At 49.9% G+C, this 136,409-nt stretch overlaps 39 protein-coding genes across 39 annotated transcripts; 20 read left to right on the top strand and 19 right to left on the bottom strand.

Moving 5' to 3' along the window:
- Nucleotides 1-8,176: 8,176 nt before the first annotated feature.
- ABOM_009534 (putative C6 finger domain protein) lies at nt 8,177-9,409 on the top strand (the record flags this gene model as incomplete). The annotated part of the gene is made up of 3 exons (XM_022536662.1): nt 8,177-8,303; nt 8,380-8,703; nt 8,754-9,409. 3 exons carry the CDS (start codon nt 8,177-8,179, stop codon nt 9,407-9,409), a joined length of 1,107 nt encoding a protein of 368 aa, XP_022385693.1.
- An 8,518-nt stretch (nt 9,410-17,927) lies between these two features.
- ABOM_009533 (nitrogen regulatory protein areA) lies at nt 17,928-20,597 on the top strand (the record flags this gene model as incomplete). Its single annotated transcript, XM_022536661.1, has 4 exons — nt 17,928-18,352; nt 18,418-19,322; nt 19,412-19,868; nt 19,937-20,597. The coding sequence occupies 4 exons, from the start codon at nt 17,928-17,930 to the stop codon at nt 20,595-20,597; spliced, it is 2,448 nt and encodes an 815-aa protein (XP_022385697.1).
- Nucleotides 20,598-23,363: 2,766 nt separating this feature from the next.
- ABOM_009532 (IPI1/TEX10 family protein) lies at nt 23,364-24,513 on the top strand (the record flags this gene model as incomplete). Its single annotated transcript, XM_022536660.1, has 3 exons — nt 23,364-23,411; nt 23,462-23,534; nt 23,594-24,513. The coding sequence occupies 3 exons, from the start codon at nt 23,364-23,366 to the stop codon at nt 24,511-24,513; spliced, it is 1,041 nt and encodes a 346-aa protein (XP_022385696.1).
- Nucleotides 24,514-24,857: 344 nt separating this feature from the next.
- ABOM_009531 (nucleobase cation symporter-1 family protein) lies at nt 24,858-26,618 on the bottom strand (the record flags this gene model as incomplete). The annotated part of the gene is made up of 3 exons (XM_022536659.1): nt 24,858-25,679; nt 25,789-26,423; nt 26,486-26,618. The coding sequence occupies 3 exons, from the start codon at nt 26,616-26,618 to the stop codon at nt 24,858-24,860; spliced, it is 1,590 nt and encodes a 529-aa protein (XP_022385695.1).
- A 3,887-nt stretch (nt 26,619-30,505) lies between these two features.
- On the bottom strand, nt 30,506-34,935 carry ABOM_009530 (uncharacterized protein; the record flags this gene model as incomplete). The annotated part of the gene is made up of 2 exons (XM_022536658.1): nt 30,506-30,777; nt 33,240-34,935. 2 exons carry the CDS (start codon nt 34,933-34,935, stop codon nt 30,506-30,508), a joined length of 1,968 nt encoding a protein of 655 aa, XP_022385694.1.
- Nucleotides 34,936-36,725: 1,790 nt separating this feature from the next.
- Nucleotides 36,726-38,503, top strand: ABOM_009529 (xenobiotic compound monooxygenase, DszA family; the record flags this gene model as incomplete). Its single annotated transcript, XM_022536657.1, has 4 exons — nt 36,726-36,842; nt 36,923-37,111; nt 37,213-37,460; nt 37,579-38,503. 4 exons carry the CDS (start codon nt 36,726-36,728, stop codon nt 38,501-38,503), a joined length of 1,479 nt encoding a protein of 492 aa, XP_022385710.1.
- Nucleotides 38,504-39,156: 653 nt separating this feature from the next.
- On the top strand, nt 39,157-46,198 carry ABOM_009528 (putative C2H2 finger domain protein; the record flags this gene model as incomplete). Its single annotated transcript, XM_022536656.1, has 4 exons — nt 39,157-39,186; nt 39,242-39,323; nt 44,719-46,019; nt 46,085-46,198. 4 exons carry the CDS (start codon nt 39,157-39,159, stop codon nt 46,196-46,198), a joined length of 1,527 nt encoding a protein of 508 aa, XP_022385711.1.
- Nucleotides 46,199-46,893: 695 nt separating this feature from the next.
- Nucleotides 46,894-48,717, bottom strand: ABOM_009527 (flavin-binding monooxygenase-like protein; the record flags this gene model as incomplete). Its single annotated transcript, XM_022536655.1, has 4 exons — nt 46,894-47,115; nt 47,190-47,768; nt 47,813-48,624; nt 48,684-48,717. 4 exons carry the CDS (start codon nt 48,715-48,717, stop codon nt 46,894-46,896), a joined length of 1,647 nt encoding a protein of 548 aa, XP_022385712.1.
- Nucleotides 48,718-50,077: 1,360 nt separating this feature from the next.
- ABOM_009526 (uncharacterized protein) lies at nt 50,078-51,544 on the top strand (the record flags this gene model as incomplete). The annotated part of the gene is made up of 5 exons (XM_022536654.1): nt 50,078-50,221; nt 50,285-50,511; nt 50,624-50,858; nt 50,933-51,046; nt 51,128-51,544. 5 exons carry the CDS (start codon nt 50,078-50,080, stop codon nt 51,542-51,544), a joined length of 1,137 nt encoding a protein of 378 aa, XP_022385713.1.
- Nucleotides 51,545-51,967: 423 nt separating this feature from the next.
- Nucleotides 51,968-54,007, bottom strand: ABOM_009525 (putative MFS lactose permease; the record flags this gene model as incomplete). The annotated part of the gene is made up of 6 exons (XM_022536653.1): nt 51,968-52,234; nt 52,380-52,807; nt 52,893-53,115; nt 53,189-53,551; nt 53,607-53,819; nt 53,870-54,007. 6 exons carry the CDS (start codon nt 54,005-54,007, stop codon nt 51,968-51,970), a joined length of 1,632 nt encoding a protein of 543 aa, XP_022385714.1.
- Nucleotides 54,008-58,846: 4,839 nt separating this feature from the next.
- ABOM_009524 (uncharacterized protein) lies at nt 58,847-59,428 on the bottom strand (the record flags this gene model as incomplete). The annotated part of the gene is made up of 1 exon (XM_022536652.1): nt 58,847-59,428. One exon carries the CDS (start codon nt 59,426-59,428, stop codon nt 58,847-58,849), a length of 582 nt encoding a protein of 193 aa, XP_022385715.1.
- Nucleotides 59,429-63,946: 4,518 nt separating this feature from the next.
- On the top strand, nt 63,947-65,972 carry ABOM_009523 (fungal specific transcription factor domain-containing protein; the record flags this gene model as incomplete). The annotated part of the gene is made up of 5 exons (XM_022536651.1): nt 63,947-64,495; nt 64,566-64,723; nt 64,773-64,943; nt 64,993-65,334; nt 65,402-65,972. 5 exons carry the CDS (start codon nt 63,947-63,949, stop codon nt 65,970-65,972), a joined length of 1,791 nt encoding a protein of 596 aa, XP_022385716.1.
- Nucleotides 65,973-66,524: 552 nt separating this feature from the next.
- On the top strand, nt 66,525-67,879 carry ABOM_009522 (uncharacterized protein; the record flags this gene model as incomplete). Its single annotated transcript, XM_022536650.1, has 2 exons — nt 66,525-66,783; nt 66,876-67,879. The coding sequence occupies 2 exons, from the start codon at nt 66,525-66,527 to the stop codon at nt 67,877-67,879; spliced, it is 1,263 nt and encodes a 420-aa protein (XP_022385717.1).
- Nucleotides 67,880-68,006: 127 nt separating this feature from the next.
- ABOM_009521 (putative MFS transporter) lies at nt 68,007-69,759 on the bottom strand (the record flags this gene model as incomplete). Its single annotated transcript, XM_022536649.1, has 5 exons — nt 68,007-68,634; nt 68,685-69,099; nt 69,170-69,455; nt 69,509-69,534; nt 69,585-69,759. 5 exons carry the CDS (start codon nt 69,757-69,759, stop codon nt 68,007-68,009), a joined length of 1,530 nt encoding a protein of 509 aa, XP_022385718.1.
- Nucleotides 69,760-70,566: 807 nt separating this feature from the next.
- Nucleotides 70,567-71,884, top strand: ABOM_009520 (FAD-dependent oxidoreductase; the record flags this gene model as incomplete). Its single annotated transcript, XM_022536648.1, has 2 exons — nt 70,567-70,584; nt 70,631-71,884. The coding sequence occupies 2 exons, from the start codon at nt 70,567-70,569 to the stop codon at nt 71,882-71,884; spliced, it is 1,272 nt and encodes a 423-aa protein (XP_022385719.1).
- A 426-nt stretch (nt 71,885-72,310) lies between these two features.
- ABOM_009519 (uncharacterized protein) lies at nt 72,311-72,809 on the bottom strand (the record flags this gene model as incomplete). The annotated part of the gene is made up of 2 exons (XM_022536647.1): nt 72,311-72,458; nt 72,526-72,809. The coding sequence occupies 2 exons, from the start codon at nt 72,807-72,809 to the stop codon at nt 72,311-72,313; spliced, it is 432 nt and encodes a 143-aa protein (XP_022385707.1).
- Nucleotides 72,810-74,311: 1,502 nt separating this feature from the next.
- Nucleotides 74,312-76,364, bottom strand: ABOM_009518 (fungal specific transcription factor domain-containing protein; the record flags this gene model as incomplete). Its single annotated transcript, XM_022536646.1, has 4 exons — nt 74,312-75,440; nt 75,487-76,127; nt 76,186-76,288; nt 76,342-76,364. 4 exons carry the CDS (start codon nt 76,362-76,364, stop codon nt 74,312-74,314), a joined length of 1,896 nt encoding a protein of 631 aa, XP_022385706.1.
- A 913-nt stretch (nt 76,365-77,277) lies between these two features.
- Nucleotides 77,278-79,753, top strand: ABOM_009517 (uncharacterized protein; the record flags this gene model as incomplete). Its single annotated transcript, XM_022536645.1, has 6 exons — nt 77,278-77,430; nt 77,500-77,875; nt 77,940-78,337; nt 78,393-78,602; nt 78,678-78,835; nt 78,898-79,753. The coding sequence occupies 6 exons, from the start codon at nt 77,278-77,280 to the stop codon at nt 79,751-79,753; spliced, it is 2,151 nt and encodes a 716-aa protein (XP_022385699.1).
- A 522-nt stretch (nt 79,754-80,275) lies between these two features.
- On the top strand, nt 80,276-83,156 carry ABOM_009516 (uncharacterized protein; the record flags this gene model as incomplete). Its single annotated transcript, XM_022536644.1, has 3 exons — nt 80,276-81,226; nt 81,280-81,967; nt 82,831-83,156. The coding sequence occupies 3 exons, from the start codon at nt 80,276-80,278 to the stop codon at nt 83,154-83,156; spliced, it is 1,965 nt and encodes a 654-aa protein (XP_022385698.1).
- A 311-nt stretch (nt 83,157-83,467) lies between these two features.
- ABOM_009515 (uncharacterized protein) lies at nt 83,468-84,783 on the bottom strand (the record flags this gene model as incomplete). The annotated part of the gene is made up of 2 exons (XM_022536643.1): nt 83,468-84,342; nt 84,396-84,783. The coding sequence occupies 2 exons, from the start codon at nt 84,781-84,783 to the stop codon at nt 83,468-83,470; spliced, it is 1,263 nt and encodes a 420-aa protein (XP_022385701.1).
- Nucleotides 84,784-86,149: 1,366 nt separating this feature from the next.
- ABOM_009514 (uncharacterized protein) lies at nt 86,150-87,927 on the bottom strand (the record flags this gene model as incomplete). The annotated part of the gene is made up of 2 exons (XM_022536642.1): nt 86,150-86,524; nt 86,587-87,927. 2 exons carry the CDS (start codon nt 87,925-87,927, stop codon nt 86,150-86,152), a joined length of 1,716 nt encoding a protein of 571 aa, XP_022385700.1.
- Nucleotides 87,928-91,672: 3,745 nt separating this feature from the next.
- ABOM_009513 (uncharacterized protein) lies at nt 91,673-93,493 on the bottom strand (the record flags this gene model as incomplete). Its single annotated transcript, XM_022536641.1, has 1 exon — nt 91,673-93,493. The coding sequence occupies one exon, from the start codon at nt 93,491-93,493 to the stop codon at nt 91,673-91,675; it is 1,821 nt and encodes a 606-aa protein (XP_022385703.1).
- A 1,104-nt stretch (nt 93,494-94,597) lies between these two features.
- Nucleotides 94,598-96,009, top strand: ABOM_009512 (uncharacterized protein; the record flags this gene model as incomplete). The annotated part of the gene is made up of 4 exons (XM_022536640.1): nt 94,598-94,977; nt 95,030-95,405; nt 95,480-95,836; nt 95,890-96,009. The coding sequence occupies 4 exons, from the start codon at nt 94,598-94,600 to the stop codon at nt 96,007-96,009; spliced, it is 1,233 nt and encodes a 410-aa protein (XP_022385702.1).
- A 138-nt stretch (nt 96,010-96,147) lies between these two features.
- ABOM_009511 (regulator of G-protein signaling domain-containing protein) lies at nt 96,148-96,864 on the bottom strand (the record flags this gene model as incomplete). Its single annotated transcript, XM_022536639.1, has 1 exon — nt 96,148-96,864. One exon carries the CDS (start codon nt 96,862-96,864, stop codon nt 96,148-96,150), a length of 717 nt encoding a protein of 238 aa, XP_022385705.1.
- Nucleotides 96,865-100,775: 3,911 nt separating this feature from the next.
- On the bottom strand, nt 100,776-102,717 carry ABOM_009510 (Zn(II)2Cys6 transcription factor domain-containing protein; the record flags this gene model as incomplete). Its single annotated transcript, XM_022536638.1, has 4 exons — nt 100,776-101,431; nt 101,481-101,761; nt 101,811-102,494; nt 102,545-102,717. 4 exons carry the CDS (start codon nt 102,715-102,717, stop codon nt 100,776-100,778), a joined length of 1,794 nt encoding a protein of 597 aa, XP_022385704.1.
- A 239-nt stretch (nt 102,718-102,956) lies between these two features.
- Nucleotides 102,957-103,813, top strand: ABOM_009509 (SDR family oxidoreductase; the record flags this gene model as incomplete). Its single annotated transcript, XM_022536637.1, has 2 exons — nt 102,957-103,566; nt 103,620-103,813. 2 exons carry the CDS (start codon nt 102,957-102,959, stop codon nt 103,811-103,813), a joined length of 804 nt encoding a protein of 267 aa, XP_022385728.1.
- Nucleotides 103,814-105,136: 1,323 nt separating this feature from the next.
- On the bottom strand, nt 105,137-106,444 carry ABOM_009508 (Gfo/Idh/MocA family oxidoreductase; the record flags this gene model as incomplete). Its single annotated transcript, XM_022536636.1, has 1 exon — nt 105,137-106,444. The coding sequence occupies one exon, from the start codon at nt 106,442-106,444 to the stop codon at nt 105,137-105,139; it is 1,308 nt and encodes a 435-aa protein (XP_022385729.1).
- Nucleotides 106,445-106,835: 391 nt separating this feature from the next.
- ABOM_009507 (putative MFS transporter) lies at nt 106,836-108,870 on the top strand (the record flags this gene model as incomplete). The annotated part of the gene is made up of 8 exons (XM_022536635.1): nt 106,836-107,328; nt 107,396-107,493; nt 107,553-107,615; nt 107,670-107,908; nt 107,980-108,241; nt 108,308-108,427; nt 108,487-108,587; nt 108,642-108,870. 8 exons carry the CDS (start codon nt 106,836-106,838, stop codon nt 108,868-108,870), a joined length of 1,605 nt encoding a protein of 534 aa, XP_022385726.1.
- Nucleotides 108,871-109,323: 453 nt separating this feature from the next.
- On the bottom strand, nt 109,324-109,824 carry ABOM_009506 (cupin domain-containing protein; the record flags this gene model as incomplete). Its single annotated transcript, XM_022536634.1, has 1 exon — nt 109,324-109,824. One exon carries the CDS (start codon nt 109,822-109,824, stop codon nt 109,324-109,326), a length of 501 nt encoding a protein of 166 aa, XP_022385727.1.
- A 417-nt stretch (nt 109,825-110,241) lies between these two features.
- ABOM_009505 (aldo/keto reductase family protein) lies at nt 110,242-111,123 on the top strand (the record flags this gene model as incomplete). The annotated part of the gene is made up of 1 exon (XM_022536633.1): nt 110,242-111,123. One exon carries the CDS (start codon nt 110,242-110,244, stop codon nt 111,121-111,123), a length of 882 nt encoding a protein of 293 aa, XP_022385724.1.
- Nucleotides 111,124-112,124: 1,001 nt separating this feature from the next.
- ABOM_009504 (uncharacterized protein) lies at nt 112,125-114,025 on the top strand (the record flags this gene model as incomplete). The annotated part of the gene is made up of 2 exons (XM_022536632.1): nt 112,125-112,526; nt 112,577-114,025. 2 exons carry the CDS (start codon nt 112,125-112,127, stop codon nt 114,023-114,025), a joined length of 1,851 nt encoding a protein of 616 aa, XP_022385725.1.
- Nucleotides 114,026-115,727: 1,702 nt separating this feature from the next.
- Nucleotides 115,728-117,620, top strand: ABOM_009503 (carboxylesterase; the record flags this gene model as incomplete). The annotated part of the gene is made up of 5 exons (XM_022536631.1): nt 115,728-116,063; nt 116,125-116,157; nt 116,217-116,439; nt 116,502-116,560; nt 116,649-117,620. 5 exons carry the CDS (start codon nt 115,728-115,730, stop codon nt 117,618-117,620), a joined length of 1,623 nt encoding a protein of 540 aa, XP_022385722.1.
- A 1,687-nt stretch (nt 117,621-119,307) lies between these two features.
- Nucleotides 119,308-120,928, top strand: ABOM_009502 (uncharacterized protein; the record flags this gene model as incomplete). Its single annotated transcript, XM_022536630.1, has 10 exons — nt 119,308-119,334; nt 119,437-119,602; nt 119,673-119,725; nt 119,784-119,843; nt 119,903-120,059; nt 120,116-120,166; nt 120,239-120,262; nt 120,323-120,430; nt 120,514-120,672; nt 120,741-120,928. 10 exons carry the CDS (start codon nt 119,308-119,310, stop codon nt 120,926-120,928), a joined length of 993 nt encoding a protein of 330 aa, XP_022385723.1.
- A 1,249-nt stretch (nt 120,929-122,177) lies between these two features.
- ABOM_009501 (putative flavin containing polyamine oxidase) lies at nt 122,178-124,125 on the bottom strand (the record flags this gene model as incomplete). The annotated part of the gene is made up of 5 exons (XM_022536629.1): nt 122,178-123,178; nt 123,239-123,491; nt 123,547-123,837; nt 123,914-123,944; nt 123,998-124,125. The coding sequence occupies 5 exons, from the start codon at nt 124,123-124,125 to the stop codon at nt 122,178-122,180; spliced, it is 1,704 nt and encodes a 567-aa protein (XP_022385720.1).
- A 664-nt stretch (nt 124,126-124,789) lies between these two features.
- ABOM_009500 (amino acid permease) lies at nt 124,790-127,301 on the top strand (the record flags this gene model as incomplete). The annotated part of the gene is made up of 19 exons (XM_022536628.1): nt 124,790-124,884; nt 124,940-124,973; nt 125,021-125,090; nt 125,141-125,213; nt 125,310-125,338; nt 125,438-125,502; nt 125,552-125,623; nt 125,670-125,784; nt 125,829-125,907; nt 125,952-125,986; nt 126,034-126,062; nt 126,113-126,145; nt 126,195-126,219; nt 126,276-126,477; nt 126,533-126,610; nt 126,665-126,793; nt 126,848-126,995; nt 127,055-127,133; nt 127,195-127,301. The coding sequence occupies 19 exons, from the start codon at nt 124,790-124,792 to the stop codon at nt 127,299-127,301; spliced, it is 1,497 nt and encodes a 498-aa protein (XP_022385721.1).
- Nucleotides 127,302-127,807: 506 nt separating this feature from the next.
- Nucleotides 127,808-128,238, bottom strand: ABOM_009499 (uncharacterized protein; the record flags this gene model as incomplete). The annotated part of the gene is made up of 3 exons (XM_022536627.1): nt 127,808-127,965; nt 128,039-128,070; nt 128,147-128,238. 3 exons carry the CDS (start codon nt 128,236-128,238, stop codon nt 127,808-127,810), a joined length of 282 nt encoding a protein of 93 aa, XP_022385730.1.
- Nucleotides 128,239-130,096: 1,858 nt separating this feature from the next.
- On the bottom strand, nt 130,097-132,181 carry ABOM_009498 (HET domain-containing protein; the record flags this gene model as incomplete). Its single annotated transcript, XM_022536626.1, has 2 exons — nt 130,097-131,545; nt 131,597-132,181. 2 exons carry the CDS (start codon nt 132,179-132,181, stop codon nt 130,097-130,099), a joined length of 2,034 nt encoding a protein of 677 aa, XP_022385731.1.
- A 428-nt stretch (nt 132,182-132,609) lies between these two features.
- Nucleotides 132,610-133,419, bottom strand: ABOM_009497 (uncharacterized protein; the record flags this gene model as incomplete). Its single annotated transcript, XM_022536625.1, has 4 exons — nt 132,610-132,652; nt 132,705-132,761; nt 132,817-132,943; nt 133,008-133,419. The coding sequence occupies 4 exons, from the start codon at nt 133,417-133,419 to the stop codon at nt 132,610-132,612; spliced, it is 639 nt and encodes a 212-aa protein (XP_022385708.1).
- A 2,433-nt stretch (nt 133,420-135,852) lies between these two features.
- On the top strand, nt 135,853-136,398 carry ABOM_009496 (choline transport protein; the record flags this gene model as incomplete). Its single annotated transcript, XM_022536624.1, has 1 exon — nt 135,853-136,398. A coding segment is annotated over one exon (546 nt), but the record flags the coding sequence as incomplete, so codon positions are not given.
- Between the last annotated feature and the right edge of the window lie 11 nt (nt 136,399-136,409).

Here is a 136,409-nt window from a genome sequence, read left to right as displayed (position 1 = left end):
TTTATTTTTTTTTCATCCCTACCAAGGATTGATCTGGTATCAAGTCTACCGTGAAACATGCTTTACCAAGGAACCTCCAAAGAATGAGGAGAATGTAAAACAGTTCAAAATAAGGAATATAGAAGAGCCCGGAGCCAAATTATCAAAGTCAGCAGATCACTTATTATCCATGCGATCCAACAAGCCAAAGTAATACGGAGTGAACGTCCAGCTAAGCTATACCTGTTTCTATGTATGCACTATACTATACTACCCATGACACCCATACCCCAACCGCATATCAACCCAATATACTATACTATGTAAAGTAGATACATACTACGAGAGCCCTCAAACATCAACCCAAGAAAGAAAGAAAACCCCCAAACCCGTGAATCCACTCATCCAGACCTACATACAAACCAAACCTAAAAAAACCCTCAAAAAAACCAAAAAGAAGAATCTCGGCTATTAAAAAAGCCCTCAAGACCCGAAACTAACCCCAACACAGCACCCAACGCCCAAGACGTCCTAGCCTAAGTCTCTTTCCCCCCCCCCTTAGTGCAAGTTTCGAATCCTTCGTCGTTTCACCATAGCCGGGCACTTGCCTCGATCTGGGTATGCTCTGCGTTTTTCTCAATGAAAATGCACTGGGGAGGAGGGACTGACTATACTAGTACTACGTAGTAGTACTCCATATCGAAGCTAGATGTTGGTGCCAGGTGGGGGTGGGGGTTGGTTTATGTGTATTTGTAGTATTTGTAGTATTTGTAGTATTTGTAGTATTTGTATTTTGGGTTTGGGCTTGGGTTTAGGTTTGGTGAAGGTGCCTTACGTGGCTTTTGCTTTTGGGTCTAGTTAACTCTACTCTCGTACTTGGTTTGTGGAGAGAGGTTAGCCTGTTGGGGTAATTGGTGGTGGTTGGTGTTTGTTTCTTGGGTTGTTTTGCTGGTGGGGGATGATTAAGGTGTGGGCTAGTTTGGGATCGCTTTTGGTTAGACTTATTTTGGTGGTTGGGTTTGGGTTTAGTGTGTTGGTAGTAGATGTGTCGCTGTGTTTGTTGGAGTAGTAAGGGGTAGAGGTGTGTTTGGATGGTTGATTGCCGTGGTTTTTGTTGTTGGTTCTGGGTTCCTGGGGGGGAGGGGGGTGTATCCAGCGGATGGAGGTTTTGTGTTTTCTCCGCTGTTGAGAGAGTTCGGTGGTGACTGATAACGGTTGCATGTATATGTATATGTAATTTGTAGATGGCGTTCTTGATATGTCGCGTAAGGAGTGAGGTGGTGGTGGTGGTTTGTCTGGTTGAGGTATAGTCTATCTGGAGCTGTCAGTTGCGGCATATGAATGGTCTGGTGTGGTGCTTGTGATTGTAGGGTTGACTTCTGGGTTGGTATACGCCGTCAGTTGTAGCTCTGGTCATATACTGCTGCGCAGATATTGTAAGTTCCACGGTGTGTTGACACAAACAGAGTCGTTGTCTGGGATAACAAATGAATCCAGCGCTTGGACTGGTACTTGCAGTTGCTCAAGGCTCTGGTAGCCATGACCTGGTTGACGCCGTTATACATCTACCTTGATAGGAGACGACTCCGTGTTCAGGGCGGGACCGAGAGAATATAAACATTTCCAACTGTGCTGTTCTCTTCTTGGGCCAGTCCTAGATGAATTGTTAACTGTGTCCACCTTCGACAAGGCTAGGGCATAAGTATAACCCGCTTACCTCCATTTGTTCGTTGCCGATGGCAGCCGTCTAGTACCAGATATCTTGCGTCCAGGAAAGTCTTACAGAACAAGTGGATACTCGAATGGAGGTGCCTAATCAGGCAGACAGATTCGGCAGTCCCACAACACGCACGAACAAGAACAAACAAAATTTGTAAGAAATGGAGTTCATCCAAGTGTCTGGTTAGGTTCTGATCCCGGGTGTCGTTGTTCTTTTGTGGGTTGGGGATATTGTGTTTTTCTATATCCAAATTGTACATGGTATGCACACGTCTTGGACGATGTTCTCCAGATAGTACTCGTTTGGATCATCGAAGGCTCTTTGAATGGAGTCAGATAGGCCTTCTCATTGTCCTTCTAAATTCTCATCAGCATAGTCTTCGTCCAAGCACCGCAACCAGACCGTCGACCGATAAGGCTGCCAGGCGCGCTCAACTAGTAAGCTAGCAACGCCTTAGTCGTGCAGCAGCCGGTCCGTGACCGAAATAGATCAAGGACTCGCCGCTCTAATAAAATGAGCAGTATTAACCTCACCGACCCGGCAATCCTCCAAGGAATATACCCGATAGCTACCGCGACGGGGACCTTCGCTCATGGACCAGCTGGAAACGGCCCCTCCGAGTGGAGACCTCACCGAAGCTCTAAATCTGAACAATATGCGATGAAATTAAGCTGGCACTAGAGTCGAGCCGCTCGATTGACACAGGGTGCAGGACATCAGTCCCTGAGGCGGGTAGTGCCGCTCGCTGCGTGCCTGTTCCGGCATAGTGATTATGGACCATTATGGGGCGTGGTGTTGGTGGTGGTGGTGCTGGATGTCTAGATCGCTGACCAGAGACACCACCAACAATGCGGGTCATACATCCGCAGGCTAGTGGCATTGAGAGTAGGTACGTAGGGTACGTAGGTCCTTGGTTGATAAGGGGAGAAGGGGGGAGGGTTACGGAAGAGGATCACGTTTGGCTGTGCTGAAGATTGATAATTAGTTGGCCAATCAGATTGCACAGTTACTGGAATAGCAGCTTGAAGACGCAGGTAAATCCATTGGTTACGCAGGTGAAATTAAGACAGACATGAAGGATGCGCTGCGCCAAGCTCCCCCCGGGGCCAAATTACTCTGAGTACACCTCAGCGGCGCGAACGCTGCTTTACCCTGAACGGCAGAACGTCCGTTTCGCGCTGGATTTGGTCCGGGTATCGTCCCTAATGGGAAACGCAATGCATGCGTGGAAACTACTCCTAAAACCACCGATGGTGACCAAGGAACGGTGGTTCGTAGGACGAGACGATCCATTGCCGATCGACATTCCATGACAAGCCTGTGCAAGCGTCCAGAAGGACCCTAGAAGCCTCAGGGGAAATACCCAACCATGGAAATTGCGCTGCTGGCATCACACTATGACAAGGCTCTAGTCTGGATCGGTGGTTAGGTCCGGACACGAGGAGGTGGGATTTTCTTGTTGGCGGGTTTGGCCTTTTTTGCTCTAGTGATCGTGGATTAAGTTACAGTTGGATCCGTGGCACTAAGAAGTACCGTACTTATTAAACTACATAGGACGGTGGCAAGTAAGCCATCGTGGTTGGTGTAGGTCTCAACGGAGAACTCCGTATATTAGTTCGAACTTAGGGTTCGTGGAGTTGGATCGGACTGACAAATCGGGCTGTCCTGGAGGTCACCAATCATTGGCGGATGGGAAGATTTATCCTCGGAGAATTTCTGGAGGTTTAGTTGGTAGATGAGAATGGGTTTGACCGTGTAGTTAGTAGTAGTCCCTGCAGCTAGAAAGTGGAGGGAGTCTTTACCGAGGGTTGAAACGGAGGGTACCCATGTGTCAGGAAAGTAGGGGTTCTATCTATAGTAATCCATCTCCATACTTTAAATTACTTCTTGCATGGCCAAGTCGATATCCGGAACCCTACCAGATACATACATACATACATACATACATTGCTTTGGGCAGAGGCTGCACTTTAGCCCAGAGTCATATCCAATGAAACAAACAAGCTCATCGATATATTAACCCCCGTTTGTTTCATCTTGGAGTGGGCGTTAGCAGATGGAGCAGCGATAGATTAATGATAGATTAATTTTCGGCGATCTCGTCAACGTCGCTTACGTATATCGCCCGATCCCACTGCACAGACGGACCAAACGAGGAATTTTCACGCTGGGTTATAGCAGTTCCTGCTATCAATACTGTCTGGATCAGCCACAATTTCAGGAGTGTTTTTTTGTGTTCGATTTGATTCGGCATTTCTTTCTTTTTTTAGTATAGTTTTATTTTATTTTTTCTTCTCACATCGTTTCCCAACTGGTCCTTCCCTCCGTAATACGAGGCGATACAGAGAAATGAAGCAACCACAAACAATCACGTAGAAAAAGAAACGCAAGGGGGAGGACCAATTCTATTCGATTGACACTCGGAGATGATACTCCGTCGGTATAAAGCCTCCTTTAGCCTCTGGATAGGTAAAATTGACCAAGACCAGACACAACTCGGATGGCATCATCTTCATCATCGACCAACGTCATCTCTCATTTATCGTGATCTCAAGCGGTGCCTTTCCCAATCTGGAGAACGCTAAAGGTACGACCTTACTAAGTATAGACGCTAAACCAACTCCATGCCCGACGTCTCCTCACATGGGCTCGGGTTTCGCTTGCAGGAAATGAAAATGAAAAAAAAAAAAAAAAAAAAAAAAGAATAGGCCAGTTTCATCGGTAGACTGCCGAATCCGTTAAGTGGTCGGGCATTGGATGGGGACTAAATTAGACCCGAGTCTAATCTCTGGTTCGCCCTCACTTACTTACGTAGCAGGGCGGATGCCCGCGGACACTCTCCGTGGACCCTGAGATTAAGCAATGCTTGAGCTTCGCCCATCGGTTGCTTGAACAGCAGCTCCTGTTTCTGTTCTCCATATCTATGGGGGGAGGGGAGGGACCCGGAGGTGTGCGACATTGAGGGTTCTTGGCCGGTCGTAACACGCGATCGCGGATCAGGAAAGAATGATGAGAATACTGGATGATAATCACGCATACTTGCGTACGTCTTGTCAGAGATTGACTTCCATGACGAAGGCAATGGGTACGGTGGCATTGATAATGTAACGGTGATGGAGAGACCGATATCTTCGTTGGATATACCTACTCGAAAGAGGGGACTAGAGTTGCATTGTTACTCTTCTTAATATCGGTGGCGGCTTAAGTCTGTGCTGAGACGGTGCGCTGTGTGTCATGATATTGGTTATCAATCAATTGGTCTGGTCAGCCATAGGGCAACGGCTGATGGACTGGACCGTGAGGCTTTGTATATTTGCTATGATTATATCCTACTGTGCCCATCATGGTGGTTCAACGGTATACCACACAGTAGCTTGTCTCTTAACAGTGGTGTTAACAGGTTTTTGAATTGATTTCTTTCCGATTTTGCTTTTCTTTGTACAAGTCCCTTACAGAAGAGTGTGTACTCAGCCAAGAATCGCCAGACGCCCTAAGATGCAGATATGATCCTTAATTAAACCTTGACCGGCCCACCCCTTTCTGACAGATCTGTACTCCAGAGAAAGAAAAAGTTGGCAGACAAAGTATGCACGACGATCGATATCGCCTGCAGCAGAGGGGGTGATATTTCCGACCAATGCAATAGAACAGCATTGCTTGTTTTGCAGTGTAGCCCAGAAGTTAATATATTTGTTTGTAGCAACCTCAAACCACCGGAGTAGAATGACAAGAGTTTAAAATAATCCAAGCAGAAAAATCAATCGAAGAAAAAATCCCACCAGATAAAGGTGAAACGCTCATCCTCATTAATACATCGTGGTGGAATCCCCATCCATCGACTGGGATGACGATGAAATTAGTCCCTGCCCCATACCGTGGAGCTGTTTGAGCGGCCCTGATTGGCGAACCAGAGAAAAACGATGACGACTCCAGGGCTTCTCGAAGCTCAGCAAAGTTTCGAGGGTCCGTTTCGACTTTCCGCTAAGCTCCTTTGGGCCGTCTGAACACGCAGCCAAACTTCTCACCACCCAAAGGGGAAGCTCTTCTACGCCTAGGTACCGCCTCATTGGCTTCATCCACAGCCAGCCCCATGAACCCTTCACCAATCACGACCGGTAAGGCTCTGGCCAAACGAGGGAGTTAAATTTAATGTCTCCGAGTCAGGCTCCAATTGACCCCCCCCCTTCAAGATTCCCCCATGATTGACAGGTCGTAGACTTTTTCAGGTATCTAAAATTTTACCGATGGAGTTTTATTTTTTTTTATTTTTATTTTTTATTTTTTATTTACTCTTTCAACCTTTCTTTTGCCCCTTAACCAACCCACTGGGAGGAAAGAGGGGAGAGTGATGGGGGAGGGGGGAAACATGCCTGGCGAAGACTCGAAGGAAAAAGAAACCCCCACATCCACATCCCCCACTAATCCTGTTACAGAGGTCTGTCACAAGCCTCTGGGACCATGGTTGCGTTGAATTGGGATGAACCACCATCTGGAGTGGCTGGAGAAGGTCAGGGGAGGGAGAGGGGGGGGGGATATCCGATGGCCTGATGGAATATTAAACGGGTTTTATATCTCTCTCGGAGAGCGACGTATTGGGGAACAGTAGAAATGGGGAGATTGCAGGAAATCATATAATAGTATAGAGTATTAGGGTACAGCCTCAGACAACCGAGCTCTCGAAGAGGAATTTGGCAACCCTTTCATCCCAGTCTGAAAGAGAGAAAGGAAAGGGAGTCCTTGGGTCCAATGTATCAACAGGGCCAATGGCGTCCCACAGCCACATTCCAATCATTGTTCCTGACAAGACCTCCAACCCATGTCACCGGGAGTGGGTTGATTAGTATCTATCTGGGGAAAGGGTGTTCAATATAGATTAGAATATGTGATAATAATAGGAATCACATTCATCATCATCATCCTTGTACCTACATTAGACTGCTTAGGTTGATTGCAAGTTTTGTGAAATAAAAAAAAGAAAAGAAAAGGAAAAACTAGAGAGATTGAGGTGTTTCATCTGCAGTTTAGGGCATAGTGCTATTCTTTTAGGCTGTTTTATTATTCAGGGTCTGATTCTGGAAGGTCTCCATCCAGTATGTAATTCACTGGGGGAGGGATTCATCATCCTCAATTCACTTGCCCATCTATAATTATCTCTAGTATATTCACTGTCCAGATTATGTTCATGATTCCTTTCCTGTTTGGTTCGTCTCTGTTATCCACTCTGGAAATTTTTCTCTTTTTTCTTTTTTTCCCTCTTGATTTTTTTTTTGTTTTGGTTTTCCCTCTGTTATTTAATATTTTTTTTTTGAACTTTTTTATTTTATTTTATTTTACCTTTCGAGTCTCTTTGATTTTCCTCCATGAATTATTATTCTCCTTTAGTAGCTTCGAATTTCCTGTCCCCCTTTCTTTCTAAGCCCCCCTCTCTCGCTATTCTTTGAGGAAAATAAGATGACCTAAATTCCAAAAAAATTCTAACCAGCCAAATAAAATACTAATCCTAATCATAAAATTAATCTCCATAATTAAAAGGGAAGAAAAAGAAGTAAAAGTCCCGAGATCCTCGATCCCGAAGTGTAAGTAGGCAATTCATTGATTATTACGCACCGGGCCTCTCCATTTCTTTCAGGTTTACTTCCTTTCTTTCTTTCATTGGTATCGCTCTCCATTTGGCTCCAGTTTTCTTCTTCTTAATTATTCTCACGCCCAAGGTTTCATTGCGACGAGGTACCTTACTTTCTTTCCTCCCTTTTCCAACCTTCAACGTGTTCTGGAAAGAGGTGTCTCCTGTCCCTGGATTACCATTAGTTCTCACCTGATCTGGATTTTATATTTCTTCTATTATTTTCCTCTTGATTATTTTTCGATTTTTATTTTTATTTTTCTCCTATTAATATTGTCTTTTATAATACCTCCTTCAGACCCGTGGGCGGAGACGGTCCTTGTCCCCGTGGGCCAATTTACCCTCAACCAACCCTGCGACATACTAAACAACTATTCCCTCTTGCTTGACGACGGCCACGACGACGACGAAACAATTAAAAATAATACTTACACCCCTAGTGCGGTTCCTCCCGACCACGAGCTAATCGTGTGAAACCAACGCTGGATTGCCCATCCTTCATTCTGTGGATTGTTGTTGGTTAGCATCGCCTGCGCGCAGCAGATTGACTGTGGAGTAACATTGCGAAACGGCGAAATCGGTCTACGTACGACAACCTCACCAGCCAAAGCAACACACTTCACCGATCGCCCCCAGATTCCCGCGCGTGGTGTGTCCCTTTCTGTCTGGATCTTCAGTCCCTGCGCTCTGCATGGGTGGACTTTCGTTCTCCAGTCACTACTAGTAGTCTTCGCGCACCTTGGGGATCGAGTACATCTCACCCATTCGACTCTTCTTTTTTTTTTTTATAACCTCGTGCGATTCATGCGCCCTCCCTTTCGGGGCTCTAACTCTCTGTCTCGCTCCTTGGAGCTATGCCTGCGGTTGTCGGAACTACTATGACTTCGACACCTACTTCGCAAACCGCGATCATGGAATCCTCAACAGCCGCAGATAAGAAGCGCAATAAGCTGGGGTATCATCGCACGTCTGTCGCATGTGGTCAGTTTACCTTTTTTTTCCCCCTGAGTTGCATCGCTACCTCCTCAAGAGACTTTGGTTGCTTATCATCCCACAGTGCATTGTCGGCGACGAAAGATACGATGTCTGGTGGCGGCGGACGACGCTCAGGGTCGATGTGAGAATTGTATTCGACTGAAAAAGGAGTGTCAGTTCTTCCCAGTGGATCAGCAACCACCAATCGAGAAGAAAGCTCGCCCAGGTTCGAACACCGCGTCGACCGATCCATCAACCGCCTCGTCCTCCCCGCCGGCAGTGAGCGGGGGAGAACAAACAGAGGCCTTTTTTCCATACCAGCCCATACCGTTGAGTTCCGCCCCAGATGTCGCGGCGTTCAACGCCGGAGCGTTCGCTGGAAATTCCATGACACCGTTTACGCCAGGTGGGTGGTGATCTTTCCCTTGGGAGGGTAAGGTTCGTTAACAAAGTTAGATCGCAATGTAGGGGGTCCTGAGTTTGCAACAGCACCGCCCCTCGATCCCTCGGTACCGTGGGACGAATTCACGACGATCTCAGCGGACGGTCAAATATTAGCAAATATGTCGGCAGGGAAACCACAGATGGTGAACATGCCTTCCAATGTATGGAGTCCGGGACCGAACCCCATGGCCACCATGCCACTCGCACATGGGCTTCCGACACCGACAGTCCCATCACAACCGCAGACGCTCAGTCCCGCGCCGACGTATGCGATACAACCGGATGGATCAGTATGGCAAGTGCCCCCAACACGACCTATGGCCTACCCCCCACCAGACATGGCTGCGGCGCCATACCCCAACCCCGGCCAATTCCAGCAACCTCCCCCAGATATGAACTCCGATATGGCCAGCCCAGTGCAGCCTTTCCCGGGAAACCACGTGAATCCGCAGAGCCCTACCCCGACGGACCTTCAGGGGACGCCGGTTGCCGTAACGTATGCCGCTGCCCCCGCAGCAATGGGATATTCCGCCTGGCAAGACGTGAATAATATGTCGCCCATGAACGTCGTTCAGTATCAGATGTATGCCGGGGACGCTGCACAACAAGCGTCATTTGGCAGTCCACCCCCGATGGGTCATCCGGGCCAACGACAGTCTCCCCGGTGATGAATCGGCACGTCGGCATTGATTTGAGCAAGAAAAAGAAGCTTCCGTTACATAATACCCAGTGCGATCTTTTTTTGCATTTATTCTTCTTCTACCCTCCACCTTTCCATCGTGGGCATTTCCTTTACAGCTATTCATTAGCGGGCGCAAAGGACTTTGGGCGGCATTTTCCATCTTTCGTTTCTTCCGTGAGACCCTTTTTCTACACTTGTATTGAAGTGACAATTGCACAAGGGAACAGTTAGATCTCTGATGTCATTGGCTTCATTCTATCACTTCGGCCTTTTTCGTCGCTTTTGTTTTTGTTTCATCATTGGATATCCATGTCTGGTTTTACGAGCTATGTTGTTAGAGCACCAGCGGGACAGGTGTCATTGATAGTAGGTCTAATGGCGAGGGTAGACGTTTTGGCCGACTGGCCCGTGGGCACAGCGATCTAGGTTCACCATGCGTTCACCCACAATATGATCGACTTAGTTGCCAAACATTGGCCACCCAGCAACGATTCACTCGTTTCCATGCCATCACACCTGAACGCTGAATGATCACCTTTTCCTCATTCCCGGTTGATGGAGAACGGCTGGTGGACGTGAAGGGTTGCTATGGTTTTACGTCTCTTGCTTAAGCCTTTTCCTTTTTGCATTTTTTTTATTACCCCCTTTATGGACTGATTCGACATGTTCCTGTTGACGTTGATATTCTTTTCCTTTCCCACCTATCATTATCTATCATCTCTTCTGCCACATAGATTTTCTACTTTTCTTTTCTTCTTCAACGAAACATAGACTTCTCCTGTATGGACGGATGTATCACAGATAGACTTGGATTGATAGTACGATAATGAAGATGGCATCTATAGACCTGACGTTCATCTTTGGTCGAGTATGCAACGCCTCCGTGTAGTCCTGATTGACGCCGGACATGGATCTAAGCATGTTAAGGAAACCATAGCACTCGTGGGCACCCGCCACGATATACCAAACCCTGTCCTCATTCCATAACAACACAGAGAACCATGATCGTAATGCTACTCAACGCCATATAACTCTCTAAGATACAGTCAGACTAGGTTACCGTATTCAGGGACCACCATTTATCCTAACCTCGTCCCTATCATTACTTACCTGGCCATCCTAGTTCTAGTACAACCATTATTCCAGCCTTTTGGCCTATTCGGATCCCGCATATTTTCCAACAAAAATACCAGAGTCCCTTCGTGGGTTACCCAAGTTAAGAAAATACGTGTATCGCTGAACAACTAATAGAAGCTGAGGGGGGTCGTGTGAGCTTGGAGGGAATGGTATTCATCTCTTATTGAGGGTCAATTCAACTATTTCAACACCAGCCTTTCCGAGGCTATCTGTCAGAAACCATGCTTAGAGTACGGATATTCTACTGGGTAAAAGGACTACTGTGATTGTGTTCAGCTGGAGCCGATAAACCCTAGTGTCGTATGTATATAGTGCACCCCTAACATCATCTATCGTACATGCTGGCGGTAATATCTGGGAGGAGAATGCAACACGTAAAGTGCTGTCGGTGAATGATTAGGTAGACGGTTGATAAGGTGTATGTGTCTGTGCGTATCTCTAGCAGGGGTAATCAGTATAATTCCTCCAGTGTATCGTGGCAGTTGTTCATATTGACAATGTTTCGGTGTAGAATGTTTGGGCTGGTGATTGGTAGAAGTCAAGTCAGAGTAGATACGTCGTTCTTAGAGGAGCTGATAAGGGGTATTGCGTCACTTGGATTAAGTGTACGTGCTTCAGCTTTATGGCTGATATGCATATCAGGGGTGAGAAGATGTTGTCCAGAGCCAGGATGATGTCAAGTTATATTTCTCAAAGCAATTGACTCATGCTATGCCGGCTGAGGATTATTGTGCAGCTCATTTTACTAAGTCTGCCAATGATGATTGCCTGCTGCTTATCATAATGCAGACGTATGTGATAGGGGGGAGTATGACTTGTCTCCGCGGGAGTGATGCCAACTGACTGGCAGCAGATAAGCCGTCGAGACGCATTGACGCTCTGAAGAGGTTCAATGGGCGGTACTCTGCATCGATGATGGATGGCCTTGAGAGGGGATCATAGACCCTATCAGCTCGACAAGCTTTAAGACGATAAAGGGAAGGAACCTATCCGGGGTTGTTTGCGGAGAGTTATGGAGACCTGGAGACAAATAGCCTCACCTTGTTTGTTATCGTAGTTATCGTAGTTTACGTAGGATGCGGCCAGGGGGGAGAGATAACGGTTGAGGATCCAAACATTCCTTTTCATTTGATTTGGCTTGCAGGAATGTCAGGGCTGATCCTCTGAATGTAACCATTCTTATCTCCAACGCCTGCAGGTGGTTATCACGGTTCATGCGTGAAGGCCGACGGTCGGCTTTGTTCTGTTTGTCCCCAAGCATTCGTACAAAAGTCTGCTCCCGTCCCCATTGGACTGACGTTGTCGCCATTCTCTAGCACGTCTTTTCACCGTCCCTTTGGGTGATGGTACAGTGGCCGGGCCACAAAGACCATATATAACTCTGAGGGATGTCCACAGGGTTACATTTCTCATTCCCTTCCTGATGCATTGAGTGATTAAAGTCGACTGGCGAGATGCGCGAAATAAGTATGGTATCTCCACGTCCTCGTCGCCAAAAAGCTATACTCCTTTCGGCCCAATGCTATACCATCCACCACTGGAAGGAAAAGGCAACCACGTTGAACAGATATGGATGGATGAATAGCTGCCTGAATAAAATGCATTCCCACCCCCCTCTTTTTGTATCTAACTTCGCTCGGTGGGTTGATCCTTTCTAACCCGCATTGACTCCCATCTCGTCGGCCGCTACTCGACACAGCCCTCGCTACGCGTGCTCCTACTGCATTCCTGCATGGAGTTATTGCCACTCTAGTCAACCACCACTGCAGGGGGGTTTTTCGTCGCCTTTGCTATTTCCGGAGTATCCGCCGGACCCGCGAGAAAAAAAGGTGGGAAGACTTGTATCTGCTTCTCGCTTCGCAGATAATGAAAGGGAATGATCGATTATAGATAGGGTGATTACTATCGCTATTTATTATCATTGTCGGGGGGGGGGGGGATGGTAATATGGATGATAACGACAATCGCTATCACCTCGATGACCATTGGCGCCGCCATAATTGAATGCCTCGGACGGCGCATCCCCACATCGCCAAACCCTCTCAGGCTGGGGTTGAACGCTATCTCCAGATGGGGCGATGCTGGTATGGACAATAGTGCTTGACTGCGCCATCGATGTCAGTCTCCCGGCATTCGTTGTGACGCACTCCAACAGATTTGCCGACGTTCTGACCCGGGTTGGGGTACGTCACACCTCTTGTCTCTGTTCATTGTTCCTGCCCTTTGTTGTCATGGTCGGGGGCAATCCCTTATGATCTTCGTCTACCGCGTCATCCAGAGGTTGGTCTATCTCGCTAACCCTTGCGATAATGGCCCTGTGATTGGTGGATGGTGGATGACCTCCGTGATTATTACAAGTATGTCACTGCCATGAGGCCAAACTGTTTGCCATTGCGATCCTGACTGGAGGATGCAGGTTGGCGACGGTACTATACTTACCGCGATGGGTTAGCTCAGGCACGCGACACGCCTCAGTTGATTTCTACTGGATTGCCCCAAGAATCCCCGTCGGGAGACTTGACAATGCATCCGGACCAAAAAGGGACCAACCCTAAGGTCTCGTGTTGCGTGGCGTGGCGTGGTGTCGTCCTCCATTCTCATCCTACACGCTGACAGTGTTTCTACACACAGAGAGAGAAAAAGGGATTCTTAGGATTTAGGCCCGTTGAGTGGGTTGATCTTGAACGGCAGCGGCTGTCTTTTAGTGGCTCATCTGCACGCCACTTGCCCACTTCGTCGCATTTTCTTTTGATCTTGGCCTGCAGCCGGCCTCTCATATGTGAACTTTATCCCGTTAGATTGTTGGAGTTCTGTTGCTTTTGCCACGCCCCCGGGACAAGGCTGACGTCGTTTTCATTCTGAATAGGTTTCTTTATTGTTGGGCAATCTCGACCCTCACGCGATCGACTTGAGGCAAAAAAAAAATGAAATAAACTAAAAATTGAAAAAAGAATAAAAATTAACCCCCCAAAACCCAAGTCAAATAAAGGAAGCGGAAACCAAAAGGGGAAACCAGAGGTTAATTATCCGAACCTGAGTTATTGATGCTTTGCGGTATCGCCGAGGAAGAGCCGACATGCATCGCTGCAGTCGAATACGATTCTAACTCACCTCGGCCCCGATCGACAGATACCCATTGGCTGCGATGACCAAGTCAAATTACACGCTTATCAGCTTATCGCCGTTATCTCTCCAGGTCATCGTGGTTGCTATGTGGGCAATGGAATTAATATGATTATCAACCACTAGCGCGGTGGACCTCGCGGTTGTTCATCCCGTGGGGCCGAAAGACAACGAAAAGCAAACTGGAAGGAAACAAGGAAGACACACCAGGGAGGTGCGAACTGACAGCTGGTTCGAAAAGCTGTCGCTACCCCGCTATTCAGTACCCATTTGCCGTTCACGAAGCATGCACCATGCCTGGTCATCCCGCGCCTGTCTCATTTGCTTAACGGCCGTGATTGTTTTGGTTTTCTCAGACAGCCTTTGATTCTCTTGGCATGCTCGCCTCGACTCTGCCGTCTGGATGCCAGGATGTACCGGGGAGTGGGTGAAGCTCGATTTGCTCGTGCGCATATCTTGCTCTCTACGGAGTACGCTGAGTCTACACGACACCCACCCGGGGGTGTTGTACGAGAGGTATGGTGGTGGTGCTGACCTTCGCTGCGATCGGGTCAACCCGACATCTCAGGACAAGTTGATGGAGCAACTACTGCATGCATTGCAGCTTGATACCAACCGTGAAGACTTGTCTGGCTGAAATTAATCCCGACTAAAGTACATCTATCCGGACTGGGCATCCAGACACAAGACAGAAGCGACGATCGATCGTTGCTCCCTCGAACAAGATGACCAAAACCCCGCCGAGAGTGGATCCGGATTCATTTGAATCGTGGGTGCCCCTTGCTTGTTTCTTCGTCTAGTAGACATCATAGGACAGAGGAGGCTGTAAAACCGCGTAGACTGTCTAGCATGAGTGAGAGAGAAAAGAGGCTATTGGCACCGGGCCTGTACTTCCCTAGCGTCAGGTCGGTTACAGACGTGAAACGGGGTGACCATACTTTCCGTACCGCAGGCGGGAACCGGATGGATACGCACATCGGGTAAGATAGGAATGGAAACTCGCCGGTGAGACGAGGCATCCTACACAAAATTCAATTGATACAGCTTCATTGGTTTCCCAATCCGTCGTTGGGCCCCAGTGGCATTAACGATAATTTCGGCAATGTCATTGTATAGACTCCGATCGTTTCGTGGGGAGCTTGGAAAAAAAGTTTACATTCTACTCCGGAGTATACATCTAGTACCATTTCCCATGGAAACCCACCAATGAGCGGATGTGGTTTGTTTTGGCAAGGCACAAAAGTACCCCTTCAAAGGCCCTGATAATGATATACATGGAAAACGAGGACGACTAAGGATAAACTCTAAATCTGCCATGTGCAGGTGGGCTCCAGTCTTGTAATCATCCCAAGGAAGGGCCGAACGAAGGAGAGAGGTTCCTGTCTTCGGAGCTCGTCCGGACCAGACGGGTTGCCCGAGTGCTGGCTTCTGATTGAGTCCGCCCCGCCGGTAGCGCATGGGCCTTTGTCCTGGAGGGTATCAATTCTTCTCTGGTAGGCCGATGCCCGATGGCATCTAGCCGGTCTGTCATTTCTTCTCTCTGCTGATTGCCCCGGTCGAGACTGGAGTGGATATGACGAAGGAATCCGATGAGCGGAGAGGCCATTCAATCCCCCGGAAGCGTACCTTGGCCCTAGGAAGGAAGAGAGGGAGGGAGCGAGAAAAGGTAAGTATATCCCCTGTATGCATAATACGGGCTGTTATACGTTTCGACCGTGGACATGGACCATGAGCCCAAGGTCGGCCCGATGGTCTGTGTAATTGCATGCATGCAAGGCGCATTGTCCACGCTTTTCAAGAGCCCGCCCCCGATATTTGTTCCATCCCTCGTTGAGATCGTTCCTCTTCTCTGGTCGACTTGATTACTTTTGTCTCGGTCAGAAGCCGAAAGCTTCATCCTCGCATTTATCGGCCGGGTTAGTCAGATATTATTCATGGAGAAATTTCGTTGGTTACCATTGTCCGCCCCTGAACAAAGGATTCAAGAGTCCTTTCGGAATGGTCCCTCGGCTTCAGCCCTTGACTCACTGATGGTGGTCTGGGACTCTGGGTACGACGTTCGGGATGTGGACTACCAACTACCAACCAGAGAGGGATGAGGGTACGGTTCTCAGTTCATTCTTGTGAATCTTTGAAACAGGCCATCCGGAGCCATCATTGGCGGAGTTTACTCCCACATATGGCCGAACGGGTCCTGAAGTGGAATCCTTGATTTTGGATCTAAACTCATGAAGGAAAAGTACTACTAATACGTACCTGTGCCTCCTGTTAGTGCTAGTTCGTCTGTTGCATTTTAACCGTCGGTTAGGCAGAATGGATCCGGCCAGGTTTTTTTTTAAAATAACTACGGAGTATGGCTATGCTTTAGATTTCCCGACGTAGTGGTTGGGATGTTTCTTATGCTAGGTACATCGGGCTTAAAGCCGAATTTTGTGTATAATTCCAAACAATATAGGTCAGGATCGTGGTCCACCCTCCGCCAGGGATCAGGGTGTGGTTACATGCGAAGGATTCGCATTATTCTCATGATTATGTCAAGCCTTGTCTCTCTGGTGAAGGGCAGAGAATCCTGACGGGATTTATTTTATTTTAGCGCGCTGCAGCTTCGAGAACATCCCCGACAACGTTAAAACCACGAGCTAAAATGGGTCGCCACCGGAAGCGCTCGAGTCGAGAGGTCGGTCGGTACGGTATTGGTAATACCTGTGTTCGAGGTGGTGTCGTCTCCCCGTTGGTTTCAGTCCAGGAACTTAATTCCAGCGGGGGCCCAATATAATTTTTAATGATTCATGATACATCCATTCATCCATACCGATCCTGCCAGAGTTCGGTCGGCGTTGGTCACATAGGTTCCTCTGGGGGAGGCATGGGAGAATCAAGACAATTAGTCGGGAAGAGAAGAATGGAAAGCTCTTTCGGAAGGGGAGGATCATTCGAGGAGAGTTGAAATTAATTAATGCGAGGCTGCAGTATCCCTGCACGGATTTTCTCTTCTTATGGCGGGAACCAGAAAAAGTGACGCCGTGATTTTCTGGAAAAGGCAAGGATGTTTAGTTTCCCAGGATTATTACTGGTTCCGTATGTGTATGGGATGTATGGATATCATTCCGTATGGATACGCCCGTTTCCTCCGCCATCATCCACCACTCTCTCTCTCTCTTTCTTCCTTTCCACTCTCTGGACTTTCTCTTTTTCTCCCCTCCCCCCCCCGGTCTCCCACTTTGCTCGCTCTCTCCCAGTATCATTCTTATATTATCGGTTGGACCGTCCCATCAGTATCTTCCCCGTGAATCACTTTTGTTTTTTTTCTTGTATTTTACTTTCCTATCTGGGATTGCTCCTCAATCAGCTCTACTTCATTCGGCCATGTGCGTTTAGAGGGTCTAGCCCCTCTCTCTTTGCACTGACACTCTTACCTTAGACTGTCAGCCATACCATAGAAGCATCCCGGTATTAACCCAAACGAAAAAAAGAAAAGAAAGAAAAAGAATTTATTCTACCTTCGATCTGGACAAATAACAACCAGGGAAAAAAAAAAGCACAAGCGAAAGAGGGGCACCAAGAGGAGATTGAACGATTAAAACTGGGTCTGGGTTGATTCATGACATACATTCGTCGTCTTGAATTCCAATAGGTACGGACTGCTGCATTCCACTCGAGACTTTTTAGCTGCGTGTCCGTCTCCAATGGCTCTTCCTTTCCTTCCCTTTCCCTTTTCCTTTTGGGATAGATTGATTCTTTACCTAGTACCGTTTCCTTTTCTATATTGCAGTGGTGGTGGACCCATCCACTATTATTATTATTGGAATTTGATTTGGATTTGCTTGCTGTGACGGATCTCAGACCAAGTGCCTAAACTATAACTGACTTGGACCCCCTTCAGATCCTAGCTTCCCGATTCTTTTCCACCCAAATAACTGCTGCATCATCCTTCTTCCTGCACGCAGTGTTCGTTTAGGGCGGGTAGACTGGAATTTCTTCCTTGCGCCACGGACCAATCGCCCTCGACACTCTCATTCCTGCGTTGAGCTCCTTTTTTTTTTGGTCCCTCGACTCTCATTGCTTGTCTGGCTGATTTCTTGGACCTCTTCAATCGTCCTTATCTCTCTTCTCCCCATCCGGCTTGTGATTCCTATCTTTCCTTGTTTTTTTCCCCCCCCTCCTTTTTCTTGTTTGATCTCCCCCTCCTCCGTCTTATCGCCTACTATCGTGATCCCCGCCCTTCCCAATAAAGAGTAGGGCGTATGAACATGTCCGGGTTGACCCTCGGGCGAGGCCCTGGGGGCATGCGACCGACTCAAACCGCAACCTTTACCACCCACCACTCGTCCACCGATGCTGACCGCTCCTCCAACAACCTCCCCCCTACCTCCTCGCAGTTGTCCGATGACTTTTCTTTCGGCTCCCCTCTGAGCCCCGCCGACTCGCAGGCCCATGACGGCCTACTTCAGGACTCGCTCTTCCCCGAATGGGGGTCCGGTGCGCCTCGACCTGGCATCGACAGTCCAGATGAGATGCAGAGACAAGATCCGTTAGCGACTCAAATATGGAAGCTCTATTCTAGGACCAAGGCCCAGTTGCCCAACCAGGAGCGCATGGAAAACCTCACCTGGCGGATGATGGCGATGAGTTTGAAACGCAAGGAGCGCGAACGTGCTCAACAGTCCATGTAGGTTCTCCCTCTGCAGAGTAACGGGATGGCCCCGCTCATTTATTAACCTTGTGTCTGTGAAGGTTTCCTGTGAGACCTGGTAGCGCAGGCCCCAGTGGGATCGCGCAACTGCGCATTTCCGACCCGCCCGTTGCCACTGGTAACCCTCATTCGGCCGATTTGACCGCCGACCCGATGAACCTCGACGATTTTATCGTGCCCTTCGAATCTCCTTCGGACCACCCTTCACCCATTGCCATCAAAAACACCGACCCCACGGCGTCCGCGGCCATTCCCATCAAGTCCCGGAAAGACCAGCTGAGAGATTCGACCCCGGTGCCGGCCTCCTTCCACCACCCGGCCCAAGATCAGCGGAAGAACAGTGAATTCGGCTACGTCCCCCGTCGCGTGCGCAAGACGAGCATCGACGAGCGTCAGTTTTTCTCGCTGCAGGTGCCGACCCGGAAGCGACCGGCCGAATCCTCGCCGCAGGTGCCGCCCGTTTCCAACTCCATGTTGGCCCACGATCCGGAGCTCGCCACCGGCGTGCCCGATTATGCGTTGGACACTCCGTCCTCGGCCTTTGGCTTTCACCAGGGCAACCACCATCAGATGAATCACCACAACCACACCTCCCCAGGGGCGCCGTTTGGCTTGGATACGTTCGGCCTGGGAGACGATCCGATCTTGCCCTCTGCGGGCCCCTACCAGTCGCAATTCACCTTCTCCCCTAGCGAGTCTCCGATGGCCTCCGGCCATCCGTTCGCGAACCTCTATTCGCATACCCCAGTGGCTTCATCCCTTAACTCCACGGATTTCTTCTCCCCACCACCATCGGGCTACCAGTCTACGGCGTCCACCCCGCAGCCGCCTACGATGGGGACCATTCCGTGTACTTCGATATGCCGTCCGGCGACGCACGCACCCAACGCCGCATTCCAAACTATGTTTCGCATCGGTCCAACCTGTCCGCTTCGCTGCAGCCTCGGTATATGTTCAACCAGAACAACCATGAGCAGTCCAGTTCGTCCACCGTGCATTCGCCGAGCTACCCCATTCCCCAACCGCAACATGTAGATCCCACCCAGGTGTTGAACGCCACCAATTACTCCGCCGGCAATTCCCATGGCGGCCCCATGTTCACCTTTGGAGCCGATTCGGATAATGAGGATGACGATGGCCATCAGCTGTCAGAGCGGGCGGGTCTGGCGATGCCCACAGAGTTCGGGGACGAGAATGATGGATTCTCGCCGGGCATGCAGTGGAATGAGCAGTTCCCGGGCTCTTTCCACTCGCTGCCGGGCTTTGGCCCCCAACATCGCAAGCATGTTACCATCGGGTCGACGGACATGATGGACACCCCGGAGGAGTGGAATCATGGCAGCAGTTTGGGTCGGACACATGGGTCGGTGGCTTCGGTCAGTGAGGTGCGCAACCGAGAGCAGGACCCTCGTCGGCAGAAGATTGCCCGCACCACGTCCACCCCCAACACGGCCCAGCTGCTGCGCCAAAGCATGAACTCTAATAACAATACGTCTCATACTTCTCCCAATACTCCGCCGAGTCCGGGCTGAGCAGCGCCGTTCCATCTCGCCCGGCCAGTCCCGGGGGCAGCAAGAACGGTGATCCGGGTAGCAATGGACCAACGACCTGCACGAACTGTTTCACCCAAACAACTCCGCTGTGGCGTCGGAATCCGGAGGGCCAGCCACTCTGCAATGCCTGCGGTTTGTTTTTGAAACTGCACGGTGTCGTGCGTCCGCTGTCCCTGAAAACCGACGTCATCAAGAAGCGTAACCGCAGCAGCGCCAACAGCTTAGTGGTCGGGACATCCCGTACGTCGAAGAAGACGGCCCGCAAAAACTCGGTGCAGCAGGCATCCGTCACGACTCCGACGTCGAGCCGCGCTCAGAACGGGACTTCCTCCGAATCTCCACCCGCCGGCTTTGGTGCTGCCGCGGGACGGTCGAATGGGGTGGTACCCATTGCCGCCGCTCCTCCGAAGGCAGCGCCCTCCGCAGCAGCGTCCCCTGGCACGGGCCAGACTCGCAACCCGGTCCCGGCTGCCCCGAAACGTCAACGACGGCTGGAAAAAGCCTCGGAGATGGAAATGGACGAGGCGAGCAAGTCCGCGGGCAGCCGATCCAAGGTGGTACCTCTGGCGCCCGCCATGCCACCGGCGGCAGCCAATCCGGCCAACCATAGCATTGCCGGAGGCCAGGGAGCTAGCCAGGAATGGGAGTGGTTGACCATGAGTCTGTAACGGCAGCGTTCACTTCTCTACTTCTCTACACTCGTTTCTTAATATCCTTTTTGACCCCTCCCCTTTATTTTTCCCACCGTTGATGCTACGCCATGACCGATAGACATGATGAATACTGCAACCAATGGAATCTCGCTAGACGAGAGGTGTTAGATGACGTGGCCCGCGATGCACTTAATGAGATACGACGAGGTGCAATCCGACGGTTACGCTAGTTTAATGGTAACATGACGAGGGATATTCGTTCTGTTATTTCGGGGTTTGATCTGTTCCAGTCTGCGATCTAACAGCGACCGAATCCTTTGCTGTGACGATACACAGCTTGTCTTGTGGTTCTGTTGTGCCTTTCTGTTTGTTTGGCTGATTTGATTTATGCTTGATACAATCGCGTCTGTCCGGACCCCGGCCTTTGTTTTCGTTTCAGTTCTGATTCTTCAGTGGTACTGTTTTCCTGTTGTTTTTTGATCTTATTCGAGGCTTGGGGGCCGGGCAGAAGTGCGCATCTCTGCTTTGTGTTTTCTGTCACCGTTCATAGACGCTGTATGTATATGGTACAGCTTGATTCTACTTGTTTGATTGAGTCTTTGTATCCATTGTAAGGGTAGCCAACTGTCGAACATGCATAAGCTTTTTACTATATTTTTGTTCGGGTAATCCGCCACTAGTAGATGTATATTATGTTACCCACTGGGAATAAGTCATAGTTCCCCAGTCTCCATATATAGAGACGCTAGCTTGTAGCCCTCAATAAAGAATAATAAGGATATACTAGCCTCGTAAATTGACGTCATAAAAATATAAGCTTAAATAGTGATGTTCCACAACAAACCCCACCCGAAACAGCCGAGTAGGGGATAGAACAATAGCACCAAAAAAAAAAAAATAAAAAAAAAAAAAAAAAAAAACAACAACAAAAAATAATGATAAGAATAGTGGACGCAATATTTCAACCACTAACGATAACCAGAACCCACTACTACAATAAACTAAGATACAGCAGTACTCAAACAGATCCCACTCGCATATATAGTAGTAGTAGTGTATATTTAAGGTAGGGGCTAGTGTGGGCATACATACTACTATGCATGCAGTCATCGCATCCATGTCAGCTCTTTATACAAGTAGCACCTGTACCACTCCTACATATTCTTGACCGGATAGTAATTATAAAGGTGCTAATCCTGACGTTTTGTCACTCTATCGACACTAGCCTAGCACTGTGTACCAGTAGTAGATATACCACACTCTTACCTCCTTTAGAAATGATTTAGTGAACCAGTTATCTGGTTTGCATCTGCACCCTACTGAAGTGGAGTGGTGCCTACACCACTTCCTCATTTCCCCGCACGGATAGATACTCCTAGCTAGTGTCAATGATGCTCATCCGGTTTCGCTTATCTGGCTTATCCCAGTGGAGTGCGGAGTGGAAGTCTGTCACTTCCTTAGATTGACTTATAGTGACGCAGATTAGGGGTGTCGGACCCCCCCGTTACCTGTTTTCACTAAAATGTCGGTCACAGGTGACATGGTCGAACCTTTCTCTATTACCTTTTCCATCTGTGGAAGGGGTGCAAAGTTATATATGAGGTGGAATAGGGGTACCGGGTTGCTACGATCGTGGAGTGGTGGTACTTTGCATGTCAGAAGGTACCCAACATTTGCTATGCAAGACCTTTGTGGAATAAAGGAGTAGATGTACAAGTATCTGGTCTGTGTATAAGGGGCAACAAATTTTATGAATACGGCTACGATAATATAGCGGAAGGTAGATAATGGTAGTCGCTAAACAGAGTGTGAACTATATTAGAGGAACCTGTTAACGAAATCTGTTAAAGGAAAAGGGGTTAAATAGTGTTTGACTACAGGGAAGCCTTGCTCTAAGCCAAATGTGATCTATAATGGGTGGTGAAACGTATGGTGGGCACGAGAGACTGAGTAAAGATGAGGTTGGATCCCTCATCGGCTGCGAGGAGTCATATTGTTCTATCATAACTTCATAAAGGGTAATCTACAAAGTGACGCTCAAGCAGGCTCTTCAGATCAATGAGACAGTTTGAGAGCAGGGCTACCGGAAAGTGCTCTAATCAGCCATCTGGGGATCAAGAAACCATATAGTTCATAGTTCTGTTTCTGCGGAAGCGCTCTAGCATTTGTTGGCAGGCCGTAGCCCTGTCTTGGTTTGGTCCGAAGTTGGACCTACAGCTGAGGGAAGTTTTGCTCTAAGTATACTCATTCTTGGTATTCATGGTTGCTGTGGAAGGTAGTCTCGGACTGAGTTTGTTGATACAGTTACATGTTTGAGCCATATTGCTGTACCATGTCCGTGATTTATGGAAGGACTTTGAAGCGAAGCAGTGCTTGACGTACTCTATAGTATTAGTACATATCAATAGTATAAGCCCGCTCTTTCTCCCCACGAAATCACAGGTTGTACTATACCTCTTCCCTTATATCGTCAAGCCTCATACTCATCCAATAAATTATATTAGAGGCCACTCCGATACCCAGCTTAGGGCTATTGTATGCCAAATCGGGTAAATTAATACCTGAGGCATAAACATGACAAAGCGATCACAATCACGTGGTGATATCGAAAATAATTTGAAGATAGCAAATATCTCAGCTTCAATTATTTCCTCGCTCAATTGACTCTATATCCAAGACAGCTGGTCCTCTACTGTACATTGCTATACTGCAAACATACCTATATACGCATAAGTATAATTACCTGGATTAGCGACTGCACCTGCAACAGCAACCTCCACCATGGGATCCAGCGCGAAGAAAAAGAAGGAAAAGCAGAAGGACTTTACGGTAAGCCATTCTGTTGACAAAATAAACAGACATAAGCTCACAGAACACAGAAAGCCAAGCTAAAAGTCGGCAAAGCCAAAGGCAAGCCTGAGAATTTCACCGATACCAGTTTCAAATCGAAAGGTTCGCCTTATCTCCACCACAGCGCAGAGAGAAAAGAATCATCCAACTAACCAACCCAGGAATCGTGCTAAACCAACAATCCCTCACCTTAAGCGCCCCGACCTCGAACACTCAATTCACACATCACGTCTCCCTCCTCAGCTCCAAATCCGACTCCCAACGCCGCGACTCCCTCGCCCACCTAACAACCTCCATCAGCTCGCGACCCGTCAACTCTCCCCTCCTGCAACCAGTCAGCGTCATCCTCCCCACCCTCCTCCCCCTTATCCTCGACGCAAACACGGGCGTGCGCACCCAACTGCTCAAACTCTTCCGCGCGCTCCCGCAATCAGACATCCGAGACCACGTCCCCCAACTCCTCCCCTACATCCGCGCCGGCATGACCCACCTCGCGGCCGACGTCCGCGTCTCCTCCGTGGAAGTCCTCTCCTGGCTCGTCGAAATAGCAGGCACAGAAGTCGTCTCCAGCGCCGGCGGCTGGATCAAAACGCTCAATTGCTTCCTCTCCGTCCTGGGCTGGCACACGGAGGAATCGGCCAAGTGGTCCGCGAACCGAGCCTCGTTCGGAAAAGCAGGCACCAAGGGCCAGCCAATGATGAAGGTGCTCACTGTACTGGCCGAGTTCTTGTATGCGGGGATTGGCGCGCCCGCCAACGAAGCACAGGATGTGGATATGCTAGGTGCTGGGGGTGCGGCCGGGTGGGAGTTCCCCCTCTGTCAGACGGCTGTGCACATGGTTCCTGATACGGCGGCGCCGTATGCTTATTTGAATTTGTTCGGGCAGCCAAGGGACGAGGAGGGCGAGATGTACGAGACGTGGGAGGACCGGTATCGGGTGTTTTCGAACCGGTTTTTGCCGGCCATTCAGCGGGGATTGGATAACGCCAGGCAAGAAGGGGGTGAGATGGGGAGGGCCAGTTCTGGGGCGAGCAAGGTATTGAAGGAGGCTATTGCTTATGGGACGGGAATCGCGGTGTGATTGAGGTCTGGTAGGATTGGTTTTATCTGCGGTATTCACGATTCTGTGACGACGGTCATCTGAACAGCCTGTGCTGTGCCATTTATTATTCCGAACAGGCCATCCCGGCAACTTGTGGTTGCTGTTCCGCCGTCAATGCGCGAGATCAGGTCTCCAAGTCCACACAGCCTGCGCCTGGGCAGATAGCAGCGATATCACTCACACAGGGACACGATATAGATTCCTCCCACTACGGCACCTCATGAGGAGCATGTATTCATTTCATTTGGAGCCCAAGACAGAGCGAGCAGCATGTGTACAAATAATGAATATACCCCATGAATAGAATATAAAAAAGAAAGGAACTAAGACTCGACCTTCTTCATCACGCCCTCTTGATCATCCGTACTCCCCTCCCCGTCCCTAGCATCGTAAACCTCCTCCGGCATAACCGCGACCTCCACCAAGGACTCCTTCGCCGGAAACACCACCGACACCAGCACATACACAAGACTAGTGGCGACAAACCCCAACAGCCACCCAAACTGATACGGATGCACGCCGACCCCAACATCAATACTACTATTAACCGAATTAATCAACCCCGGCAGATTCGGCACCACACCGACCACAAACGCCAGGACAGCCCTCCAATTAACCCCCCAGCCCCCATACGCATACGTCCCATTCTCGCGCTGATACAACGCCAACGTATCATACTTCCGCTGCTTCAGCACCCAGAAATCAAACAACATGATCCCAGCAATCGGGCCCAAGAAGATCGCATACGCCGACATGAAGTTCAGGAAGTTGCCCGCGGAGACGAGGATCTTCCACGGCACCAGACACCACGACACCAGCCCGCAGATGATCTGGCCGCGCCGCAGATTCACGAACCCCGGCGCCAGCGCCGTCAGGTCGTTTGCCGCCGATATCGAGTTCGCCGAGATGTTGACCCCCAGCGCCGCCAGCGCGAAGCTGAAGGCCCCGAAGAACCGGCATGCGCGGCTCGTCCACTTGCTGATTAGCTCGATCGGGTCCCAGGGGATGGCGCCGCCGTATCGCGCTTGGCCTGCGCTCGAGGCAGCGATCCCGATGAAGGAGAGGAAGGTGAAGATCACGGGTAGCATGGGGATGTACAGGAGTTGCCATTTTGCGCTGACGCGCGAGTAGCGCGAGAAGTCGGACTAGTGATTATCTGGGTCAGTTTTGTACTGTGTGGGTGGGGGGAGGTGTGATAGTGGAACAGGGAAGGGATGGATTGATTGATTGATTGATTGATGTGTGGGTACCTACCTGGTTGACGCTGAGCGTGGCATAGTTGCCCAGTACGGAGGTCATGTTGGCGAGAAAGAGCCAGCTGTATTTCGACCCGGACACGGTCGCTTTCTGATGGAGTAGTCCGCCGCCACTCTCGGCGACAAACGCCCAGATGAAGATGGCGATCCAGGCAATCGGCACCAGCACGGATTTGACCATGAACAGCCAGCGGAGTTTATTGGGATGGATGCACAGGAACGGGAACTGCACGAGCCAGAAGATGAGGTACGACACCATGCCGTTCGTAGTGATGCCCTCGCTCTCGGGGATACCGTTCTCGAGCGTGAGGAAGCTGGGCCAGATGGCGCCGATCATGGCGCGCACCGCATTTGCGCCGTTGACGTTCTGGATCGCAAACCAGAACAGCGCCAGGATGACTCGCGACACGATCGCGATGTACGAGCCCCAGAAGCCCCAGCTGGCGCGGGCGATGACCGGGAATGGAATGTGGTAGATGGCGCCCACGGCGCCATTTCCGGCGATGACGAAGGAGATGATCAGGAAGGAGATGGCGACGATGATGAGCGAGTCCCGCCAGCCCAGGCCCACGGCTATCATGCTGCTGGCGAATTGCCAGGTGGCGGCGTTGAAGGCGTCTGAGATCCAATATGCTGGGGGAATGTTAGTGCTGCTGCCGGGGGGGGGGGGGTTTGGAAGGGTTTCTGAGACATACAGATGAAGCTCACAGGTCCCCATTGGCGGAGATGGCGGGGGACAGGGTCCAGGTCTAGGTTGGTCCACCGCGCATTTCCCTCTGCGAAGGCTGATCGGGACTGTTGGACGCGGAGATGAGGTCGGAGCTTCATTGCCGGCGAGAAATGTCTGTCGATACGTAGAGGGGTGTATAGTAAAGGGAATCGTAGTGGAATTCCACACCAAGCCTGACGATCAGCAATGAAAGATGTGCGATGCAAGGGGGCGGGGTCGATTAGGGCTCGATGCAACCCCAACTGGAAGCAGGAAAGAAATGCCAATAGTCCTCTGGATATGGGTCTAGATGTATGCAGGGGGCGTCAACTATCCCCCGGAGACTCAGAAAGGGCCACATGCGCTTGGAATAAATGACAGGAAGGAATTCGGTGGGCGTTCGTATGGATGTAATATGGAATGTGCCCCGATAAGGAAATGAGGAGGTCATCGTGAGCTGATAAGTCTGCAGCATCATCCCGGCTCCCTTCGTGCCCGTCATTGGCCGCTATGGCCACGAGCCAAAAGTCTGATAAGCATCTGTTGATAACCCTAATTCTGCGTGATTGACTCGTAGACTTCTTGATAGCGAGAGGATACTATTTTCTTGGCATGGTCGCTAGCCCTGACAGTCTATTCATCCGGAAATGGCTCAATTCCCGGCATATCAAAACTGTATCTGGAATAGATCGGCTGATCTCAGCATGTCTCCCAGTGAAGGTCTGTTCTCATGACATCGAGCTTCACTTCCTTTTGAAGAGCAGTTCCGGGGAGTGAAAGAAGACAGTAGTCAGTTGATGAATCTGTCACTGAATCTCTGGTGAATACCGCCTGCTAGAAGGGTATATCAACATATAAACAGTCAATCTACCCGCAACTGTTCGGCTTCTCTTCCACACTCGAACTACCAAAGGCATGGTTCAAGACTACTTGGTTGCTGTGCTTACTTTCACAGGATAGGTCTAGGTGGTGGAAGTCGCAATATAATTCTAAGACTTTCCTTTGACCTGCGGTTTCAATTACTGCTTTTGATCAAGACTTTGTCCCTGATATCTAAACACACTTCTTTAGGCAGCACGCTACATCCAACGGAAGCTAAGAACATTCAAGGATGCTGCCTTTCGAAAACAACAGTCCAGAACCCATATAAGGAACAATGGAGGATTGCGGTGGCATCTGGCCGCAACCCTTTAATTCATCTCCATCTGATGAGCAAGAGGATACAGACGTGATATAGACACATATACCAGCCGATCCGTCCACGGCACAGAGGCAGAACCAACCAGGCCACAGACATGACATCATTGCCTCCTCGAAGCCTCTACAGAAGAAACCCGTAAGACCAGGGGCAAACAATCGAAGCGGCTTCAGGATTTTGCATCAGAACCGAAAAGAGCCGTGGATGCTGTGACCCCGAATACTTGAGCATATTCGCGATGTTTCTATACTTTCAGGCCGTTAGGGCAGTGAGCCTATACTGTAGTCCATGAACTTAGGAGATACTAACTGAGTCCTAAAGTCAACTGCTTACCAGGTCTCCTGGAGGGGGATCTAGGGAGGTGTACACTGGCCTTGTTTCTGCCCTCCTAGTCGATTGGAGTCTGCTGAACTGCAAACTGACGATCCGTCTCAAATGTCTAACGCCAAATCACCCAGTATAAATACTCAGCTTCTAACGCGATCACTAGTCCCAGATAAAAGCCATTTCTTCTAGCTTTTATATCTCCTTTGCTTTTTTCCAAAACAGATTCTCCTATTACAATGTCGTCCCACTGGCAAGAGTATCCATAACCATTATCTCGACTACCCAGCATCCCGCAATGATCTCCACCATCTTGACATTGTCGAAGAGGGGGCAATGGAGTCCCCCCTGCTAAATCTGTGCTGATGGCTAGCTAGTCAATATGTGAAATATCTTTGTTGCTCTAGTGCAGCGAGGGCCCGCTATCTTGGGTCCACTGGACAGGTTCGCAACCCTTCTCTGGCCGAGAGTTGCGGTTAATCCGCGAGCCGGTTATTAGGTCTGTCCGCTGGGGCACAGCCACCTCTCAGTGAGGAGTGTTCTGCATGCCGCGACCAGAGCGCGTCTCTGCCGTTCGTCGGATGCATTCTGGTAGATAGGGCCAGAAGTGCAATTGGAAATGAGGTGCATTAGCCGTATCACCTAGCTTCTCTTCAACGAACAACCTATCTTTGCATCTTGGAAGCAATCATTACACGAACCCTGCGTCCTTTCAACGAGCAAGCCATGAGACAACTGAGCGATTCCAACAAGCTTATCAAAGAAACGAGAGCGGTATTCCCATCAAGGGCCCTTTTTTGCAGATCCGGCCCGAAGAATAATGGCTCTGTCCACTGAGTACAGGCGAGAGCGACTATGTCTCTTCGCATGCGGCGGTGGAAGCAATGGCCGATGACGCCTGGTTGCGCCAAGATATCTGACTCCGTGGCTGCAATGAGTAGCTATGGAAGATTCCTGACGAGGATGTCGAATACAACAGCAACAACAGCTCTTTTTTCTTGTTTCTGTTTCTGTTTGTTTGTGCAGTTCGATCTGCCTTCCAAAAGGCTTCCTGGGGTTCCCCTTAATGGCACCGAGCGCAGTACAAGTCGAGCTCTTACGCCTTCCTAAAGGACCATTATCATGATACTCCTTGAAGGGCGCCTGCTACTAGAGAGAAGATACTTGTTATTCCGAGCCATACCCTAATACATCGAAAGGGACTTATGTAGACTGGGTATGTCAGCTACTCACCCGTGTAAGTCAGGGCAATCAATACAAGCAACAAGAATGGTATATTCTACGGAGAAAATTGGCACGATGGATGGGTGGCATTAACTCAAAGCGTCAGGTTGATCAGACACCACTGGTCTATGCTATCGCGAGATTACCCCTGGTCATTGTCTTTCCGTCTTGACATCACAGCTAAGAAGGCTGACGTTGGGCCTGTTGGAGCGCAGTGCCAAGATGAATTCTACAGGGTGCTTAATATGGCTGCAGGGGCGGGGCTCCCAATTTACTCAGAGTGGTATAGAACGAAGCAAGGCGGGTTGGATTTCTGGATACCTGGGAATATGTGGGCCATCGAACTCCGTGACTATGATCAGATGGAGGAGCATATCTCGAGGTTCCAAAATGAAGAAAAGAAAAGCACTATTACTCGAGGACTAAGGCTGGATACATTCCCTCCAGCCGTTCACCGAGATCAAAATAATAAATCTCATCTCTATTAAAAAGGACCCAGATATACTTGCTATAAAGAGTTATGCAGGTATCCGATCCCGAAGAAGATCACATACACGGTTTCACCTGTTATGGAACAAAGTACTGCACCAGAATCTTTGTGATGGTAACGGGGCAGTAACGAGTACTGGGGATCCTTCTACACCCTCCAAACACATCCATCGGGCAAGATTAGAGCTCGGCGAGGATATTATGATCCTGCCGAAGTGGCTCTCCTACTGGACGATGAACTGGTTTGTTGGCTTGTCGGGTGCATTGGTGATAACCAGGAGTCTCGACTTCATCTGCAAGACCATGACCACTGTTACGGAGTGCATGGCATGATCCAACAACTACAGAATATAATTCAACCCCGCTAACCATAGGAAGGAGAGGAACAGCTACCCTTAGCTGTAATACAAGAGACTGCTGCTGCGCCAACCCTGTGGCATTCAAGACGTCTGCATACATGTGCAGATTGTCACCTGGATGGAAACTCGAATGCCCTAAGCTGGATGGACACGTCGTCGGTCAAAGTGAATTGCTGCGGACCGCATGGAGGGGAAGAAAATTGATCAACTCCAATCCAATGTCGTTCCGGAACAGGGGGTTATGAAAAGCTTGTATTGGAGGACATTTCCAACTATGGTATAAGGCACCTACTCTGGGGCTTAGGCGATACAAGGCATTTTACCTAAAGACCAACATTACCTACGAGTTGCCATTCGCGGGCCCTAGAACCTACTGAATAGCGCACTGAATAGTCTAAGCTCACCGTGTGCCTTACATATGGCAAACGAACCGTACAGGCGCCGGTGGGCGCTTCCGGAAGAGTCCACCAGGAGTAGGATGTGGTACCTCCGGGGTAACCACGGCATCGCGCCGAAGGGCTGCGACAGAAGCCTTCATCTCCTGCATAGCAGTTGTCTGAGTCTGCATCATCTCACGAAGAGAGCAAATGCTTGTGTGCAGATCCTGCATCACAGCTGAGGTGGTAGCAAACTCGTCCTCAAGGAAGGAATCAAGGGTAGCGAAGCGATCTTGGATAGCAGAGGCTAAATCGGCGAGTTGGGTTCGGACTCAACCGAGGGCCCCAGCCTGCTGGGCACTGCGGATCCAGAGCATCGACGTCGAATGAAAGATGAATAGGGGTAGTGAATCCTATAAGCTATTACGATTACCCTGCTAGACCGTCATATTATCCTCTAAACATAAAAAATATATAGATATAGAAAAGGTAATAAAAAATATGATTAGTAAAGGAATGAATATAATCAATCTTATAATTCAATACTGTAAAGTGAAAGACCAGAACTTGACGTATTATTAACTTACTAAAATATATCATATTGTCACGGTCTCGCAGTATAACTATCTATATAAGGTGCGATCGTTCCAAGCAGCTCAGACCCTAAGGACTCGTATCCATCTTGTCCAGGTTTCTCGTCTCCCTTGCGGAGCACCATTGCATCCTACGGTGTTCAGCAGTGGGTAGCCTCTTTCAGGGGCTACTATTCTTTCACCAGCGACCAATTGGCAGGACTACGTCTATATTTGCTGGTCAAGTCTATCTCTTTTCAAAATCTACCACTCGCCAACCAAGGGGTGCTCAGCTTTACTTGTTGGACAAAGTATACCAACTATTGAGACGATATTGTCCAGTTTGCAAAACGTACCCCGGACATACAAGCAGGCACCGTCTGCAACATACCAACCTATATTCACAGCTGCGAGTACATATACCCTACAATCCATGACTTCATTACCCTCATAACGGGCCATTAGTACTGAAATAGTAATAGCCAGCAGGCCCATCCGGCCAGGTCATATATCTGGGCTACAGACACCAAACCCGAAGACCCACCAACTTCCCAGCAAAGAACTGCTCATGGTGCAGTCTAACATAGTGCGTGTTGCGAGCCCATTTTCGAACACGATTTCCCTCCCGGAACAGATACAATGAGGGAGATTCATGAAGGTCTCAATGCAGAGGAAAGATTTGAAATGGAAATTGCTTGGATATAATTCCGGGGCTTACTACTTGACTAACCATCAAACAGTCTTCAAACACAGGAGTTGCCCTCGTGATAGAATCCTTCGGTCAAGTACTGAGACTAAGAGGGAATCGACATATAACTTATATCCGTCTCAACAATCATGGGTACATAAATATAACTACCACTGAGACAATCTACAAGGTACAGCAGGTCAAGGACCCGACGGTTAAAGATGAATGCCCCAGACTCCAGAGATATGGCAAATGAGAATCGGTAGGAAATGAAAAATACCACAGGACGTACAATTGGCGCATCGAGTGCGCTAGCCACAGGGATGCCTCCGGGTTAATTATATTCGCGGAGTTCATTACCTGGTATAAGATCTGTTTACCAAGAGCAAGACATCGGTATATAGAGTCTATATTACGTTTTGTTTTATATTGAAGGAGGCTAATAGTCTCTCCTATTATACAGATATCCCAGGACAGGGTGATACACATCCAGGACTTTAAGTGAACTTTTGAAGATTCACTTATTAACCCGCCCCCTGCGTAACATGATCCTAACCTTGAATGGAGCCTATATCTCAGGGACAGCAATCTTCTGATACCACCGTCCTTTGGCATGTTCTGAGCAGGGTTGTTTATCAATAGCTTATGTCCGGCCGTCATACAAGGATAAGGAACGCGTACTGGGAATGCTACTTGTGCCTGTTTAGGAGAATATTCGCCCGGGTAATGAGGTCTTTGCGAGAGATAGATCTACTGGCTTCCATCCGCGGACGAAAGTGACGAATGTATTATAATTACTGGCAAGAAACAAGACAATAGTAGAAGAGGGAAATCTCGGGAAAGGGTTGCATTGGTTGTTTCTTGATATGAATCGTCATCGAGTTATGGGAAATAGAGGATAAAACCATTTGTTTAGCAAGTTGATTTCGAACTATCTAGGATTCTTGTAGTCTGGAGACATAGTTGACCAGTGAAGCCTCTCATCCAGGCTTTAGGTGTCTAAGCTTCAAAGTTGGACCATTCGCCTGGTCTTCTGGCCGAGTGACAATGCCACCAAATCTAGAATAGAGAAGCAGGTATGTCACACTCCTGTATGGTCCATGGATAATCACTATACCCAAAACCAAATCATGATATATATAAAAGTTCAGCCCATCAAAACATCAGTTTCAAGAGGAAAACTGCGCCAATCATCCCACCAAGCGTTTTCCGATTCCATCCCCACCACCTTCGGCCAAACACTCCTGAAAACCGCCTTCCAGGGTTCCAGAAAACTTGGCCCAAACAGAGTCTTCCTATAAGGACACGAAGCCACTTGGGTAGCCATCACTTCATGCCGACGATCATCGCGTGAATTCCGCTCGACTAGCCACGCGCAAGGAAATATATGGACCAACTGGCTGAACAGGGTCTGTGTTTCAAAAGCACTACATTGCAGTCGAATGATCATCCTTTCAAGAAGTGGTGAGCCTACGGCCTTATTCCCGGCTATAGTTTCGAAGATCGAACATGCGAGACTCGAGTCTATGGCGCAGTTTCTGAATAGTCGTTGGACGTGGCCGTTGCGGCTTCGGTAACAGCCCCCTAGGTCCTTGATGGAGATTTCATTGCCGAACTCGTCGAATGATGGCTCGCTAGGTGGCTTGGTGTTTCTATTGGGGAGTGGATTGCGATCGCGACGGAATTCTTGTTCGGGGTCTGTTACCATGTTATCTTGGCTTGTACCGAGGGATGCATCGGATATGTCTAGGTGTAAGTGCAGGTATTTGAGATGTGGTAGGGTTCCTATGGCCTTGTAAAGGGCAACTTCGGTCGCGTCTCCCTGGGAGCGCGGGATCATGAGATCCAGGCTTTCCAGGAGTGGACAATGTTCTCCGAGTTGGAGGATGTCGCGTTCAGTTAAGCATTGCCAGGCCTGGGGACCTGCGAGGTCCAGCCTGCGCAAGCAACAGCCATGGTGATGACCTAGCGGGTCCACAGAAACCTGTGAGTGCCACCCTTCAAAGTATAGCTCCTTCAGTGGCGGGAGGCTCTTGATAAAATGGGTTGCAGCCTCGTAGAACTCGGTGGTAGGAGTGTCCTCCTCGAGAAAAGCATGGGCCTTGACTTGTAAATAGAGGACTTTTAGCTTCGGAAACTGGAGCTGCTGAGACCAAACCATTAATGCCTTCGGCTCGGCCAGGGAGCAGAGCTCAAGGGTTTCTAGCTCGGAGAATCTGGTGTGCCTGCCCCATTCAAGGAGTGTCCTAGCTGTCAAAGGGACCTGGTCAATTATTCTCAGGAGTTTCAACGATGCAGGAGACAGGGAGGTACCGTCCTCGTCCGTCTTGGGCTTTCGCAAAGGACTAGTTATAGGGGCAGATGTGAAGGTCTTCCGCGCTTCGCGACGGGTGACTTGTACTTCCTTCAAATTCGGGGCCGACTTGACCAGACGCTGGATAGTCTTCATTCGGTAGCAGGGGCTGTTGTCATAGCCACACACCCCGTTTTCATTGTACTGCAGCATGATACTATGCAAGGCCGGCGAGAATACCAACCTGTGCTCTTGGGAGTCTTCCATGAGTGCATCCACACCGGGTAAGGAGAATGTCTGGAGATGTAGCCGCGATCGGGGCGCGCAGTCATGCAAGGCATCAAGAAGACAGGCAGGGAACTGGCCGCCGCACCTGAAGAACAAGTCTGTCAGCGCAGGCAGATTTCTAATCAACTCTGCCACGGGCCTCCATGCATGATTCCGTCTGTCGCTTAGCCTAGCGTCTGCATCGCGGGTGTTTGGGCACCATGGTGTCTCCTGCAAGCCTGCAGCACACGCAGGTTCGTAGGGCTCATCCAGATCCGTGCGCCTCAGGTCAGTAAGCTTCGGCGGACACCAGTCAACACGCACCTTACAAGAGACATCCGCCTCGCACGTGGAAAGGCTTTCTTCAATGATAAGCCGACGGACACAGTGGAAGCTCCTTGTCTTGTCAAGCCCGTTCACGATCTCCTCGGTCGATTTCGTCAGCGCATAATGCCTGCATACCTTGATTGCTATATCGCGGTAGATTATAGACCTGGCTGCTATGCTAGCGTGATTGTAGAATAACCTGCTCACTAGTTTAAGATCATGGAGACTCGTGGGTCCGTCACTGACTAGAAGTGTAAATATAAGTCTGATAAGCTCGGATGGCAAGCGCCGGAAGGGTGGAAGGCCCTCCAGATTCATTGTGGTGGTTTTGTGAAAGAACTTTGTGTGACAGTTCGAGTCCAGACTCTGTATATAACTAGGACAGCTTTGTCAAATCCTCTTCGGAAGGGGGGAAAGGTCCTGATCGAGACGCATATCTCCGGTCCGGTGAGAGTAGAAAGGGTTCTTCAAACGGGTTTGGCTACACTCGATGGATCTTGCTGTCCAGTTGGGATCGAAGGTAACGGCGATGTGGGCTTCCTTATGTAGGAGTGTTTCCGACAGACATAGTCGGACCGTATGGATATCCAGTGTGACCTTGAATGGCATTGTTTTCGCGCGTTTATTGACCCATTGTTAGACAGACAATTCTTGGTACATACCAACCTATCCAGCAGGGATCTCCCATCGATGTGATATTCATCTTATATTACGACGGCCGCACTGGTCAGGATGGGTCTTGACAGTGTTGCCCTGCTAACGACTACCCATGTCATATCGCATGTACTAAAGATAAGTTTGCACGGGAATCAGCACTGGGCCGTCTTTCACGGAGATCCATCCGAAGACGACCGAAGAATGAATTATCTAAACAATAAGCAGACAAAGAGTTACATACATGGAACAAAGAACGCCAGCCACTTTGAACCTACATAACAAATCACATCAGGCCGCGAAATCAATAGGCGCCTAAGAATCTCCAATATTATGTGCTCTGGTCATAGACACCTTCTCGAACAGCAGCGTAAACACATCAAATGGGTATCTCCAATGGCTGAAGAGCCTGAACCGCGTCGTCTGCATGAATTGACGGCTATTCCCTCAAATCTGGGAAGTTCTGTACATACTCTTCCATTGTTTTGCAAGCGATCTACTTAGTCCTGATTCCATTTACGCATATATATATACAATCACTCACCCTTCACCCGTTCTCGCGATGAATCTTGCCACGCTTGAGAGAACATAACAATGTCTCGTCTCCGAGACATGGTGAACAAAGATGAGATCTCGCTTCCAATGCTGGCTCGTATTCTTTCCGCAAGCCAAGTAGGAGATGTGTCATGCCTTGGTGGCCGTTCAGAAGGCTGAAGCTGTTGGGGAGATTGTAGTTGAGCCGTGGGCCCTGCTTCGGAGTAAATATATCAAGTCCTATTTTATAAACTATGTAAATGGAGGTGTTTTCAATTTTAGTAGCATGCTGCATTATGATAATACTTAAAATATTATCTGGTGGTAAGATTAATTCTACAAATATAATGCAGCCCGCTGCGTCGCGGGACTTATATATAACCCCACACCCTTAAGATCGATATCAGACCAGCAAGAAGACAGCAGCATTCTATGCACACAAGAAAAAGCCCAATCCAATCCGAAACACAATTCAATCTCCAAACACCACGCTATCAAACCCAATTCTTATCACGCAATCGGCCTTACAATGATGAAACCCTAGCTAACACTATCTCTCCGCACCGCTCCCCAACGAACATACTAATCCATCCCACCCTCGAGACCAACCACCATCTTAAGAAACAACCCATAGATAAAAAGAATATAGAATATAGAATATCACGCATCAAGCGGACCCAATGACGAATCTTGCCCCTGCATAATACGACAATTCTACCGACAGCATCGGCTACTTATCTACCGGTTACGCGATGATACTTGCTGATGGCGAGATTGCGGGGTCGACGGTCATCAATTCATATTGTGAGTGTTCATGCAGGTATATAGATGGGTAGAGGTACCTGGAGAGACAATATATATATATCCAAGCTTAAACAAAGCAATCCCAACCTACATATCGAAAGATAAGACAGCGCACAATGGGCGACATCAGCGCCCAGTCAGACCATGCCAATGGCACAACCCCCAAGAAACACATCCTGTTGAATGCGTTCGACATGTCCACTGTCGGACATTTATCTCCTGGACAATGGAAGGTATTGATCCTGCGTTTCTTGCTCTATTCTGAACCCACCCCACATCCAAGATGGACATGAAACGATGCTAAAGAACCAAGAACCCCGCCGACAAATCCGCTACAAAACGCTCCCTCACGTACTGGATCGAGCTGGCCAAGTTACTCGAGCGCGGCGGCATCAACGCCCTCTTCCTCGCGGATACCTACGGCGGATACGATACCTACGAGGGCAGCTTGGACGAGTGTATTCGGCGCGCGGCGCAGTGGCCCGTTACGGATCCTACGATTGTATGTTTGTTCCCCCCCCCCCCTGTTCTGGGTATAGACCTACCGGTGTTGGTGTGGGAGTTTTGGTGGGAAGACTCGTGCTGACGGGTGCCATGCGGCAGCCCATTTCGGCCATGGCGGCGGTGACGAAGAACCTCGCGTTCGGGATCACGGCGTCGACGTCGTTCGAGCCGCCTTTCTTGCTCGCGAAGCGGTTCTCGACACTGGATCATCTGACCAATGGGCGCATTGGCTGGAATATCGTCACGTCGTGGAAGAAGGCAGCGTTTAAGGCCATCGGATTGGATACGCCGATCGAGCATGATGAGCGGTATCGACAGGCGGATGAGTATCTGAGAGTTGTTTATAAGTAGGTTCTCTCTCTGTTTTCTGTTTCATCTGCGTGGGTTGAAATGGGAAGGGAAAAAGGAGAAGAAGAAGAAGAAGAAGAAGAAAAAAAAAAGACCGAAAGAATGCTAAGAAGATAGACTCTGGGAAGGGTCCTGGGCATCCGATGCGCTCTCCCCGGACCCCGAAACCGATACCTACGTGGACCCGGCCAAGGTGCGCCAGATCAACCACAAGGGCAAGTATTTCGCCCTGAACACGCGTCACATTGTCGATCCGTCGCCGCAGCGCACGCCGTTCCTGTTCCAGGCGGGCACGTCGGCAGCGGGGTCTGCATTCGCGGCGACGCATGCCGAGGCGATCTTCGTGTCGAGTCATTCGCCAGCCGTGCTGCGGCCGAAGATCGATCACATTCGGAAACTGGCGGCGGAGCAAGGGCGGGATCCGCGGTCGATTAAGTTCTTCGCAACGTTCACGCCGATCATCGGGCGCACGGATGACGAGGCGCAGGCCAAGTATGAGGAGCTGAAGAAGTATGCGTCGGTGGTCGGCGGGCTGGTGCTGTTTAGCGGGTGGACGGGCATCGATATCTCGCGGATTCCGCTGGATCAGGATATCACGGCGGCGGATTCGTTGGAGGCGCACAAGGTGACGAGCATGTTAGATGCGTTCACCACGACCAGTGAGGATGTCCCCCAGTGGACGCCGCGCGTGGTGGCTCAGAAGGCGGCGATTGGGGGCTTGGGACCGGTGGGCATTGGGAGCCCGCAGCGGGTGGCGGACGAGATGGAGCGGTGGATTCGGGAGGCCGATCTGGACGGGTTCAATCTGGGATATGTGACCACGCCGGGCACCTTTGAAGAGGTGGTGGACTTGTTGATCCCAGAGCTGCGGCGGCGGGGATTGTATCCTGCCGCGGGGGCGGAGGCGGACGGGCTGACGGCGCGGGAGAAGGTGTACGGCCAAGGCCAGCGCGAGTTGCGCGCGGATCATCCAGGGAGTCAGTACAAGTACGAGGTGTATCAAGAAGACGACGCAGCTGTTGCTGAAAGGGAAGGGTCATGATGCGCAGATAGAGCGATAGAGTTGCAGTCCGGACGCCTTGTCTTTCCGAAAGCTTACCATTTCGTGAGTTAGTGAGCTAGTACTAGTAGTTCGTTCGTTCGTTACTTACTTCCTTCCTTCCTGTTTGTTGTGGCCCGATTAAGCCTGACAGCCACAACGCCTTCTCCGTCACCACTGCCGAGGGCCATCCCTAACCCTAATTGTCAGCCATGGCACAATCTAGATGACCGTCTGTCGGGGCGTTCAAATCCCGTCTGCGTCTCTCCACGGACATTTGATACACCTTCTCAATCGAGACTACGACTCTCCCCAAACCAGGAAACAAGATGAATCGGTGACCTGACAAGATACCAGCCGTAGCCCCTAGTCTAGACCGGTCGCTGCAGGACACCACCTCTGTCTCGTGACCCCTTTCTCCCCTCTCCAGAGAAACCTCCGGCTTTTCAACCCTGGGTTCGGGGGAGACCAGACGAAAGAGGCCCCATCGCATGGCTATCATGTGACAGCCCCAGATTATTCTCTGGCCACAAGGGACTCCACACACACGCAACATACATCTCCTTTGCCGCGATCTAGAACCGGAGAAAGTTAACCTCAAATCCAATTCACCGCCGTGTCCTCCCCCCCCCAATCATCCCTTGTTCCGGTCAAACATGCCTCTCGTCCGCGCTAGGACGAAGAAGGTACGGACCTTTGGGGGGGAACACAACCGAGTCGCACAGGCACTAACATCCTTAGTCGCTCCTCCTACCCGATCTTCGCATCCTGTGGTATTATGCACGGTCGTCTGGGTGGCTTGACCTTAACTTCGTTTTAGTTCGTTCGTGAGGGTCCCAAAGTGACAGGCGTCGTGCAGGGGACCAGGGGGGACAGCAAAACGAAAGAACAAATCGGCTTTCAACCAGGGGTGATAAAGGTGTCAACAGTTGAATGAGGTAGGATCCTCGAGATGCATCCTACTCGACTAGGACGATTTGGGATCGATGGACGAATCCATTGCAGGAGGAGGGGAAATACTACCGTTGATTCATCAGGACGAGGGACGTCCGTATAGTCAGAAGGCACGCAAACAACGCACCATTTCACTTTGGACTGGTCGAATTAATTTCCTGGACGAGGGGAGGGGGGGGGGGGAGGTCGAGGTTCATTCCCCATCCTGTGCCCCCGTACTTTGTGTGTGTCTTATCAGGAGTATTATTATGATTAATATTTTCTTTACATTTATTCTCTCATCGAAACAAAAAAAATACGCTTTTGCGTGCTGAGAGAGAGAGGGGGGAAGGATGTAAACTCTATACGCCCGTACAACCAAAGTTTGAGATGCATTGGCATGTTCGGACGCAAGGCGGTTTCGGATGGGCCGAGTTGTATACTCTCTCTCGCCTTTCCAGTCATAGATTGGGTAGGAATCCCTACCCAAGCATCGATCCATCTGGTCGGCAATGGTCCAGCCACGGCCGTGGTGGAGGCCTGCAGCTGCATGCATATATCGAGGAGGATGTCGTCCATGAGGGACTGTCCGGTTGCTCGTCGAGCTGCCACGGAGAACTGGACCGTGCAGATGGAGCAAACAACAACAACAAGAACAACAAAGACACGACGAACGATGTCGACTCCGTCAATGGCTCTTTCACGGTCTTATTCTCGAGAACGGGGCAGGTCCCGCCCGAGCACACTCACAGACATCCACACCTAAACAACTGACATGCATGGTCTTTGTTGCGGGCACGCGGGTAAGCTGACTATAGTTCTTACGAAAGGCTGTCCATCACCGACCGAGGTTATCCCTGAATGAGAGAAAGACAAACCGAATCTAAAGAGGAAAAAGGAAAAAGAAAAAGAAAAAGAAAAAGAAAAGAAAAATTCCGGTTGCATCTGGTGCAGCTGTCACCGTGGCCGCCACTCAGATCTCTCACCCGGTGAAGTCAAACCCCCGCGCTGCTTGCTGGGCACCGACAGACCGGATGAGGAGGTTGTTCAACCGTTACTAACTTGCGATTTCGCCTAACGATTCCTTAGTCCCCAGTCTGTTTCCGTCTTGGGTGACTGGGACCGTCATTGGCGGATGACATCTGATAGAATGGGTGGTTCCGACCAATCTGACTGAGTCCATCCATGGGGGAACGGCGCGGTGAATGGCGGGGACCAATAAGAGCACCCCACGGGATTTAAATCAACTCATTCTTTATGTTTGTGATTTGCTTTGATTCGATTTTGGTGGTGGTATTTTTTGATTGACTCATTTCCGCTGTAATAATGATCACCATCTTTCCGTCTCCTGTTTGAAAAAAAGAAAATACCCCGTCATCGAGGGAAGTATAGAGGGTCTCAAGTCAGACTATTCCCACGGAGATCCAAAAGAAGCTAGCAACATAAGAAATAAAATAAAAAAAATCCCCCCAGAAAAGGAAAGGAAAAGCTTGCGGGTGGGTGTGCGTGTGTGTGTCAAAGAAACGACCAAGTAAAACGACCGCGAGAGAATACTAGTATCTGGGCTGACCGAGATCCCAATGCACAGCAGGCCCGACTAGGAAAAGCCAAGTGGAGTCCGGCTAGACGACATTCGGATTAGCGGAACCTCCAGTCGATGGATCGGCCAACCACGCCGCCGCGCGACATCAGCCGAACTGCCAGCCTGACAAGAAGAGCCAGACCCAGACTCGACTGGCGCAAGGATCTGATGGGATGGAGCTAATTTAGCGTGTCTTTTGCTTCCCATGGTTTGCTCGTTCTTTCTTGATTTGAGAGTGATTTGGGTGATTTGGTTGATTTGGTTGATTTGATTTATTTTGACAGAGTGTTCGGGTGGTGCCGCTTCGACAGAGTCACGACTTCTTCTCGCTTCTCGTCGACCGCCCCCCCGGATGATTGGACCATCGGACCCGAACCAGAGACCGGGGACCTGGAGGCAATTGCTTGGACTTCGTATTCTGCAGGAGGCACGGGAACAGTTTTAGTTTATTTATGCTCTGGAAGAAAGTTGGAAGGATCATTAATCACGAGAATGAAGATACGGCGCGATGGGTTGCTCGGTAATCTGGCCAATCCGTGGTCGGGGGAGGAGGACGTCGCGTGGATAGCTTACTGCCGACTTCCTCCTACCGAAGGAGTGCCTCTCTCATGCTACCAGTGAGTTCGTTCGTCCTCTGGAGGATGGACTTCAGGAGGAACCCTAGGAATGAAGCACAGGCGAACTCGCAGCATTTCGTTTGCCTTAAGACGAGGAATGGTTCTGGGATGGATCGGGGAAAGGTCCGTGCGGAAGGCAAATAGCCTAGAGCAGTCGATAATACGAGAGAGAACTGGTTCATTGTCCCCTCCGGACTGCTGAAGCTGTTCTCCGATCTGGGTGAGACGGATGTCTCTCGACTGACAATTATCATCGATCATGCAGGGTGTAAACAATGCCTCCGTGAATCTTCTCACTCGTCGCAGTGCAGCATCAACGAACGGAGGGGGACTCCAGGAACACTGATTATGTGCATACAGACATACATCTTGTGTGAGGGTCCGTGTGTATCGTCCGTTCGAGTACTAATTATATTTCCTAGCTTAGGTACTACTGACTAGTAGTCACGAAGATGATAGCTCCAGCTGGTCAGCTTTCTCTCTCCCTCCATTCCCCATTTGCCATGCATTCCGGGACGCAAGGAGGGCCACCAAGCAGGAAAAGAAATCATACCAACATTAATAAGAGAAAGAAAAAAAAAGGGTATAGAGATAAAATTAAATTGAATAAAATCAAAAGACCTCCCTAGGACTAGACCGAATCGAAAAGATAGCTCAGCTCCATCACCAGAATAAACAAGGAAGTAAATAGATAAATAAATCACTGAAAAAAAAAGAGAAAATCAAAGAAGAAAAAACAGAGTCGCTTATGTGACCCCTTTTCTGGCTTATCGGTCTAGGATTCTTTCTTTCTTCTCGATCGGATCCATACCGAGGTCCACTTGTATCTTTATTCTTTTTGCTTTTTCCGGCTGTTGTTTGGCTTCCATCGACGTATTATGTAATGCGAATATGAATGTCCTTTGGCTTTCTTTTTCTTCTCGCTGATACTTCGGCGTACTCTCAGATGTCGATCGAACACGGATCCCTCCCAAGTCGCAGCATCGATCGTCCACCACAGTAGCTAAGCTTATTCGACGTGCTCCACCAAACAGGGAAACATTCATTCAGGAGACGGCTGAGTTTCAGCGGACTTTTGATGGGCAGTACTCCACCGGCCTGTTCCTGTTGATACTATTAGTAGATAGATGTAGCATTGATCATCCAACGAGCACAAAGAATCTCCGCATAAAGGAGAGTCTGATAGTCATAAGTTGAGCACGATGACTGTTGTTGAGGTCACCCAATGCGACGTCTTCCCAATGCGGTAAGAGCCATACATCGCTAACTTATTAATCTAATCTAATGATGATGGGAGAGAGATTGAAAGCAACGACCACCAACCGGCAGCGGAGACGGTCACGAGCTTTTCATATGAACATGATTCATAATCGTCTCATCTTACTAGAACTTTTTTTTTTTTTTTTTTGGTTCTGAGGAGAAGGGAAAGGATACTTCCGTCGTGGTAGCCTCAGGGTACAGGGACGAAGTACCGTACCTTAACACCGACCTTTTTTTAGGTTGCTTTCGACCGTGGGTACAAACCGAAAGGTGGATGTGGACTCTTTTGGAGCCCTGTCAACCACGTTGTCGGTGTTGATCAGTTGTTAATTACCGTCTGCTGGGGGTGCTATAATTATAAAGCGTCCTCGTCCGAGTATTACATACGTTACTAGTAGTTATTTATGATCCAGTGATAGATTAAATTACCCAGGAATTCCCGTTGGTTCTGGGGAATTATTCTTTTTCCTTCTCAGGACACCTTCTCTTCCTTTTCTCTCTCTCTCTCTCTCTATCTCTCTCTCTCTCTCTCTTCTCTCTGTGTCTCCTCGCTCTGTCTCGTCCCCTCTTCCTCCATACACACTCCCCATTCCTTTTCCTCGATTTCCCGGGCCATACCGAGTTAGTCAAAACTAAGCAAGGTCCGAGAGGGAAAGAAAAAGAAAAGAGAAAAGAGGAAATTCTTGGGAATCTGGTTGGTCGACCAAATCTGATCCGGGTCGAACTAAACCAGAAACTGCGTTAGTCTCCGGTGTTGATTCACTTTTCTCATTCGAAAAAGAAAAAAAAAAAAAAAGAAAAGAAAAAGACAAGAATAAGAAAAGCAAAAAAGGGAAAGAAAAAAAGAAAAGAAAAGAAAAAAAAAGTCTTTTGGAATTTTCCAGGTTTTTGGAACAGTCAGGTAATATTTGACCTTCTTATTGTTTCGCTAGTGATTAATCTTTTTATTTTTCGGTTTTTTCCTTTTCCTTTTCCTTTTTTTTTCTGGTCAATTCTTTTTCGATTTTAATTTTAATTTTCAAACCCGACGAGCACTGTTCCTTTCGCCGTCCCCGCGCTGGCCAGACCGGGCGCTGGACTGGTCTGGATACGTCCCCATTCTTGCTGGGGTTTGGTTCTCGCTTTTTTTGGGTTGGTGGTCCTGTCCTTCACCTTAATCATTGATACGCCGGTTCGGACTATACAAGAACCAAATCCTAATGTGAGAAAAATAAAATAATAATAATAACAGTCATATTCCCACCACCGCGGCCCTTTTCTTTCATTCCACTTCTCCTTCACTACACCTTTTCATCCGTTTCTTCCTCCATCCCCAATTTCTCACGCAACCACGCGCGACCACGCTGCCAGTCGAGCCTCATTCAACTAATCCGTCGATCGCTCCCTTAAAACTTGTCCCGTCTCCGCACACAGACTCTCGATCGGTGCCATCCCGCTCCATTCGATCTATAGCATTCCACCCGTCACCCATTCATCGGTGTGATCGTTTGATCGTTGTATCGATTCCACAACGGGCCATGCGGCTGTCCTGACTTCGCCCCGAGTGCTGCTGACGCTTTTGTTTTTTTTTCTTCCCCTCGTGGATTCTGCGTTATCGGTGATTGCCGACTTATCATCCACCGCCAGGATATGCCTCCCGTGTAAAGAATTGGGTTGGAACAAACCTCGCGCACCACACGCCATTCCATTCCAGTCGATTTGAGCCCGCGACAACGAGAATCGAATCCGTTAGAGTCCGTCACACCCTCCGAATCGCATCTCTCTTCTCCGTTCGTGATCCGTGTCGATCGCTGAACCGCGATCATCGCCCCTCCTGGATCCTCCAGACGTCTCTGGGGGCCTGTCTGGCAATCGATACTGGGCAATCGGAGGCGATACGGGATATTCCGCCGGCACGCTGACCTCGACCTTGGCCCATCCGCCGCCCGTGGAGACGGCCGATCTGTATCACCCGCTCGGGTTCTCGCGCGACACCACCGCCAACCTGGCTGCCCTAGCGGTTCCGCCACCGGGCATGGGGACAGCGCTGGATGCGTTGACTGCCTCTCAGCCGTTGAATTCCCGTCGACCGGCGGCGCCGTCCCTCCCCAGCTTTGAGCTGCCGCCCCCGAACTTTCATCTCGGCGTGAAGTATCACCCCCAGCCGGCGCATCCACAGCCCGCGAACAATCACAGTGTCAATAGCCTTCTGACGCCGCCCGCCTCGACGCAGTCTGGTGAGACACCGGTACCGACCACCACCGCCGTGACAACCGCCGCGGTCTCTGCATCCCCCGATCCGTCCTATGCGCCCGCCTACTGGCCGGGCCAGAGTTCGTACACCGCTGCGTCCGCTGCGCCCCGTCAGTCCTGGAGCGCGGCCGTGAATCCGTACCCGCCGCGCGACACCTTCTCCCCCTCCGTGAACCATCTCCATCGAAATTCGGTGACCTCACCACCCGGGACCGAGGCCATCCCCAGCCAGCCGTACGACATGAACCACCACCTCCCTCCCTTTCAGCAACCACTCGCATCGAGTATGCCGGGCCCGAACGCGCAGCACCATGCCCTGACGCATGCGATGCTCACGGGGCACAATGCGATCCCCAATCCGCCGCCGGCCCCGCCGCCGCTCCCCTCGAACGACCCGTACATGACGAAATCCTCGTCCGCTCCCGCCTACACCGGAATCCAACAGATGTCCAATCCCGCGGGGGCCTATGCCCCCTACGGCCAGACCAGCCTAGCGATTCATCCCCCCGGACGGGTGGCGTCCAACCCGCCGCCACATCATCTCAACTACCAGCGACAGCCGTGGCCCTCATATTCGTTACCCGCGATGAACGGACCCGTGATGACGAACGTGCACAATCCGAACGGACAGATGTCACTCGTCGGTAATCTGCAACCGGGCCTGCTGGGGTACAACAGCGGCCAATTGGCCATGCAACAGATGTACGGCGGGCATCCATCGCACGCGGGCCACGCCTCCGGTCCGACGAACGATCGACCGTTCAAGTGCGACCAGTGTCCGCAGAGTTTCAACCGGAACCACGACCTGAAGCGACATAAACGGATCCATCTGTCCGTGAAGCCGTTCCCCTGCCATCATTGCGATAAAAGCTTCTCTCGCAAGGATGCCTTGAAGGTAAGATCCGTGGAAAGCCAATGTGGGTTTTTTTTTTGAGTCAAAACAAAGACTAACTGAAGCAGCGACATATTCTCGTCAAGGGATGCGGCAAGGACGTGTCCGACACGACCCCGAAACAGGAGAGTGAATCGGTGAAACAGGAGGACAAAGACCTGGACCATGGCTTGTCGGTTTAGGCTGTCTCTGTTCTTGTTTCCCCCCTTGATCTCGACCGACCCCCATAAACTCCCCCACCCGAATCGACATACCTCTCTCGACCTCACCTCTCGACTTTATTGTTCTAATTCTCTTGTGTACGCTCCGTGATGCTTGTATTTGGCCTGTATGTACTTGGCGAGCGGTTCGGTTGGGACGATTGATTGCTTATTTATTTTTTTTCTTTCTTGATATCTTGTGAATGGTTTGGCATCAGCGAGGGATAGCCGGATGTATGTACACGTATGTAGGTAGAGGCGTTGTAGGAGACTATTGGGATCCGTATTTGATGGCAAATTGATTTCGGAATGAGTCTAGTCTCCTTGCAGTGAATACACTGATAGCATAGCCCTAAATGTATTCCGAAATTGATTCCGAATAGAACGATACATAATGCGAGGTCCTGTCTCAACCAAGATACTAGTAGTAGTAGAGCAACCAACCCGACACTGGAGGTAAACCACTACAACAAACAAACAAAACACGCCAACCCCTACACATACTACAGACGATACAACAGAACAAACCCACCAAATCATCACAAATCACCGCAAAACCTCAACATTAACACAAATACTAACTACGAATACAACAGTCGCCTTACTCCACACAAGCGAATCACAACAGGGTATATACACATCCCCATCCACAATCATAATCACAATCCATGAGTCAATCAATTATCCTTCTTCCCAACCGCATCCCGAGCGCCAACCCACTCCTCCACCAACCCCCGATAATCCTCCACCCCGTACGGTACCAACCACTTCAACCCGCCCTCCTTCCGGGTGTAATCCAGGCCAAGATCCCGGAGCAACAAATCCACATACGGCACGGCATCGAACACAAAATCCGGGTTGCGTTTCCCGAACCCGCCGCGGTAGCGATGCACCCCGAACTGTGAGTGCAGGGCTGTTTCCCAGACCAGGTCTGCGTCGACGTTGGTGTCCTGCTCGAGGGTCTTCCGGAGACGGGCGGGGCATTGTTCCCGCGGGGTTGGGGTGAGGTTGTCGGTGAAGTAGGCCGCGATCCAGAGGCTTGCGCCTGGGCCAGCATGGTGGTGTTGATGGTCATGGCGAGGCCCATGAAGGCGATTGATCGGGCGGGGGCCAGGGCCGGGGGCACCATGAAGCGGGCGAGGCGGAAGGGGTGTTTTGCTGTTGCGGGGGCGTCGGGGGCGAGCGGGGTGTAGTTGTGTGGTTTTGGGGGTGGGATGGCGAGTCGCGGGAAGCGGGTGAGGATTTCTGCGTCGGCTTGCTGGATGACGGATTGCGGGATGGGGTCTTCGGCCCAGGGGAAGCCGAGGGTTTGGGGCAGGTGCGAGGGCCGGAAGTCGATGTTGGGGGTGGCTTGCCAGCCCGTGGCGCAGATGAGGGTGTCGGAGGGGATGGGGCCCGCGGAGGCCAGGTGGACGGTCTGGGCTGTGAGATGGGTGATGTGGTCGATGTGGATGCGGACTTTGCCTTCGGTGACGAGGTCGAAGAAGTTGGTCGGGTAGTTGAGGATACTGAGCCCCGAGGCGACCCAGAACGGGCTGACCCAGGGCTTCAGCTTGCGGGTTTCGGGTGTGCGTCGAATTTGTTCAGCGTGATCACGTCGTTGCCCAGGATGGCCCAGAAGGTGTCGACGATCTTGCGGCCCAGCCAGGTGCCGTGCAGGAAGTTGCGGATCGGGCTGCACCCGTCGGCGTCGCCCCAGATACACGGGCTGAACCAGGTGAGGAGCCGTGTGGTGACCAGCTTCTCGAGCCATTTTTTCAGCGGCGTCACGTAGGCGGGCGCCATCCAGACGGGGCCGTGACCGTTGTCGCGGATGATCCAGTCGACGTGGGCGCCGGCGGTGGCGGCGGCATAGACGGCATCCCAGGCGGACTTGGTGCCGCCGAAGACGGTGATGCGCTTGTTGGGTTGCAGCAGGGCGTCTTGGTGCTGGGGCAGGTCGCGACAGTGGAAGAGAGGCGCATCAAAGGTGTCCTGGCCCGAGAGGGTGGGCAGGTAGGGCTGGGAGGTGATGCCGGTGCAGACGATGAGCTTTTTGCTCACGACGGTCCTCTCGCCGTTGGCGTCGTCGATGGTTAGAGTCCAGGTTCCGTCGGAGTTATGTTCCGCGATGCGCACGCGCGTGTTCAGGCGGATGAACGGCGCGAGCTGGAAGTGCTCGACAAAGCGCTCCATGTACGTCTGGATCACCGTGCCCGGGATATGCTGGCCGGGCTGAACGCCGAACGAGGCGTCCATGGGGAAGTCGCTGAACTCGTAGGTGCCCAGCATGTTGTTGGATTTGAGGCCGGCATACAGGCGGTGCTTGGCCCAGACGCCGCCGACCGAGGCCGCGCTCTCGAACAGAACAATCGAGGCAGAGGGGTCAACCTGCTGGTAGGTCTTGAGGGCCGCGAGGCCACTCCATCCTGGTGATGTGATGTGAGTTGGTGTTTTGCGACGTATCCATTCCGACGTGTGGACATACCCGCTCCGATGACTGTCACGTCCACAGTCTCCATGGTGATTCAGTCACAGGGACATGCAATGCAATTGTTGCAGGATTAGTTTCAGGGAGATTTTTGTTTCTTTTTTAGCTGAACGCCGCTCCCCGCAATGGCTATGGAGGGAATTTAAAGAGCAGCGAGGGGGAGCCCGGGTGGAGTGACACCGACGGAATTATAATACTAGTTGAGGACTCCATGTATAACAGTCTGCCGATCGCGGAATTTACCCTCATTCCCCGGGGACCAGGAAGAGGGAAAAAAAAGAAGAGAAAAGAAAAAGAAAAAAAAAAAAAAACGGTCGACGGCCGACCCATCCGTCCGACAGCCACAGACATGGCGAGATGGCCCAGGAAAAGAGTTTTTTTAATGAGGGCGCACGGAGACTCGACAATTAGGAAAATTAGAAGAAGCGTGGTTGCATCGCGCCAGCGTTAACTTGGGCCTAGTGACTGGCTAAAGCGGCGTCGGCATTCAAAAGAGGGAAAGGACGACGACGGCGAGGAGAATCGGTGGAGCTGTGGCCGCTTGACAGGTTATCATTGGGAATTCTCCCGCTTCTGCACTGGCGGCTTAGCCTATGGGTCGTCGTTTCAGGTGGAACCTCTTAGTCTGAGTAGGACTGAGTAGGACTTAGTATGACCGAAGTATTCATGAGGGGTGGAGCTCGTCATACTTCACCCTGGAAGTTGACAGCCCAACGATCCACGCTGGACGTCTGCACGAAACAATTTGTGTTACACTTTCTCTCCAAAGTCAAAAGCTGACAGAGGTTCATGCGAGATGTCGAGTATCACATCAGATTGGCGTAGAATGTCAGCTATCCATCCAACAAGGGAGATCGCCAGCGAATGCATCACAAACCCTAACGGTCCTTGCAGCCAACTAGCCCTAGCAGTGCTTAAGCGATAGCAATCCCCCCCCCCTCTCCCTCCCCCCAGGAAAATACTCCGTATAAATAGTAATAGGCAGAGTAATCTCGGTTCACGCAACGAACGATCCACTGATAGTCCATGGCCAAACGTCGGGAACCACCACGACTGCCCGAACCGGTAACCCTATTGTCATTCATTAGGAGAAGGAATGAAGACAGACGCACCGGACAAGCGTTTGGCGTCCCCGCTGCCAACCTGCAACGGTCATCCAGACCCAACCTATCGGGCCATGTGGTAGTTGGACGGGAGTTGATTTCGACCGGTATCCCCCTGGATAGATACATCGATCTTCCGTGCCCCCCGGCCTTCCGGCCTGCGCACCCATCCAGTTATAAAACTACTTTTATCACCCATAGATCAGCCCATTGCCTCTCCTGATCTTCCTCCCCCCCCCCCTCCCTCTCCTATGATCCGAGTGTCGCACAGACGTCCTGACTGCCATCATGGCTGGTGACGACTTTACCATCGAAGCCTTCACCCTCCTCAGCATCGCCATTGTCGCCATCGCCATCCGCATCGCTGCACGATGGATCACCGCTGGACCGAGGAATTTCCAGCTCGATGACTTTCTAATGCCCTTAGCGGGGGTATGCTCCCCCATTCCTCTCCCACCAGAACATACCACCCAGGGTACTCATGAGACAAAACAGGTGGTTTACGGGCTGGAAACGGGCGCCGCGTATTGTGTGGGCGCGTGGTGGATGGGTCTGGCCAACAACGCCATGACCGACGAGCAGCGAGCCACGCTGTCTCCCACCTCGGAAGAATACCGGCTACGCGTGGGCGGCTCCAAGACCCAGGTCCTGGGGTGGTCGCTGTATACAACCCTGCTGTGGTTGTTGAAGGCCTGCATGGCGATCTTCTACTCACGATTGACGTACGCTTCCCCACCGAGGGCATACATTGACCATCCTCCACATCATTCGCATAGCAAAAGGAAAGAAAGAAAAGAAAAAAAAAAAACGTAGCTAATCCATGGAAAACTCCAGCGCCGGCCTGATCAACATGCATCGGCGGGTGCAGATCGCCTACGTCCTCATCGGCGCCACCTACATCGCCGTCATCTGCTCGATCCTGTTCGGCTGTCATCCCATGCACAAGAACTGGCAGATATACCCGGACCCGGGCAACTACTGCCAGCCCGCGGTGTCGCACATCGACGTCTACGTGACTGTGACCTTGAATGTCGCGACAGACGTGTACTTGATCTCGATCCCAACCCCGGTATGTCTTCCTGCAACGACACTACACAACCCCATTACAAGTACATCCAGCTAACAGACCGTCCGCAAAAAAAGATGCTCTTCAAAGCCCGTCTCCCCTGGCGCGAAAAGCTCGAGCTCCTCATCCTCTTCAGCGGCGGAATCTTCGTCATGGCCGCCGGCATCCTGCGCTGCGTGTTAATCGTCACGGTAACAATTCCCTCCCCTTCCCCCTCCCCCAACTCAACCACCCAATTCCCCCAAAGCTAACAAATACCTGAACAACACCAGGCCGGTGCAAACGGCGCCCAACAAGCCGGCAGCTGGGCCTGTCGCGAGACCTTCGTGGCCGTGATCATCGGCAACGCGCCGATGATCTACCCGCTGTGTCGCCGCATCGCGCGCCGCGCCGGCTGGTACATCAGCACCAAGGGCGTCAGCGCAAACAGCTACCCGCTGACCGACAGCGAGGTGCCCGGGGCCGGGGCGGCCAACTCGAAGAGCACCATGCACAGCAGTAACCGGAAACGGAAGTTCAGGCATCCGCTGTCGTTGCCGGATACGCAGTACCACGATGAGCAGACGATCCTGCCGAGGTCGGAGGCGACCATCTGTGAGGCGGGGACGTGGGACGAGGAGAGTCGCGGCAGTCAGGAGGGGATTAAGGTTGTGAGGGAGACGATTGTCAGGAGTACTAGTAGTAGGTAGTAGGTTTTTTGTATTGGGCCGGCGGGTTTTTTTTTTTTCTTTTGTGGATATTAGGTACTTCTTTCATTTCCTTTCCTTTGTTTTTATTTTTATTTTTATTGATTTACCCTGGGATATATATATACCATACACACAGATACCTAGTTGATAGATAGATAGATAGATACAACATATGTACAAAGACATTAGACAAGCTCATGATAACCAGCTATAGATTAATTTACCAGACTCACAAAAATAAAATATAATAAAAGATCCTAAAAGCAAATCAAAGAAAAGAACCAGTGGGTCCCAACACCCTAAATAATTTAAAATGAGATTAATATAAAATCCCTCCCGTCCCAACAAACCCACTTCGCAATAACCTTATACGAGCACTCCTCGTATAAAATGCTTAGAATAAAAATCAAAATGATAAAATAATTAAACCTCCTTCTGGATCGCCGCCACCCCGTCACTCGCCACGAAGACCTCGTCCTTTTTCAACGACGCCTTGAGCGGGCTCTTGGCCTGGAAGATCGCCGTCAGTTCCTCCAGCGTGCGCTTGCTCGTCTCCACGAATAGGAAGTAGATGATGATGAACTCGAACGTGTCCCAGAAGATGAACAGGAAGTAGTATTTCCAGCCCGCGCCCGAGAAGGCGATGCCGGTCACGAAGGTGTTGTAGAAGGAGGCGATGTTGACGAAGAACTGGGGGTTTGTTTGTTAGTTTCTTCTCTCTTCTTTTTCTTAGGTTCTTTTGTTTTCTTGGGTTCTTTTGCTTTCTTGGGTTTGTTTTGGATTGTTTTCTTATGGGATTGGGGTAAACGCATGGGTCAGCTAGGATGATACGTACGTTGTTCATGCCCATCCCCTTAGCCCGACTTTCATAGCGCAGACACTCCACCGGATACATGGCCTGGTTCGGCGTCCAACCGGCCGAGTACACGAACCCGAAGATGAAGATCATGGCGATTTGGGCGCGGGCTGTGATGCCACTCTTGGCGATGGGCTCGCCGTCCGGGCCGTCGACGACGTTGGTTGCGTTGAGGGCCAGCACGATGGCGAAGAGGATGACGATGAGCCCGGTGGAGACAAGCAGCTGGGGCCGACGACCGACGCGATCGGTGATGAGCGCGCCGAACACGGCGCCGATGAACTGCACGACGTTCTGGAGTCCTTGCAGCAGCAGCCGGGTGTTGTTGTTCTCGATGCCTGCGCCGCGCAGCATCTGCGGATAGTAGTAGGACACAGGGCCGTTGCCGGACCACTGGCCGAAGAAAGCTATCATGGAGGTTCCGTTAGCTGGTCATTGCTGGCAAGGTGGTGGTGTGTTGGAGGAGCTATGTGTGGTGCGGTATGTACGTACCCATGAAGATCACCAGCATCGATCGATACCGCGTCTCACGACTGTTGAACAGCTCCCGGTAGTCCCACCAGCGCTTGTCAGATCCGGTCTTGGAAATGTCCTCCAGCATCTCCCGGTACTCGAGCTGCACGATCGGCGCGTTGCGGTCGCCCTCGCCGTGGTAGTCGGCCAGCACCTTCAGCGCGGCTTCGTGCTTGTCTTGCGAAATGAGCCAACGGGGGGACTGCATGGCTGTCAGCGTCGCTCTTGTTGGTTTCTCCAACCGGGGGGGGGGGGGGATGTGATAGGCAGCCTACCTCTGGAACAGTGAAGCAGAACAACAGCACCAGCCCTGAAAAGATCATCTGCAGCCAGATCGGAATCCGCCAGCTCATTGTGCCCTCGATATCGCTTGTCCGCCACGGGATGAAGGTCCCTGGGATACCACCGCCAAACCACAGCACGTTGTATAGACCCGTCATGGCACCTCGATACGCGGGATGGGCCATCTCCGAGACGTATGCTGGACCGGCGGTGGCGGAGGTGGCGACGCCGAAACCCAGGATGAAGCGGCCGGCCATGAAGCCGCCCAGGTTGTGGCAGGTGGCCTGGACGATGGTTCCGATGATGATGAAGATGGAGCCGAGGGCCATGCCGACGCGACGACCTATGGGACAGGACTTAGCCGGGGATGGCATGCACGGGAAAAAAAAAAAAGAAAAGGGGGTGTTGTACCTTTGAAGTCAGTAAAGGGGCCGGCGTGAACGAGCCCACGATGTTTCCGATCGTGTAGATCGCGTACACGATTCCGGTCGACGGCGTTCCCTCGTCGGGGTCGAACCCGAAGTAGGATCTGTATTGTTCGTAGCTGTTGATGGAGCCCATCAGGGAGCCGTCGTATCCGTTGATGCAGGAGTTGAGCATGGCCACTGCAATGCACCAGTACAGCTGGGTCGGTCAGTGGCTGCCCCTTCGGCGCGGAGTATAGATGCGATTACCTTGAGCATGCTCTTGCTCAGAAGCTTGGGCTTCTGCTGGATGGTGGCCACCGCCAACGCGGCATTGTTGACGCCCTTGATCTGGGCGTCGCCCGCGTTGTCACTGTGGGACACAGTGGCATCCATCTTGTCGGCCATGGTGGGTCAAAGCGGAAGCAAAGAAGATCTGCTGGCAGTGGATACAATTACATAGTCTGATCGAGAAAAAGCGAAGCCAGGGGAGGGCGAGAGGGAGGTTGATATACAATATCAAACTCCGGGTGTTTCGGTGTATCGTCCCATGCTACCCAGATTGGGGGTTAATTACGATACAATACGGGCTATATTAAACTGATACATGCTGAGGATATTAAAATCAAGGATTCAGCCCTGTGTATGGACGCAGAGACACCCCGCGGATGAAAGCAGCAAGGAGGGATCCTTCCGTAGCAAAACGGGTATAATGCGGATATCAAAGTCCAAATCTGGGGAATGAGCGAGCCTCTGGAGAACGAAGTTAGCCTCTGGAGACTGGGTTAGCCCCGTATTCTAGCTTCGCGGGGGGATTGTGGAGGACCAATACGAGGCGCCAGATGGTGAGATCCAACGTCTCCCCGTCGTTCTCGGGTGGTCAGATTCCCAGTCATCCTCGTGGTCTGCCCGCTGCCACCTGCAGACGATGGATGCCCAAGTCGCTCACGCCATGACTCTCTCCCTCTCCTTAGTGGCCATGACAATCCAGGAACCCTCTAGTGCGGTGATCGGTCCGAACTGCCGTGTCCTTTTCTCTTCTAGTAAGCACAGGGTCCAGCCCCTCCCCCCCATCTAATTAAAATCCTGGGGACTGAGTGGGTGGACTATCCGGGGTTGACAGGATTAGCCTGCGTTCATTAAAACTGGGCTTATGACTGGGAATGCGGCCCTAGGATCCGCGGCCGTCCTGTGATTGAGTGCTTGTCGGAGACTTGGATTGCTCCTAGTCTTAGCTGCAGGGTAAAAGCGTCTCGGGAATTAAGCGATGTCAAGACATTGGTCCGGCTTGGCCCTGGGATGCCGCTAAGCAACCCTCCATTGGAGTCGCTTCTCGAGGAAAATTATTTCAAGGCATAGAACGGAGATTGAACATAGAAGGATTAATTACAGACCACATGGCAAGAGACGTCCGAGCTGTTAGCTCGTCCATCCCATTAGGTATCGACACGCGACTGCTTGTTAGCTTCTCCCATGAACATGTAATAACACATGATGGTCTGTGGCCTCGTCCAGGCCTGCCACACAGGCTCACCGATCACTATTTTTGGCGGTAGCTGGTAGAGGCGACTAGATCCAGATCGGACTCAGCAGATATCGGTCACTGGCTGCCGCACTGACTTAATGAACCCCCCGGTTTGTTACCCGAGGATCAGTGGTGCCGAGAGACTCTTGCCGTATAGCGCAGTGTCTGGATGAGCGTTGCTTGTGGTCCTGGTGGTGGCCCATGTGTCTTCTAGAGTCGTTATTTCCGAACTGGCTAAGCGAGCCGAAGACAACGCACTGATTCAATATGTGGAGTGAAGCTACCTATGGGGATGTCGGTGAAGAACTTCCCAATAGACATGCGTCTACATATGTAGAATATATTTGAACATGCTCGCAAGCCCGCAACTAACCCAAAAAAGAAATTTCACGGGTTGGTAGATTGTATTCCCTTGTGTCCGGAGACACTTGGTTCTTGGATAAAAGCACGGACTCACTAATAAAACCAGCATAGCTTATAGTCTCGGCAGCAGGGACACATGCCATCTATCACCAGTCGTGACTCACTGCTATAGGATGGCAGGAAACGCATCCATGTTGGAGCATACAGAAACCAAAAGCCAAGATTGATGAACAGGTACTGGAATAGTAGATCTTACCCAAAGCACCTAATTAGAGATTTAGAAACCCCCGGAACCAGCATTGGCATGTTGGTCAAGTTGCAAGGGTGAAACATGACTGGGGGCGGAGATTGGTGGAATAACTAATAATCGACAGCACTTGCCCACAGCCGAGGTCCTTGGGTCTCATTTGCATAAGGCATCGGCATTGGTATTGTGGTGTACTGGCATCCTCGGCCGTATTAGCTGAATTTGTAATTGATTAGTGGTTCGGTTCTATTTACTTCATGTAGATGTCATTTCCCTCGAGAGCAGTGCGAGATGGAGATGCTTGCAGTAGCTGTTTTTGATGATCGATTGCTTTGCTCGGAAGGAATATCTAGACGCAGGTATACCATGCCAAGAAATCTATGTCTAATGTGTTTAGGGTATTCCAGGAGCTTTGGATCAGGGCAGATGAAGGCTGACTATGTTTTCGTCACATCACCTCTGTAGTAGCACGGAGTGATATATTTGCTTCTTTGACTGCTTCAACGGATTCCGTTCTAAATTAGGCAATACTTGAGCCTTGTCTGGCAGTGGAAAACTCCAAGAGAGGTTGAATAAGCTCTTGAAAATTACTAGCTCTGACTCTGGTTTGGTGCACGCAATTCGAGGAGCTGGGACAAAGCTTATATGCTTCACTATCCCAGGTTGAATAGGACCAGCGATACTTGTATTCAAAGGAAGGCTGTGGCTGAAATAGAACTGTAGGAACATTGAAGACTGCAAAGCAATCAACTTGGAACATTGCACTTTATTGTCACCGAAATCAAAACAGAGGTGGATGTTGAGCCTATACCCGGCAATTCAGGAATAGAACTTGGAGACAAATGAGTCCGAAAAAGGTAGAGACAGATACTATTCCAAGATCTAGGGGGCTATGCTTATAAATCATTAAGCTATGTTGGCAGCAGTATTCAGACTTTACTCGTGCTCACTCAGTGCAACGGCAAGGTTAACATTTATAAAGTATGTGATCTTAGCTGCTTTCGTAGCTGCATCTACCTGATTGCGCATAGACCTCTCTAGCTGTAGCTCCGGCTACTCTAGCATAAAATGTAGAATGCCGTCCATGTTCTATCATGCGTAGATACTAGCGATAGGGAGCAGCCACTGCGTTCTAATGCACGCCCTTTTCTATATATGTAACACTAGTTTAAGCTGAGACAGAAGTAATGAACGCATTAATCAATGACTGCTGTCGGCAAATGTCCCATATTCATTAACTTGCGTAGTCTAGAACCCGACAAACCATATTGGCCAGGGCGGCATATGTACTTTCATTTGATACCCAACTAGCGAGCTCCTCCAGACATATACTTCTTCTTCTCTTGACAGCTCGTTATCCGCCTCCTCTAGAACACTATAGATGATATAATACCCCCAGAATATACCAATAGAAATACATCATCTACTGGTAGTGGATGTTCAGTCCCACGCCAATTCTCGAAGGTCATGAGAGGTAATTGGCTAGTGAAACGAGCCGCTGCGGTCCGTATACGAAAACAACAGAAGAAAGCGCCTCGAGTTCTCTCGGAATGCATCTCTAATATATATCTTAGGTTACATCTGCTTTTTCCTCTTCAAGCCTTTCCCCATTTTTCACTTAACACTACCCATACCCCGGGCTAAACTTCGGCTTCGATCAAACACCAACGTTAACTTTCGTTACACACCCCAGTGCCAACACCTCATTCCCGGTGTGCGAAGTCGACATGTTGCAATAGTTACGAGGACATCTGACAGCGAGCCTATTTACAAGGCTTCCCACTCCTCTCTCGGAAGACCGACGATGTAATCTACATGCGATGACATCGACCTCGCGCTGTATCATAAGGCGATATTTATAGTTAACAGCTTCTGTTGGGCGTGGTGGTGTTAGGATTTGCACAAGAACAGGTGCTCACTTGACATGCACACTCCAACGTTTCTGTCCATTACCACTTGCGGCATATAAAATGGCTCGGAAAGCCCTTTTTTCTTTCAGAAGGTCTCGCTCCGCTCTTGGTTTGCGGGTTTCCGGGATCAGATAATATCTCCTAGGTTTCATCTGAAGTTGATCGCCAACATTTGGAACCATTATCCATGAGAATGTCAAGTATGTCCCTTGCTGTGCTATCAACTGACTTGTCCATATCGTCGTGAAAGTAAACTGAACATTACCGAGCCACTACTGAACTGAATCGAGTGATACACTATTCGCACATGGGCTTAGGACATGCGCATTAGCGATAATTTGAGAGGTACAGTTGAATATAGTCGAAATGTGGACTACAGAAACAATATTCAACATAAGCAGGGGATTTAAAAGAGCGAAATGTTTCAGAAGACTGTCCGAAGTTGTGGTACTCCTTGGAATTAACTTACGGGATATGTGGCTGTGGCAATTGTACAATGAGCGAATCGTCCCCAGGAATTATGTACATAAAGCAGCTGCGAAGTCATATCCAGAACTCTCAGTCAGTGCCTCATGGAACGAGTAAGCGAGCTAAAACATGGAATTGAATTTCCCTTCAGCTGCCTAAATAAATCAATGAGTAGACAGATGAGATCCTTTCCGTATGTTCCTGAGACAAAATATCTCAGTGGGCATTGAAGAGATGTATCAAACAATGATTGATGGCAAATCACGACTTGCTGAGGTAGGAAACACTTACGTCTCAGCTTAACAAGCCCGGCAGAGCTAATATCTAGATATATATGGATTTAGGACAGCTGAATACCTGGAGCCCGAGATAGATCCTGCTGGAGGTTGAATTATCTAGAAGCGAATCTCGACCCGGGTATACCTAGCGCACGACTACCATGTATAAGAGCTACCTGAGCCTGCATAGTTAGACATTTCAACAAGGCTCTGACAGGTTAATAGAATCTTAATTGGTTGGTTAATGGACAGATAGATAGATTGATTGAAGAGCTACCTGCAGAACAAGAGCGCTCTTGAAGCATTCCAGGCCGGCTCAATAAGGACTTATCACAATCACTTTCATAGACATAGTAACTTTTCATTGATTCTTGACTCATAATATACAACCGATAAATACAATACCCAAACAAATCCACCACCCAAAGTATACAAATCCCAAACCCAAATTATATATCAAAATACCACGCCATTTGCATTGAGAACACCAGCCGCCATATCCCTCTTCTCCTCCGGCGTAATATACAAGCTCAGGGTATAATACCTCCCCTCAATCAAGTCAGACTCACCCTTGGGATCCTCCGCCAACACCAACCTCGTATGACCGGCAAACGGCAAACTAAACCACACCGGCAGCCCACTCCGATCCGCACCCTCCCAGTAGTCCGCATTGCATGACATGCTACTACCGAACAACAGCGGATTGAATCCATTGCAGACGGCCTCGGGGATATGCAACACGTCCTCCAGCACGATGACATGCGGCGTCGGGTCCTGCGGGCTCCTGCACACGGTGAGATGGACGGTCCCGACGCCCGCGACGTGCAGCTCGTCCGTGGGATTGAAGATGTTGTTTTTCAGGCGCAGGTCGACGGAGCGGTAGCTTGTGAATACGGCGCGGTCCCTAGCATAGTGACAGTTTCCAGACACGACCATCCAGTCATAGCAGATGCGGTTCGCGGGATGTGTAACCTTGTTTCTTTTCGTGGGCTGCTCGGGTGCCTCTTGGTCTGCGAGGAATTCGTCGTGGGTGCGCATGGTGGTCGTCATCGGACTGCTCTTGTTTGGTAGGAGGGTGGCTATGGGGGGTCAATTGGGTCGGTCGTGGGCAATAACGAGCGTAAAACGTTGGGAGAGGGAAGGGCTGTAGTTAGGCTTGGCGGCTCAACGGTTTAAAGACTGGAAAAATGCTCCAGAGAGAGAGGATTAGGTGTGAGAGACTGAGATTGGATGTATCCAGCCCCCCGGAACAAGGAAGTCCGGCAATAATCCCAACCCGGTAGGCGGTGCTTAGGTCTCAGCCCTGAAGATATGCAGGCGGTGTGATGCAGCAGTAAAGCCTCACCGCTGGGGCTAGCCATATTAAGGCAAAGCTCGGTGATTCCCAGAATGCTGGGACCGCGCGCTGATTGGCGGAAGGCAACCCCACTGGAACCATGACATCCAGTAGGGCTAAATGGAAGCTAAAGGGAACCTCAGTCGACCCGAGGGAAGCGATGATGTCTTGTACCCACAGTGTCCCTAAGAGTCAAATTGGCACAACACAATCGCATGGCGATACTCCAGTCTGAGACACAATTTGAGACTTGCGGCTCTCCAGCTCAGTTTTCGGCATCTGCCGAAAAAGGAAGGGATCCGGGATTTGAATCACTAGGGCCGTAATGGCTCTGGATGGTGGCAACACTACCGGAAATTCTCGGCGCTCGGATAGTCCAGCCCCGGTTATGCAGGGGGAAGCACCGGTCTTCTTGTTAGCTTCCTTTCTGGGCCTGTCGTTGCGGCCCAATGCAACTGTGCAAGTGTGCATTTATGCAGCTATCATTTTACTCGACGCTTTGACCGCAACCTGACAGCGCTGTCATCCATGTCTCTTTCGTCTGTTCCGCTACTAGGATGTTAAGGGTAAACGGTCCAAGAACTTCGAAGTTAGATAGGTATTTCTTGGCAAGGTTGTGCGATCTGAGTAGATGTACTAGTACTCGTACAAAGAGATGGGATAGACGTCTTATGGCACACACCTTGCAGATTTTTTATCTAGCAAGGTTACATTGGATTCTTCGGAATTGCGGATGCTATTAATACATTCTTACCCTTTTTGGCAGTAAATCAGAGTATACTCGATCATGTGTATTGCAGGAAGATATTGCGTTTGCTAGCCACAAACAACGTCCTTCCCTTGCCTCGCCAACGGCTCAATTGCCTTTCCCGTATGCCAGATAGCGTCATTTGCTCGTCTCCTCTACCCCAAAAAACCCACGCTTCCAAGTTTCAACGAACAAAGATCCACTCCCTTGCCGTGCAAGGCTGCGCAAGGAGCATAGAATGTCCCAGATTATAGGTGGAGCCACTAAAAACCAAAAAAAGCAGCTATGCTGATCCACCGGTGGTGAAAAGAGGGTCGCTCGGAAAAGAATCCCTTTCGGACGGCCTCAACGACGCGATTTACAAAGAAGGAAAGTCATGTGTTGAGCTTCGTATCCACAGTATTAGCCAATGGCTTCCCTGCATGCAGGCTAGCAACGCCGATCAAGGCCGATGATAGGGTCAGAACCCCCCAAGATATACCCTCAGTATTGGCATCGGTGTGCAGTTGTGATGTTCTTGTTGAGACCTTGGAAGGAGAAGTTCTTTGTTGACAGAACTCTATGTTGCCGAGTGGTCGCGGCATACTGAAGAAAGCCAAGTACATGTATCGCAATCGAGCTGGGTGTCGAGGTTCCACAGCCCTAAGCCTCATGGAAAGAAGGATCTTATTGGCCTTTAGGACAATCCCGAGGGCTCGACGGGGTATGGGAAGCGAGTCAATATTAGAGTTTCCTTGCTGGTATGACGTACATTCTTCAGTTGTCCGACAACGATACTGGGAGCTAGAATGCGGGGAGAAGATGCGGTCTAATAATGTGGCTTGAATTCCACCGTCGGAGGGGTACTGCAAACATCCTGTGGTAGGATGTGGTGAAACATCTTGGATTTTACCCGTGGAACTGCGATGGAGTGACCTATGAGCGACGAATCGCTTGGTCACTCACTGCATAATAATAGATTATGGCGAGTGCCCACCGCTAGTATTGTGTCATTTGATAGCACTTGATATCTCAACGGATACTACTAGTTGCGATCAGTGTCTGAACAATGTGGTGTTGCGCAGGTCTACGCTTCTCGGGGGCCTTGTCCATCCCTTACTACAGGGATCAATACCGCAATTCTACATTGTATGTCACCGAACGATGTACGCCAGGATGGATCCGTAGATATCCACATATCATCCGGAGTTACGAAACATCAAACGCCAGCGCTGTAGGTCGGAAGGCATGTTGGAACAAGCCTACAATACGCTGCTGGTAAGGATCTGGAAATTGCGGGTGCTTCGCGTCTGTGCAAGTTGACCCGGCCGACAAGGTTTCATCCTGTGAATTGTGCCTTTGTGCCCGTATTCAGATTTGGTTAGACTTGCCAATCTCCTTACTCCCGCAATTTCCGTGGATAGGAGCGGCAATAGCGGCTCCAAGTGGGCGTCTGCTACGATAAGACGCGCATTGGCAAATCCGGGATGAATGAGATATTTCTCGTGTGGACGATCGTTGCAGAACAAAGAGAATAGGGTTGGTTAACAACAGTCGAGGGGTAATATAGTTGAGGAGATACTTTCCACCAGATTAGCGCGTCCATATGGCGAGGTGATCGTGCATGAGTTAGGCATTAGTATGCCGCTAAAGACAAAGTTGGGATGGGGAGTTGTGCCAGATCGTCATGCCAATTGCCCCAAGTATATATCGCACTTCGCGCTCAGGACACCATTGAATCTTAGCGCGAAGATCAATGGGGATCTGTATGCACAATTGCTAAATTCTGCATCCCCCCAGTCATTGACCACGGATTACCACCTTCCCGAGTCTGTGGCAAAAGTGTGCCCAAAGGGCTTTTGTTGTTTGCTGGTATGGAGAAGCTGCGTGTCCTTTGATCCACGATATGGAGAATCCCAGACCCATCTCATTGGCCTGGGCCAATTTCGCGCAAGGATCTTGTCGAGGACAAGTCAGGACACTACTAGCACAGACAAAGAAAAAGGCACTAAAACAATAGTATGAGTTCGGTCGTAAGGTTTATCTCACTAACAGAATTTTTTCTTTTTTTTTATATTTATTTATTATTTTTTTCTGTTAACCGCATGACAAGCCTGATAGTTGAGAATCGGAGCAAGACTAGATTATCCAATGAGAGGGCTAATCGGTACAATCGGCAAACATTACCCGATTGTTTCTTGGTCGTTGTTTTGACGTGGACCGACAAAGAGGCGTGTTGAGCTCTCGACCATGTATAAGCATCATCCCATATCGTCCAGTCATAGTCGGTCTGTCCATCGATAGAATGGCGATATGGCAAATTTTCGAGAGTGGCAAAACATGCGTTGAGGTTTCCCCCCCGTGGGTCAGTGGAATTCTAGAATGGCGAATTAATTTATCCCCCACGTGAGACAAGGAACGGTGGGGTGGTTGATTTCCAATGATTTGGTTTACATCCCTGTAGGGCCCCCGTCTTTAAGGTACAGGAAGGAGATGATCACAGGATCGGGTAGAAGGGGGGATTGCACATAGTCGTGTTGGGTTGAGGGCTTCTAGACTTTTTGGTAGTTCGGGTGCTAAAGTTAGGGCATGGAGAATGCTCGGAGAAGCTCCCAAACTTTCCACCCGATGAGAGCTGATTCCGATCCGCATTTCCACCACCGAAGCATTTTGCGTTGGACGAGAATCCACCGCCTGTCAAGTGTACCGCACATGGTTCTTGGGACCTATCACGCGAACCGGAAGTCTTCAATCCCATTTCAGATTGAAGATTTTGGGCAACTAGTATCGACGCTAGGGCCAGGAGTGGTGCCGGTCACGGGACTTGATTGGGTGGCTGTTACTACCGACACCCGGTGGAGATTTGGAGATCTGCAGGAGGAGAAGGGCAGCTGTCGTGGGGCGTGCGGAATTTCTCTGAAAAACAAGATTTCCAGAATCATTCGGTGGGACTTTGTTTCCTTAAAAGATGCGCCCGTACCTATTCGGGGTACTTGCCGCTTCGACCACCATCTGTAATTAAGGCACACTGCACATTATATAGACGCTAACGCCACCCTTCATGCCTCTCCTCTCTCCCATTTTGTTGCGCCTTTCCGACCCCCGATCCATCGGCCCGCGCCATTCCTCTTTATGTCCGATTCGAAGTCATCGTCCTCCTCGCCTCGCCCTCTTGCACCGGCTCCTGGTCAACCCCCGAGACGAACCAGTTCCAGCGACGATGTAGTCCGTGGACGGAAACATAAGACCACCGCCTGTAGGGTGTGTAAAATCAAAAAGCTCAAGGTGAGATTTGCTCCCATGGTCTCTCTCGCGCGTTCGTCCGCTTCTCCGGCCCTTGCCGTTCGTTCTATGCTTTCCTAAACTGGGCACTTATCGGGAAACCGTCTGTGGCCGATCAGAATGCCAATGCCACGGCTGATTTTGCTAGTGTCGAGGCGATCCACCGTGTGAGCATTGCACCCTCAATGGCATTGAATGCGTCGTTGACGAGATGGCGGATATGCGTCGAAAGTTTGCCATGAAGCGGAAGCTGGACCGACTGGAACAAGCGGAAGATACCTTGCTACACATCATCGGTGCCCTCCGAGGGAGTGAAAACACACGCATCGCACAACTATTGAACCTGATCCGGAGCAATGCCTCCTTTGATGAGATTGCACTTTTCTTGGAGCAACAATTCTCTCGCGCCGAGATCGAACGATCCCCCGAGCTACGTGAGTTTCGGAGCCAGCTCTCCCGACCTTCCGATGAAGACGACGACGACGGGAACGAGGGCAATGCACCTCGGATTCCCCGGCGTATGCTCGAGGTGCGCCGCCTCGCCGATATCCCCGTGTACAAGGTTCCCGCCAAGCCCTGGACGACGGTCACGGACGATGACGATCTGGTGTCACACCTGGTGTCCTTGTGGCTCACATGGACTTACCCGTGGTTTGACTGGCTAGATAAGGATGTCTTCATTCGCGATATGCAGGCGGGGGATTTGAACTGTCGGTTCTGCTCGCCATTTCTCGTGAATGCCATTCTTTCGGAGGCGAGTGTACGTAGTGTAGTTTGTACTATTCAAATCCAGGATACGAAGGATTTTATTGATTTGTGCAACTCCTCAGTATTATTCCGACTACGCCGAAGTCTTTACCGTCCCCGGCGATATGTTCTCTCGTGGCAACCACTTCTACGAAGAGGCCCGCCGATTGCTCGAAGCAGAGGACGAGGAAGCTCCAAGCGGTATACCGACTATACAAGGCCTTCTGGTGCTATTCATACGGTCGGTCTGGGTGGCGTCGAGTGTGGGGATGCTGGCTAACATATTCCAGGCTTGTTTTGATGGGTAAAGACCGCGTGGGATGGGTGTATATGGACCTCGCCATGCGAGCCGCGAAGGAGTATGCGTCTTCGCACCCGCCTCTTCCTATCGACACGGAATCGGCGCGACAGATCGAGAACGTGGTCAACCGGACATTGTGGGGAGCTTACAACATGGCTTCGTATGCTAAATCTCCCCATGGCGAAGGACAAGCACACTGACGGTGGAAGGACGGCCGCGGTGTCCTTGATGAAACACATAGATATCACACCCCCTGCGCGACCGCGCGTGCCTATCAACCATGACGATCGCCTCGATGTATGGTCTCCCTATCCTCAGCTGGTCGAATCGGTGCGGGGTCACCATAATTGCGTATTCGACCGCTGGTGTGACTTCTCTTCTATCACGCTCCGAATCAGCAGGGCTCTCCATGACCCGGATAACAGTTTGCCGCAATGCGAGATCCCGGCCGTTATCAATGACATATACCAGCAGCTTCAGGGTTGGTACGCGAACTTACCGGAATGTCTACGCCTGGAAAATGCCGAGGTACCACATGTTTTAAGCCTACAGTGAGTCCACTAGATGGAGCAGTAGCGTCATGAATCTGCTTACCTGCTAACTTCCCCCCCCTTCTAGCCTGTTCTACCACACAAATGTCATGCAAATCTTTGGATTCCTCCAATCCAACAGCGGCGACTTCATCGCCCCGGAGACTGCGAAGAACGCTCGGGACCTCTGCCTTTCGACGGCGAGACATATAGCTCAGATCCTCAATATGCACCGTGAGAAATGGGGCATCGACCGGGTGGCCCCCTCGACCGTCCAATGGACCAGTATCGGCCTCTTCACTCTTCTGGAAGCCCTCGACTCACTTGAAAATCGCAAGGCTTTCACTGAACTGTGCATTTTTGCCCGGGCGATGTCCCGACGCTTCGGTCTCGCCAAGGGCATTCTTCGCATGATCCAGGTAACCGCACAGCAGGCGGAGGTATCCCTTCCGCCAGAAACAGACGCCCTCTTCCTGGACTTTGAAAAACAGACGTGGCGCAACCATGATTCCCAGTCGTTTAGTAGCTTCTACCCCCATTTTTCGACAGTAATCCGACAGGGAAAGGCTCGACAATCTGATGCGAGTATGGATCGGTTTCTGGAGAAATGGGATAATCTTGATATCAGCGACGGACCGCCCAGGAAGAAGGAAGGGTGAATTATCCCGGGGGAGTGGTACGAGAGGGTTTATTTACGTGTTATGACCATCAGACTAGCGTCAAGACTTGCGCCATTGTACAGCGCCTTAATAGACTGAGAAATTCCCAGCGTCAAGCTTCCTCCTTCTCTCCCGCCGTCTCAACCCCCCCTTTTTCCCTTCGTTCTCCCTTATATTTCTTATGGTTACTATCAACGCTACGTTTGATAGTGTCCGTTGCCCACACAGAAACTTCCCGCGAGGACACTTAGACGCCCTTCTAGAACCTCGCCGACTCTCCTATACGAGTCATACTTCACCCGTCTATATCAAACACCCAGTTTCCCGGCCTAGTGCAATGTCTACATCCTCCCATTCCCAGAAATCACCTCGAGATCAGATAAGCGATACCAGCAAGCCCCCTGATTGGCTGACTCGCTTAGCGCCAACTCCACATGTATTAAAACCCAACACCATAACAACCGGCGGCAAGCTCTATACAAACTCGCACTGAATAGACCTGCAAGCGCACCCGTAAATAAACCAAAGCTATACACCTCCAAGCCACGTACAATGGAAGAAGAAAAGAGACCCAACCTACCAACCCGGCCCAGCCAACCCTGCCCAGAGGAAAACCCCCCCACCAAAGACCCCCCCTATCCCAACGAGACCAGTAAACATCCAGACCAAGAACAAGACCACCCCAAAGAACAGCCCGACACAGACAATCCGCTACCGCCAGCCTACGCCCCCACAGCCCTAATCCAGAACCAAACCACTCACGCCGCCTATCGACCGTCGTCCATCCTCCCTAAACCGGTCGTCATACCCCGTACGTCTCTTCTTCGTTCCCTTCTCTCCCAAGACTAGTTTATCTGGTGGTCAGTGACATGCTGCACCACAAGACTAACGGACACGAACTAGAAACATCCCACTCGATTCACGGCTCAATCTACCGCCCCTTCGCGCGGGCCTACGCGCCCGCCCTCGAGAGCCTCGGAATCCCCAGATCGGAGTTCCTGGCTTTCGTCGACGCCCTCAACGAGGTCTGGCTGGCGAACCCGTATATCCAGGCGATTAGCACCACCAGTGCCGTCGCGTGCTTCATCCCGCTCTTGCAGATCCAGATCGCCGCGCTGGGCGTGCATGCCGCCGCCGAGTACGGGTCGGTGAAGGTCTCGCAGATGCGCACGCAGGCGTATATGCGGCTGGCGAATGAGCAGCTGTTTCGGCCGCGCGGGCTGCGCGTGCAGGTGCTGAAGACGAAGGTCATGATGCGCGAGGTGGGGGTGCCCGGGGATGTGTTGGAGTTGGGGGCGTGTGGGGGTCGGGACGAGGAGTTTGGGGATTTGCAGGATGGCGCGGAGGGGAAGGGGCGGTATGACCCGCAGTTGAGGAGGGTGGAGGCTTTGAGGGAGTTTGTGTGTCCGATTGTCTATGAGGAAGGGGGTGCGGTGGTCAAGGATAATTGGATTAAGAGGGCTTCGGATAAGCAGGAGAAGTGGCTTTCGGAGAGGCAGAACAGCTCGATTGTGGGGAAGAGGGAGAAGGCGGGCAAATGGATGAGTGAGGCGGAGGAGGCGGAGCGGCAGCTGAATGTGAAGATTGAGGAGGTTGAGCTGGCGAAGGAGGCTGCGAGGGCGAGGGCGAGGGAGAGGGTCGAGGGTCCGTTGGGGGAGTCGTTGCAGGGTCGGGGCATGATTCAGGACGATCTGGACAAGGATTTGAAGAAGCTGGACAAGACCTTGTCGAAGCTCGTTAAGGAGAGGGAGAAGAAGGTGACGAAGATGATGCAGAAGGGGGAACGGCGTCTGCAGAGAGTGGAGAAGAAAGAGAGTCGCATTGCGCAGAAGGTGATGTGGGTGGTGGTGACGGGGGATGATGGGACGGGCTTTCAGAACCATCTTTGGGAGGAGTCGGAGACTTGAGATCCTGCGTTGCGCATCTTGGCATTGGAAGATTCACGTATACCCTAGGAGTGATCTACCTGCGTTGAATTATACTAACTCTAATCTATTTTTATTTTTATATGACGATGCAGATTCGGCATGCAAATCACAGCACGTATCTGAAGAACGGGTTCTGCTTATCAGTCAGATCCTGGAACGCCAACTTATCCCGTTGGGTCTCATCAAGGTCCATTTGGTTCCGGCGCCGGTTCTCCTTCCACAACACAAGATACAGGGCTCCAGCGGCAGCAATGGTGATGCAATAGCAAATCACCATGCCGGTCCATAGCTCGGGGTAATGCTGGCCCACCGTCTTGCTGTTCACAAGTTGTGGCCCGATGATGTTACCGACGGTGTAAGCGACAAACACCGTGGCTGCCATGATGGTTTTCTTCGTAGCACCCGCCACATTGCTGGCGCCGAGAGTAATGACGAGACTGACGACCGGTCCGAAGAACCCTGTCAATGCGTATCCCACCACGGGGGCTGCGGGTCGGTATCCCCATTCGGACTTCCAGATGATCACGCACCCAGCGATGACAGGCAGGCAACAGGCAATCAACATGGGAATGCGTGTGTTCGGGATCCGTGACGAGATGTAGCCGCAAAGTGGGATGAAAATGACACAGACACCGCCGACGGGGAATTGAAACAGGATCGATTCCAGTGTGTTGAAGCCAAAGGTTGATACGATGAGGGGGCCAAACCCGGAGATCGCGCCGTTGATCGTATACCTAATGAGACGTAAGAATGGTGTTATTGGATTGACCCGGAAGATACTCACGCGGCAGCCATCATGATCGCGACAAGGTACAACTTCAGGTCCAAGAACGACTCCTTAATGTGATCCCACTTAATCTTTTGGCATCGCACACCCGTCTGCCCTTTCCGCAGTCGCTCCACTGCGACAACTCGTTCCTCCGGGGTCAGGAACCACGCAGACACAGGCGAGTTGGGCATAATACAGCACCATAGCCCAAACAGAAATGTAAGCGCACCGGCAAAAATATAAATGTACTGCCAACGTTTCAGAGCGCCCGAGCTGATCTGGCCGAAAGCGTAGTTCAGAGCGCCGCCGATGATCGTAAACCACCCAGTCCCAGAGAACCACCATGCTTGACGCATGGCTTGCTCTTTTTGCGTATAGTAGCTACTCACGATAGTCATGAAGCCCGTTGGAACGACGCTCTCAACAAAACCTGAAACTCTGTCAGAAATACTCGACCACGGACAGAGAGATGACAGTCACAATATAGGAAAAACGCGCACCTAAGAAAAATCGCTGCACAAACAAACCCTGCCATGTTTTTACACCCGCCGTAGCGGCACAGGTAATGGCCCACATCATCACTATGGGGCCGAATACATATTGCGTTTTGAAGCGCTGAAGGATAAACGTCATGGGGTACAAACCCGCCAGCATTCCAAAATAAAAGATGGAGGTCGCCCAGCTGAGTCGCGATGTGTCCTTTGACGGAGGTATTGTAGTATGATCGATGACAAGTAGTTCCAGATCAGTTGTCATACCGAACAGAGATGCGCTCCCCAAGATAGCCTGAACCAGTCAGTTAGGGCTCGTGTTAGACTATACAACGGGTTGCAACTGACTTTGTCCCAGTATACAAATCCATATCCTGAACTCGTTAATCACCGTACATAACACGGGGGTACGTTAGACACCCACCTATTAACATTGCAGGCATGAAGAAGAGATCAATCTTGCGCAGCACACGCTTCTCCACTGCAGGGTCGATCTCCTGCGCTTCGTCGCTCACCACCGCCAGTGCGGCGTCCTTCTCGAACGTTTGGGCATCTGGAGATGAGCGGTGCTCTGCCGTAGCGCTCGGCACTTGAATCATTTTGATAGTGCGTGTCTTACTAGATCTCAGCACGGAACATTCTCAAGGGCAAGATTCTTCTCGATGGCCGTTGAGAGGGAAAAAGAATTTTCCACCATTTTAACCTCAACCAGTGACAGATGACTTAGTATGACTTCGGTGAGAGCACTAGACACGAATTAACGGAAGTTTACGAGGTCGATGGAGATTATGGGGAGATTTTACTGGCTCAGGGAAATGCCAAAGCTCGGATTGAGTGGTGCGGAGGACTCCGTTCCTGAGGCCACCCTTCCTATCCGGGACTAGCTTGGGGTTCGTACCCGACATGCATATCGAATTGGTATTGGGATCGACCTTATTAAAACAAGCATAGTTTGTGTATGGTTGATAAATTCCCAGTAATACTTTGAGATTCAGATTGAAAGGAAAGGAGGAGAACCAACTGACTAGACCCTTTGTGAGAGAAGCAGAAACATCTCTCCAGTAGCTAGAAATAGGTTGACCTGACAGTGGACTAGTTAGAAGGCAGGATAGATCAATGTGGCGTATGACACATATGGCTAAGTCTCGTATGTACCCTGGAGGATCTTCAGCTGTTTAGGCAGGAGGGCTGTAGCATTGTCAGCAGTTCTAAGTAGCCTGCGTGAGGTGAGACTATCGACTGGTGAGTGCTGACTTGCGGGTCGGCCTACTAGCCGTATATAGTAGCTACTGCCGCGGATATGCCCGCGGACATTCCGCAGCTTCGAAGTATTAAAGCCACCATGGACGAATATGAGGAGCACTCGGTCAGGACAATTACCAATGCGAACACATGTTATTAAAAGAATGTCTGAACATCGGAAGGTATGTCTACATTCATAACTCCATTATCCCTTTACTAACCTCTCAGGCAATCATTATCGGGGGAGGTCCTGCCGGTCTCTCCACCGCGCTGCGTCTCCACCAAACGACAAACATCAAATGCAGCATCTATGAACTCCGACCTGAGCCGACTACCCTCGGTGGTGCCATCGGCATCATGCCTAATGGCCTCCGACTGTTCTCCCGTCTAGGTGTTTATGACGCCCTCCACGCGCGAGGTAGCAGTCGGAGTAACCTCATCATCCATTCTGCACAAGGTGGGATTGTAGGCAAGCAGGAGGATATGGTCAGCTACGCACGCGCGCAGACAGGCTTTGGGTATCTCCGAATTAAGCGAACGGATCTTGTCGACGTTCTTCTGGATGCAGTGTACCAAGCTCAAATCCCAATCTATTTCAACAAACGGCTCACTGCCATTGATGACAACGGCGACTCTGGAGTGACAGTGACATTTTCCGACGGTAGTACTGATAAAGCGGACATCCTGGTCGGGTGCGATGGCATTCACTCTTGTGTGCGCCGTCTGTATGTCGATCCCGACCAGAGGCCTGAATACTCTGGGCTTTCGGCACTGTCTTCGCTTGTTCCCACGTCGAGGTTGTCTTCCGTTGCTGCTACACAGGTTTCCGGGATCGGTGCGACGTTGACGGAGCAAGGGATGTTCATGGTGATGCTCGCCACCGCAGCGGGCGATGAGGTAGCCTGGGGTTTGTCGCAGGAGGTCCCGTTGCCGGATGCTGGGGATAGTCGAGATGGGTGGGAGGTGTATCGGCAGAAGGAGGTAAATGGGTTTAAATCGAATATGCATCAGATTTTGGAAAAGTTGCATGGGGACTGGGGAGACCTACTCAGACAGCTCGTTGAGAACACCGACGTGATGAAGTTCTATCCGGTTTACCGACTGCCCCTTGGTGGTGCTTGGTATAAGGGTCGCTGTGTACTTCTTGGCGATGCGGCGCATGCGATGCAGCCCCATGCGGGACAGGGTGTCTCTATGGCGTTGGAGGACACGTTTCTGCTTGCTCGCTTACTGGAAGACCCAAGTCGACCCGTGGCGGAGGTGTACAAGAAATTCGATGAGATCAGGAGACCTCGAGTAAATGAGATCTACAATCTCGCAGCCCAAAATGCGGGGGTCCGGAAGACGACTGGGCCTTGGGGCTTGTGGTCCAAGGAAGTAATGGTTGGGATGGCATTTTGGGCTTCTTGGGCTTTAGGGTTGGAGAAACGGGGATGGGGACAGAAGCATATGGCATACGATATTGATGCGGAGGAAATTTAGAAACCCAAGCACTCGTGGCGGATGTTTATAGCCAGATGTCTGATCTAACACCTTGTGGACGTGTGGTTAGCGTGTACTTTCTTTTTCGATAGTCTTTATTCATGCAGCAATATCTGCTAATGCACTGAAATGAGCGTCTGGAGTAGGCTCATGTGTATAGACGGGAGGGTGTGGGGGGGGATACGAATACAACAAGTTCTCCTCATCAAAAAGACTTGTTTAGAGGAAAGGCTACTGCACGATAGCTACCAATGATCCTCTATCAGGTATGCTCTGAAACAAAACCATATGGTGGATCCTTGTTTATTGGCTAATAGACTCCACCTCAATATCCAGCCACCAAGAACCTAATAAATAATCCAGCGCCATGTGGCGTCAAGCCAACAACGCTTTCTGAGACCTCTCTCACGCTGACTCCGCGTCACTTCAGCTCTCGAGGGCCTGTGCACTTGTGCCACCTGAGAACCGGAGATCGCGTTTTGTTTGCCCCCATGGGTATACGTCGTCTATAATCGACCGAAGTTTACGAACAAAGCTCTGATACCAAGGTCCATCCTTGTAGCCATACATCACTCTAGACCAACAATTAGATCGATGGGGGGGTCCTGGTATAAAATGGTACGCAAGGGGGAACAACGCACAACTTGCCATCAACGCGGCGGACACGGTATAGGTCGTGGGGGAAATCGGGACCGAGCTTGCCAGAGTACTTGTCTGCCTCGAGATCAATCACAACATGTAGTTTGGGGTCGATCTGCGGTATATCAGGGTTCGAGGGTTGGATGTGGATGAAATGACGGCTGGTATCAAGTTCCTCGAGTGAGCGACCGGTCTTTTCAAAATAGAATCGAACTGGCTCGTAGAGGTCTGCTTCGTCGAGGTCGGCTTCTTGCAAGCGTAGAATTACTCGCTTCGGCTGATCCATCTGGGCTTAGTGAAGGAGTGTGAACAAAAGCTTGTACGGCTTGCCGGGGAGAGTTATTGTTCTTATGTTGCCAGCAATCAATGTTTGTTTAGTAGGAGATCAGCAAAGAAATGCCAACGAAATTGATACGTTAGACAGAATCCATTGATCGGCCGCGTCTGCAATCAGACAATAGTAGCTAGAAACATGAATATCCCTTTGTATCCCAATCTCATTGGCCGCTCTTGTGTGACCGGTCCAAATTATCCCCCGTCCTTGTCCTCCACCAAGTTCCCAGTCCTTATTGCTGAAGCTTAGATACACACTACGTTGCAGAGTTGTTAGTCCTGCATTCTTAGGCCATTTCATTTACTTACGTGGAATTCAAACGATGAACATGAGCTCGGAGCCTTCCGAACTCGGCGGCGTTTCGCCCCTACAAACAGGACATAGACCGTCTAAGTAATCATTCTCTATGTCGATGACACGGTCAAGATCACGCAATCGGCCACTGGGTGGTAAGCAAAGCCGTCGATTTGGGCGCCGAAACGCAGCGTTGCAACGCTGGTAGTCCCTAGCCACGGTATGGCCGCAACTGCGACGACCGTTATATCGCTTGCAAAGTAGCTCACACATCCCAGATAGGAATAGTACTAGCTCGTTGGATAAGTATACTTCACCGTCACGCCCAGGAAGCAGACGAAAGAACTTTACTAACTCACAACACTTAGGCTTTTGGATGAGATTATATACATTGGGTAACACCTTACTTTGAGAAGTTTGAGTATATCGCAGGCATATCACCCGTGAGTTTGTGTTGCAAGGTGACCAACGTGGTATTGTGCTTGCAACGGTCTGATGGTATTTGGCATCGTCCTGTTTGGTTCTGAGCTACCCTCCCCTGTCATATTTCCCTTGACATAAAGCGTAAAGGTCGCAAGCGCGAGGCTCAAGTGAGCTAGGTGTAAGGGCGTCTACCTGTGGGATATTCTCCGAGGGTACAAGCCTGCACTTCGTGCAACTGTTAGTGATGATAAGGGTTGGTTTGGTTGGTTTATTGGTCTTTTACACATTGTTGGCGTGATCGCTCACACTGTACCTCAGTGACCAGGAAGCCTAGTTGGTCGGCAAGGTTTCATCATATCCTAGCTTACACAAAGCACAAGCAATTGCTACCAGCCAAGATCATCCCTAATGGTATACTTTTGTCACACAGAGTGTAACCAACCACAGAGAGGCTGACCAGGTCTTTACTCAACGGAGGAGTCTTAAGGCTTTCGTACAGTCTACACCGAAAATAATGATATACGAGACGGGACGGGACGACGAGCTTGTCTCGCCATGCTTAACAGTGATTGGCCGCTAGCCCTCGACTACTGCAGAGTCTCATCTATATAGGAGGTGCGGGAGCGCTTCGCAGGTCCAGCAGGTGTAATTGCGAGTATGTTGGGGGAAGAGACTACTTGAAAGCCCGTCTGGTTCAAGCTCAGAAACCAAATATCTTGATCAAGGCAAGCCCTTTATTATTGTGGTGTGCTTTCACCGAAGTGGAAGTCCATATCATCCAGCAGGGAGTTCCACTGCGGGATGTCGAGCTCTGGGGCGACCGCTAGAAAGTCAGACCACAGCTGGTCCCATTCTTTCTCCCGGATCCCTGCCTCAGATGGAACGTTCCTGTAGGGAGCCGCATCGCCAACTAGGATTGGATCCTCGGCTTCTGGCGATTGCACTGTATCTGCTGTATGACTGGACAGAGATGTGTCATGAAGATCTCGCGAATTCTGAGGGTTCTGAGGGGCTCCGCTGGCTGGCACAAGGGTATCTTTACCTATTCCCGTAGGGCCTCCTGATTGTGAACCAAGGAGCTGTGGCCGCTGTATGTTGAGGGTCGACATGAGGGTCTGCATATTTCTCTGGATTGTCTCTACCAGGGTACTCGACTCTTCCTTTGACTTCTCGAGGGTTTCATAAGCAGCAAGCACTTTAGCCTTCCGAGCCTCCGCATCTGGTGCGTCAGGGCTAAATGAAACGTCGGTTGCTAAAATAAGAGCGGCGAGAAAAGCATGCTGGTTTGTAGTCCAGAAGCGTCCTGGTTTCAATCCGACCCGTGCACCCGCATCGTCCATCAAGCGGCGCAGCTCTAGGATTTTCTGCGCAGACTGAATACATACCCGGTGAGAATAGGAATATTTCGGGTTTGTCACACCTTCAAGGTGGTAAGGTCGGTGAAGCCGACAGAGGCGCGCGTGGAGACTGAAATGAAGAGTAATTCGCTGCACAGGTATATAGGGACGCTTTTCACATATTGACTGGCTTTGTTCAATGCTGCTGGGGTCTAGTTGAAAGAAGATTGGAAGTTCAGCTAGGAAGTTTTGGAACTTCCTGTCTAGTGCTAGGATGGTTTCGTAGTCTGGCTCTTGTGCCTCTAGCCAAATTGATGGCATCGCATCGACGACTTCACGGCAAAGAGTAGCTAGTTTCACACGGTAGATAAAGGCGGACAGTGAGGAAGGTTGGGATAAGGGACGGTCCTGCGGTATCCCTGCTAGTGTAATTAACTCATCGTCAATATTAGTGGGATAATCGACCATCATATGCTTTGGATGGATTAAGTATGCCCCTTCCTTGGGACCACCGGAAAATGAGTTTAGCCTTCGCTCGTCAGTGATAAGTCAAGCTGAATGTATACTAGACTCACCAGTCGCTTGCCAGCATGTTCCACCAGATCCGTCTTTGAACCTCGAGTTCGATTGGGTTGTAGCCCTTCAGCACTCTTTGTTCACGACTCTTTGGAGTATCTAAACGATGGATCTGCATTGCTCGTGCCATAGTGTAGCAACGGAAGCGGATTAAAGGAATTTTGTAAGGATAAGCATCAGAGTTGCCAGCCATATGTGATAAAGTAGCCATAGCCGCAAGCGCAGTAGTAGAGGGCTCCATTGGCTGAGGATGATCTAGGATCGATATTGCGAGTCGTGTGTATACCTTGAAAGCTGCCTGTGCTTCTATTGCCGTGGTGTTCAGCTTCTCCAGAAGCTGGGGTGTCCAGGCAAACATTGAGCCAGCAAATATACTAAGAAATAGCAGCAACCTAGCAGCATCTACCTCCTGGCCTGCAAGCATGGCCTGATATGCATCTTTCATTAGTTCTTTCGTAGAAGGTAAATGGAGGACTCCGAACGTCGGCCCAATAGTTACTGCGAAATGGCTGAACAACTCCCTAGCCTCGTCTATTCGCGGGAGATGTCCGGCTATACTTCTTGTATCCAAATAAGGTTCGCCGTGAGAGGATTGGACGTGAGAATTAACTGAGGTAAAGCTTATACGGGAGTTCTGTTCCTACGGAGACACAAATATTACGATTTGTTTCCCAAGCAATACATGGGGAATCACATACGTTGTTTGATGGGGATACCGGAGATAAATGGGCTGCCTTGTTTGATTTCTGGAAGACCGCTTCTTCTAACTTCTGGAGACGGTACAATACCTCGTCCGCGTTTCTTCCGTGGCATGGTTAGCGACAAAACCAACCAGGGGAATACGCTCAACTCACAAAGAAGCAGGCACTGCCCGCATAGCCCCCGGGGCAGCCGGTGGATTTGGGATAATCGGCAATTGGTTGGAATCAGTTGCTATTACGGATGCCTGCCTCCCAGGTAGCTGGCTATGGTCACTTTGCCCGGCATATTCGCACTCGAGATGTCTCTGCGCGCAACTGGAGCAGGGCTGGTTGCGATCACACCGACGTTTTTTCTCCCGGCAAGGTTTGCACGACAGAGGTGGTCGGTTCCACCGATGTATCATCATTACAGGAGCCCCACTGTGATTTCGTTTCATGATTTGGCTTCTCGCTGGATGATCGCAGGGGAGAGGGACATGAGATGAACACCAAAAGAGGCGTAAAAGTCCGCGGGTCACTATCATCGAATGCGGCTAGTGTCTCCGCGGACATTGACGGTCACGTGGCACATATGGCTCCTTTCATAATGTTGAATAACAAGATCTGTAGATACACCTTCCAAGGCCAAATTTGTGGAAACTGCGCTGTCTAATAGCTCCTCATCCTTGATACCACCGTATTTGGTGCCAAGCTGCTACGATTCAAGTGATTTATATGATCTCGCTCTCTCCGATTGAACATAGTAGACCTAGATTCGAGATACCATATATATTTGGTGGCTGGTGTGCTTGGTTTCTCAACTTCCTGCCTCTGATGCAATATTAAACTCGGTAATTGTTTATAAGTACTTGTATCTGTTTGTCACCTCATCTACATACCAAAGAGTTTACCTCTGCTTCCCAATCATGCCTTATAAAATTGTTAGGGCTCCGTCAGGATGTATGACGTCAGGGGAACTGGGGCGGAATATAGATTCCGCTGGAGGATGAATGGACTCGGCGGAAAATCTAGAGGCCCGCTTTTCACACCACGTGCATTATTTGATTTCTCGTCCCCTCAACAAAGATCCGTCCGGTGCCTGGTATAGCTATGGCTGATAACAAGCCCTCGCCGAAGGGTGTCAGTGGCCCGAGCCCTAAATCAGGCCCAAGGCGGAATTTATCCTCCGCCCCCGGGAAGGCGGGAGGGCGGAGCAGATATGCCTCAAGAGCTTGCCAGGAGTGTCGCCGACGACGTGCAAAGGTGGGTCAATCTCTCTATCTAGCCAAAGAGTTTCACGGCCCTTGCTTGCCGCCTGCTGATACTCAATAGTGTGACGGTAATAAGCCATCGTGCTCTCGATGTCTTGACCGCCAGGTGCCTTGTAGTTATACTACGGATGATGACGGCCGGGGAACGGCTCCGAAGGCTTATGTCCGACAGCTGCAGGCACGGATCAATATTCTGGAGCGGATACTCTGGCTCCATTCTATCGATGTTGATGCGTCCGCGGCTCAGTTACTGGAACAGAACGTGGTACCCAATACCACGTCACTGACTACTGGCAGCTCTTCCTCTGCTTTTGACCAGCTCTGTACTGCCTTTGAGGGCACACTTTATATAGATGACTGCCTTAATTTCGATAGTGATGGCGAGGCTCGTTACTTCGGTTCGGCAAGTGGCCGCACCGCGTTTCATGGATGTAATGGTGGGTTAAAGTGCAAATACCCACAGTGGGTATGTGAACCCTACGGCTAATAGCTATGATACAGAGTATCTGGAACAGCCTAATCTGGAACACCATCTTGAAGCGCCAAATATATACATCCAGGCACTTTCTAACGGGGCTCGGATTCCCGAAGAGCTCGAGTCCCATCTGCTTGAACTATTTTTTACCTGGCAAAGTCCATTTTGTCAAGTTATAGACGAAGCTCTTTTCCGTGAGAGCAAGGAAAGCAATGGGAGGTATTTTAGCCCGTTACTACTCAATTGTATACTCGCTTGTGCATCCCGCTACTCCGATCGAGTCGAGGTGCGGTCGGACCCTGAGGATTCCAATACAGCTGGCCGTGTCTTCCTCGAATTCGCAGAAGCGCTTCTGTATTTAGACCTTAAGCGCCCGAATATTACAACACTGCAGTCTCTCGCCGTGTTGGGGACAGCATATGTGGTGAGTCTACCCAGCATGCTGAGATCTCTTGTCTAACACAGTCTCACATAACAAGGCTTTCGGTCATGATGCCGCTGGCTGGCTATGCCAAGGTATGGCTAATCGACTAGTACTGGACATGGGACTTCATTTGGATTCAAACATACTGAACAGCCCCAGTCGTATCATTGAGACCGAAGCAGAACTTCGGAGGCAGATATACTGGTCTCTCTATTGTGACGACAAGTTGGCCGCCAGCTATACGGGCCGGGTCTGCACTATGCTTGTAAGATATCTTTGATCCTATTCCGATCAGGGAACTACGGTCAAACCAGCCTTATCCTTTACTAAGTTTACCTAGGACTTCCAAGGTGTAGTAGGCTTGCCATCCCTACCTAGTCCAACCGATCAGCCTGATCAACGCTGCACCTCGACTCCGGTCAGCCGAGCTCTGCTAGTTCAGTTCCAAAGATCCCTGATTGCTCTCAGCCAGATACTAGAAAAGATTCATCTTAATCTGTAAGTCTGCAACTCAACTATCGGTTTACACCTTCACTAGTTCGCTAACATGCACATGCAAGGTACGCACCCAAAAGACTCGCCCACGGAGGCCAAAAGCGAAGCTTCTTCGACTCGTGTCTTCTTGCCCTCAAAACTTGGTGTTACGGCTTGCCACCTGAACTCAAACCGGTAAGGTCGGGGACACAAAATAAATTCCCCCAGGCCTACACGCTATGCATGATATACAACACAGCCATTATTCTTCTCACAAAGCCGTATCTCGCAGAGCCTGGATCGCGACGCTCTCCCAGCCCACAACAGCCGGTACAGCAGCCACTTGATAGCCTCACCCAAAAGGCCTCCACCGTTCAGCTTGAGGCCGCCAAACGGATAGGCTCACTGGGCGAACAATATCGGGAGGTGTTTGGTAGTTTCCGTAAGAGCCCCGTAACGGCTACCTACTGCAGCCTTTCCGCTGCTCTGGCACTCCTTAATCCTTATCCCCAAGGAACGCAGGATGCAGGTCGGAGTGACATTGATATGGACAAGGTGAACTCATGTCTCAAAACCCTCCAGGAGCTGTCTGAATCGTGGGTACCTGCTGGCAAGTACCATTGTAGTCTTGTGCGAATGATAAACGGCCCTGATGCCAGCGGACAACAAGCATTTCCTGGGAAGGCTAACGCCGCTTCCGATGAGGTATACGTGCCGTCCTGGAGTCAAGCATACAACCGGAGCCCGAATGTTTCGCCTGAAGGAGGATGGGATCAGAATGGTGCTGGACTGGATTGGTCGATGTGGACGAACTCGGGCTTAGCAAATGACGGCTCGTTGGCCCCTGGTGGGCAGATACCTGGACTGTTCGATTTGCCTTCGTGGCTGCATGATGAGATGGATAGCAGTATCAATGATCTCTCATGGGAAAATCCTTTATAATTATATAAATATTGTCTCTCGTACTGGATGAAATAAGTCTATTTTTTACTAAACACAATACGCAAGTGCAGGATTATCCCATAACCAACAAAACACATAATAATATAGGATCAGCTGTCTACTTAGGACCACTACTGGAGACGGGGAATAATGCTTACAACGGTTGTTGACCACAGCCTGCCCCACAGGAGCACATCAAGGAATGTATATTCCGCAGAAAATATGTAGGAGCCAGACAGGGCTGATCGATGCAACTACCCTACCGGCACTTGTGTTCCCCAAAAATAAGCCGTTCGATTCGTGTCCATGACCATGTGTCGCTGTCAGTCCGTTATCGTTGGCCCCGACTTTTTTTTCAATTGACCGACTCACCAGTGCTTCCATTCTTACGCAGTTACCACAGTTTCAACGATCAACACAATTCTCTGACGACAACAAGTCAAAAGGCTTTTGTTCCCTATTGGGAAAGCCGTATCTTATGCTTGAACATCAATGGTGCCTAATTCCTACCAGAAGAGAATAATGTCGTCCTTTTCGTCGGATACCCCTCTTGCTTACGCCTTTCATTGGCTTGGAGCAAGAAAGATATTTAGCTTTCCGGAGGAGCGGGACGACTACAATTTGGAAATCTCCAGTGAAGGATGGAAGCGAGTGCCTATTGTGCAAGACCAGAGGGGGCTCAATGAAATGGACAGAATGCAACATTTGCCCCCAGCTGCCGGCTCAGAAACCCTCGACCTTGAAGGCGCAGTTAAACCTACGCAACAATCTGAGCTTCCTCAGATACCCGCAAGAATACAACATGCGCAGCACTACCTACCAAGTCGATTTGACTTGGAGAGCACAAGAACTCTGTGTATAAACGAACCAGAAGGCCAATATGTCATGGTTGATTGGTACGGTGCCACCGATCCGGCAAACCCTCTGAATTGGCCCAAACGTAAAAAGTTCGTTGTTTATTTCATTATCCTCTATATCTCGTTTGCTGTTTATATGTCCGGATCGATCTATGCAGCGGCACAAAGTGAGGTTGAAGAGGTTTTTGGAGTATCTGCGACAGTCTCAAGTCTTGGGATCGGGCTTTATGTGTTTGGATACGGCGTTGGACCGATGTTCTGGTCGCCCCTGTCCGAGATTCCAGCTGTTGGACGTAATATTCCTTATCTTGCATCGTTGACAGTCTTTATCCTGATCTCAATTCCAACAGCACTGGCATCCAATATTGAATCTTTATTGGTGCTTCGGTTTCTTCAGGGCTTCTTTGGGTCCCCAGTCCTTACCACAGGCGGCGCATCGTTGGGTGATGTTAGCAGCGCGTATGGAAAGCCTTATGCCTTCTACAGCTTGGCATTATTTTGTTTAGCGGGGCCCGCCTTGGGGAACACCATAGCTGGCTACAGCATCCCTGTGTTGGGATGGAGATGGAGCTTGTGGGAGGTCCTTCTAGCCAGTGGGCCCGGACTGATCCTACTCGTAAGTCCAATGACAAAAGAAAGCCTGGGGTTGACAGAGCTGATAAGTCTTAGATTTTTCTACCAGAGACATCCGAAGCCAATATTCTGTATCGCCGTGCCCAAAGAATCCGAACATTGTCACAGAAGGAGATTTACAAGTTCGAACCAGAAATGGAGATCGAGAACACCACTATGCTGAATAGACTGCACCGGGCCCTGATTGTTCCCTGGAAGTTGAACACTCTCGACCCATCCATCGCATTCACAAGTATCTACTGCGGTCTTGTCTATGCTATTTTCTACTCTTTCTTCGAGTTCTTCCCTCTAGTTTACGGCAACATATACAACATGACACTGGGGGAGCAAGGCTTGGTTTTTCTATCTGTTATCATCGCGGTGGGATTGGCCGGTATTCCTTACTGCGCCTTTGTCCATTTCGTCGTCAATAAATCAATCAAGAACGGCAATGCAATGACGCCCGAAGGACGACTGCTCCCTTCGCTAATTGCCTCGGTGCTAATCCCTACCGGAATCCTGATATTTGGGTGGACATCGAAGCCCAGCATCCACTGGATTGTACCAACTATAGGCACCATGCTCGTTTCAGGCAGCGTTGTTATGATAATCCAGTCGGTGTTTGTCTATATAACTCAGTCCTATCCCAAGTACACTGCTTCACTGTTCAGTGGGAACGGACTGGTTAGGTCTTCGGTCGTATTGGCTGGTGTTCTTTGGTCTCACCCGTTGTATGACGCACTTGGTGTGCACTGGGGGATGACTTTGATGGGCGGTTGTTGTGCGATATGCATTATTGGTATTTATGTTCTGTACTTCTTCGGGCATAAGTTCAGGGCAAGGAGCAAATTCACGGAGTAGGCTCTGTGGTTACTGCCCTGCCTCTTTTTACAGAAGTTTCGATACTGTCTCTCAGCCTTATTCCGACGAAAGTCATGTCCACCTCCAGGAACAAAGAACATCCCAGACAAGAAATAACTGCGACAAAGAAATGCTCTACTTTGTCATCATGGGCGTCAGATAAACCTACAAGGAATGTCGTACAACCATGGACCGTAGACGTGGATACGATCCGTGCAAGACAAGCCCGGAAGTGAGTCTCACTGCTACTGAAAATACTCTAGCAGTATTGCTACCCACTTCTCGATGCCTATCAGTACCTCAATCAGCCAACCTCTTCACACAAGGATGAAATCACAGAGTAGGCCAGGAGAAAGTGGGGAGTGCGGCCTTGAGGATGTGGACATTGCCATGACTGAATTCATATTCCGCACCCTAGTCTCTGCGGGGTTTTTGTATCGAGTGAGGACGTATATAGCTTATGGGATATATTGTTTTACAACAATTACAGTCTATCGCCCCTGTCTTCCTCTCTTACGTCTGGTCCTGAATTCTCCAATTTAATTCGTCTGGACCTTTGTAACCCAACCCTACGATGGCAGCCATGAGACAATACGCCTACAAAGGCTTCGGCGAAGCCAACAGAAAAAGCCACTGGTAATCATCCGCCGTCCGAGTCGGGGACTAAATCCACTGCGCCGGTCAGGGTAATTACTTCTTAGATCCCCATATGCACGTACTTGTGTGAGGTTACTAGCATCCATACAGGAGGCTTCTACGACGCAGACTTCAACATCTCCAAGCTTGTACCGGAGCAAATCAACCAAGCTTTCGTGAACGTGGATACGGCTCTCAAGGACACCGGTGCCAAGGGTTGGTCGCAGGTCTACAGAGTCAACTCTTACCACATCCAACTGGACCAGGAAGCGCAGGACGCCATGGTTCGTAACTTCAAGAAGTGGATGCCTGACAACCATCCCGTGTGGACCTGTGTGCAGATTGGTCGTCTTGGTCATGATGCTATGAGAGCTGAGATTGAGGTTTCGGCGTTCGATCCTGAGGGTGCTAAGGAGGCTGAGACGAGTCGGGTTTGAGGAGTTTGGGTGAGATGTTGTGATAGATTTGGTGATGTTACTTGATCTATGCCTTGTTGGGATTGGGGACTGTTATGGACAATATAGATCGGGCTGTTGAGATCTATGACGAAACGGACTCAAGGGAACAATCACACTCAGATTGCCGTCAATTCTTTTCGTACATCGTAACTTTTTATATTAGACCTTCTTGTTTCTGAACACAAAAGTCACGAATACATGGATCTAATGCAATGGCTTTCATTCTTCTAACAATACGTTAATTTATCCATGATGACAGCAATTCCACTGGTAACAACAATTCCACTTCCTCATCTAGACGAATTGATGAAGATGATAGCTTTGAGTTCGCGTCTCAAGTTCTCACACCCGCGGTACGAGACAAAAGCTGTCTGCTTGGTGTCCTCTGGGTTCACTGACCGGTTCTGCCTCTGTGCCCTGGGGTTATCCGCCGACATGGCTCCTCTGATGACATCCGCACTCTGATAGGCCGAAGGGGCATCTATATCGGACGATGGTAGGCCAATCCACTTGGCAGTCAATCGTCTCCAGTCATCACCGGTGGGTTCCCAACATGCTAGGCGTCGCTCGTCAGGTGTACCAAAGACCATGATGGCACCGGCTGTACCTGCATATTTCTTGGCTGTCCACAGACTTGCTGTGGTGTAGATCCCCGGCCCAAAATCATTGTCAGCGTTGGTCGAACTTAGAACAGGGAGGAAGAAGGCCAAGGATCTCTCAAGAGCCAACAGGGACAGCCCTCGGAATAATGTATCCTTCCGCTGCAGAAGACCATCCGTGAAACGAGCCATCATATCCCTTTCCAATCTGTCAAAGTTTCGATTATTCTGGATTCGTACAACTTTAATTGCCTCACCATTGGTCACTGTTCGCGAGAAGGGATATAGTGTCTTAAGCTCTTGCGTTGTCACGGTGCTTGTAACCGAGGCAGGGATTGAGCATTTTCTCACTGCTCCACTTTGCAGCCCGGGTATATGGTCCCAGGGAAATATGCCATCCTCCTGGTAGCGGGAGAGCAGAAATGAGACGGGGGAAGACCCGATTGGGATACCCACAATCTCATCGTCAATGACATAGGCTGGATCGTCGATCATCCGGACCACATCAGGCCGACCACACATGTGGAAGATCGTCCGGGATGATCCGACCATCTGGAGATACCGTGCTAATGAGACGTTAGTAGTGATCCTTGACAAAGAAGCTTTTCCCCTTGCATACCGTACTTTTGATTCTCCCCAAGCTCCTCCGCTATCTCGACGGGCATCTCGTCCCCCGCGTAGCCCTGATCCCTATACCATATTGGGTCAAAGCGTACGTGGTCATAATCGGTGTTGTCGTACATCGGTTCTCGATCATCATCGTCATCTGTTTCCTCCTCCTCCTCCTCCTTTGCCTCTGGCTTTTCTTCTTCCTTTTGTTCTTCTCCAGGCTTCTCCTCAACCTCCAGATTCTTGTCGATGTGGCTGGACATGTCTGGCGTGGTGGCAATGTGATGCGCTTTCTGTCGGTGAATCACTCGCTCACATGTGAACACGTTGGGAGGTGCAATTTCCTCCAAGGGAAGGGGTCGCTTCTTATAGCAAGCGATTGGCGCGATTTCACTCATCTTGACGGCCGAATATGAGCTAGTGCTGATGTACTATCAAGGCCATCAGCCAAAATAGAAAGGGTAAGTGCCTATGCCTGGAACTGATGGTTTTACGTCTACAAGCTGTCGCTTCTACAGGCTCTATTTAAGCAGGAGCTCCCCCTGCTATACACTACTTACAGTATTCTACAGGTTGTAGACAAGAGCGCGCCATGTGCGCTCGTGTCCGTATGTTAATACTCACAAGTTCACCAGTCTGCAAAGGTCTGTACACAAAGGGAAGCAAAAGGAAAACAATCGCCTCGGGTGTCTGTGGAGGAGAGTAGAACGTGATCGATGTAGAGATATGATTGCTACGAACAAAGACTCCCATTCTTGTCTAACCTGCTCTATCAGAGGTCTTCAGCCTAGGAAAGAGTCCCGTAATAAAGAGTTCTCTCATAAACAGTGTCTTTGTCTTTCCTTCCTGCTATTCAAAGGGATAGCTGCTCATCACCATCCAGACCCATCCTAGATAAACCAGTTAGGTACCCTTTGACCATCAAAGCCTCCATTGGTCGCTAAGTCTCAGCCCCGTTGGGGAGGGATCCGATGGATCCCGATACTATCTGCGTGAAGATAGTAATCCAGCCACTGCCTTTGACAGTGGGCATGGCGGCATTAAGCTAGCCCACCGTGGTGGTTCTACGCATATGACAAAGGAAGATCGACCCAAAAATGCTCTAGTTCTGTCGTACTCTATACTCCGAGGTTACTCACTAAGCATCCTCTGCCATAAAGGGAAAGATGCGAAGTTCTGCAGGAGAGCAGTTCATTAGTGTCGTGTTTGCCTGACAAGACTGTGCGTCAAAGAGCTCATGTTGTGCCCATCTATAAATAGAATGACAGCCTTTCACCGACTGGATAAAGAGCACAACCGAATGCAAACTGTCCATAAGTGGAGTATGGCGACGGTGCTGAGTAGGGCTTGAGGGCAATGGTGTATATCAGAATAGGACTAGTGCACCAGTCGAATTAGTCTAGCCTAATCGGGTAAACACGATGTTGCGCTGTTTTCTTGTCCTGGTAACTTCATGACCATTTATGATTACGAGCGAGGCTTAACATCACTTTGTCATTCTTTATACAGCTCTAATAAAGAATTAACGACAGCATTGTGCTTTACCCAGCATTTACTGAGCCCAGCGGAGTGGACAATCTGGAGTCCCAGAACACGTTACACTGCCCACATTGTTCAATTTGTATTTGGTTTATTGATATTATATGATGTACACTTGCTTTCAGAAGTAGATAAAGCCAAAAGTTATATGCATTGTCATGGAGAGAATCGCAGTAGTTTCCTGTTTCCATGACCACCAGTCACCGTAGGCTCCATCCTAGGTACTCAGCGGCGGCCGGACTTTACTTGATTCAACGCAACTGGCAAAGAAGTCGCTTGCGCCAGGCCTGATTGCAGACTGATACATCGTAGCTGTGCTACTATCCATTGCCGCGTATCCTCCGAGTTGGTGTGCATACAGCCGGCAAGCAAGAGCATCCAGCTGGCAAAATACGCACCGACTCCTGCGCCGGTATACGTAGATTGCTCGAAGCCGAGTGAGCTGTCGACAGCTGTCGTTGAAAGAGCAGACAGTTTGGAGCCTGATATCGTCGCTTGGTTGTAATACTGCCCCAGGTTCACTGGCTGCACTTGTTCCTGGGCAGGGAAAGGGAAGTAGCTCATCTGCTGGGGCACGGAGGCCAGGATATCATCGCGGATCTGCCTCATCGTTCGGCTGGTCTCCTGCAGTTGGTCGCTGTAATTTCTGGAAAAGAACCAACTGGGGTCCGACTTGGCTCCCCGTAGTAGAAGATGGCAGATGGCGTGGTTGGCCAAGACGCGACAGGTACGCATATCGTTCCAAACGCTGACGACCCCGACATCGTGACAGCTATGGTAGACATCACCATGACCCTGGCAGGGTCCGGACTAGCGAGTTGCACGACAGTGAACTGCCACTCAGGTGAACATTCCGAGAATCGGCTCTCGAGGCGGTGGTCAATATCCAGAGCCTGGGATAGGTACCGCTCTAGCTCGTCGATAGGCAACTGCCGTTCTGCGGTGCTAACTCCACTGTTGTTGACTTCGCTACCCTGGATAAAATCATAGCCTCCTGGGGATATCTGGGAATAGAGATCCATGATGTCCACGAGGCCACTACTGGCAACCCAGTAGGGGTCGGATGCACTAATTGCTTTGGAAGCCTCGGCGCGAATCATACGGAGGGGTGCGGGGATTGCACTCCCCATGCGCAGACAATTTATCAAGAGATGACTGAAGATGTCCTTGAATATCTGGAGGCCAATGGGAGTGGTAAATTGGGTCTTGCCCCGCAGCTCTAGCAGTGAGGTCGCGCCCTGGATATGCCGATCCCATCCATTAAGCGACGATTCGCCGAATTCATAGAGGGATAAAATCAGAACCGTGACGATCGTGCTATGCCGACGTGCCGTCGGCGGGTCTGATAGAGCTTGGTTCATTCGTTTGATAGTTCTCGTATACATGGCCCTTGACCTACGTCGTAGATCGGCCTGACGGGTGCTATGGGCCAATCCAGCCAAGCCCACGGCTAGAATGGCACCCTGCAGTATCTCATTGTCATCGTCTAATGTAAGAATTCTGGGTACGTAGTCGAGAAAACCAGATGAGGGTGGAGATTGTCGCACGACATAGTTTGCTAGGAAATAGTTCAACCCGATCATATCGAGTGGCAGGGTAAATGGTCGGGGAATCGTCCTCTGATCATCAGAGTCTTCCTTCCTGTCTTCCTCGCCGTTGGCTACATTCTCGCTCCCCACCCCGGGCCAGAACGAGGATGTACTGCGCTCCAGCGCGTCCGTACTCACATTGTTAGCATCCAGAATGGTGTTATTCACTTGCAGAGCATTGCTTCCCACGAGGTGCTGACTATGGTAAGTGAGTAGAGGGTCCTCAGTAAGTAACCCCTGCTCTAGTTGCACTTGTGATCCTGCACTCTGCAGTCCAGCTACCGAACCCGGAGTACGCGCACGAGAAGTGTCACGTTTCGTGATTCTTGCCCGCACTTTGTCGCCAATCTGGCTGCTCTCGTCTCGAAAGAGAAGGCTCGTGGGGTCTCGATAGCCAGGGCATTGCTGTCCCATACGTCGACATTGTCCACATCCGGGGACAGCCTTGTCGCACTACCACCCATTATCCGGGCCACTGTCAGTGTCACTTAAAGTTAGAAGGAGAGAAGGAACCCCATATTGAGGTAATATTCCCAGAAATAGAAAGCCGACATACTCGTCTCTTCTTGGCCCGGCAGGTCTCGCAGCTGGTGGAAGGCCGTCCACAATACACCATGGTTGCCTGAAATCGCGGGGTAAAAACTGGGGCCGGCAAAGGGAGACGGAAGAGGAAAGCAGTTCGTCGTGCGGCTGTGAGCTATCGTCCCAACCAGCTTTACATAGGACGAGCACCTTGGGAAGCGGGTCTCTTGCGCGCCTTACTTGACCTGTCATGCTACGTGCTGGCACCAAGCCTTGTTCCCAAGACTCACTTAAAGACTTAGTCGCTTATTTCTGATGACCAATCAATCAACCCGAGTCCGTATGCGATTACGGGCACACCGTGTAGGTTTCTCAGGCTGCCTATGAGCTACTTACCAGTCTGCTGAATATGACTTTTTACCTTCGTATACAGTAGTTTGCACAGTTGTCCTGCCTACCCTGGACTTTAGTTATTATTTGTCAACCTCCATACCAGTAACACTAGTATGTATATACGTAGCCGGTGTATAGACCCTAGTACAGTATATTCAACTCAGTATGTATTATAAGGACAATATTATTTCCATTGTCATGTAATTTATCGGTAATACTCATAGTTTCTTTTACACTTAACTGTCCTGCAGATTAATGTTTTCGTATTCTCCGTATCGAGACACTTAACAGTGTCGGTTTTTGTATAGAGATGGCCCCGAATCTACCACTATCAGAAACCCAGCTTATTGTGAAATGTCAGATGGCGGTATATGCACGCCCAAGACTGCTGACGCTGCAGGGTGCAGTAAATAGGCAATTAAATAAATCTGTTCCAGCCTCCAAGTCTTTGCTTCACCTAGAGCGCCGTCGAACTGAATGGGTCAGTTTTGTATAATGACGCCATCTATACTAGAAGCCATTTAAAGAGAAATAATAAAGGTTCTACTGGGAAGACTACTTTCATATCTTACTGTACTGGGAAGCAAGCTTTATATATAGAGGAAGCAGTATTATTGTAAGAGATAGAGCCAGGGCACCCTATTCCCCAAGGCCAAAAGGTCATATAATTCGGGATCAACGATCCCGAATGCCCTGGGGGCACCTATATAATATACCCCCGTTACAATTATATCTTTTAAAGGGAAGCGATGATCAATGTTAATATCTCATATTATTAACTAATAAACTATATAAGTATCCAACATTAATCAGATCTCCTTCAAGATAATAGATAAGGACAGGAGTGTGCTAACGCGGGAAGGTGAAGAAATATGTATCTCCTATAAAAGGCTGGATTTTTGATAGAAGCATTGTAATTTATATAGAAAAGAACATTTTCATTGTGGGTGAGATCACGCGGTTGCTTAGTGCCTACAGGCAGGGCCTTTAGATACCTACAGCTAAGAATCAGCGATTGCAACGATATATATATATATACAGTATATATGAACTATAACTGAATATGATATTTTGTATTTTTACAATGATGGAAGAGTCTAGGATGGACCCGTCCGTATTAAGAACGTTGCTTAGAAAGGCTGACCAGTACTTTTAGTACCTTAATACAGCCGATCTTAATTTTGAATTCCCACTGCTTAGAAGACTATTCTGTTGAGGTATCTCATTGCTCTTAGACACAGTAAGTGATAGCGCTAGTAGGGAAAAGCGGACCGAGAAACCTAGAGTCAGCTTGGTTATAATTTGTATATAAAACACTCCGCATGAGTTGGGCAAGATTATATACTTTATAGATAATCTACATTGCTTGAAATTACTTGCCTAAGGAGCCTATACTTCTCAGTAAACTATAATAGATAGAATAGTCGAGTTGTTCTGTACCTGTCATGTTTATTAGTAGTCTAGTTTAGCTGAGCCACTGTGGATGATTATCAGTGACCATCATCTTTGACCAATTCAAATTAGTTACGGGACGACGATCTTAAAAAGATTGGCTATAATGTAGATCTTATTGATAGTTGAAATACACGACTGCAGATCCTACATTAGGTTTAATAGCGCGCGTCGAGTTGCGGTAGTCAGTTAACTATTAGCCAAAGCTCTCCCAGCTGGATCCACTTTCCCTCATAATTGGCAGAGGCTAACCAATAGACTACTATTATAAAGGACGCTGTGGCCATTTACTCGCTATAATGGAAGCGAGATGGAATAAATTAAATAGATAATAAGAGACTATAATTAACTAGCTCAAAGTATAGACCGAAGTTTCACAGTGGGGATTGTACTGTGTGAGTGAAGGTGTACTATATAAACCCCTTGTGCAACTGGCGTGGGATCAAATTGATAAAAAGCTGAACATCCACTTCCCTTCTTACTCGCCTCGGCAAAATATATCTTTCTCGTTTAGACAATCCATCTACTGTTGACTTATTGGAGCACAGTCTGCTGTTCTAAAATGCGTTTTATCTATTTCCTTGCGCTCATTCTCCCTGCGACTCTGGCTTTACCGACCAATTATGAGGGCAAGGGGCTGGTGGAAAGACAAGATCTGGAGATACCGGCGGTGAAACCGGCGGTGAAACCGATTGGTGAGAAATTGGCGCCGGATCTAGAGGAAAAGATTTTTCGGCTTAAGGCAGCGAGGAATGAGGTGGTGGATCCGGGTCTTCGTGCGAAGCTTGATGAGGCTATTTCCAATCTCCTTAACGGTAGGGATGTGGATGTGGAGAAATTGCTTGAGCTCCTTCCGAGGGTGACAAGGGAGAGGGTGGAAGCTGCTAGACCTCCTATTAGTGAATGATTGTGGAGAGGCAATGCTGGCGATAATCGATGTGAGTACATGGTAAATGATAGCAACTACTGAGCTTTAGGTTAGGCTAACAAAATTTGTAGCGAGAATTGGCCGCGACGATTTGCTGTCTCAGGATCTTATTATTGATATCCAGCAGCCTTTTCGCGTATTACTGATATCTATACGCACACTGCTTCTACATATCTAATGCCTTGATATAGATTTCCCCTGTACATACCAGGTTTTCTTACATTATTGTGCTAATGCAGAGGCGAAAGTAACGATCCCTAGTTTCTACTTGGCTTCTACTCTTGTTTAGTCGGTAGCAGTTTATCTGGCTTTTAAGACAACGAGCGTTTTAAATATAGACCCTGGGTATTATAGAATATAAAGCGTCCACTGATGCCCGATAGCTCAGCAACTAGTTTACTAAATGAAACCTCTATTCACAAAGCAAAAAGCGATATTTGATTATTGTCTATGGTATAGAAGTCCTAGGAGTACTTTTTAAAGGGTTACAGATGCTACTATAAGAGAAACTGTTAATATTGGAATAAAGATTAGTATAATAATACACGACGTAATCTAGACAGAAGTGAGCCTTATTCGGAAACAACTGTAATTATAAATGTAGGAGTATAGTATACCTAAGTAATGTATCCATTTCTCTAAGTCCCTGAAAGCTTATATTACAGACCCTTATCTAGCGTACCTAAGTAACCGCACACGCTCATAGGGTCCAATACATTGTCTATACTATTTCATGATATGTATCGTGAGTATGTCAGATAAGAATAACACCTAGCAATCACTAAGACAATCATTCAATCGAAATTACACTAAAGCTAATTTACAACGTCACAGAAGATGGCGAACCCTGAACGTTCACTGCTCTCAAAGCTTGGTCCTGGACTTGATGGAGCCATCACCGGTGTTTGTACCATCCAGGCCAGTAAATCGGGAGCATAATTCCTTAAGCTCCTGCAAATGGTTCCGCATTCCCCGAGGCGCCGTCTTGTACTTCTTACACAGATGAGCAGCCGCCGCAGTGGCAATAGCATGCTGCCCACCATTACCCATAAACTTCGTATTCGAGCCAGCGACATGCGTAACACTGATATGCTTACCCGCCATCATGAGATTGGATATATTGCTCGAGTAGAGACAGCGAAAGGGAACTTCGTACGGCTGTTTGTCCCGCTCATCCCACTCCCAGTACTTGAGCCGGAAGTCGTACTTTGCATCCTCGTCCCCAGGATAGTGGAGGCAGAACGCCCCGTCGTTATTGACAACTCCGTCAGGGAACTGTTTGTGGCTGCGGATATCGTTTTCGGTCAGAATATAATCGCCCATGTACCGGTGGAATTCCCCCTGAGCCGCAACGAAGGCGACCCATTCGAGCTGGAGGTTGTTGTACTCGGGCTTGGCCTTGACATTCGAGAATGTACCATAAATGGCTCGGAGGAGATGGTCCCGAATATGCTCGCCGTGTGTGTACGGGTCCAATCGCTGGCCATACTCCCAGAAATGAGTGAGCGGGCCCTTCATCCGACGGCGGAGGGAAGTTGATGCATCCAAGCCGCCTTTTGGAGGTACGACAGGACCTGGTCCATTCTCGATACCGGGCTTTACAAGCTGGCCGCCAAGGTTGGAGTAGTCCTTCGCTACTTCAGTGGCCCATGGTACGTTGGGGAAAGGCACTGGGGTGTCTGTCATTTTTGTCCGGAAGAAGACCGTGTTGCCATGGTGTATGTAGTTGTCACCTTCGGTTGGCGCGAGACCTTCGCCATACTTGCTCTTTGATTCCTGGCCGAAAAGGGTCTCCGCTCCTGACAGCAGGCCGAGTATACATTTTCCCGAGCAATCAATGAAGGTGGCCGCAGACAGGCGAATCTCTCGTCCAGTTCGTGCTTCGCGTGCATCCACCGACAGGATACGTGAGTTACTAGTGATGGTGTTGTAAACCGTATGCTCCAAGAATACACTTGCTGTTGTCTCCGCTCTCAGTAGACTCTCAGCATGCAGATCACCATTCGAGTGTCGTTGGGATATCTCCTCAATCAAAGGTCCCGTTATGCCACGCGGTCGGAGCCCAATTTCCACACTTCCATTCCCACCCAGGACAGGCCGGTTGTGAAGAAGTGCAACACGATCACCCAAGCGTGCCGCGGCGAGTGCGGCAGCAGATCCAACAATTCCACCGCCAACGACCACCACGTCGAAGCTTCCCATGTCGACTGGGGTTTGAGGAAGCCCGCGGAGAGCTCGTCTCCATGCCTGTTCTGCATCCGGTGGAGGTGCTTCGCCGGCCCGACTGAGGAATATAGCATCGCAGCGCCCGCAGAACCCAGTCAGATCGTGTAATGCCAGTTTCGTCTTGTCCCCGAGTAGAACAGATCCCCCGTACTCCCACGACCAATCTTGACCATTCGCACCGAACTCAGGGCGGAGTGATTTGCCGTTGACTATTAGATTAAATCGCCCAGGATGGTGGCCAGGGACCCAGTCTTTCGCGCGCACCCAAACGTGATATAATCCGGGTGGTGTATCGATAACAGTTGTGGCATCTGCGACAGGCACACCGTTCCCGTGGGCAAGCAGATAGGGTGAGCCCATCTCCAGGTCGAACTGAGAGTCCATTACCCAACCGCCAAAGTCGTCGAACGACTCGGCTTCGACTAGAATGTCGGGTTGGTGGGTATGTGGAGCGGCCATGGTTGAATGGGATGCTTTCAAAGGTAGAGTTAAAGGGTTATAAACGGTCTAGTTGTACAGTGGGCTGTTGGAGCAGATCGCTCGGCTTTATTTCTATGTTCCCTAATAGTTCCTATGGCCTAGTAACTGGGTAGCCGAGGCAAACAATGAGTCTACCGTTCTATTGACAGCAGGGATATGTTTTGAGATCAGCACTCATGCTGGGCCCACATACCCTGGACTCCAAGATTGGTCATCCACGTCGGTAAAGTACAGTAATTCTTGGAACCCAAAGTTACAAACTCGGCTTGATTGTTTGATATTATCATCTCTGTGCCTATCCGAGACACCTGCTCCCCCAACCGCTGATGGCGTAGATTGGTAATCAATCACAATTCTAGCATATCATGCGACGACAATGGAACGATAGTCAACTACTTAATAGCGTTATATCCAGATCTTCATGTCTATCTCTTGTATGTCGCATTATTCGAGTACACCAACTACTACACAGGTTTATGGCTATATTCAACCTGTGATAAACTGTGTAGTGGTTTTGATCCTTTACAATACTTTCTTCATCTAGACCATAAGCTTACCCTGTTTCTCGAATAAAACGACGGCCAGTTGTTCAAAGAAACTTACTCCCTCACGTCTAACTTGGGCATCGCGCCCGGGGGTGTATTGACAGCACCTTAATAGGCCGTGTACTGCCAATCCCAAGCGATTTCTTCTCCCATTATCATGTCGACAGATTCAAGAGGGCTTCTCCCTTGACATTCTATGTTTTTAACCTGTCAGTGAGAAGGGAATAGGGCTGTTCGCCCAAAACGGAATGGCCGTGCAAGGACTAAACCTTATGTGGTATAGTGCTGTCGAAGTCCTACCCGAACAGGTATGCACGATGCTGACCAATTGAAGGCAGGAAGCCCTATACAGAGCTGACTTTGAAGTCAATAGATGCTAAGCTCCGCCACATAGTAGCGGACAAGGCTTATTTGCCTTTCGATAATCGATACTATGGCCGAAGCTGAGTAGCTGGGCAGCTTAGTTATAAATATCGAGGACGAAGCCCGGTTTTCTCGAGATAGCATCCACACTGCATCATTCTCGTCATTGTCCACCATGCCCGGCAGTTCATACTATACAACATACTATGAGCGAGACTACACATACCAGGAGGAAGACTATCCCTCTCCCCAACTGTCAGCAGCATGTGGTCCTCTGCCACTCCCGATCGTGATTCCACAGCAACGACCGGGGTCCAGGGAACGCGGTTTCATCGCCGCATATGCCCCGTCACTAGAGGCATGCGGCATTGACCGCATGACATTCTTAAAATTCCTAGATGAATGCAATACAGCTGTACAGGGAAATAAGTTCCTAGCCGGTGTACAAGTGGTCTCGTTCGGCGTCGGATTCACACCGGAGATGATCGTGATGGGAGTTGCCACTGCTGTGCAGGCCGGTGCCTACATTGCAAACAAAGGCCATGTCAGACACAAGTAAGGGCACTCCATACCATTCATCCGGAATACAACTAATTGCAATATCCAGAACCAATGCTGTCCTCGATCGCTATAACCAAGAACTGTTCGGCCCTCGCGGCCTCTTCTGCATGATCATGAGTTACGAGCCGGAAACATACGACACGGTTGGGTCTCACTCACCATCAAGCCAGCTTAGTCGGCTCGGATCCCTGGCCTCGCGCAGCTGGGTACGAGACCCAGTCTCGGGAACGTCGCAAGGCGCTCACAATCTTCCCTCCGCTGTTGCGCCCTTGATGTATATTGACGATCGGCGTCAGCATAAAGAGCTCCTGTCCGATGTAGGTCCGCTGGAGCCCACAGAGAAAATCAAGAGATCGAAGAAGGTCAAAAGGGCGCTCGATACGCTCAACGATTACTTGGACCGGAGGGCCCGTGCGCAATACGTAAGTCTTGCTGTCGTTCTTTTTGTGTTCGTTGGCGTGGTTGAAGAAGGCAACTATTAACGGTTTCTATTCAGACAGCCGAGAATTCAGGCGATATTCTAAACGTCCCGCTGACCCGCGGCTTCAAAAACCGCTATCTCGATCCTAATCACCCCGCCACGAACGGCGGTCTTATCGGACTGCTCTCCGGTGGCGTGCTGACCCCTGATCCGGAATCACGGAGGCGCAAGGCCCTGCGACGGGTTGAAGAAGAAGAACAGCGGGTCATGGAGCAGTATTATCAGCAGATGGACAGTATTCGCAATCAGAACCAGTCCCGATGGGAAATTGACAGACAGATTCGACAGTGTGATGAGCAATTTGCGCCGCGGTTCGAGGAGTTCCGGGAGCGGAGGCGAGAAGCACAAGGAAAGCAGAGGAATATTAGGAAGGTAAGCTAGGCTTTTCCAGGTGTATGAATTTGTGCTAATGAGTCTGAATGTAGGATGTTTTATACCTGACCATTGTGAATAAGCCGACGGAGAGAGAATTGGCCGCAGCAGCGGCGAGGTTAAATACTAGTAGTGGTTATGGGAATGGGATGGTAGGCGTTACACAGGTATAGATTATCTTTATTCAATAAACATCGTGATCACATTATGATTCATGGTCTTAGCATTCTATTCGTAAGACATTATAAGTGCTGATTGATTATATACAGAGAGGTAGAGGGTCATGGCCGCAACAGTCGGAGCTTGAATCATCAGCCCCTATTCCGAGAAGAAGGCTGAGAGGCCCTTTGATATGCTCGAATGGATCGGGCTGGCTGGGCGAGAACAGATAGTAACTTCTTGAATACCACGTTCTTGCTCTCTCTCCAACCTTTCTGATCCATGTGGGCTGTTGTGCTGATAATCTCTGATGAATCATCAGACATATCCGATTCCGTTGATGATAGGGCCAACTTATCATAGATCATGCCCACCCCGTCCTCTTCGAGATGTGTATCTTCCGAAGTGGTTGCATGAACTAGCAAGGCCCGACTGGTAAGATAAGGAAGAAAGATAGATGACTCGAATGACTGCGATATGCGTGTTACCGCTTCGTCAATCAAACAGGGTGATGGTGGAAACGATGTGTCATTATATTGAAGTAGAGAGTCCCGCTCCTCCGTCGACAAATTAAGCTCTTGTGAAGACCCAGGCGTGATGTAGACAGATAATATATTTCTCCAGGCCAGAAGCAGCTGTGGTGTTAATGATGGGCGAGAGGAGCGACGTGAGCCGTCCAAGCCAAGGGCAGAGCGATATTTTTGTTTGTATCGTTTAAGCTCTTCCAGAAATTCCAGGGGCTCGGAACAATGGTTTTGTGATGCGTAGTCTCTGAAGGACTTTAGGCTGTATGGATAAGGGGCTTTGTCATTCAACACATTGTCGAATGTCGGTACTTCTCTAGGGAAGCACGCGATTGTCAGAGTCATCTTTGCAGGCATGAAGTATATGGGTGTGTATTTGGATGAAGGAGGTGGTTTGCAAGGTTGGTAGAAGTAATAAGTATATGATAGTAGGAGCTTGCGACATGTCCGGCTTTCACTATGATAGATATCATGATATTGCCTCTCAAGCCCGTCAAGAACGCACTGGCGCCCCTGTCGGTCTCTTCTAGCCCTATATTACAAAGCCTATTTTAGAGCTACGTGCCATCAGTCACCAGGCAAGAACAATGTTATTACGATTAGTCACAGGCTGAACCACATCTGAGGATACCGCATTGGGAAAGAGGTCTTATAAATTCTTATCAAAATTCTTCCATCAACCAAATACACCGAGCACGTCAGGTTCACCCAACTATTACAGACTATCGGGCCCATCCGATTGGTTCCACGTATAAAGGAACAGCGATGGAGATATTTTTGCTAGATTTGGTATGTGGAACCTTGGGTTTTGGTGCGTGTGTCCGCTGTTGAAGCGGAGGGTCTCGACGGGTCTAATGTGCTGGTACGGAGAAATGATTCGTGGTATAGCTTGCTATCTATTTCCCAACTTGAATTATATGGAGTGGCGTTTACTAGTAGTCTGCGGGGTCTCCAGGTAGAGAGACCAGACTTGCTGTGGAAGTTTGGGTCGAACCGAACGGACAGATCCTACAGTGGACGACTATGGCTGTTCAACCATGGTTTGTAAGTTCGAGAACAGCCCAGGAATGAAACTTGTGGCCCAGACCGTCTGATTGCGAAGGTAAACTGAAAACTAGTATCTCATAAATCAAGTTGACATGCCTTGAGATTTGCCGGGTCATGGTCAGCAGGATAGCAACAGGTAGCAATTTACCAGAACTCAAAACACGAACGAAGTAGGAGATGGTTTGTTTTACATTTCTAATAGTTGCTGATGTCAGATTCAGCGTTAAGGTTTGGGTTTGCTACATTGCTCACTACAAGTATCTGAAGGTAGCTTTGAGCAAATCCTGGAACATCGTCATTTGATTCAGCTGGAGTATGGAGTGTCTTCGATGGGAGGACATTGTCACGGGTTCCGTAGCTCCAGCCCAGTCGAGCCTATGTTCTAGTTCTATTAACATCGAGTTTTGTATCTGTGGCTTGTGATATTCCTTCTCCATACCTTCAGCAGCAGATACGCCGACAACAGATTCGTTTCCACACTTTCTCGTAAGTCGAATCTGAATCTAGAAGGGTAAATTTATGCTAGTGAATGACACTCGCCACCATGACTGCTAGCTCCAGCTAAGTGACGGTCCGGCTGATACACCCCTCTGACATCGGTACCTAACGCTAGGAAATAGGGTTGAATTTGTTGTCACACTTGACCAAGCCGGCGGTCGGCGTTGAACTTTTCCGCGCTGATCAATCCTACAACTTAAGATGACATCGTTACTGTAGTATAGCCAGGAACAGACTTTCCGAGTATAAGCGCCCCTTTCGGTGGTGCCCGTTTAGGCAAGTTGAGGGTGAGCGGCGGCGCAATCCGAAGATTCTCATTCAAACAAACACGTAGGTAAGGGGGATTTTTCGGTTTTCTCACATGGCGCCATAGTACCCCTTGGAATGAGAGCTTCATTGACCTCTTCCAGTAGACATCTACACCATTCCAGGTTCTCGGTAGTCAAAGCAAAATGTTTATTCAGGGCAATGGCGGTTGTAGTATAGCCACGTGCAATATAACTGTGGATCCGGTATTTCTTTCTTCGCACGCTAAACTGTTCACCTCACCATTTCTATTTTCCATGAGAGACTGAAAAGGCCGTCCCGCTTATCTCGATACAGATAATGACGAAGACATTTTCTTAACACTAGTGTGAGCAGTCTGGAGACATGAAGACAACCGCGGAAATGCACTTGGCTACAATCTTTCGCTTCCACAACGACAAGGTCATTTACAACCAGTGATGAGTAGCCCCACCTTTCAGGATCTTCTTAGAAAGAGTGGTGTTGGCTATTCCATCATTTTGTGAGGGAATATGTCGAAGCCCGATAGTGAACGTCCGGCCGAGAGGGTCCGTTGTGTTAGGGCTCTCTGACAGTGGCGGATTGCAATATCAGTCACGCGCCTTCATGATCGTCAACCATTTCCGCCACTCTGAACTCCTACCCATCCCCATCCTAGAGGCAAACGCACTGAAGAATATCTCTAATGTTCATGTATGGTCCTGCTTATCAATCACGTTACCAAGGTCGAACTGTGACCCCTGCTTCCGTTTGGTAGAAGGTATGGTCATATGTGTCTTGGGTTACCATAGGGTCACCATATGCAAGAGAGCGGGGCCAATGTGGATGATAGGATGTGTCTTACGCATCTCGCTCGGCTCCTGTGAGTAGCTACCATCACGTCATGCCTTTATACATCAGCCAGGCGTAATCTCGTTCGTCATCCTCGTATATCTCGCGAAGCCGATTAGCCTATTGAAGAACAGACTTGCGTAACCCATCGGCAGTATGGTGTGCTTGAGCTCAGTGTAATCTTTCTTTCACTGCATCCTTGGTCAAGCCGTCCTTCTGGGCGTGACTTATCGGTCGTTTTGCTGGACAACCTCATTGAGCAGCCCTTTGCAACAGGAAATGGGCTCCGCGGAGTCTCTCGTAATCTGCCGAATGGAAGCCTTGTGTTGATCTTGAATGGATGCATCTTGATTTATTATTTTCAATCTTTAGGTTGGCACACTTTTGGTACTACTCCTATCAAGAATGTATACTAATAACTAAGTAGTAAATAGAAGACTATTTCCCAAAATACAACAATCAGATATACGGAAACCAGCCGAGAGGATCAATAAACGATATGTGCGTAAGAGGTCCATACATTCATTGCACGTATAACAATTAAAGAATGATTTCCCTTTACAGCTAGTGATCGATTTGCCTGACTCACCTAGTCGGACAACTACAAAGCGGCGATCGAATGGAGCTATGAGTATATTATCCATTGCAGCGGGTATATTGGTACCTAAAACCATAGGTTATAGAGGACAGGGCTTCTCATTCATTCAGTGATACTTAAGCCACATGCTTTGCACGGCCAATTCTCTGTCCGTATCATTAAAATGGTGAGGGAAGCACCATGAGAATGCGGGCGATATAAGTGAGAATTTGGAAGGCCGGATGAGGGAGGTGAGAGCTCTCACTCGGTAAGGCACGCAGTGATCTTAGGCTATCTAGTGCGCTAACTAGCAGGCTTTGGGATCCGCGAGAGGTATTTCGCGGGAAATGTTGCTCTTTTGGTAAACGGCCTTGTATCATCTAGCCCCTAAATTAGGTGCCTTGCACACTCCTGGTAGTGATAAGGGTATGTATCCCGCTCTCAATGATTGCCCGCCGATATTGGTATATAAACCCGGTGTCCAGGACACTGCTTTTGCTCCATCATGGTCCTGGTTAATGCGACTAGTGGATTCAATCTCCATGAGAAATCATCGATCTTCAACAGGAAACTCCGTCCGCCCGGGCCCGTACCGGAGAATCCGTTCCACCCGTTGGGGCCGGCTATCGTATGAGTACCCTCATCTATTCGACTGGGGTTTATAATTGTGAATTCCAAGAGACCCCGATACAAACTTGGCAGGCCCAAATCCCTCATGTTTGGTCAAATTTGACCAATATGTACTGCTTTCCCATTTCAAGTAAGTTTACCTAACTTGAAACACGATTTTCACACGGCTTGGTATTATGGATCGACCTGACTGAAGGACGAAATTCCAAAACCGTTGCACCTGGCTGTTCGCTTTTACCTCATGCAATGTGTGTTAACGATTCACCGGAGTAACCTTGATGTATTGGAACGAAGGGGGCGTGTTTACGGAACCTTGATCATCTGCCATGAAACTATGTAATATTGTATCGAATATCTTGTAACATAATCCACAAAGATATCAGCCATGCTAGCTAAAGCCAGTGAAATTGCTCAACAGAGAATCCCACTGGATGTCATCGACAGGGAATATGTCGCCCAGGTCACCGTAGATAGACGGCCAGTCTTGGGGGGTCATAGCAACCTCATTGGCATGCGCTGCCAGCATGGACGTATCCTGCCTTGCGTCTTGGGATGGGACATTTCCAACAATCGCCCTGATTTGATATGGGTAGCAACGTGCTAGCAGCCGCATTTTAGAGCACAGGCTCCCTGCAATGTCCGTCTCTTTGTCTACAGAAGACATTCCCTCAAACTTCGACTCCAGCACGTTGGCCAGCTCCGTGACAAGGTTGGGATAGTCTGCCGCATCAACAGCGGCCTGCACCTGAGCCTCCATGGCAGAGTCGGCGGGGCCAGTGATAAGCTTGAGAAGGGTGAATATTGCAGTGGGCATGTAACCCACTGCGGCACATAAACGAGCACTTGTAGTTATTGTCATGTGGGCAATCTCCGACGCTGGTAGGTTTGTGATCATACGAATGAGCTCCTTGCTTCGCTGGATTATACCCACCAGCATGGTTGTTCGGACTGCGCTGGCAGGCTCTGCAATCCACAGTTCCTCCCGAAGAGATAACTCCTCGAGCCGTATTTCCAGATATTTGATTTCAAGGCGTATGGCATTCTCTGTAGCGGACAGTCAATCCCCATCAACCACTTTGGATCCAAGCCATACCTGTTGATGAAGGGCAGCTCGAGAGACTTTTTTCCACACGTGCCCTCACGCTATCAAATTGCCGTTGCAGTGAGCCGCGCGTAACTTGCACGAGTGCCCTTCCACCGCTTGCTTGCATCGAAGCGTAAACGTCATCTATTGTTGCCGAGAAAGACTGGAGGTGGCTAAATGGCGCAATACACCGATCTGACAAATGCTCGGTGGATGCCATACTCTCAATGCACTCATCGATTCGCCCATCATGCTTCATGATCACCGGCCGGCCGAGTGTGCCAGAGAAACTAATAGAAAGTTAGTCGAAGCCGCATCGACCAGCGTGGACAACCTCACCCAACCGACATCCAATACGTCCCGAGCAGTGCCCGCTGCTCATCCAAACTCAGACTAGATTTTCTGTGAAGTCTCAAATCATACAAAATAGAAACACAAAACTGAATCAGCAGCAAAAGTCGCGGGTGATATCTCTCCGCAGGATATGAGTACCATGCGCTGCAAACCAGCAGGCCACGGAGCAACTCGAGGTTCCTCTCAGACCGTACCACAACCCTCGATGTAACATGCTTCATAATCTCCTCGGCGACCGTCTTGCGCAGAGGGTGCGCACTACCCATAGCCGCGGCCACGACGCACAAAAAGAGAAAAGGCTCTCGGTACCTGAGGCGAGCGGCCGTCTCGTCGTGTGCAATCAATACAAAGGGAAAGTTGGGCACTAAGTCAAGCTGGAAGGTCGAAACCAAGCGTTCGGCCTCGGCTTCACTCAAAAGGCCTCGATCTACGATAGACGGCTGGCCCTGCAGAGCAGAGCTGGTCGGCGGATCGACACCGTGGGACGGGTCTTGAGCAGCATCTATCAGCGCGGCAATATCGCTCGAATCTGGCTCGGGATCACGAGATGAGACCAAGTCGTTGGTGAGCGGATTAGAAGTATCGGGCGATGGCTGCCCGTTCTGTCGGGTCAAGGCAGCCAGCTGCGACATCAGCTGGTCGACCTTCTTCTCTAGCACCTCCACACGGCTGCATCCATAGTTAATACCACAAGCACCATGTGTGTTGGGAAGGACTACCTCGGTGCAGCCTTGTGTTTCCGCTTCGTCTGCGGAAGGTCAAGGTATGTGCACGACTTGCCCAAACGAGCGCACCGCTGGCACAGGTTGACGGCCTGCGGCGTGCATTTCGCCTTGGCAGCCGTACACGCCACACATGCTCTCCTCTTAACTGCAGGTCTTGTGGCGTTCATGATATCGTATATGGAGCCGGGGAGGAAACGGAGCGGACGACGGGATTGTGGATGACGGCCGATGAGCAGTTGGACCGGGAAAACCGGATCATCCGGTCGGAACGGTTCGTAATCCGCCGAATGTATAGGTTAGTTAGGTATAAATAGGGAAGTAAATCAAGGGAATGTCACAATGGCATCGGGAATAGAGCAATATATTTATCACTGGAGTAAATTATTACCTTAAACAAAACTCCGAAATGTCTTCATATGCCATCACCGGAGCCTCCAAGGGCATCGGCCGCGAGTTCGTGCGCCAACTCGCTGCCGATCCGGCCAACACCGTCCTGGCTATTGTGCGAAATCCCGAATCGCCCGACATATCTGAGCTCGCCTCCAATCACCCTAACGTGCACGTTATCAAAGGTGACGCTACGGACCCAAAGTCCATTCTCGAGGCTGCCTCGGCCGCAGCCGCCGTCACTGGCGGTAAGCTCGACGTGCTTATCCACAACTCCAACGCCGTTGATACGGCCACCATGTCCTCCAACCCGACCCAGATGCCCTTTGATGCGCAAGCCATTCGGGCAATTTTCGACCCAGCCCTCAGTACGGGCATCTACGGCGGTCTATGGACGACGAACGCCTTCCTACCTCTGATTGAGAAGGGGATCCAGAAGAAGATTGTGCACATCTCTAGCGCCATGGCGGATTTGGATTTGATCAATAAGACTGGTATCAGCTATGCTGTCGCGTACTCTGTCGCAAAAGCCGGCATGAATGTCCAAATCGCCAAGTACGCAGCAGAACTTGCGCCTAGAGGTATTAAGGTGTTGGCTTTAAGCCCTGGATGGGTTGATACATGGGATGGTGAGTGGTCTTTGGACTTGCTGCGGCACTGGTGGAAACTGATATCATCACAGGAGAGAAACCCCCTCAGGTACTACAGGCGGAAAATGTCATGCTGAAGCAGTTTCAGGCAGTTGAGCCTGAACTCAAGGGGCAGATTCAGCCTGAGGAGAGTGTTAGAAAGAGCCTCCAGGTGATTGAGCGTCTGGATGATGAGACTAGCGGGTTGCTACTGAGCCATAATGGAGATAGGGCAACGTGGTTGTGAGTGCTGTGGGTACTGGCGAGTTGCATCGGAGACTGTATTCAACTTACATAGACTAAACACTTGATATAAATAGGACCATAGCCATAGTATTCAAAGAGTAGTAAAATAATCTTCTAAAAATTGAACGCTTTCTTGACAGGTTATTTCTCCTTCCTATCCCTTCTAAAACAACTCGGCCGGATTACCTATAGCCTATAGGCCTCTTCTCAATGCTACCATTTATCAATTAGTCTCATATATATACGAGTGTCTAGTGACGAGTTTCAACGTCGAAAGTCTCTTCAATGATGAGAAATTCCACAGGTAATCGGTAGATCGATCGTGATGCTGGATTGGCTTGTGTGGCTAGACTCCGGCACAGTCGCACATGATACCAAGTATCTGACAGCTGATAAACATGGACATTTATTGTAACAAATCTCGCTAATCGTCTCACTTGATAAGTCTCCCAGTCACCGTGCATCATACTCCGCGAAGCCTTCATCTTTGTGCTTCGGGCACTGCCCTCGCGCGATCGTTTGCCCGAGGTATACTTCCTTGGGGTCCCGACAGGTTTGCCCCGTTGCTGCAAAATAGGGCATCCCATGGTCACGAGGATGCGCCTCACCTTTGTGCAAGAAGTAGGGCATTTGGTGTAACGGGTTGTAGTAACATGTATTTTGCACAACTGGACGTCGAGTATGTCAGATTTCGTAGTAGACCTAGTTGGTGCGTTGAGGGAAACTTACTGTTTGGGCCATGAAGAGGCTTCTATTAAGTCATAATATTTCTCGCTGACCTACATTGTCAGTCCGCAGGCTGATATACTGCAGCCTTGAGGTCTCGATGAATGTCATGTGCCGGGCTCACGTGTTGCTCTGATGTGGCTGTGATATAGATACTATGCCTTATTGACAAATCCTGTAGATATCAGTGGCTTGCGGCTGCTTGGTAAAGGTGATAATTGGCCAGGAATGCCGCGCAAGGCGCTCTTTAATCTCCCGTCCCGGATTCAGAAGATAAAAGCCAAGGCGCATCATTTAGGTTTGGGCCTGCACTCAAGGTCTCCCATCTTGATAGACATTTATATAATCCTCTGTGTACTCTATACTGGGAGACTGGGAGGTCGGTTCGGTCCTCAAGAGTATCATAGTCTGATATTCTTGATCTTCCTTGCTGATTCCTGATTTTGTGCGACGGGTTAATGAGTGAGTTAGTATGACGCTTGCAATTATAAATTAGTAAATGTATTGAATGCCATCATGGCTACGAGAAACAGCTTCATATGCCGACACACTTATTAATCAATGTTGTAAAAGTCGCTACACAGCTGTAGTAACTAGCTCACAACTGCAGTACCTCGTTGACCCGCACCACCTGCCCCGTGCGCATTGACTCGTTGGCCGCAATGCCCGTCGCAATCGACCATGCCCCATCCAAATGTGATGCAGCCCTGTTCAGCGGATCGGAGGACCGGGTACCAAAGAGATCTTGTAGCAACTGGGGATCGCCGCCACCATGACCCCCTTGGCCCGTTGGAACCTCGATTTCCAAGGGCTTGCCCAGCATTGGCCGCAGGAGAATGGTGCGACTCTCCAGCGCACCCTCCATGGCCTGCTCTCCTCCCGAGTTCACATACGACTGCTCCACCACCTCAACCTCCAGCCTACCCTTGCTCCCATTGAAGTTCACCCGGAACCCCTCCCAGGGCGCGTACGCAGTGAGACTGTATGTCAACACGGCCCCGGACTGATACCTCACCATCACCCCCATGGTATCCTCAATATTGATACCATCGCCAAACACACTCTGGTCGCGATAGTACCCATCCTCCCATTCGGCATCCGCGTAGAGCGCCTTCAGCTGCTCATTGCTCTCCAAGTCCAGTGCAAAGGGGTCCTCCTTAGCCACCTCACTGCCCCGGGCCCGAGAGTAAAACCGCGTTTCCCCCCGCTGCTCCGCATTCTCCTTCCCATAGAATCGTAGATCGCCCATAGCAACCACCGTCTCCGGCTTGGTCCGCAACCAGAAGTTTACCAGGTCAAAGTGATGCGTAGATTTATGCACCAGCAACCCGCCACTGTTGCGCTTATCGCGATGCCAACGGCGGAAATAGTCCGCCCCGTGCGAGGTATTCAACATCCACTCGAAATGCACGGAGTGGACCTCTCCGATCGCCCCCGCATTCAACAGCTCCGCGATCTTGGTGTTATGCGGCGCATACCGGTAGTTGAAGGTGACTCGCACCTGCCCCTGGGTGCGGTCGACGGCGTCGATGATCTGTCGGCACCGCGGCGCATCGATCGTCATCGGCTTCTCGGTGACAACGTTGCATCCGCGTTCTAATGCGCGGACGATGTACTGGTGGTGCGTGCGGTCGATGGTGGTCACGATGATTTCGTCCGGACGAGTCTCGTCGATCATGCGGTCGAAGTCCGCAGCCAGATATGTAGGAACGGCACTGTGGCCTAGGGTCTCGATGCGACTGTTTGCGTAAGCCAGGCGGGTGTTGTTGGTGTCGCAGAAAGCGACCAGTTGGGCGGTGCTGCCGAAGTCGCGCACGATGGCTGTATAAAAGAACATGGCGCGGCCGCCGGTTCCGATTAAGGCGTATCGTTTCATCTTGGGCCCCGTTCCGTTCAGATTGGTCATGATAGCGGTTTCAACCTGGACGAACAAAAGGTGTCAACCGGTTGGACCTTGGAGTCAAGGAGGAGATAGCTGCCTTTTTTTAAGTCCTCGGGTTGCAATGCCCCGAGGTGATAGATCTGCACTCCCCGCACAGGCTTCGTTCAGGCTAAATAGACAATTTTTCCATGAATCGGGACTCAGCATATGATGCGGGGAAATCTGGGGTCTGGAGTCTGGGGAAGAGTTCCACTGGGCTTTGGATCCCAAAGGAGGCCAGGTATGGTTGTCATTGTGTTCATATCCATCAATAGCTACCGCGCTCGTATCGGGATATTATAATCCGAACCCAGAATAAATACATTCTCTCCCAGGATAATGTCGTTCCCCACCGCTACATTTACTACTAGTCATCATGGCAGGTCCAGCAGAAACACCACACGACGATATCACCGCGGTGGAAGACCCCCAAGCACCCCGGAACCAGGGCAAGGAAAAGGCGGCGCGGTTCCTTGCTGAGGTCGACGAGGGCGAACGGGCCTTCACACCAGAAGAAGAGAAGGCTGTTCTAAAACGAATCGATCGCCGTCTGCTACCTCTACTCCTAGGCGCGTACTTCTTCCAGCAACTCGACAAATCCACGCTCTCCTATGTCTCCATTTTCGGGCTAGTCGAGGACGCAAACCTCCACGGACAGCAATATTCATGGCTGGGGTCGATTCTTTATCTGGCCCAGCTAGTCATGCAGCCTATCGCAGCGCTGCTGCTTGTCAAGCTTCCGACAGGAAAATTGATCGGATCGGCGATTTTGTTATGGGGGAGTTCTTTGGCCATCATGGCGGCGTGTACGGACTTTCCTAGCCTGCTTGGACTGAGGTTTACCTTGGGGGCGTTCGAAGCAATGATAGGTATGTTGCTACCCAGCATATCGTAGTAGCTTGTTGTCTGGGATAAGATCTTAACAAGACACAACAGCACCTTCATGTGTGGCCGTAACGCAGATGTGGTGGAGACGAGGCGAACAGACTCTGCGGACGGCCTATTGGAATGGGATGAACGGCGTGACATTCGTCGTACGTTTGTTTGTCGATCTACAAATGTAGAGAAACACTACTGACAAAGCATTTGACAGGTCGGAAGTCTTTTCACATACGGATTGGGTCATATCCACAGCAACACGCTCTATTCCTATCAGGTAAAGCCCGATACTATCCACCCAGTTTGAACTATATCAGCTAAGCTGTGCCAGATTATCTTCATGTTCTGCGGGCTACTCACCGTTGCATTCTCACTCCTTGTCCTCATTTTCATGCCCGACTCACCCATGGAAGCCAAGTGCCTCAATCACCGTGAGAAAATCATCGCTGTAGAACGGCTCCGCGCAAACCAGATGGGTGTTGTTTCCCGCGAGTGGCGTTGGGACCACGTCTGGGAGACGCTGTATGATATGAAAACCTGGTGTTGGTTTTTCCTGATCGTCGCCATCTCGTATGTGACAGTGTTTTATTGGAACCGTGCCTGGCCATTAACCAAGGAATACCAAAGCTAACGCCATCCAGAATCCCAAGCGGTGGTATCAGCACATTCGGGAACCTGATCATCAAATCCTTCGGATACGGCTCGTTCGAGACCATTCTCTTCAACATCCCCTTTGGGGTCATCCAGGTCATCGCCATCGTAGGCGGAGGCTGGCTGGCAACCCGGTTTCAGCGCAAGGGACTCGTCATTGTTGGGTTTGCAATTGTGTCTGCTATCGGGACATTATTGATGATTGTTGTACCCCGGGAGCAGAAGGGGGTTCTTCTTTTCGGGTATTACTTGGTACGCGGGCTTCTTTCTTCATCTCAACCGATAGTTATCTCATCGACATGACTAATATCAAATAAGGTCTCCTTCCTAGCAGGTATTACACCCCTCGTATACGCATGGGAGGCACAGAATACCGCTGGAGACACCAAACGAAAGTGTACCTCGGCGGTTGTGCTGATCGGAATGTGCGCCGGCAATGTATACTCCCCTTGCCTAGTCTCTTTCTCGTCGGGAATCTTCATGCTGATCATAGACAGGTGATCGGTCCCCAGCTTTACTCAACATCTCAGGCTCCTCTGTACCGTCCGGGATTAATCTCGAACCTTATCTTGTTCGTGATTGTAGGCGTGTTTGCGATGTAAGTCCTTAGGTTTCGTGGTTGCATGCAGGACGCAGAAGCTTACTCTCCCAGCCTGACCAATCTGTACCTCATCTACTTGAATCGGAAGCATGCACAACGGAGATTGGATCTCGGTAAATCGGCCCAGGTAGTGGATGAGTCTATGTTCAGCAAGCAGAAGGTGGGTAAGGCCGTCGAACTTGAGGATGCAAATGCCGCTGCTCAGCAGAATCAATCTGAAGATAAGGGGTTTTCGGACACGACGGATCTCAAGAACGAGGATTTCATATTTGTGTACTAGTTAGCTGGATTAGTGGCTTGTGGATTGGGCTGGCTGTTACTGCTAATAATCAATGTTTTTTGGTACTTTTCTCTGCCAGCAACAAAAGGCGGTAACCTATAGTCCGATGAAAACCAAGGAGTTGATACAAAGCTACGACAATACTGCAAAGCTCATCAGAAAATACCACACTGTGTTTCGAGCTCTTCCACAGTCACTGCAATAGAGAGCCAAGGAATGATCATGGAAATTGAATTCGCCAGCAAGAGAAAATCGAATAAATAGACCAAGTTGGCCGGAATGAAGGCACTCCAAAACAAATGTGACCAAATGTACCATACTGAGAGATATAAACTTTTCGTTCAGCATCTGAGGTCAATCAGGTTGACCAAGTGATGAATTCGTTGGGTACAGAAAAGAGATCCATTCTCAACGAAGGGATCAAACACCTGTAAGCAAGACGAGTAAGGTGTTTTAGAAAGGCCAATCCTCCTTGAGCTCTTCTCCATTCACAATAGGCGCTTGTGCTGGGACCATCATGCCGTAGAGCCGTGCCCACTGGTCGGTTGTGTTGCTCCAGCCATGCATCGTTGCTTGCAGGACGACCACGTCACCCTCACTCAACGCCACTTTCGAGCCATCCTCCAGGCCCAGAACGACACTTCCCTTGCCCACTATCACGTAGTCGAGCGTGATAGACCGATGGAACACTCCCTCTGTTTTGGGGGGGATATCATAAGCGTTTATTCCAGAGCCCTTGGGTGGCCAGCTTGGCGCCGATAGCGCTGCATCTTCTAATTCACCGACGTTTGCGGGATGCTCGCTCGTCGACCATAGTATCGTCATGTTGTTGCCATTCCCCGCGGGCTGGGGCGTAAGGTGCGAGTCGACAGCCACTGTTGCTTGGCCGTTGGTGTTGTGGCCGGTCACAACTCGGCGGGGAGGTGGTAGGGACGGTGCCGCAGACTCAGGCATGTTTATATAGTAATGTGGAAATAGTGATGAATGATGGCACTTGGCTCTATGGCAGCAAGGGTTGTGGAACTTGTGGTTGACTTCTTAACTGAGAAGAGGCGGCTCTTAACTCCGATGTAAAGTCCGACCACTGCAAATTGCTGACCACTTGAAATGCTATAGACCCACCATGGCGGTTGGGGACATTCGAATAATCTATTCAAGTACACGAAAAGCCCATTGTTATTACTATCAACAGTGCAATGACATCCACCAAGATCAATATCGTCTTTGGGGCTATGACCGTCGGCCAAGCAGGTACGTTGTCGCCACCGTGGATCAACGAATGACTGGATATTGACGGTTTCTCGGGGCTGGATGGCTGCCGACAAACCACGCCAGAGGAAGTTCGAGATGTGCTAGACGTCTTCCAGCGACATGGTCACAGCGACATCGACACGTCCCGCGCCTACGGCAACGGCACCTCAGAGTCTCTCTTGGGAGAAAAGTGGTTGGCAAGAGAGGAATTTGCGGATCCACACGAAAATATACCCAACAGCGAACTGGGGGGCTGGACCCGATACTTACACTCTCGGCGCAGACGATCTGCGACGAGCACTCAACCGAAGCCTCGAAGCGCTGAACACAGACAGCGTGGATCTCTGGTATCTTCACGCACCGGACCGCAACACACCACTCGAAGTCACAATGCAAGAAGTTGACAGGTTACATCGGGAAGGCAAATTCAAACGTCTTGGAATCAGTAATTTCATGTCCTGGGAAGTCGCCCGGATGTGTGAAATTTGCGACCGTCATGGTTGGATACGTCCGTCTGTCTACCAGGGCATCTACAACCCGCTTCACCGAGCGATTGAGGCCGAGTTACTTCCCTGTCTTCGGCATTACAATATTGCTCTATATGCCTTTCAACCTCGGGCAGGTGGCCTATTGACCGGGCGCTACCAGCTTGAGACCACGTCCTTCGACTCTGGGACACGGTACGATCCCAACAACAAGCAGAGCTCTACGATGAGTGCCCGCTACTGGAACAAGACTACCTTCGCGGCACTGGAGATTATCCGAGTAGCTGCTCAAAAGCATGGTCTCACCATTGCTGAGTGCGCTTACCGTTGGCTGGTACACCACTCTGTCTTGGATAAACCGCACGGCGATTCCTTGATTATCGGAGCGAGCAGTGTCAAGCAGTTAGAAGGTAACTTGGCTGATTCGGAGAAAGGGCCTCTTCCTGAGGATGTCGCCCAAGCGATGGAGCAGGCTTGGCAGCTCATACAAGAGCCAGTCCGGAAATACTGGCATTAGAATGGCTGATCTTCCTCTGGCCGTCCAAGCATAATACGCGGAAGCTCTTCTAGAATGAGCACATATATGCTATAATTTTATCTTATACCTTTACCTTATTAATAGAGATACTGGTTACTATGAGTGAAACATCCCCAGCGGCGGTATTCTTCCATTGTAAGACTAAGGAGAGGAGAACCCACCGGGGTTAAACAGACAAGTTAGCAGATCATAACTCATTCTCTCATATTGTGCCCTCCAACGAGCCAATTGACATCCGATGCGTACTAGGCTACAGCCAGAATTAATTTCTTGCGACTCGGTCCCAAACCCTACTATTGCATGATACAGGAGATAAAGCGGATGCACCGCCCGCTGACACCAGGAACTATGGCTATAGGACGTCTTGGCCAGGTCAACCAGGATCAACTGCAGCTCTGATAACCTCATGCTAGATAATTCTAAAGCATGTAAAGGGTGTACGGCAACACATTCTCTTGTAAGCATTTCAATCTACCGCCAGATGCGGAAGCTAGATGAAGCTGGCGTCTGCACGTCGGTCTGCATGCCTTAAACGGTGCTGAGCCATATTAAATTTAATTTAGCACTGCCCTGACAATGGAATACCGTTGCATACATCACAATGAACCTACGACAATCCTGCAGATCATCGGAGTGTTTCTGTTTGCCAGGTATTCGGACTGCGTAAACGCTGCCTCTTTTAGTATAGAATACGGACAGCCGTCAGGATGGGAAAAGAATACGGATACGATGGACCTCCGTTTGCCACATACAGCAACGATCGACCACTGGGGGAGCCGAAATTCATCTGCCATCTGCTACACAATATACACGTACACTTAGACCCTAGACGTATATTTAGACCTTAGAGAAGATGTTTCCACGGTGGATCGGACCCCTGCCGAGCGGAAGAAGTGGCCGATCGTTTCCACATCCCAGATTATAAAAGATGGCCAACTGATCCTGCTGTTTCGTCTTCAGCATCCTTCACATCGTCCAAAATGCATGTTGTTGCCAGTACCACGGCTTTTCTGGGCCTCATTTCTAGTGTTGCCGGGGGACACCATCGCAACAGAGACACCAGCCAGCCAATCTTAAAGCCGCCCGTACCAGAACCTATTGTTGTCACCGAGCTTCCTTTGCCTCCTGTCGCCGACAGTAAAGAGGGCTCTTGTACTCCGGAAGTCAGCCCTCACCGGACCGGATGTCTGCTCAAATCCTCCCAGATCCAAAGTGGAAATTTTCTTCCTGACAACAACCATGTCCTTGTCAGCTTAAACTTCTCAGGGGCTCCAGCAGCGCCCGATCCGGCTACCATTTACAATGGGACCCATTTGACCCTGATAAAGGCTGATAGGACCAAGTTTCCCAGCGGTGACCCATGGAAGTGCATTACCTGCGGCGTGCCGGAAGAAAACAAGGTCGCAGCACAGCGCTCTCTCCCTATCCTCAGGCGTTTCTGGACGGCAAGAGGGCGCTAATCGGGACGAACATCGTCGATTGTGGCTCGGCGCTGCTCGCAAGTGCTGAGTGTACACCGGATAAAGTGCATATCTACCCAATCCGTTGGAATGTCAAGGCAGATGGCTCGGGGCCTGGGGGAGATATACGAGAATTGCGTCTACATCCGGATAATGTGCACTTAGGATTCAACTCCTTCACCTTCTCCAATGGCCAATTAGGACAGTTTGGCTACTTTAGTCGACTGCAGTTTAACCCATCGCCGAAGACAGGCGAACCTCGCTCGGCGCGATACGATCTGGTTAACGTTACCAGACTCTATAGCCCGGACAACCCCCTGCCGATCAGCGCAAAAGGTAACCAGCTAGTGGTTAACCGGTCAGCGATTGCGGTCGGCGAGCTTCGCGGATTCACCGGACGTGGTAAAGAAGTTACGTATATCGGCAACCCCATCGAGTCGTGCAACATCGACGTATTCGCTGCCGATCTCACAACCGGAAAGGTCCGTCGGATCACAGATCACCCCGAGTATGTCGATCCGATGGATGTCTCTCCCGACGACAAGTGGCAAGTCATCCTCGATACTCGAGGGACGGGCCGGCAGATGTTCATGGCCGGCATGCGCGGCATTCCACCGATTATCGACCTGATCGCTACTACGGTCGCCTCCTCCACTCGCAACAATGGCCCTCGGCGATTTTTCCGGCCGTGGCTTCTGGACCACGATGGGGACCGTGGAGACTACTACGGCCAGCAAATCAACGGCGACGGCGATGGCAGCCCGGGCAGCATCAACGACCCCAATTGGAACGCCGGGGCAGACCCCAAGTGGTCTCACGACGGCACACGCATAGCCTACTTCGAGAACCTGGTTGTTGCACCTTCTTGTGGCGGACAGAATCCTCTGCCATGCCCTAACTCGACTGAACCAGGCGGTCGGGTCACCCGTCTGATGCTTGCTCACCTTACCAGCCGTGAGCCGCTCGATCTTGAGCCGGTTGCTCCCGTCTCCGATGAAGTTCCCTGGGGTGTTCCATATGAGCCCGAGAGTGCGCTGCCAGACCGTCCGTTTCTAGCTGAGGGAAATTACACCTTGAAGGGAGAGGTCTCCGGCTCGGCTTCTGTGTCAATTATTCATGACAAGGCCATCCCGGCAGCGATCAAAACCATCGCAGTCGCCTATCGCAACTATTCCGATGATGGGTTACATTATATCGACGGCTCTGAAAGGTTCACCAGTACTGTCACATCCATGACGGTAAACAAGGTAGACTGGTTTTCCGACCTTACGTCTACCGGACAAGCCACCGGGAGCAAGAAGACTAGTCCTGGTGGGTTCCATCTGGAAATCGATACCATGACTAACATATTCAATGCAAACGGAACCTTGACTACCGCCATTGATGGAAAGGTCTGGAAGCAGCCGGCGAATGGGACTTGATCGCTGGTCACGCTGAATTAAGGCACCGTGACTGCGTGTTAGGGCTATGGGGAACCGCCTTGTCTCGGGTTGGGTGAGCCCTTGTATATAACTAGTTGAGGCAGCCTTGCCTGTACATATTCTGTATGAAGGAGATGCAAAATTCATGGTTGTCAAATACCACCTTTTCTACCATGATGCACTAGTGATCTTCCATCATCCGTAGTACTTTGTAGAAAAACTGGGACACGTGGCTATGCAATTACTCAAGTTCCCCACAAAGCTGCTCTCTTCCCTCAACCCTACAATAGCTTGCATCCATGGTTCGCTCTCTGGAAGGACCTCTGAGGCCTTGGTACCTCAGGGAGCGGAACAATCGTTCCAAATTATCCCAAGGCATGCACGAAGCAGATCATTATCGAGTACGCTTCCATACAATAACCCTTACTACTCCTCACAAGGTATCTCATTCCACAAGCATCGAAACCGCAGTCCAGTCGAAGACTCCAACCAAGTATGCTGTCTCGTGTTAGTTCCTCCACAAACATGCCTGCTGCTAGACCTGTGCCCTCGTCAATATTCCCACAATAGGTAAGACGACGTCCTATATGGCGCGCTCGCACTCTAGTCACTCGAATAACCCACGTCCCACTCAAGGTGGAGAGAATGGTTCTATTCCAAATAGGCAATACGATAACTCTCGAATCCGTCTAGTGCGAAAACAAATCCTTGGATGTGCACTATCAACCCTTTCAATAGATCCTTCTTCCAGGCTCCATGGTTCAAGTCATTAAGCTCCACCTTTTTCTCTCGATTCCCACGTGCGGATCTACTCGGAAGAAAATGTCATGGGGAAGATTCCCCATTGAGTGACCTTAGGGTGTTCTGTTTGGTGAGGTTTCCTTTGTAAATAACTTGGTGGGTGCGTGGGCTACATTTTCTGGGTCGGTTGCTTAGATTATTTACAAAAGGTCTATGTTAAAGTGTGGGCCTCCATGCACAGAATTGGCATATTCAAGAGATGAGAGTAAAAACGCAGTCAAGGCTTGCCTCAACCACGCAGGCCATGGAGGGACTTAGGGTTGACTCGGAGTACTCCGTATGTGAAGAAACACTCTCTTTTCTCGACGGTGTTTTTTTTATTGCGTGTGGACTCCTCGTGGCACCCGAAATGATAGTGGAGGGGGCAAAAAAAAAATTTTTTTTCGATAAAATGCGATGAGGCGTCGAAAGAAAGCGCGAGATCCACACCAACAGATCCATATTGCCACGAGGGCGTTGGCGCTAGAGACAGCAAAGGAATAACAAGCGCGCCTGTAAAAATTATTTGCTAATGATGGCACTGCACCGGAAAAAGCCAACCAGTGCCTGACGAACGGCTTTTCTTCTCCGAGGGTGGGACCCGATGGCCAAGCACTATAATGCATTAGATCAAGGCCCAGTTTATCGCTACCACGTGGCTGAGACAATCGATTAGCCGATGTCAAACGCTGCTGGGGCACTCGATTGGTAGAACCAGAATGGAGAATCGGTGGAAAAGAACGGCAGGATTCGAACTCGAACTAGGGTTAAGGAGGCCAAACGCGGTTTTCTTCTTCCGGCCGGTCCAGCCCCGAAAGCATAAAGTAGAATTAGTTTAAATAGTCGCGGGACCGACTTTCTTCATCCCCTTATTCCTCCTCTTTCGGTTCGCCAAATACTCCTGTCTTGAAGGGATTTCACCATGGGTGTCATTTGGGATCTTCTTGAGCGGGCAGCCTGCCTCGCTATCACTGCTGTCGCTCTTTTGGAAGGCCGTGCTGGCGCCACCTTCAACGGCACGCCCTCGGTCTTGACCGAGCAAGGTCTGGTCAGGGGATTTGTGGAGAGCGACACCAATGTTTTTCTGGGAATCCCCTTTGCGCAATCGACTGCGGGTCAGAATCGGTGGAAGGCTCCTCAGAGCTTAACCAAGTCCGCTACGGCTGAGTTCGATGCGACCTCCTATGGCCCTTCGTGTGCGCAGGCTATGTCCGGCAACAAAATCGTTGCCCAGGGCGAGGACTGCTTGAACCTAAATGTATTATATCCGGTATTGATCTTGCTTTTGTCCAATGAATACTGACCAAATTACTTTGCAGATCTGGACCCCTCAGAACGGCTCTAACCTACCCGTTAGTTCCTCCACTCTCTATTCGGGGCTTCGATAGAAGATCTTCTAACCAATGAGCAGGTCTTTGTCTACATCTATGGTGGTGCGATGGTCACTGGTGGCAATAGCAATGCTCAGTGGCAGGGACACAACTTCGCTCGCAAGGATGTGATCTACGTAAACGTCAACTACCGTGAGAGCATTTATGCTTCTCCCAACGCTCCCGAGCTCGACGGCCAGTCGCAGAACTTCGGCATCCTCGATATCGAGATGGCGTTGCAATGGGTTTACGACAATATCAGAGGTATGTCGTCAGCATTCTTGTCTGTCCCCTTGGCCATGCGGTAACATTTTTTGCCTTCACAGGATTTGGTGGTGATAAGACCCGCATTGTTTTGGGTGGTCACTCCTCCGGCAGTGTTCATGTAAGTACTAATCTCACAAAATCCTTCGGTCCAAATGGACAGTCGGCACGGAATATTGTCCCGGGTGGCTAAGCCGATCGTGGTGCAGGTTGATCATTACCTGTGGAATCATCCCAAGACATTCCTGGCGGGCGCCATCGAAATGTCCGCCAATGCCGAGTCGGGACCCGCCATCGCCCCTTCCGGCGTCGCCTTGACCCAAGTGGCTCAGGACATTGAAGCCGCCGGTGTTACACTCAGCTGTGACTCCAGCAACCCGACTCTGGATTGTCTTCGTGAGGTAGATGTGTACGGAATCCAGACGTCCTACTTCAACTCGACCTCCAACACCTGGTTCTCCCCGATTGTGGATAACATCACCCGCTTCGCTGACTACAAGTCGCGCTTCACCGCTGGCAACTACCCCAAGTCGGTCCCCTTGATTGTCGGCAACTCCGACCAGGAGGGCAAGCTCTTCGGTATGGTTTACTCCAGCGAGAACACCGATTTCTCCAAATGGATCAACACCTTCGATGCCGACATGGCCCATGTGCCGGATGACGAGCTCCTGGCAGCCTACAACGCCTCGGACTATGAAACGGTCTCCCTCATGAGCGGCGCCTCCTACGGAGACGCTCGATTCTTCTGTCCCACCGACTACCTGATCGACGTCCGTGCCAACGAGCAGCCTACCTGGGTGTACCGTTGGTTCGGTGATTACGACAACGTCATAGGCATCTCAGGCATCGGCGCATCGCACGGAAGCGAAGTGCCTTTCTTCCACGGAGGCAACGAGTGTTTCTCGAAACTGACCGACGTTACAGAGGCGGAGCAGGCGTTGGCTGATTACATGAACGACTGGTTTGTTGCCTGGATCAAGAACCCCAGCGCGGGACCTGGCTGGGACCAAGCCAAGCCCACCAACGGGCCCTTGGCGAAGCTCGGTGTTCCTGGCAACGAGCTGGCCATTGAAATCGGAAGCACCGGCGACTACAACGGCCGCTGCCAATCCGTGTTCAACCCCAACATCCCCAAGTACCCGGTGGTCCAGAACCCGGTCACCCTGGCCGCATCCTCCTAAATTTCTTTATCATCGGCACTTAGACATTAGCATGCAGCATTAATTAGACATATACCCATTTAGACAGGTTTAATTAACTGTCAATTATAAATTAAAACCATGAATACGACCGGCAGTTGCGCGTTTTTTACTCCATATTAAATTTGGGCTAGTGGACCCCAATGCGAAGGATTGCATGATCCTCAGGCAGACCAGAGGACCAGGCCTTTCCGCTATTCCCGCTAAGAAAAATCCTGCATGAAGAATCTCGTGTAGAAGGATCGATTCAGGTACAGCGCCACGTGTTTCACTCTGGCTCACGATCAATTGGACAGTAGACAGTGGGGCGATGGATCCATAATCACGGACTGAAAACATTTTCGGTCGCCGGTAGGGTAGCATCCCTAGTTAACCCTAGTGCCCCTAGTTAACCCTAATTTTCCTCAGCCGCCATCATCATAGCCACCAAAACCACCTCGTTCCCGTGTTGATAATGACATGTAAATATAGCTCGGGCAAATCCTTTACAAACTTTACATAGAGATGTTAGCCAAAACCAGAAATTGGACTCCGTTCTCGACGGCAGACTCGGGAAGGATCCGGGATACGGGCAGGTGAAATAAACCAGCAGAATGAACGGGGCAGTTGTACTCCGTACCAGAAGTTCGTTCTGCCGAAGTTTTTCCCATTTATTAACCTGACTGCCTAGTGTCGGTCTTGGAGCCTCGGCATATGGAATTTCTAGAATAGCGCGCATCCATCGAGATCGATTGTTGTCCCTGCATTGGTGTATTCCCGCTGGATCTAACTGATTTTGTGCTTTCTCCTATCTCTAAACTCTCCCCTTTCTGTAAAGGAATTTCGGCCGCCTCTCCCTATATCCTAAAGGTCCCCATGTCGCACTATTGTGTATGGATAGCCCAGTTGGAGGCTTATGTTAAGATGCTCCGCTATCAGCTAATATTTGACTTTCATGATGCAAATCTGCGCAGGGGCAGAAGTGTATTTCTAAGACTCAAACATAGAAAACAGTGTCGTTGGCGGGTTCGTATAAGCGCCGAGAAAAAGGGAAATTAGATGTGTGTTCCGAAACCACAGGACATCTTGCAGGCTATGTAACCTCGTGTCTCATGTTGGAGACTTGGAGTAGCGTAGTAATCAACTCGGTCCATGATTTCATGATCCAAGCCTGTGCTCCCGGCACTGTCCGTATCCGGCAACCTGGACATCGTTTGAGTGGAAACATCTCCACTCCGTCCAGCCATCCCGAGCTGTCGGAACCGTGGAAGTTTATACAGACTATTAGGCCCTTCCAAGAATGCTACTCGCTCGTGAAAAACACATACTCATAGTTGCCCAATAGCATCGGCGTATCCCGATCAGGCCCTAGCACTGTCTAGGAATAAGCTTCGCCATCGTCAGATTTCTCTAATCGAGCCATGCTATCTGGACCAGTGGGAGAGAGGCATCGATTCCCTGTCCGCTGGCAAGATTCCACAAAGTGTAATTGAGGCGCAAAAACAGGTCCATATTATCAAGGTTGGCAATGTATTAAAAATCTCTGTCTTTCGCACACTAACGTTACAATTGAAGGCCCCTTCGCTCTCTTTCGTCGCCCCTACGGCTTTCACTCGTTCCAACTGTTTAAATGGCAGCCAGTCCTTCGTTCGCTCTTTCATAACGGTGGGAACGCCTGCAGATCGTCCCTATGGCTCCCCCGGGAGTCGGACAGGTGGTATGTGTCTTTTTTTTTTATGTTTTCTCTCTCCGCGTGGAGCGCATTTGATCGGCACGGGAACCGGTGAACTGACGATCACTTCTGGCGCGCACGTTATAGGTCGGATGGTACATCTGTACGATTGTCGCATGTGTCGTCTTTGTTACGCGGTTGGTAGTGCGATGGCGGAGGTTCAGCAAGTTTTACATCGACGACTACCTCGTCGCGGCGGCGTGTGTGTGTTTGATCGGTGATCTGATCATCCAGCATCTCATGTTCAATTGGGGTAAGTTGTGTGTGGGTTGGGCTCGGATATGCATGGAGAGAGAGGTTTCTGACGGTTCTTTGCTGTTTAGGCATGACGGACAGGGCCAATGCATCGAAATCGGATATGATCAATATGATGAAGGTTGGTGGCACCTTAGACAACCGGATTTGTGGCATCGCACGCTGACCGTCTGTGATAGATGATCATTCCAGGCTCTACCCTTTATGTGACTTCTCTGTGGCTGATCAAAGTCGGCATGGTTCGTACTCTTGACCGCGATGGAGATCAGGGCTGTGGACTAACCAGTTGCGCATGCAGGTTTGCTTCTACAAACGTCTGGCGGATCGAACCCACTACCAACGAATCTACAACGTCGTCCTCGTCTTGCTGGCCGCTACGTGGCTCACTATCTTTCTTAATATCATCTTCAAGTGCTTCCCTGTCGACCGCATTTGGGATATGGATAACCCAGACCGTGAGCTTTGCCCGACACGAGCGTCAGTAAACCCGCACAAGCTAACAAATGCACAGGGGCATGTTCGAAGAAGCAGTCCCGGATCAATTACTGGATCACCATCTTGTGTACGTAGTCGCAGCCTACACATCCTTTCATATCAGAAACCCCCACTAACCTCAAACCCCCCAAAACTACAGTCAACATCTTCAGTGATGTAATCAGTGAGTTACCCCCCCCCCCCATCACCAACCCGACAAAACCTCACTAACAGTCCACCACAGTCATCTGTCTTCCGATCTCGCAAGTCCTCCGCCTCCGCATGCCATTCAAACAAAAGCTGGGCGTAATGTCCATCTTCCTGCTCGGTATCATGGTCGTGATCACAAGCAGTACGTGCCCCCTCCCCTCCAAGTTCTCACTCCCCTTCCACTCAACCCAACCCAAACTAACCACCCAAAAAAAAAAAACACAGTAATCCGCGCCATCTTCTCCTGGCAAAACAAACAAATGATCACCTGCACGGTGTCCATGATCGAAACCGCGATCGCAATCATCGCCAACTCGCTGCCCGTGCTGCGCACTCTTTTTTTGGTTCGAAGTCTCGCAGCGGGACGTACTACAGCAGCCGAGCGTACGAACTGTCGCACTCCCACGGGCCAGTGAAGTCGGGTCCCCTGAATAAGGTGACGGCGTCGGTAGCGTCGAACGCTGTCACGGACGGCCATGGTTCGCCCTCGGGGCTGTCGAGACACGACTCTGAGGATGAGTTGGTGAAAGATGCTGCTTCGCCTCCCGTGGATGAACATCCGGGCATCTCCGTCACGACCGAGTATCATGTCTTTCACGGCAGGTATTCGAGTCCGAGTGTTAATGCTAGACAGCATTGATTTTATTTTTTGTTTGTTTGTTTGGTGTAATTTATAGAGTGGGGGGGTTGGATCGATTGGGTGATCCGTGGTACTTATTACTAGGTAATTCATATGAGTATATGTATATGTATATGTGTGTATAAGCGGATGTCTGGTATGTCAGTATATGTCTCCAGCAAACTTGCTTTTATCAGGGTTCATTGCACAGCCCATCTCTTGAACATGTTGGATGGCAGGACTCCGAGAGGAAGATGCGGGGCAAGGACAGTGGCGTAAAGTCACCGTGTAGCTCAACCTTGTGTAAGGTAGAATAATATACAGTATGTAGGATGATACATTCGAGGTATCAATAATGCTTGTTTTTTTTGTTTTTTTTTTGTTTTTTTTTTTCCTTATCTACTGGGTTATCCACAATATCAGACGAGGATATACATCAAAAGACGCTGACCGCCTGCTGCATTCTGCTTTCCTAGGTATGTGCCGGCAGTTCTTGGCTCTAGTCCCAAAGAGGTAAGCCGAATGGATGCTCATGATGGACGATTGCTTAAGGGCGGTCAGCCAACCAGTACCAGTATTATGGACCTGGGCCTTGAATTCTAGATCGAGAAACAAGAATGGGGGAAATAAAAGAAAAATTAGAAAGATGAGGTCTAAGGTTTTACTGTGAAGCAATAGCAGATATTCAAGAAAAAGAAGTTGTAGTGGTGGTAGTAGTAGTACTAGTAGTTCATAAATTGTACGGTTTAGTTATGTGTTATATATTTCCCCGACCGTCAAGTTAGGAGACATCAAGTCATGAATCAACAAACAATCACAGTATTTTATACTATTGACGTAGCCGCGGGAAATTACGGCATAGGAAGAAAGAATAGGAAAGATAAATTGGTAAAAAAAAAAGGAAAAGAAGAAGAATACAAGAGAAATGCGAGAAAAAAGGTGTGAGGGCAAAAACAGATGTTGCAGAAAAAAAGAAAGCGCGAGCGACGCAGGGATCGAACCTGCAATCTCTAGAGCCGAAATCTAGCGCCTTACCATTAGGCCAGCCGCCCAGCTGCTGTGAAAGACTAGTCGGAGATATGAGTTCTACATCACTCTAAATATGCCATACGTACTCTGTAGAGCCAACTGCCTAGACTAATACCAATGCAATATTGTTCTATTAGTCTCGATACAACCTTCCTTTATATGAATTGAACTAGTTATTAACCAACAATGGATAGCATCACCGCGCTATATTAGTCCATGCACCGTAGGTATAGTCCACTGATCATAGATCCGTACTGTTAACCGGCCATCCATTGATGACGGTATACGCATCTGTTGGCGTCGTGCCATGCAAAACATCATAATGGGTACGATCTCCGCAGGTTTCTCTATCACGAGCAGTCGAACATCGATCCTGCAACATCGCAGCGATTTGTTCGCCCGCCTCGCGGCCCTCAAACCACGCACCGTGCAAAAATCCGAAATAAGATGCGCTGGTCGCCTCGCCGGCGAACCACAGCCGGTCTACATTGGCACGTAGATTCTGATGCATCTCTAGTGTGGTTCCCACTGGCCAGTTGGAGTAGCTACCGTACGCCCAGGGCTCGTTATTCCATCGGGGATATACGAATGCGGTGGGCTCGGGTATTCGCTTCTCTGGAAACATCTCGCGGAGCACAGCGAGGACCTCCTCTCTGGTTTGCTCGTTGGTCTGTCTCTCTACACGGTATGCCTGCTCTTCTACGACAGTCACGAACAGGATATGAGACCCAGGCATGAAGCTGTCTTTCGAAAGCGATTGGAATACCGGGTAGTACCCGCGGGTGGTAGGCGACGCATAGAGGAAAAATTGCGTGTCAGATGGCCAAAACGTCTCATCAAACTGCAGAAAGATCTTGGTGTATGTCCCCATGGTGAACTTCTGAATAGCAGTTTGTTTCCATTTGGGCAAGGCCGGGTGGAACTGTACGACATCGTTCTGTAGCACGCCCAGAGAAAACGTGCAAATGGCATATGCTGCACTGACACAACTGCCATCGTTGTTGGTGATTTTGACACCTTTTCTGGAATATTCAATATCGGTCACTTGAGTGTTGAGCCGGAGCCGACGGTCTTGGACTTCTCTGTGGAGGAAGGTTGACGCCTCGCGTTCGATGATTGTACTGTACCCACGAGGATCCACCACCATGTGGTTATCTTCACCAAATTGGTTGAATGTGAGATTCTCGGCGGCTACTCCGAAAATGAATGAACTGGATTCAGGGCTGGCTGCGCATTCCCAGTCTGTGAATTACTGGTTAGTTAGGGTTATCGCGACGTCTTGTCCTCCCATGCGCTTCGTACCCCAATTCCACCATTCCACTGCTTGTGCCTTCATATCGTCGCGCCGGGGGTTCCAGCCCGCCATAGCAAATCCGGTACGCGCATTGTTATCTTGAATATTGTCTAATAGCATCCGTCCCGCATCTCTGTAGGCCACATCCTTGACGTCGCTGATGGCGTCTAACAGATGTTGGTAGTCGCTGTAGCCGGTCTCGTCATATGTGAGAACGGAGCTGAAATTGTCCGGTGTGTTCTTGAGTCTATGTTTGTTGGCCTGTCAAGGTAGGATCCTGTCAGTTACATATAGAACGAGAGGGAAAGCTCTGTACCGTACCAGTGTTACGAGTGGGTTCTCTTCCTGAAGTTAAAGAAGGCCACATACATGGATCAAGGGCACTTACCTGCTCTACTTGTTCCAACACCGTGTAACTGCGCTGATAGCTTAGCAAGATTGCCTTTCGAGAAAAGCGATATGAGCATACCCAATTCGCACCAAATTCTATCACGTAAGGATTCCCATTCTTGTCCTGACCGAAGTCTGTACTCCATACGCGCCCGCCAATAGTATTTCGATATTCCAAAATGACGAAGTCGTGAATCGATGCGTTTGATAAAGCTTGCTAGGAAATTAAGTCAATGAATAATTATCCTACTATCCTTTTCGGGGCTTGTTGGTAGCCTCGATGATGCACTTACTGCTGCCGTGATACCGGCCATTCCACCTCCGCTGGGTTACGTTAGACCCCTGCCGCACCACGAAGAAGGTTATTATTGTCTTACAGGATTGCCACTGTGGTTTCTGTACATATTCTATCCTCGGGTGGAGGTTGTGCGACATGAGCGAAGGCCGACTTTATTGTTCCCGTGGCTAGTAAGAGACTCGAACATATCGACAACGTGAAATGCATGTTGTCTAAAGCTTACACGATGTTTGGTTCTGAACGGAATCCGACAGCGCTACGCAGAGCTTTTGTAACCCCTACTGGCTGCACTGGGCAGCCCATATCTTGGTACATGACCTTCGCTTGGCGTTCAGTGACTGGGACAATGGGTTATCTCTGCACCAGCTCACCAGATCGCCCGTGAGGCGATATGCAGCAGCCTGTGATCAGCAGGACAGTCTTGGCATGATAGCCAACTAGTCAGTAGACGTTTAGGCTGGTGGTCAGGAAGTTTAGCACCAGATGGGTAAGTCCAGGCGGATTGAACCTCTTGTCATGTGGGAGGGTTGATAAGCATTTGGCTGGGCCAGTCACGATGCTTAAATAGTGGGTTAATTAGTTGATGAACAGCTAGCCGCTTGCTCTAATCATTGACCCTTGGATGGGGCCCGCCTTAAGTTCTCGTTGGCAAATCAGATCCATTGCTGCAGCGAGATGACTCGTCTTTTATCAAGGCCAATTCAGTCAAGCCGGCAAGCCCTAGCTTCCCCGCATCCGAGGTTGGACATTCCGTTTCCATCTTGGTTTCTCAATAAACCAAGGTAGCGTTACTTCAATATTAATATCTGTCAACGCTGCAAGTACGGTTCCGCCACGCAACTCCCTTTCTCCCATACTTTCATTGACCGCCATGGAGGAAAGAAAGGCCGAATATGTACCGGAAGACGATGCGCAGCTGGCTCGTATGGGCCATAAGCCGGAACTGCATCGGAATTTTTCCACCCTGTAAGTTGATCCCAGGAATCTGGCTGACCGGCTAAATGCTGATTCGTGTTTTTAGTTCTATGCTTGGCTTAGCATTTGCGGTGCTTAATGTAAGTTTTCCCCCCATCCCTGGATAGTCCTCTCTGACGAATCATAGTCTTGGACGGCCCTCTCTGCGAGTTTATCGATTAGTCTGACATCGGGTGGCAGTACCAGTGTGATCTGGGGTGAGTTTCTCAGTACAAAATTGTTTTTGTATATCGCTTACGGCTTGTAGGTCTGGTAACAGCTGGCACTTGCAACCTGTGCATCGCAGCCTCCCTGGCTGAATTTCTCTCGGCATTCCCAACGTGAGTCTTGGCAATTTCGCAAAGCAAAAAAAAAAAAAAAACCAACGAAGAAATACGAGATAGAACGAGGGAGGCTTACCTGTGATTGCATGTTAGGGCGGGTGGACAATATCATTGGGTAGCTGGTAAGTAGTCTATCCCTTGCATACAACCGTCTCACTAATGTCGTCAGTTGGTATGTTGGCCGAACACATCAAGTTCTTTCCGCACGCTAAACAGGGCAGTGTCTTGGCCGCAATGGGTTCCGATCCTGTCTTGGATTACCGGCTGGGTTAACGTCGCGGGATGGGTAAGTGCCTCGTTGAAGATTAGGCTCAGCAGCGAAATTAACCCTATAGGTTGCGCTGGTGGCCACCAACGCCCTTCTTTCAAGCCAGTTGATTGCGGGAGTAGTCTCCGCGGTTTATCCGGTAGGCCTGTCTTATCCATGTTAGATATGTCGCTCATCGTGGCTAGGACTTTGAATGGCAGCGATGGCAGCAGTTTCTCATCTACGTGGGCCTCACGTTGGGCGCGTTCGTTATTAACGCGTTCATGAATTCCGTGCTTCCACTCATCTATCGTGGCGCTTGTATGTATGCCTGGGGCCGTATACGCTCGGTGCTAATTTGGTAGTTACTTGGTCGATTGGCGGTTTTGTTCTGGTTTCTATCACTGTGCTGGCGTGCGCTTCCCCGGACTATAACTCTGCCTAGTAAGTATACCCTCGGGACTGAGATTCATTGGCTAATGGGATAGTTTCGTATTCTGTGACTTCGTGAACCAAACTGGCTGTAAGTTTCCGATTCCCGAGAGATAGAACGTCGCTAATGATTGTCAGGGCCTGATGGCGTGGCGTGGCTACTGGGGGTTTGTCTCCCATCCCGACTCGCTGAGAATGAAACATACTGATTCTTTAGCTTCTCCAAGGAGGATTGGGAGTCACCGCATTTGTAGGTTGACTCTACCTTCCAATATCTATCATATTGCTAATCTTGTTAGGATGCCGTGGTACATATGATCGAGGGTACACCTAACCCCGTGCCTTATCACGCGACAAGGCTAACCCTCACTGGCCGACAGAAATCCCGAATCCATCCATCAAAGGACCCAAGGTCATGTTAACCTGTGTTGGAATCGGCACCTTCACCGGCTCCGTGTTCCTCATCGTGCTGCTCTTCGTCGCAGGCGACATCACCGATGTGGTGAGCTCAAAAGCAGGGCCCTTGCTGCAGATCCTCCTCCACGCGACCCAGAACACCGCAGGCGCGATATGCCTACTCATGTATGTTTGTTTGTCTCTGACGTCCCTCAAATCGACAGGTCAACTAACTTGATAGGCTACCCCTCGTTTGTCTGATCTTCGCCTTGCTCAGCGTAATGACAACGAGCAGCCGGATGATCTTCGCATTCGCTCGGTGAGCTCCTAGCCCTATGTTTCATGACCCGGACGAACTACTCACTTTCTCAAGGGACGGTGGGCTCCCCGCCTCGCGCTTCTTCGCCCATGTCCATCAGAGACTCGGGCTGCCTTTGAATGCACTGGCTTTGACAACGCTGGTCGTGATCATATTCGGTCTGATCTTCCTCGGGTCTTCCAGGTACGTTCCATATACATTGACAATATATAATACTCGGCTAAAAAAAAACAACAGCGCCTTCAACGCCATCGTCTCCTCATCCGTCGTAGCACTGGATCTATCCTACGCCATGCCGATCGCAGTCAACTGCCTCCGCGGACGGAAGACATTACCCGATCGGAAATTCCGGATCCCGAATGCGATCGGATGGGTGATTGACATTGTCAGTTTTCATAGCGTCTACCTTTGTCCCTGGCGTCAACTAATGGTGTACATACGTAGATCTCCCTGTCTTATATCGCTCTCACGACCGTCTTGTTCCTGTTCCCTCCTTCTCGTCCGGTGACGGGGAGTAGCATGAGTAAGTGTATCCTACGAGATCTTCTAGTTCTATCTGATGTGACTGCTGCTGACATGTGTAGATTACTGTATCGTTGCATTCGGGATTATTGTCCTGGTGTCGGTGGTGCAGTGGATCGTGGACGGACGCAGGAATTTCACGGGACCGAGGGTTGAGACCGAGACTTAGCTAGGTCGGTCGGTCTATGTAACTTAATGTCGGTAGAGTGGTATCTATTCCCTGTCACTGAGGGGTGTCTTGTTCTTGGGTGTGACGTTGCATGACCTTTATGCCCAGGCGACGAATAGAGTCCGAACGACGATAGCATCGCTGTGTATACCACCGAATCAGAAGAGTCCAAAATGACCCTGACCCAGTGTATTACGAAACCAATGGCCTGAGGGCTGCAGCAGAGTACAGAAGAGAGGGTTACCAAAGCCATCGATTGGACAATCGACAACCACTACCTCACTCAAACCAAGCAAAGCCATCATAAAAAAAATGGAAGACAAAAAAGGATATAATTAACTCATATGCCAGCATACTACCTAGATCCCAGATCTCACGTTAAAAAAGAGAAAAAAAAAATCAAAACGCAGTAACCACTCGCTACAAGCACCCAAACTCCACAAATGCAGAACCCTATCCTATCAGAACCAGTTCGAGATCGTCATCATTCATTGGGAAACCAGAGACTACTGAATCTCATAGAGGGCGAACGCGCGCTCGATGTCTTGTAAGGTCTCCTTGTCTCCGTATGCGTCCATCAATGCTTTGTTTCGGCGGAGGCGCTCTGTTTCCTCGGGGTTGTGTGCGGGAGTGGGAGCGTTGAAGTAATTGTAGACACCGAAGCCTGACATTGTATTGTTAGATGGGGTGTGTTTGGGTGGATTTATCGAGGGTGAAGAGAAAAGAGGGCGGTTTACCGAGGGCTATCATCCCCATGGTTGGGAGGTACCTGGATTCACCACATGTTAGAGCCATGTTCTTCCGATGCTCGATGAACCAGGGCGCCAGAAGTGAAGATAACATACCATTTACCAATATTTCCCTTCACGGGGGGAACGTACACAGGCCGCTTGAAGTGCGGGCGCTGTGGTGCGGACGGGGTGGTGGATGTATCCATGGGGTAAGCCGTAAACCGTAAACCGTAAGATTGTCTTTGTATGGGGTGGAACTTGCTCAACTTGGGAATGGAAATCTTGGGGAAATTAGAGTTCTGAATGGGGTTGACGAGAGCATTGGTTATATATCTTGGGCTCAATCGGTTGGACTTGGGGTTGTGGAGAGTCAGTGATGTGATCCTTAGTGTGGCATGATCGGGGAAATCGTATGATTGAAATTAAATGATCTTCAACGTCGGTCATGAAACGCCCGTGCAGCTGCTGATCATCATGACATTATGGATGCAATGATAGCCCGATCTACTTCTGCTGCGGTTTTACCCGTGTAATAAACCTGGGTTTGGTAATGATATTGAAACCTGGGGTGTCATGATTCCTCCGTTCTGTCTTTGCTGAACTGCCGTGGTCTCTACCCGGCTCGCGAGGATCGAAGTGTATGCATCTTCAACGGTATCGAATATACTTTTGGCCTCAAGATCTTCGGTGATGGTCTTATTTCGTACCCTGACGACGGCCAAGCTGTCTCCGTGATCTTTGTGGTCGCGTTTTCCCCTCGATTTCCTTAACCATGCCCCATAATATTGCTGGGATTAGAGGCCTATAAAAAATAACTAGAAGGAGATAGGACGGCCACGAACGCAGTGGGGAAGTCGTAACAAGAAAGGCGCACTGTGAATATTGCATTTGATTGGTGATCCCATTGCCTTTCACTTATGATATATCTATGTACTGGAATTGACAGTTTTGGCGCTCGGCTGCAGATTCCGCGCCACCGGAGAGTGCCGCACGACTAGATATTTATATAAGGATGGGTTAATAGAATGTTAATTGGTTGACAGGGGGATTTGGCCTTTTGAAGAATCACGCACGCAGCTATCAATGACATTTATTACATATCGATATGAAGGCATTATCTGGAAAGTTTTCATAAAAGCATACTTGGAACAATCCCGTGCATAACAAACATGCCAACTAGGTTCACTCTACTAGTAGCTACTATCAACTAAATGACATGGATTATTCTTCCCTGAGCGCTGTCATTGATTAGATCAATCCTCGAAGCTGATTCTAGTTTATGAAGTCCCGGATGACGCTGTGGAGGAGTGGCTCGCATCGACCCTTCATTATATCACCAGCATCAGACTCGGAGGAACTGTACCGCAATGCGGCGCCCATCCAGGAGACTACACTTTTCTATGTACCCTGATCATCTGACATTGTATATGCTTATTTTCGGAGAAGCCTAATGGCTGTTATTCTGCAAAGAATCACGTGACTCGGAATGCCAAACAATCTTCCTTTGTTGGATCACCACTTGGTAACCCCAATCAGAACTTCAAGGGGAACACTTCATCATGCGGTACTTCCAGGCGTAAACTGTCTCGAGATAGTATTGATGGGCAACAATATGTTTCCAAACGAAGGGATTCGGTTCTTCAATTCACATGCTCCCGGGTATTTTGGGGCTTCGCAAGCCTTCACTACATGGCCACAGAAACACAAGAGTTGTTCGACGATATTATGGAATTTGACGGGAGCAGCCCCATGGCATGTAACCTCGTGGGGGGATATTTATCTAACGCCTTGCTCTGCTTCTCATACGACCTCAAGAGTCAATGCCGCTAATGTGAGAAGGCTTACATACAAGGTTGTAGACGTGATCGCACCCAATCTGCATAGAGTACTACTCGACCTGCGCATGTTCTGGAATAAGCTTGAACTCAATGCTTGTCCACTTTCGGCGCAACTAAGAATCACTCTCGTCTTGTATCGAGCAGAATGGCATTAAGTAGTAACTATCCTCTTTTGATTTGACACTGCCGCCGTGAGTATGTTTTCAGTGGTCTTGAACTCGTTCCTTCATAAGTTACATATTGCTCTCATTATATCACGGCGTGGATTTTTCGCCGCTGCCAGAAGGACCTTTTCTGTTAATTGGACCTCTGGCAAGAATTGCTCAATTATGAGGGTCATAAGTCGATCGCCGCAGGTTGGATTTCTGGCAGCTTCTTCAAGCACTTTTTCGGTTATCAGGACTTCGTCCCCTCTTTGAGTAAAAAGAAATCTCACCAGCCCGATATTGTCGATGGATAATGTCACCATTCGAACTATGGTTTCTTCCTTAATCACAGCGAAGTCTCCTCGTCTTCGTGCTATATTCACCATGTTCTCCAGTCTTTCCGCCTGCTCGGGCAGACCTCGACGTCTGGATGACATGGCGATTTTCATCATTTCTGTGAATATAGGTAAATAGGCCTTCTCGGCTTTCGGGCCATAGAGGTCCAGCGATTGTGGAAAGTTCTCCAACGCCTGTTCAAACTCCTCCGAATCAACCAATATTAGTCCAAGATTCTGCAATCTATGTAGCTTGGGCAATTCAACTTCCAACGTTTTCTTTGCATCTTCAGGTACTCGGCTATCCATAAGCCATCTCCTATCTTTTCCATTCTCAAGTATTCCCGAGGACTCCTGATGGTCCCAGACAAGCAGAAAATTCCGAGTATATACCGCTACCGACCGTAGAAAGCCGTTCCACCCATCGAGTCTCCCCCATTTGAGTTCCGTTGGCAAAAAGGCCGAGTGAGCTGCGTCGACCGGAACGAAGCCAAGTGTTATAACGACACAGTGATCATCATATGGTCTTATAAGTGTAGGTCTAGACGCTCCTTGTAAGAGACAGACGATATCGCCTTCTCTGACCAACCCTGGCCATTTAATTAACTCCCATGGAACCACCTCGCCTTTCGAATGCTCACCCGTCATCTGTACAGTGACACATGCATCGTAGCTATCATCCCATGGGTCGTCTTTGGATGAGTTCAGCTTCACCTGACTAACTACGCCAAGAACACAGCCTTTACCCCTGATCACTGCAATATCCTCATCATCCCATGTCTGTACACATGCCTGCGTACCAATATAAAACTTGATGAGTCGACAGAGGGCATCCTTCCATGGTACGGTATAGTCGGGCAATATGGCCGCCGGAGCATGAGTATCGGAGCTCATGCCTAGCAGAGCATAAATCTTGTCCCGACGATCAGTAGCCTCACAGTTGTGATACATGGTTATTAGGTCTGCTATAGGGCGTATGTGAAGGGAAAATCGATCAGAACGAGCCATCACGCGCTTAGATCGTAATGTCGCATTTTTTATTAGAAAGACTGCCGTGTCTATCCGATTTCGCATGTCTGCATTGGTAATGATGTCCTGCAGTGCTGTCAAACCGGAAGAGAAGGCATGTCCGTCAATTTCGGCGGAATGACATGCAATCAGGACATGTCGCGCTGCAGCAATCTCTTGAAGCACCTAAAGCTGTCAATACCTTCTCCAAATTCTTTCAATTGCTTGCTATCTTACCCAGACACGCCGGAACCATGGCCGCCAAAGAAGTGCGAGGACTGCTTTCTCGTCGTCTATGCCCACACGATAATGAGCGTTTGCAGCCTTGCGTATTACCTCCAGGGCTCTACCGCCTTCATCGGAAATCTGGTCATCATCGATGCTAGTGGCCTCATCTTCAAGCCAGACTACTACACAGCTCGCTTTGGCATATATTTTGGCCATAAACTGAACCTGACCGCGCCGTTCGTCTGTATCATTTTGATTAATACATATCGCATCTATCCATATCACACGTTCAATAAAGTGATCTCGAAGGTGCAATAACGCCGCATGGAGATTCGTGGTGACAGATAAACTGCCTTTATCGAGGAAAATAAAGTGAGGCTTTTCTGGGGCACCCCATACATACGACAAAGCCTCGTATCGATGGGTCCCTACTGCTGAGTCGTGGAGAGGATAGTCAAATAGTTGGCATTGTATTGGGGCATGTCTATCCTGATGTGGCATCAGCCGGAGTAAGCGGATATGGCCTTCCGGTAGAGGAGAGTAAAGATATGGGGAGGAACTAGAGGGGATGATTTCCGTCTTTTTGGAGGCCATGGGTGCAGTGAAGGAGGACTTGATAGAAGATATTTGGGAAGCACGTACGGTTCTCGAGCGTTGGTGGGCAATTTTGATGTTTGAATCTCCAGAAGTGCTGGAACCCCACCATCGGGTATCGAAGCGCATGGGAGCTCTCAGCCTTGTCGAATTCCCCTCATTTCGGCCCTCCTCCTCCGGCGTTTGTCATATTAACCATTTTATTCTTGCCTGTTGGGCGTAGTATCTCTCCGTTGAAAGCCCGCGTGGAAGCATCCGAGGCGCTATGGTGACTCCATGTCACTTATTATTTCCTACATCGCAAAAAGACTGGTATATCTATATGCATCTGTAGCTGTCTGTGACAGCCTTATGGGCTAAATATTTATTTGACTTCCGTTTAGCACAAAGAAGGCCAGTATAAGCTTGACTACACTGGGCGATTTGATTTAACCATATCTCTGGACAAGGTCCTTCATATCGTTGAGCATCCTAGCAGCTTTTTTAGTGCAAAGTGTACCCGCGAATTGGAATGAACTCTTACTGCTCTCTGAGTGCTTGATTCTCTGTAAAGAGGGCAGAGACTTGGGTATTGAATCTCCTATCACAGGGTCAGCACTCAATGGCAGTTTAGTTTCGGATCGTCGTATGCTCACAGCTTGTACAGGTCTAGACGGCCATCATAATCTTCTTCAGAGGCCGATTTCTGTACGTACGAGTGATATGCTGCCAAGTATTCCTCACCAAATCGGTTACAGACTGGCCGCCACTGGCCAAACTCATCTACATAGCATCCAACACGTCAGCTCGAACATTGTGTATGTGGTAGCCAAATGGCACAACATACATTCGTTATGCGCGTAGAAGGAACAGGCGTCAAACACAAGAGACTCGCCGGTTGGTACGTCAATTCCAGAGTTTCCATACCAGAGATCTCCATGGACGAGTGAGGGTTTTACAGACCGACCATCTGATTCAAGCGGACGCAGTAGACGTGGTATAACCTTGTCAAAGAGGATCGGAATTAGGTGATCTAGTTCTGGGTCTGGCCCTTTTGCCTTGATTTCTAGATCGAGGGCCATCTTCATATTCTTCGTGAAGAAAACCTCCCAGCTATCTTCCCACTCATTAATTTGTGGTAAATTACCACTGTATGTAGTCGTGTGGAAGCCAAATTTCCCCGTCGGTGACGTACTGTTCTGATGGACAGCCGCGAGGCGCGCAGCAAATTTATGCGGATCTGGCATCTCATGCGTCATTTCTCGATACTCACATAAAAAGAAATGAATGTCTGGTGTATCATTGTATGTTCCCCATGCTATGGGCCTCGGTGCAAAGCCTGGAAGCAGGGTATATATGGCCGTCATTGATTCGAATTCCCCATGGACCATATTCTTGCCTCGTTCTTCAGGCACAATCTTGATAAAGAATGATGCTGGTGTTCCATCGGCTAATTCGACATCTATGCGGCTAGTGTGGCCCCAGAAGCTGCTTCTATGGCTCTGGGAGGATACGACATGGCATCCTTTTGGTAAGTCTTATTAAATCTCAGTATTTTGTATGTCTCGCGACTATATGGAACTCACGCGCCACGACGTTCGAGTCAACTGTGGTGTCCCAGTCAAAATTCGAAGCACTGTCACTAGTGTTTCCTATTACTTAGATGTTGGCCTTGTGCTTTATCTGAATCTCAATTCTGATTTCAAGAGAGCCCCACGATCCTTATGATAAGCAGGTCCGGCAAGATGTGTTAGGTTTGGCAGATGCCAACTGTGTAGGGTATTGATAAAGAAGAGATTGCTACGGCTCACAATGGAAAGCGGAGAGCACGCCAGTTCTTGTTACTGTAACGTAGTGGAGCAACGTACAAAGATGCTGCAAATCTCGGCTGGTGGGGTACAAGCCAGGATCCCTAATTCTTGTGCCCCGCAGTAGCGACTTCAAAGATACAGTGCTGCATCCCCTCCACACATTTGACCTCCACACCTGCGTCCTCCAATATACTTCTCCCGATGTTCTCAGCCATGAATACTATTGGCTCAAGGGCAGTGAAGTGAAGTATTCTCAGAGTATTGACTGTTTCTAAAGCAATGGTGTGGACCCTGTCAAGGAGAATCACCCTGGTCAGGGGCAATGTACTACCTTGGGCTTAGGGTAGTCACAGGACTGTGGGTGAGTGCCCTAGCATATCTATGATACATTGGTCACTATCTCAAGGAAGGTGATACTTGGTTCCCAACAAGCATTACTATATCACTACGTTCTTCGGTTGGGACACTTTCGTACTTAATATACTGGTATCACAACATATGAGGTTATCCATCATGGATACTCCCGGCCCCAGACATGGTGGGTCGGGACATTCGCTCCGTTTAACTTTCTATTGCACAAGAATGGTTTGATTCGAATTAAGGTGAAATTGGCCGATGTTACTTTTGTAGAAAAGACATGTTTGCTCTTTCAACGATTTCTATGGGCCAATATCGTAGCAGGTACCACATTGTGTTTTCTATACATGCTCGATTATTCCTACTACCCTCAATACAGAGGCGCATGTCAGCCCTACGTAAGGAACCAGATAAGTCGCGGATTCCGGAAGCTCCGGACGCTAAAATCTAGACCGAAGTGAATTTTGCTCGCGCAATATATATTGGAGGACCACGTAAGCCTCAGCTTAAGAGGTCTTACCTTCGACTAGTATCACTCCGGTTCAAGCCAACATGGTAGTATAGAATGATAGAGCTAATCGTTTCGGTCTGGTTCTGACTTACCAATAATCATGGAGGAGAAAACATAGTTCGATCCACCTGTGGAGACCTTTTAAACCTCGCAAGGAGGAACCAAAGCACCAGTTTGATGTTTCAGTCTTATCGCTCACGTGGGGGTGTCTGCCCTTGATCCCCAGATGTCGAGTAAGGGACGTGCGAGGAGAGGCACACATTCCAATCTCAGCCACTGATTTATTTGTTCCAGATACTGTGAAATTTCTTTCCAATCGTTCAACGGTTCCTTTCGAACGGGAAATTTCGAGATCTCCACAACGTGCATGAGGGGCGCCGCCAAAGGCCAAGAGACACCGGCCGTATTTATCCCTGCCGCCAACGAGAAGGATCCTATGGGAAGATACGAGGAACAGCCATCGACATCACCCCACAGGAGACTCTCCCCTACCACGGTTGCACGGTCCAATGGTGGGATCCAATCGTCTCAATCACTGATTGAACCACGGTCTCGACGAGCTACAGACCATAAGACGCCTTAAGGAACCAAATCTTCATTAGCTTCCCTGAAGGCACTAGTTTAATTACTTACCTTTGATTTATTCGCCGATTCTCCCCTTAACCATTGCTTGCTCCGATTGCACACACTCAATAGCTGGAACATATCACTGTGCTTGTTGCCAGTGGTTTGGGGGTATTGTCGACTTAGGCTCTTATTGACTGCATTGACACAGCCAGTTGTCTTAATCGAAATTATTTTTTTTTTTTTTGGTCTTTCGCATAATTATTTACCCATCCAGCTGTCGCGTGCCCAACACACTGCATCGCCCTTGCATGATTTCCCCAAGCAGCAGCTTCACCAGCAATTCTGTACAACCCGCGGCCAGATCTTGACCACCAGTCGATCGCAACCAATTGAACCCCTTGCGCCACTCCCCAATGCAACTGTACTTCTGCCCATAGTAACCGGCAATGTTTTTGAGAACGCTATTTTCTCTGCGCCCGCGCAGCTACACTTTGCTTCAGCCCGTGCACCACAGCCCTACGGAATTCGCCATGCGAACGTCCAAAACAGACAAGGTCGTCACCGCGGCCGCCGATGGCGACGTCGCAGCAGACAATCTGGACACGGACAGGAGAAGGCTGGCCGAGATGGGCTACACTCAGGACATGCAGCGGAACTTCTCCGTGATATCTTTGCTGGGGGTGGCCTTCTCGCTGGCCAACTCGTGGTTCGGTGTCTCCGCCTCGCTGATCACCGGTATCAACTCAGGTGGAACCGTGTTGACCATCTATGGAATTCCCTGGATCGCCTTCGTCTCGACCTGCGTCGCCGTCACGCTGTCAGAGCTGGCCTCGGCCATGCCCAACGCTGGCGGACAATACTTCTGGGCCAGCGAACTCGCCCCGAAAAGATATGCCGCATTCGCCTCCTACCTCACCGGATGGCTCGCCTGGGCTGGCGCCATCTTCACCTGCGCCAGTGTGGCCTTAAGCTTAGGCTCAGCCGGCGTCGGCATGTGGCAGCT

This window comes from Aspergillus bombycis (assembly GCF_001792695.1).
Source record: "Aspergillus bombycis strain NRRL26010 chromosome Unknown contig00098, whole genome shotgun sequence".
Lineage (NCBI taxonomy): Eukaryota > Fungi > Ascomycota > Eurotiomycetes > Eurotiales > Aspergillaceae > Aspergillus > Aspergillus bombycis.
The sequence above is the reverse complement of the archived record's forward strand: the minus strand, read 5'-3'. Positions and strand labels throughout refer to the sequence as shown.